General features: G+C 42.4%; 1 protein-coding gene across 1 annotated transcript; it reads left to right on the top strand.

Annotated features, from left to right (window-relative positions):
* Nucleotides 1-67770: 67770 nt before the first annotated feature.
* Nucleotides 67771-133087, top strand: ACTN2 (actinin alpha 2). Its single transcript, XM_045877775.3, has 21 exons — nt 67771-68103; nt 93374-93488; nt 94386-94505; nt 95281-95367; nt 99416-99503; nt 101147-101225; nt 104865-104946; nt 108975-109060; nt 110460-110552; nt 112305-112535; nt 115262-115409; nt 117392-117542; nt 120244-120352; nt 121804-121944; nt 123437-123619; nt 126266-126400; nt 127277-127456; nt 128089-128235; nt 130398-130463; nt 131262-131420; nt 132858-133087. Exons 1-21 carry the CDS (start codon nt 67978-67980, stop codon nt 133014-133016), a joined length of 2685 nt encoding a protein of 894 aa, XP_045733731.1. The 5' UTR covers nt 67771-67977; the 3' UTR covers nt 133017-133087.
* Nucleotides 133088-144179: the final 11092 nt, after the last annotated feature.

Genomic DNA, 144179 nt, shown 5'->3' with positions numbered 1-144179 from the left:
GAAAGATTTAAAAATGCACAAAGAGTTTATGAAATAAAAAGACCTCCTGGAAAGGAAATCATCAAACAAACAAACAAAAAAGACTAATGGTAATTAAGACACTTAACCTTTACTCACAGTAGGAGCTTGGGGGAAAATCACTAGCACCCTAACTCTAGGAGATGGTTTCCAAATTGCTACAGAAAAGACACTGTAGCTCTTAATGGAACAACTAAATGCTGAAGCCAGAAGGTCACATCAATCAAACTAACCTTCCCCTGGTAGATTTTCCAGTGCTCTGTCATAGTCTTTTTTTTCCCTAGGGCTAACTGAAAGTTGTGTTAGCGTTAGCATACAATCTACATATTTAAATAGATTTAGCCAGAAAGAAGACATGAACTGAGATCACTTCATCAATGGAGTTATTATCAGTAGTTACAGAGTCCCTGCCAAATGCTATATTTAATTTAATTTAATTTTATAGATTTTATTTATTTATTTTGAGAGAGAGAGAGAAATCACGAGTGGGGGGGTCAGACGGAGAGGGAGAAGCAGACTCCCCGTTGAGCAGAAAGCCCAATGTGGGGGGCTTGATCCCAGGACCCAGAGACCATGACCTGAACCAAAGGCAGACGCTTAACCAATTGAGCCACCCAGGTGCCCTACCAAATGCTATATTTTAAATACTGAGCTTTAGTCCTTGCTTTGTTACATGCAATACTGAAGGAAGGTTTATATATATATATATATATTTTTTTTTTTTTTTTAAGATTTTATTTATTTATTTATTTGATGGAGAGAGAGACAGTGAGAGAGGGAACACAAGCAGGGGGAGTGGTAGAGGGAGAAGCAGGCTCTCCGCCGAGCAGGGAGCCCCATGCGGGGCTCGATCCCAGGACCTTGGGATCATGACCTGAGCTGAAGGCAGCCGCTTAACGACTGAGCCACCCAGGCGCCCCAAGGTTTATATATTTTTAACCTTTTGTTCTGAGTTTGGCATTTTTTTTGTTTTGTTTTGCTCTGTTTTTTTTTGTTTGTTTGTTTTTGGTACTATGGTTTTTCCCTTTTAGTTAAAATTGTTGAAAATAGCAACAGTCTTCCTTCCCTTCAGATGAGATTGATGGTGGGTGGGTCCCCTAACTCTAACTGGGTGTCTTACCTCCCCTGGAATTCTCAGCGGAAACTCTCAGGACTGTGCATTATAGATTTACAGATGGATCAGGAAAATCCATTATGATGCCTTGCATGTATGTCTTTAGGCAAAGCAATTATGTTTTCCACCTGTAGCATTTTAGAACCCAAGTGTCCGTAGAGATCATGCAATCCAACTCTATATTGTAGATTAAGAAAGTTTCAATAAGATCCCATGTTCACTGATCAGACTGGCAAAATATAAAAAGATTATGATATTCAGTGTTGATAAAGGTGTGCAGAAGGAGCATTCTCATACTCCACTGGGGGAAAGATCAAGTGGTATGTTTTGGAGGGTAGTTTGGTACTCCCTACACAAATTTGAAATGTGTATACCTCAGCAGTTCCATTGTTAGAAAGCTATCATAAAGAAACTTGATACATATACATGGGGATATACGTACCAATGTGCTTGTTGTAGGATCTTTAGATGGTTAAAAATTGGGGTCAGTATAAAGGCCCATCATAATGGGAATCTTTACATAAATAAGGATATCTCTGTATCATGAAATATAAGGCTACAGTTGGAAAGAGTGTCCATGATATACTGTTTAGTGGGAAGAGAAAGTTAGGACAATATATAGAGTTTGATCCTATTTTTATTAAAATATATTTATTTATTTAAGTGCTTAGAGAGGAATGTACAGTGTGATATACACCAAATTTTTAACAGCAGTTCCACCATGGAGTAGATTTGGAAAATGAGCCAAAATAATTTTACTTCATATACTTAAATATTGCTTAAAATTTTTATAATGAGCATGCATTATTTTTACCATTCTTTTAGTGAGGGAAGAAAAATCTGAGCCTCAGAGAAGTGAAGTAACGTTTTTCAAATCACTCAAATGGCTAGTCAAAAAAGATTGGATCAGATTCCAGGTTTTTAAATCCCAGTTGGGTGTTTTTTCTACTAAGGAAGACCTTGAGAGACCTCTCCCAGGACGCCTGGCTTCCTGCAGATCGAGTCAGATTTCCTATTTCTCAGGGAAGTGAATAAAACATATGCTTTCCTGCTTCTATCAGGCAAAAAAGTTTCTGAGCCTCTTGATCAAACAATATATCCTCCTCAAGACTTTTTTTCTCTGTATAGACCATGGTAATCGTAATAGAAATATTTATTTATAGTTACTATGCTTCACTTACATGACCAGTCCTGACCATTTCCCTAGCCACTAATCCACAAAGACAAGACTGAAACTAACTTGGATATTATTCCATAGTTTCCCAGAAGATAAAAACTTTCCAACAGAGCACACAAGTCTCTTCCCAAAGTACAGAGGAATTTGCTCTCATGTTTCCTCATCTGTTCTTAGAATATCTTCAGCAGTTTTACTCAAATTTTATGCATTGTTGTATATAGTGGCATTTTGATATTTGTGATGCATAACACCACTGTCTCCGTTACATCAAATAAAATACATGAAATCTTTGTTTACCTTAAAATCAACAGCAATATTAGCTTTTCCCACATGCTTAAGTTTAATTTTAGGGATTCAAAAATTTAAACTATAGATGGTGTGTACCATCTCTACACATTTCTCTATAAGCATTTAAATAAATCTCAACACACTCCTCTGTAAGCATGTAAGGAAATATATATATATTAAAGGTTTATTTATTTATTTTAGAGAGAGAGCACAAGTAGGAGGGGGAGAGGGAGAGGGAGAGAGAATCTTAAGGAGACTCCCCACTGAGTGCAGAGCCCTGTAAGGGGCTTGATCCCACAACCCTGAGATCATAACCCGAGCTGAAACCAAGAGTCGGAGGCTCAACCAACTGCGCCACCCAGACGCCCCAATAAACGTATATATTTTAATAAAATTGGGATCAAACTCTATATATTGTTCTATAATTTCCTTTTTCTACCAAACAGTATATCATGGACACTCTTTCCAACTGTAGCCTCATTATTTCCTGGTACTGAGATAACCTAAATTATTTAACAATTCCCATTATGATGGACATTTAGACTGACACCATTTTTTAACCATCTAAAAATCTTGCAACAAGCACATTGGTGTATATATCCCCATATATATGTATTAGTTTTCCTTAGGATAGCTTTCTAAACTATTCCTGAACTTTAGAAATGCCCATAATTATTGGGTTGATCTTTTTCTCAAGTAATAAATAAAGGGAAACATCTGAAAGTAATTCAGGGTAGGCTTTAAAAATATTATGTTTATAAGAATATTTAATTATGTCAGAAAATGTCACAACACTATGCTAAATAAAAAGAGGTACAAAAATGTGTATCTCAAATTATACCCATTCAGTAAACATATGTGTTTTATGTGCAGTCACATATGAATAGAATAAGATCTTAAAAAATGTATGCAAACATTAATATTTGCTCTGGATGATGAACCTCTAATTTTCCTTTTCTTCTCTATACCTCCTTGTGTTCTCTCATTTCGTCCAAAGCATGTTTCCTTTTGACCACAGGAAAAAAAAAATGTTAAAGTAGATTTGGAAGCCAGTGTAACCTGAAACAGTACTTACCGAACATCTTTTCCTGGGAATAATAGCCAATTCTAGGCACTCCTTGAAGAGAGCAATGAAGCAGATTAATTTGTGAGTACATTTGCTGGTGGAGAAGTCAAATTGAATTTTTACCTTTTTGAAGAAAAAATGAACTTTGATAAAGCGAGGAAGGAAACCAAAGAGCAAGAAAAGAGAGAAAGGAGGGAAGTAGGCTGGCCGCTGATTTGCTGGGAAGGATCTCAGATTTTGGATATGGCAGGTACGAGGGCAGGGGACTTCCAAGCAGGGACTTGATGGGAGAAGGTATGCTGCAGAATGAGAGAGAAATGAAAACACTCATCTGGGCACAGGACAGGAGCAGCCGAAACTGGGCTATCGGCTTGCTTTTCTTTTTTCATCCCATCCTTCAGCAAGGATTTAGCATAGTGTCCAGCACATGGCAGGCTCTCCAGGTTTTTTGTTGTGTTGTTGTTGTTAAAATGACACATGGAGGAAAATGGCAGCAGTTGTCTGAACCTAGACAGGATTGAGGCCGAACCTACAAAAAGGAAAACCCAACAAGATGAAATATGCCAGTGAACTCTTGTTAGCATTGTGATGTTGATGCATGGCTTGCTTTGTTGCTCACCTGAGTGTACCTGAAAGCATTTGCTGGGCAAAGAGTAGGCTAAAAAGGGGAAACTGAGCTAATCATCATGAAATATTGGAGTTATGGAGGGAGAATGAAAAGACCAACTACCTTGTTATTTGTTGTTTTATTTTTTTTAGGGATCAGGAAACCGGTGAAGAGGGGTAAAAGGAGCTCAGCCATGCTTAGTACAGATAGATTGATCAAAAACATAAATTTCTATTATTTGATGGGTCTGACTTTCCCAATCATCTCATACCATTTCTTCAGACTCTTTCAGTGCTCCAATATTCTCCTCCAGAAAATAGGATTTAAATTACATTTTCCTTCCTAGCCTTAAAAATAACGTAAGCATTAAAAGGCAATACGGACATAACAATTTATAAACATACTGTGATATGCTACTTTTTAGTATTCTTAGGGAAAAAAATCCCTTACCCAATCACTCCTGGTTACTAACAGTTTATTCTGGGTGAAGTAAACAAAATACCAAGGGGTTACGTACAGTAAATTCCCACTATTTCAAGTGTTATGTATTTGGTTCATTAGTTTTCCTCCTCCTCCATCCCGAAGTTCAAAACCGGTTGAGTACTCATTGCCAGGGACGCTAGTGGTGGTCCAAAGCAGGAAGCATAACGGCAACTCCATCGATTTTTCTACGTATTAGTATTCTTTTCCAAAGTCATAACAGAGAAGATAGTCCAAACTATAGAATAAAACAAGAAATATTTGATTATCTGTGAATTTCACTTGTCTAAACCATCCTTTACCAAGAGCCATGCCGTCTGCCACCCTTACCTCCTAGAATAGTTGATTCATTGGGGGAAGGCAAGTGGAGTTGGTTCCTTAGAAGAAATAGAGCAAAGGTTTGGGAGATTTTGGTTTTGTCTTATTTGTAACAATGCATATAAATTAATATGGTTTCATATTCCCATAGAATATTTTGGTGTTAGTGTTAAATCTTGTGAAATCCATGTATTTATTTAGAAAACATTAAGAGCCTGGGGCGCCTGGGTGGCTCAGTCAGTTAAGCGGCTGACTTCAGTTCAGGTCATGATCTCAGGGTCCTAGGATGGAGCCCTACATTGGGCTCCCTGCTCAGCGGGAAGTCTGCTCCCTCTCTCTTTGCCCCTCCCCCCCTCAAATAAATAAATAAAATCTTTTTAAAAATCCATTAAGATCCTAAGATGTCCAAGGGAGTTATGCCAGGAGCTAGAAATACAGAGATAAAGAACCCAAGGGCGCCTGGGTGGCTCAGATGGTTAAGCGTCTGCCTTTGGCTCAGGTCATGATCCCAGGGTCCTGGGATCGAGTTCCGCATCGGGCTTCCTGCTCCTTGGGAGCCTGCTTCTCCCTCTGTTTCTCTCTGTCTCTAATGAATAAATAAATAAAATCTTTAAAAAAAAAAAAAAAGAACACAAGTCCTTCATCTCAGAGAGATTAGACTTAAGATACAAAAAGCAGAAAACTTCTAAAGCTTGGCCCTTTATTACAAAAGAAATACATTTTGTTATATTTTTTTATACAGCTAAGTTCAAGACATATAAAATCACCCATTATCCTATCCGCCTAGAGAGAATAACTTTTAACATTTATACACACATGCATGCATATATTTAAAAGGAATCATTTTTGAAATATCTACTGTTTTTTAAGCTGTCTTCCCCACCCCCTGGAATATTTTTCCATGCTAAAATGTCTGTCAATAGCTACATAATTTGAGGGTACCATAACTTAAGGGTATCATAATATATTTAAGTACTTTCCAAACATTTAGGCTGTGGGAAACATTCCATGTGTTAAAAAAAAAACATATGCAGGAAGGGATTTTGGGTATGTGCCACCCAAGGGAGGCTATTCTGTGACCTTACTCTCTATACTTCACCTGGACCAGAGAGTTGAGGCAACAGTGAGGAGAAGAGGAACCTTTTCCCTATGTGAGGTTTAGCTGTCTTTGGGTGCCAGGGAAGAGCATGGAGGCGAATAACATCAGGAAACTCCTGTGTGAAGCATGAAGGAGAGGCTCCTAGGTAGAACATGTCCTGCCAAAATGAATGCACCCTCCTATGGTAGGTTGGCTTTGAATGCATGAGTGGGTTTAGTGTTCCTGGCCCCATGTCACAAAGAAACTTATGGCAGACAGACTCTAAAGTGGCCCCACTGCCCCTGTACTAACAATTGTGCCTTTATCCAATCTCTTCCTTTTGATGTGGGTGAGGGCTGGGACTTGAGTGTAACCCATGCAACATGGCAAAGGTGAAAAACTGTGTGTGATTACATTGCATACAATTGTAACATCAGTCTTGATGGAAGACTCTCTTTCTTGCTGGCTTTGAGGAAACAGGGATTTTGGGGAAGACCCAGATGGCAAGGAACTGAGGGCAGTCTTCAGCTGACAGCTAGAAAGAAATTGAGGCCCTCAGTCAAACAGCCCACCAAGAACTGAATGTTGCCAACAACTCAATGAGATTGGATGCAGATACTTCCCCAGTTGAGCTTTAGATAAGTGCCTACCCATCACCCCAGCTGACACCTTAAATGCAGGTTTATAAGATGCTGGAGTAGATGATCCAGGCTGGCTGTGCCTGGAGTCCTGATCCACAGGAAGTGTGAGGTGTTTAATGTATTTTGTTTTGAACCACTAAGTTTGCAGTAATCTTGGTACGTATCAATGATGTCCCAAGTCTTCAATGATCCTGAGCCTGTGAAAGTAAGAAAGTAAGAAAGCGAGAACAGAAAGACTTATCACCGTTCACCTGCCCGCTTCACATTGCCAACCCACAGGAGTAGAGACAGCTAAACTTTTATTACATGAAAGATAGCTAACAACTTCGGCAATTCAACCTCAAATCAGAGTTTCAAAGAACCAACAAAGAAAAATACATCTTATTTAAGAACTACTAGCCAGGGGCACCTGGGTGGCTCAGTTAAGCATCTGCCTCTTGGTTTTGGCTCAGGTCATAATCACAGGATCCTGGGATTGAGCCCCAGGCTGGGCTCCACATTCAGCATGGAGTCTGTTTAAGATTCTCTCTCCCTCTGCCCCTTCTTCCCCCACTTGTTTACTCTCTCAAAAGAAAGAAAGAAAAAAAGAAAGACTAGCCAAAAAGAGGAGTATAAATCAGAACTAACAAAACATGTCTTGCAAAATGGAGTTGCTAAAGATGACAGACATCACAAATTAAAAGAAAAGTAATAGATGTCTCACTTCTAGTACTTAGTAGTTAGGATAGACTAATTTTTTACAGATTAAATGTATAAAATCTTCACAAAATATGAAAAACAATAACTTAAAGTACTAGAGAATGACCCCAAGGCAAGCAGACACCGGAGAGAAGTTGACTTCTAAGTAATGAGCTGTGTACCAGCAAGATCTCTCAGTGTGATCTCAGTCTTTTTTCTCATTTTTAATTCCCTGCTAGAAGACAGCCAGTCTCAGCTGAACCTCTGTGTCTTAGTTTGTCAATGGCCTCCCACATACTGGCCTTTCCCTGAATCTTCTTGTCTCTGTGGACTCAGGATCTCAGCATTCTCCACTCCCCACCAGCGAAGCCCCTGGTCCTGTGGTATGGCCCTCAGCCCTTTTCTTCCCATGGTTGTTCTTTCTTTTCCCTCAGGGCTGCATTATGCTGTCCTTAACAACTCTCAAATTACAACCATCTTCACTATCTAAACACATAGCTTGGCATCTGATCATCACTATCCCAAAATAGTATAGCCCTATGTCATATTATAGGTCAATGACCTATAAAGCTTACCCATCTTATACCTATTTGATCTCTTCTCCTATTTCTCTCTGCTTTTCTCTCTCACCTCCAGCCATTCTTGCCTCTTTGCTACTCACTGTTTTTCTTACACAAAAGATATACTTCGACCTCAGGATTTTTGCACTTGCTGTTTCCTCTGTCATAAACATTCTCCCCCCCAGGTGTCACCTTGGCTCTCCTTCTTTTTCTGGTCTTTGCTCAAATGTCACCTTTTTGGTGAGCCCTTACCTAGAAATCCTGTCTAAAACTATCAACCCACTACCACTGTCATGACACTCCTTCCTCCCTTTCTTTAGTATTATCTAAAACGCTAGATATCTTTCTTAGCTTGTTTGCTATCCATTTCTCCATCTAAAACATAAGTGCCATGTGTGCATGGATTGGTGTCTGTTTTTTTTTTATTTGTTATTTCTGTAGTGTTTGGAACAGTGATTGACACATATCAGGCACTCAATATTTATTTGTCGAATTTCTCTATTTGGCTTAAGAATTTCATTTTCTCAAAGTATAATTTCTCTCACAGATTAGGCGCCTGGCACTAAATTGCAGAGGTATCTTGGGTGACCAACAACCATGGCTTTAATGTTCTAATTCCCTTTGGCTAGAAATGATACTTGATCCTTGGTGAGTAAGACAGAAGGAAATAGAATATCTAGGACTCCCCCAATACACAGAGTCATGGGTTCTAAAATTCATGTTTAAGTCAATTATTCGGACATCTTGAACTCTTCTTCAGAACATGATTGGGCACAGCTAGTTAACTGCAGGGAGTCTGAGAAGACTCGAAAGTGCCAGAACTTGGAAACAGATCTGCCTACTGGGATGGAGCACGCTCTGGAAGGACAGGAACAGGTGCACTGAACTCTGAGAGTATTGAATGCAGCTAACAGGAGACATTGTCCTGAAGGCAAGGGCATAGGCTGCAGGTAGAATTAGAAAGGGCCCAGAGGAAATATTGTGACACTATTGCGTAGTAGTTTAGCAACTGGACATCTAGGAGTAGTGATACTTAAAAAACAAGTTTAGTGAAAGACACAATTAAGACCGTGCAAAAGCAAACCAAAGAATAGAGAAAGTATTTGCAATATGAGTATCTGACAAGTGTTTAATATTTAAGGAAATGAATATTTAAGGAACTGTTTCAAGTGGAAAAGAAAAACAACCCAATAGAAAAATGGGCAAAAGACTTTAATAATCACTTCAAAAAAGACAACATCTGAATGTCTAATAAACATATAAGTACATTCCCAGCCTCAATTACATGCAGTCAAATTAAGGCTGCAATGAGATTTTACTACACACCACCAGTAGGGCTAACATTAAAAGGACTGGCTATACCAGGTGTTGGTAACAATGTGGAACAATCGAAATTCTCTTCCATGCGGATGGAAGGGAAAATTGGTACAAATGCTTTGTAAAATTGTTGTTTCATAATTGCAGACCTCTCAGTTATAAGCTCAACAGCTGTATATGCCCAAAAGGCTTGTCCAAGAATGATTGCAGCAACATTATTTGTAATAGCTTAATCTAGAAACAATCCAGATGTTTATCAACTGAAGAAGGGACACATACATTGTGGAATAGTCATACAATAGAACACCATTAAGAAACAAAAATAAAGGGGTGCTTGGGTGGCACAGTCGGTTATGTGCCCAACTCTTGGTGTTGGCTCATGTCAGTATCTCAGACTCCATGCTCAACGTGGAGTCTGCCTAAGATTCTCCCTCTCCCCCTGCCCCTCCTGCTCCTGCTCTCTCTCTCTCTCAAATAAATCTTGAAAAAAAAAGAAAATAAATCACTGTTACACACAGTAACATGACTGACTCTCTTATGTATGTCAAGCAGTAAGAAGTCAGATAAAAGAATACATATAATTCTATTTATGTAAAGTTAAAAAATCATCAAAACTAATCTATAATAAAGGAAATAATAGTAATAGTTACCTTTGTGGAGCAGAGCTAGTAACTGGGAGGGGCCATGAAGATTTCTGGGGTAGTGGTAATGTTTTATTTTTTGGTTTAGTTAGTAAGTATGTTTTGTAAAAAAAAAAAAAAAAAAGGCTTCAAGCTATACACTATACTTTTCTGTATGTATGATATATTTCAATAAAATATGTATTTAATTTTTTTAAAAGAAAGAAAACACAGAGCCAGCATTAGGAAACATCTTGGCGCATAGCAGGGCCCCAACTCTGGGCAGAGGGTGAGGAATTAGAACCTAATTTGCATGAGGGGAATTGACAAGAGTTACAGTGCCACAACCCAGGAAGAGAGAAGTACAGCTTTGGAATTATGCAGACAGGTTTTTTTTTTTAAGATTTATTTATTTATTTGAGAGAGAAGGAGTGCAGGGGGGTCAGGGGCAGAAGGAGAGGGAGAGAGAGAATCTCAAGCAGACTCCGCCCTCAGCACAGAGCCCAATTCAGGATGCAATCTCAAGACCCTGAGATCATGACCTGAGCCAAAATCAAGAGTCAGACACTTAACTGACTGTCACCCAGACACTCCTATACAGACAGATTTTAATCCAATCGACCTAGGCTCCAGTCCTTGCCATGCCATTTACCACCTTGGGCCACCTAACTAACCCACCAAACTAATCCTTAGAAGAAACTAATCTCAGTTTCTTCATTTGCAAATCAGAAATAATGTAAAGCTCTCAGGGTTTGCTTGGTACTAAGAATGGGTTTCATACATATTAGCTACTCATAATAATAGTCATTTTTACCTCAACAAGAACAATAAAGAGATTTAGTTACCATACCTGTGACAGAGTTCAATCTTTGGGCATTAGGAACAATGTAGAAACCCATGAATGCAAACCAGGGGTCAAAGAGCTGAAACGTGCATCACAAGGGACTCAGAGGAGTTCCTGAGTCCTTACCAGAGATGCTCAGAAGTCCGCAAGGCCTTGGGGGAGGGAATAGGAGGGATGCAGAGGGGGTAGGCTGGACCTGATAGGGGAGTTTTTCCTATAAATATGGCTACTAATAATTTCTTCCATCTGTGCATGCTCCTCCATCTGTTTTTCTTCTCCTTGAAACAGTGTTGGTTCTGGGACTCCCTTTGACCAATAGAGTCAAAAGGCAGTGATGTTTTGCTTGGTAGTTTGCACTTGGTTTTCTTGGAACCCAGCAGCGATATGGGTAAGGCAGTCCAGACTATTCTGCTGGAAAGAGAGGCCATGTGGAAAGGCCCTGGGGGATGAAATGTCACAAGGAGAGAGAGGCCATGTGAAGGAGAATGGTCAGGGCAAGGCCCCAGACATATGAAAGAAGTCTTCTCTCCAGGAAAGTGAGACCACCTGCTGAATGCGGACACATAAATGAGATTTGGCCAATAACTTGGAGAGCAGAATTGCTCATTCAACCCACAGAATTGTGAGAAATAATAAACAATACTTGTTTTGAATCATTAGGTTTGGGGCTGTTTTGTTATGTATCAACAGGTAACTGATACAGAAATGGGTACCTGAAAATGAGGTGCTGCTATAACAAAAAACCTAACATGCGTGCTGTTGGCTATGGGGTCACACAGGTGGGACCACAGGGGTGGTCAGGAGACCACAATAGAAGCTGGAAAAGCAATGAAGTAACCACCCTGGAAGCTGGAGAAACGACAGTGTGTGCTGCAGAGGGGTAGAATGTACTAAGCTAAAACATGTACCTAATGTATTTGTCAAGCTTGCCAAAGAGATTTTTCCAGGGGAATGTGGAAAGTGCCAATTGACTTATTTTAAGTGTTGGTGATGAAGAAAGGAAAGAGAGAGATGAGCTAAAGAAGGAATGGTTCAGTTTCAAGCATAAGTTAGGAGATACATTTCTGATTCAGGAATTGATGAGTTAGGAGGTGAAATTCTTTCTTATTTTCAGCATGTCCAGATGAACAAAAGATTTTTTTTTTTTAATTTTTAAAAAAATATTATTTATTTAGAGAGAGAGAGAGAGCACAAGCAGGGGGAGGGGAAGAGAGAGAGAGAGGGAGAGAATCCACAAGCAGACTCCCCACTGAGTGCAGAGCCCCACACGAGGGCCCGATCTCACAACCCCGAAATCATGACCTGAGTTGAAACCAAGAGTCAGATGCTCAACTGACTGAGCCACCCAGTTGCCTCCAAAAGATTCTTGAAATAAGAATAGTCTTAGGACAAAGATCAAATCCGGGGTACCGCTAGTTAAACATGGCCTTAGGATCAAGAGAAAGACAAGAGTCTCTATAAGACCCTTTTTTAATGTCTCATAAAGCTATAAAGTCATGCTCTCCTACATCCTTTCACTGAGGCTTCTGATAACCTTAAGAACATGGCTCCACAGCACCCTGACTTGTAGCCCAAAATGGAGAGGAGATTGTCTTGGAAAGAATTGTGCATGTGGTTTTTGTTTAATGAAACGGATTGTAATTTGATAAACAAAAGCTCACAAGAGTTTAAAAGAGTTTTACCAGTTTCGACTAAAGGTGACAGAGACCATTCAAAATGGAATGAAACTTTGGAGCCCCACTTTCTTTGGATGGGACGAAGGCTGAAGGCAGAACCAGCATAAGCATGCTCAATCACCATGAAAATGGAAGATGACACAGAGGACAGAGTCAAGAGCTCAGAGGTGCAACCAAGAGCAATGGAAAATACTGAAGCAGGAAGCCACATCCAGACAGCAGAATGGGGGCCATAAACAAGGATCTTCTTGTGCCCTGTCAGTCCTGCACTGGAGTCAAGGGAGCTCATGATACGTGCTTGGCTGGATTTCATAACTGCTATGGACCAGTGCTGTGGGTCAGAGATAGCAACTATCTCTGTTTCACTATTAGATAGTAGATGTAGGGAAGGTAGATAACTTACGTAATTCACGGACATCTAAAGCAAGAGGAGTCATGTCTGAAGGGCCTCTTCTACATCCAGACCTAAAGCAAACCACAAGACAGTGGACTTCAAGCCTTGCACCATAACTGGATGAGACTTTGAAGAATATCAGGGGGGAAGTGAATAGTTGTGGCCAGACGGAGGACTGTGATGGGTGAGTTCTGAAGACTTATGCCAACAATTTCCCCCACCCATGTATGTCACTCACCCCATCAAGAAGTAGAATCTAATCGCCTTCTTTTTAATATAAGCAGATGCCATGGAAGTGACATTCTCGGACTTCTGGTCACAGAAGGCATTGTAGCTTCTGCTTTCACCCTGTTGGGATCAAGTTGCTAAGAAGGAGATCAGAATAGACTACTAAATCCTGAGAAACCTCATAGAGACTGAAAGGTCCAGCCCATCCCCAGCTATCCCAGCTGCTGCCACTGAGGCTTATGGTCCCTAACATATAATTAGGGAAGCCATCTTTGCTGTTATAGGTCCAGGCAAGCCCTCAGCTGAGTGCAGCTGCATGCGTGATCTCAGCCCAACACCTCATAGAGTAGAGTCAAGTTGTCCCCACCAAGCCCTACTGAAATTGCAAAATCACGAGCAAATAAGTGGTGGTAGTTGTTGCAAAACACTACGTTTTAGGATGGTTTTTGTGCAGCAAGAGACAACTGAAATACCTAACACTAGCTAGCACACAGAAGGTAATGAAGTTTTCACATTCTTTACCCCAGTGCACAAAGTCCTTTTAGGATCTGATTCCCTGCCTATTATTCTTACTTTTTGTGGTATTACTCCCTGTGTTAGTCAGCTTGGGCTGCCATACCAAATAACATAGGCTGGGCAGCTTCAACAACAGAAATTTATTCTCTCACAGATCTGGAGGCTAGAAGTCCAAGATCAGGGTTCCAGCAGGCTTCAGCTCCTGGTGAGGACTTCTTCCTGGTTTGCAGATGGCCGCCTGCTCACTGTGTCCTCACATGGCAGAGAGACAAAACACACAAGCTCTCGCATGTCTCTTCTTATAAGGGCACTCACCCCATCGTGAGGGCTCCAATTTCACAACCTCATATAAACTTAATTACCTCCCCAAAGCCCCATTTCTAAATAGCAGCCCTTTGAGAGTTAGGGCCCCCACATATGAATTTGGGGGAACACAATTCAGCCCATAGCACTCCCTTTTCTCCAGCAACGCTAACTTCAGCTTCTGGAACATGACACGCTCATTCTTAGCTTCGGCTGTGTAACTGCTGTTCCCTGTCTGGAATGTTCTCAGATGTTCACCATTGCCTTCCTGTCATTCAGTCCTAGAGCAAAAGTTTCCTCAGAATGGCCTTCTCTGACCCCTCAACGTGTTATGCCCCCTGGCCACTTTATCTCATCCCCCTATAGTATTTCACTCACAGAACTGAAGACTCTCTAAAATGATTGTATTCATTTGTCTCTTTACTTATTTGCCCATCTCCCACCATGGGATGTCCATGACTCTAGGTGCCTTACCTGTCACTTGTATGGCTATAGCTCTAGTGTCTAGAGTAGTTTCCAGAATGTGGTAGGTGTAAAATTGTTTTTGTTTAATGAATAATCTACAGTACACCTACACTGTAGAACTGATAAATGATACATCATATACTGGATCATCAAATACAGCAGTTTACCACACACTAGTTCATTGGAAATTAAAGATGGTTCAGATATGTTCTTTGGCCTTCCAAAAACTTCCTCTGGATGCATATTGTGCATGGAGGAGGATAAAGGATAAACAAAAACTTTAATATAATGTGACAAATGCTCTCATAGAAGATGTAGGAGAAGAATGGAAATGCTGGTTAGGGAGCAATAATTCTCCCTATATGGAGAGGGAGAAGCAGGTCATGGAGACCAACAGAGAACATTTTAGTTGCTCCTTGAAGAACTAGTAGCAAACGGGTAAGAGGTAAGAGGAGAAGAATGAGTATCAAGGGCAACCACTCCACATAAGAGAAAGAACATGAGCGAAGTTAGAAGTGGTGTGGTAGCTTGAATGCAGGGCGTGTTGCAGGAAGAAGGAAGGCCAGATACAGCCAGGAGAAGGAGGGCGCTAGGTTATAAAAGGCACAGGATCATAATGGAATTTATACTTTATCTTATAGGTATTGTGGAAATAGAGCAAACCCACTGTGGGAGGGTCCTAACTTTGGACATCAAGACCTTATGTCTCTACTGCAAGCCGGGATGGGCAGTAAATGACAGGAGCATCCTGGCAGACAGGAAGGCAGATTCTAGATTGTTCTATCACAGCGACTTCCGAGGTTCAGGGTCAAACCCTGGTGGGGTCCCCCAGGAATGGCATTGGCCTTTAGTGGAATGAATGGCTCCCACATAGTGTGAGCAAGAGTCTATAAATTAGAGAAAATTTGCTAGTCGTTTGCTTTTTTAAAAACAATATTAAGAAGCTTAGAGGACATATTTCAAATTTGCTTTTAAGCCTTTTCTCCAAACTTCTAAAAAAGTTCTGCTTCTATGCATTATTTTTCTAAAACAGCATGATAAAGATTTTGGATTGCACACTCCCTTCTCCACCACCATCTCATCCCATTATTATTAGAAGTAACTGTTTGAATTTAATTTTTAATGGAGTCAGTTTAATTATTAAAACCTTATAAATGAATAACATTAGGTAAAAGTAACACTTGTAGATATTTTAAAAGGTTTATTTTTGCCATGCTAACTGGTGTAAGGTGGTATCTCAGTGTGGTTTTGATTTGAATTTCCCTGATGGCTAATCATGATGAACATTTTTCATGTGTCTGTTAGCCATTTGTATGTCTTCTTTGGAGAAGTGTCTGTTCATGTCTTCTGCCCATTTTTTGACTTGACTACTTGACTATTTGTTTTCTGGGTGTTGAGTTTGAGAATTTCTTCACAGATCTTGGAAATCAGCACTTTGTCTGTAGTGTCATTTACAAATATCTTCTCCCATCCTGTGGGTTGCCCCTTTGTTTTGTTGACTGTTGCCTTTGCTGTGTAGAAGCTTTTTATCTTGACGAAGTCCCAAAAGTTCATTTTTGCTTTTGCTTCACTAGCCTTTGGAGATGTATCTTGAAAGAAGATGCTGTGGCAGATGTCTAAGAAGTTACTGCCTACGTTTTCCTCTAGGATTTTAATGGATTCCTGTCTCACATGGAGGTCTTTCATCCATTTTGAGTTTATTTTTGTGTATGGTGTTAGAGAATGGTCGAGTTTCATTCTTCTGTATATAGCTGTCCAAGTTTCCCAGCACCCTTTATTGAAGAGACTGTCTTTTTTCCATTGCATATTTTTTCCTGCTTTGTTGAAGACTAGTTAACCATAGAGTTGAGGGTCCATATCTGGGCTCTCTATTCTGTTCCATTGGTCTATATGTCTGTTTTTATGCCAGTATCATGCTGTCTTGGTGATCCCTGCTTTGTAATATAGCTTGAAATCAGGCAACAGGATGCCCCAAGCTTTGTTTTTCTTTTTCAACATTTCCTTGGCGATTCGGGGTCTTTTCTGATTCCATACAAATTTTAGGATTATTTGTTTCAGCCCTTTGAAAAAAGTCATTGGAATTTTTATTGGGATGGCGTTGAAGGTATAGATTGCTCTGGGTAGCATAGACATTTTAACAGTGTTTATTCTTGGGGTGCCTGGGTGGCTCAGTCGGTTGGGTGTCTGCCTTTAGCTCAGGTCATGATCCCAGGGTCCTGGGATCAAGCCCTGCATCGGGCTGCTTGCTCGGCTGGGAGCCTGCTTCTCCTTCTCCCACTGCCCCTGCTCATGTTCCCTCTCTCGCTTCGTGTCTCTCTGTCAAATGAATAAATAAATCTTAAAAAAAATGTTTATTCTTCTGACCCATGAGCATGGAATGTTTTTCCATCTTTTTGTGTCTTCTTCAATTTCTTTCATGAGTGTTCTGTAGTTCCTAGAGTGTATATCCTTTACCTCTTTGGTTAGATCTATTCTGAGGTACCTTATGGTTTTTGGTGCTATTGTAAATGGAATCATTTTTTAAATTTCTCTTTCTACAGTTGCATTCTTAACAATTGTTGGAGAGGTTGTGGAGAAATGGGAACCCTCTTACACTGTTGGTGGGAAGGCAAGTTGGTACAGCCATTTAGGAAAACAGTGTGGAGGTTCCTCCAAAAATTAAAAATAGAGCTACCCTATGACCCAGCAATTGCACTCCTGGGTATTTACCCCAAAGACACAGATGTAGTGAAAAGAAGGGCCATATGCACCCCAATGTTCATAGCAGCAATGTCCGCAATAGCCAGACTATGGAAAGAGCCGAGATGCCCTTCAACAGATGAATGGATAAAGATGTCATCCATATATACAATGGAATATTACTCAGCCATCAGAAAGGATGAATACCCAACTTTTACATCAACGTGGATGGGACTGGCGGAGATAATGCTAAGTGAAATAAGTCAAGCAGAGAAAGTCGATTATCATATGCTTTCACTTATTTGTGGAATATAAGGAATAGCATGGAGGACATTAGGAGATGGAAGGGAAGAATGAAGGGGAGAAATCAGAGACGGAGACGAACCACGAGAAACTTTGGACTCAGAGAAACTAACTGAGGGTTTTAGAGGGTAGGGGGGTGGGGGGATGTGTTAGCCCGGTAATGGGTGTTAAGGAGGGCACATACTGCATGGAGCACTGGGTGTTATACGAAAACAATGAATCATGGATGACTACATCAAAAATTAGTGATGGTGATTAACATAATAAAATAAAATAAAATGTTTAAAATATGAAATGATTTGGTTATGAAACACCAGTATTTTTTCATAGAGTTGAAACATTGAAGTACTTTCTGCCTTGGAGAAATCTTTACCCTTGACCATGTTCTTAGCAAAATTCACATCTCTCGTTTTCAATTTATTGGTAGAGTCAGCAGCCAAGGAAATCCTTTCATGTATCTTTGGCTCAATGAATTTTCCATACTTATGTATCCGCCTTCTTCAGATCCAGGATGAGTTGGGGGAATGGTGGCAGAGAACCACAAATGTGTAAATAATGAGTTGCAGCTTCTTCCTCTCAGCCCTCCCTGTAGAATTTGCTGTGGAATAAGAGGGGATTGTATACTTACTTTATAGAATCATCCATTAAGACATCATCTATTCGGGGTGCCTGGGTGGCTCAGTCAGTTAAGCGTCTGCCTTTGGCTCAGGTCATGGGCCCTTGGGATTGAGTCCCATGTCGGGGTTCCTGCTCACTGCGGACTCTGCTTCTTCCTCTGCGCCCCCCACTCATGCTCACTTTCTCTCTCTCTTAAATAATTATATAGATTCTTTAAAAAAAGACATAATTCATTCAACTATATGAGGAGCTATAAATAAGCTTATAAATAGGGTTCATTAATTTTTTTAGCATTATATTCCACTGTTTTGTTATACCAGCACGAATACCCACTAAAAAGTAGGTTCTGGACCCTTTCCTCAGCTTCCAGAATTCTGGGGGTGGGTTGGAACTTCTGGAAGCATATTCCTATGCATCCTCCATAAAAATCACCCAACTCAGGATGCCTGGGTGGCTCAGTTGGTTAAGCGTCTGCTTTTGGCTCAGGTCATGATCCCAGGGTCCTGGGATCGAGTCCTGCATCAGGCTCCTTGCTCAGTGGGGAGCCTGCTTCTCCCTCTGCCTGCCGCTCCCCTCTGTGTGTGCTCTCTCTGTGTCTCTCCCTCTCTCTCTGACAAATAAATAAAATTTAATAAAGACTTGGTTTTATCACTGATATGAGGAATTCTTAATCTCAGGAAACAAACTGAGGGTTGTTGGAGTAAGGGGGCGGTGGGAGGGAAGGGGTAGCTGGGTGATAGACATTGGGGAGGGTATGTGCTATGGTGAGCACTGTGAATTGTGCAAGACTTTTGAATCACAGATCTGTACCTCTGAAACAAATAATGCAACATATGTTAAGAAAAAATAGAAGATAGCAGGAGGTTAAGAATGAAGGGGGGAAATCTGAGGGGGAGACGAACCATGAGAGACTATGGACTCTGAAAAACAAACTGAGGGTTCTAGAGGGGAGGGGGGTGGGAGGGTGGGTTAGCCTGGTATTAAAGAGGGCACGTTCTGCATGCAGCACTGGGTGTTATGCACAAACAATGAATCATGGAACACTACATCAAAAACTAATGATAATATGGTGATTAACGTAACAATAAAAGAATTTTTTTAAAAAGTCTTGGTTTTTAAAAAAAATCACCCTAGTCTATAGTAGCATTATTTATAATAGCTAAATTATGGAAATAGCCCAAGTTTCCATTGATAGATGAATGGATAAAGAAGATGTGGTATATATATACATGATGGACTATTACTCAGCCATAAAAAAGAATGAGCTCTTGCCATCTGTGGCAAAATGGATGGACCTAAAAAGTCTTATGCTATGTGAAATAAGTAAGACAGAAAAAGGCAAATACCATATGATTTCACTCATATGTGGAATTTAAGAGAGAAAACAAATGAACAAAGTGGGGAAAAAAAGAGAGAGGCAAACCAAGAGATAGACTCTTAACTATAGAGAACACACTGATCGCTACCAGAGGGGAGGGGAGTGGGGAGGATGGGTGAAATAGATGATGGGGATCAAGGAGTGCATTTTTTGTGATGAGCACCAGGTGATGTATGGAAATGTTGAATCACTATATTGTACGCCTGAAACTAATATTATGTTGTATGTTAACTAACTGCAATTTAAATAAATACTTTTAAAAATCACCCTACTCACATGTGTATAGTTTATTTATGTATATATAACCTACTTACTAGAAGATACTGTGGCCACTACTCTGAGACACTCGGCTGTAGAAATCTATATTTAAATATGTACATGTAGAATAAATCTTCATGTGTATGTCCTCTCCTGCTTGCTTGCAATCCTCTTTAGGGCAGGTTCCACGTCTGTCTATCTTTGTATATTTGTCTGATTTTAGCACAGTGTCTGGACCATAGGTTTTAGGTATTTGTTGACTGGTGTATGGTCTGCTGAACCAAAATATTAAAGACAACGACCAAGCAGATGTATTTGGACACATTTCGCTAAAACATCTTTACCCTCTAAATTCATACACTCTATTCTCTTCCGGAGCACTTTACCCACATCAAATATTGATGAAGTTTGCAAGCTTTATTTTATTTTCTCATAACTAGTAGCCTCGCTAGACTGGATGCTTCAAATTGGGAACAGCCTCTGACTTCAGAACATTCTCTGTCCACAATGCCGTCCTAAGCACCTAACCCCCTGTGCATTGAGCTTGTGTGGTGCTGGCCGTGAACGTCAGCTGAGGTTCCGATATCACTCAGGTGTCCCGCGTCATGACTTTCCATTGCATCCAGCTTCTAGAGGCTCATTTTAGCTGTGAGGATCACATGGCATGGCATGTCTGTGTCACTGGTAGAGATACGGGGACTGTTTTGCTCCTCCTGTCCAGCGCACCTCCACTCCAATACCAAGTGTCACGTGGTGTGTGTGTGTGTGTGTGTGTGTGTGTGTGTGGTTTAGAAGAGTGTCCATGCAGAGGGCTTTCCCTGCAGCCGAAGTTTCAAAAAGAAGGGGTGAGCAAGGCGGGTTCTCAGCGTTTGGCAACAAATTCGGCCACAGTATCCACTCAGCTGTAACCCACATCATGTTTTCCCTGGAGTAAACAACAGCAGACTAAATTTTCCCACTCTGAATAAATGATCCTGCGAATCCTCCCACTATCCCACCCAGACTGTCATCCCATCCATGGTGGCAGGAATTGTGAGTAATCCATTTTCCCACCCAGGAACATCTCTTTTGAACAAAGTCTTTCACGTTACTGCCCTCAGTCCCAGACCCATAAACGTAAAGAGGGAAATACAGAAATAGAATCAGAGGGACAAAGAAAGAAAGCACTGGAACAAAATACTTTGTAAGCCTTACATGGACTCTATGGAATTTCCTTTCTGAGTAATCCCCAGGATCATCGAAAATAGGTCCCAGTGGCCCATTTTGGTCCTGAGAAGTCCCAGGTCCTGTGGCCCTTCTAACTTGAACACCAGGCTGGGCAGGTGGGAGTGCTCAGGGCAGGGGTCCCTTGCAGAGCAGCTGCCCCAAGGCTTCGTGAGCTGAGGTCTGCCAGTCTTCCCGTAGCTGGTTGCCAGGTTTCTGTAGTGTTAGAATAGTAAACAGTTGTTTCTCAGAAGCAGAGATAGGGTTATCCACAACCTCACCTGCTAAATTTAAATTTAATAAAGCTCTTTCCTAACAGCCTAGATCAGTGATTTCCAACCAGGCTGGGGGGGGGGGGGGAGGGGGAGGAAAGATCTGGCTCCACGGGGCGAGGGGAAGGACCAAGCACGTGCACTTTGAAAAAACTCCCCGGGGTGATTCTGTATCCTGTCTTTAAACATTGATGCCTCTTCAGAACACCACCAGCACAGGCCTTGGATGCCGACGGAGGGCCTCTCTAGATTTTCCTGCTATTTGCCCAAAGTGGTCCTGACATTTCAGAATTAAGCTCTGAAGCCCTTAGGGAAGATCATATCGGGAGATATCCAACGGCCTCCCTCCTCAACATTGGCCTCCTTTCCCAATATTGCCCTGTGAACTTTCACACAGTTATAAGGAAGAGCTAAAGAGGTTGAACAGTATAATGAGAATTAGGTACATATAATGAAATGTTGACAACAGTTGACTGGGAGTCTTAGGCTTAATTCTTGGAGCTGCCAAAGATTTAGAGTGTGAATATGGAGGTCATCAACCATGCCTTTCATAATCCCCATAGAACGGGGCTAGCTGCATAGACATACATCAGGGGAACCTGGAGAAAAAGGCTGAAGGTAGAAGTAGATGCATCCTTCTACCGCCCATCATTCCACTCATTGCCAACTCCTTCCTGAGCTATGCGTTCAGAAGGGACCCTTCCTTCTTGCAGATACTCCTAGAAGAGGAGAAGCACAGAGTTTATTCATTTGAGCCACGGTTGAAAAGACTCTATGACCTTTGAAGTCCAAATGCATATGAAGGAAACCAAAATGAGCCTGTGTTTTCAAAACTGCTGGTAGTTTTCTGTTCGGTAAGAGTTATAAGAAAAATTACACAGAACTGGGGAGAAGACGATTTCTTAGTTCTGAGACTAAGATTTGAATTAGCCATTTAGTTATACAAATAAAAGGCAAAGCTCAAAATTGGAAATGGGGACCATGGCAGATACTCTTTGTTGGCTAACTTGAGGCTTCCCAATTAATTATTATGTCTGCACTGTATTGGTTCTCAACGTGATTCCGAGATCCTTTTGGGGGGTCTATGAGGTCAAAACTCGTTTTATAATAATAGTGGGGCAATATTTGCCTTTAGCACGTTCATCTTTTTGCAAGCATACATTCAAGTTTTCCCGGAATTATATGATGTAAGATAATGAAAAAGATTGCGGGAGCAGATAGGAAAATTCATTTGTCTTCTATTAAGATACGTAACAAAGAGATGTACGAAAATGCAAGGCAATGCCACTGTACCATTTTTTTGGAACTAGTTATATTTCATAAAAATTTGTGTTTAATCTATATTCATGTGCAGTGGATTTGTTATCGTTATTTTTTAATTTTTATTTATTTTTTTAAGATTTTATTTATGAGAGAGAGAGAGTGAGAGCACAAGCCCGGGGAGGGGCAGAGGCAGAGGGAGAAGCAGACTCCCCACTGAGGAGGGAGCCCGATACGGGGGCTCGATCCCACGACGCTGAGATCATGACCTGAGCTGAAGGCAGACACTTAACCGACTGAGCCACACAGGCAACCTGTTATTGTTATTTTAAAGTGAATTAAGAAATACTCTTAAAATCTCTCCATTTCAATACCTAACATGGCAAATATTCATAGATCCAAGCCAGATAAAGAAAAGTTCTTTACGAGTCTTCACTTTTTAAGAGAGCACAAAAGGGTCTGGAGCCCATAAACCGTGAGCGCCCTGCCACACCTGTGCGTGTGAGCATGTGGAAATGGACGGAGGACGGGGGCGGGGCCAGAAGCCACCAGCCTGAGGCGCGATCCAGCTGCCCCGAGGGGCCGCTCTTTCTGCACAGTTACCTGTGCCTTCTCTGCCTGCCACTGCAGAAACTGGGGAGAAAGCAAGCAAACAACCAAGCAAGCAGATACTTGCGTTCCTGGCCGACTTTATAACCAGAAGAATCCATGCGTCTTAGTTCTCCCCAGTGACACATCAAAGGAAGTGGGTAGGAGTTGTTCGGGGAAAGCATTTGCTTCCTTAGGAAAGGTACCGGTGGGGGAGAAGACTATTCTAGCATCGCCATCCCCCCCCCCCGCCGCTCCTCCCTTGCCTTGAGTGCCTGGAGCCGAGGCATCTCGCACCTGTGAGGCGCCAAGCATGTGGCCTTTTTGGATGGTGGAGCTGGAAAACCAGCTTAGACAGCATCATGGAGCAGGTTCCCTATTATTCTTGTCACCTTGGGCAAATAAATGCTATTTGTTTATGCTCCTGTTAGCATGACTTTCTGTGCTTCGCATCCAGAAGCATTGCTAATGGTTATGGTTACCTAAAAGGCTCAGAAAGCCTGTTTGAGGGGCGCCCGTGTGGTTCAGATGGTTAAGCATCTGCCTTCGGCTCGGGTCATGATCCCAGGGTTCTGGGATCGAGCCCCATGTCCAGCTCCTGGCTCAGCAGGGAGCCTTCTTCTTCCTCTGCCTCTCCCCCTGCTCATGCTCTCTCTCTCTCTGTATTTCTGTGTCTCGAATGAATAAATAAAATCTTTAAAAAAAGTATGTGGCAGGTGAAGTACGATGCTGCAGGTTTTGCTTGCTTGAGAAAAATGTCTTACTTTTTTTCCTTGCGTATACTTAGAGATTACCCTCTGCCTAAAAACAACAGCAACAACAACAAAAACAACAACACATGAAGAGCAAATACATGCACACTCCATGGAAGGAGTGGGTGCGCTGGCTTTGAGAGCTGCTGACAGGTCAGCAGGTAGGCAGGAGCTAGGGGGGGCTGTCCCCCCACTCAGGCAAGAGCAGCCCCGTTTGGGCTCCAGAGACAGCCTGTGGGGGCTGATCCGTTCAGCATTCATGCTTGGTTCCTTTTCCCAGTATGTATCCTGGGGAGAAGATGGGACCGGATTCAAAGCAGGGAAATGAATGATTCTGACTGGTTTACATGGGAATCTAATATGGGATGATGGCCCAACCACAGAGCTTTGCCATCTCTTTCTCAGCACCAGCTTTTTTGTGTGGTCATCTGTCAAAATTCCTGGGACCCTGGATCCTTAGTGGGGGCTTCCATCTAAAGGCCGGCTAAATCATGACAGCATGGCTCCTAGGAGGGCCATTCACTCAGAGCACCACAAGCCAGTGTTCGGGTCTCAGCAGGGCCTTCCCGAATTCAAATCTGAGATTTATCTTGACCCAAGGTAGAACTGTCTTTTGCGTGTAATTTGGTATCAAAGAAAGGAAATATTACAGAAAGAAAGATGACCTTCTTACTGTCAGTGCACCCAATTTAACTGCCTCATGATGTATATCTTTTCTGTAAATATCTTATCTCCCCCACTAAATTTCAGCCTTATGTGGAAGAAATTACACTTTTGGCCCCTTTGGATCTCCAACACAGAACACAGTCTCTGTGAGTAAGGTGTGTCCAGTCGATACGGTAGTTGTCCCCAGCACAACTATTTACAGCCACCCCCTTCACTTTCCGATGTATCCAAGTTTGAACAACAAATTTTCTGGTTGCCCCATGAAGAAATGGCCGTGGATGTGGATGATGGTAGAGAAGCATTCTTCAGGCTGCATATTATCTGGCTCCCTTTTTCCACGCTCCCTTCCTTTTGCAGTGTTGCAGCCAGATTTTTTTAATGTTTGTTATGAAAACAACAAACCCATGCAGTAGTGGTTCTTTCACATCAAAATATAGAATTGCAATTTTCATTTCAACTCCAGCAGTATGTTAAGATGAGATAATCATCTCCTGAAAAGCTGTAAGCAAAATATCGTTCTTTTCCTTTCGACTTCTCAACTCTCAGAGACAAGGGATAATAATAACCAGATAATAATCTGGTTGGCACAGAGTTGACACGGAACAGGTTCAACATTCTTCCGGTAGCCTCAGCTAACCCCTTGGGTCTGATTGTAAGAGCGGTTTAAAATCAGCAGGTGACACAATGAGACAGCACTTGGGTTGCCTGATAGTTTAAACCTCATTATAATGAGTTGCATAAGGACGACATGTTTCCAGATATCAATTCTCATTGGTACCAAAGCGATTAAGAAATTAAAATTTTACTTACTCCCTATGAAACAGTGAAGATGGGATCCCCCAAATCCATGTGATTTTAGGATTTAGATTTTTGTTTGTATTTTTGAAAATAGCAGATACGGCCTTGATTTGCCTTAAACACGGCTACTTTCCTCTGGCTCCCACTGACAACATAAATTCATTTTCCAGAAATAGGCAATGGGCAAAATTTGTGAGAATTCTCCCTTTGGCAGGGATGTGGGCTGTCTTCTCTCCTGTGTGCAAAGACCTGCCTTTGAGATTAAAGCTGTTGTAACCTAAGAACCTTGAATGGAAGAAATGTATCATGTTCTGACTTGGAGGAGATAAAACTATTACAGGACAGGAGGATTCAGAGTTGACCCTTGTGGCCAGATTTCCCTTTCTGGAGTCTGTATATCTTTGATACAAGTGATGCTGTTAGTGGTTAGTAGTTAGACACCTTTTGAAAAGCACAAAACTTCAGAGGTGAGTGGTATCTTCAACTCTCCTCTGCTGTAGAATAAAAGCCAACTCTTGGATGGGACTAAAGTAGTATCTTTTTGGCTTGGACGATACGCCTTACCCAAGCATAGACATACTGATACAGTTTTTAATCCTCTTATGACTTGGTTTGATTGAATTTTGATTCTGGCTTCTATTTTTGGTCACCTTCTTCTGGAAAGCATCTTATATTCTCCACAAATATCATGTAGAACCTACCTCCTGAAGTGGTTCTCAGTCTACGCTCCTGCCAAAACCCTGTTGCTCCACATGCTGAATTTAGGTGTTCTGCTGGAAAATTCAGAGAAGAGTATCTGTTTTTTAACTTTCAGAAAATGGTAATTTAGCGGATAGCATTTTCTCAACTTTAGTTTTCTATAATTTTCTTTAAACTTAAGAACTTGGCGGGGCACCTGGCTGGGTCAGCATGCGACTCTTGATCTTGGAGTTGTGGGTTCGCTCCCCACACTGGGTGTGGAGATTGCTTAAAGATAAAATCTTAAGAGAAAAAAAACAACTTAAGAACTTGGGTTGACCAAAACCAAAATGAATAAAAGTTTAGCAAATAAATGAAAACCAGAAACTATGCTAAGATAGGTTTTCTTCTTGCCTTTATTATGTTCATATTCTTATAATTTTTATATTGCACCTGTTAAATTATCTTTCCTTTTAGTCAAATTGCCTTGGTTTTGATAAGGGAATTGAATATAACAGTAGGTATCAAGGCTTAGCACAGTGCAGCACTCAATAAATGTGTGTTGAATGTTTGATTAATGGGTGACTACATCATGGTCTTCCCGGAGAGCCTGGCCTTCTGTAAAAGAGTGTCCTGCCTCCTGAAGAAGTTGGCAAATCATTGGCGAACCAGGAGAGATGAAGACAAGCTAGATAATTTTTGCCTTTCCAAGAATTGATGATTTTTGGCAAATATGGCAGGTAAAATATGGCAAGAACACAGATCTCTGTACTACCATATAGAGAAAGATAAGCGTCAAGAGAGGTGTTTCTCAATGGACGGATGAATAATTATATTTGATTGGAGGTGATCAGGACAGACTTCCTGTGGTTCCAGCGCTTCATCTGGGCTCTAACGGACAAGCTGGATGTTGGTGAGCACAAGTGAGATGTGTGGAGTGAATTGCAGGAGCAAAAGCAATGAGTAGAAAACATCAGAGCATATCCAGCAAATCTTGAGTTCTGTTGGGTGTATGTGAGTTGCAGCAAACTGTGCCTCTTCTGTGTGAAAAGGACTATAGGGTAAAGGGTTGTGGTTAATTAGGCAAATGATGGCAAGCCCAGAAAGGTTTGGAATGGAGGAAGTGATGAGTGCAGTGCTGTTCTTTGGGAAGGTCAGTCTGGGTGGGATTTTTTGTTCTCCACAGTAGAAGTAGGTAGGATCCCACAATCATCCTGAGAGGAAGTAATGATTTTTTTTTAAAGATTTTATTTATTTGAAAGAAAGAGAGACAGAGAAAGCATGCATGAGAGAGAGAGAGAGAGAGAGAGAGAGCACGAGTGAGGGAGGGGCAGAGGCAGAGGGAGAAGCAGACTCCCCACTGAGCAGCGACCCAGAGTTGGGGCCTCCATCCCAGGACCCCAGGATCATGAACTGAGCCGAAGGCAGATGCTTAACTGACTGAACCATTCAGGCGCCCCAAGGGAGTAAAGATTAACAGTGATTCTATGTTCGAGTCTTTATTCCATAGCCATACAAAGGTCAATATGCAATAAATATTAATCCTTGACAATGAGCTGTTGATGCCACTCGCAAGGAGAAAGTAGTTAAAGACACATTGGTGGAAATCCCTGAGGCCCTGGATCCTTAGTGGAGGCCTCTGTCTAAAGGCTGGCTAAGTCCTGCCAGCATGGTTCCAAGGAGGGCCATTCCCTTCAGGGCACCACAAGCTGACCTGCCAATGATGATATTTCCTGGCTTATGGCTGCAAAGTGTCCTGAGGAAGAGAATCTCTTTTCTAAATTGCACAAAAAATCTCCCTGTACACAAACAATGGGGCCCTGGGTAGGAGTCCTTCAGAGGAAAAGGTTAATCTAGGTGGTATTTTTAGAGTGTCTTCTCCATGTTAGATGAAGGCTAACTAGTCCCTTCATTTCTAGTCTGCTAACATCTCATCCTTCCAGTCACTCCTCACCACAACTAGTATCTCAACATTGGCCGAATCACTCTCTTCTCGGTGGGCATCCTCACATGTCCCCTGGCTACCACTTTGAGACCGAGAATCTTCCTCGGAGAGTCTGATAAATTCTCAGCATAGGCCATGGCTCTTCCAGTTTCCCCTTCATTTTGTCTTCTTGGCAAAACGTGTCCAGGTTGTGTGTTTCTATTAGTTAAATGCCAGGTATCATAGGGAAGCAAAATAAATGGAGTTTTGGCTTTATACTTCCCTACAATTTTGACGTGCACAACTACAGGACTATATAAAACCCGAGTACTATTATCAGCTCTGACCAAAAGGAAAACAAGTCAAGCAGTATGCCAGTGTAGGAAATCCCATCCTAAAAAAAGAAGTGGGTGTCTTCATTTTGCTTCCCTAGCTCTGACTCTGCTAACAGTTGGCTTGGTTGTGTCGTTGGCGAGGTTTTAGGGTAGGCCCCTAAATCATCTCTCCTCTTACGGGTAAGATTATGTGGCTGTCCGGTCTGAGAGACAGACTGGGTCAACAGTGCTCTGCATGCTAAGATTCAAAAGGTGAAGTCCTCTATTCTCAAAAAAATATGTATATTTACATAATAATTTTGCTTTCTCCTTGGAGGTATTCTTCTGCAAGCAGACATTCCTGCTAGAGCCTGTGAGTACATTTCTGCCTGGGGAGCGAGGAAAGCCCAGCGTACTGGGTGTGCAGAGAAGAGGGAGCAACAGAATGGGAGAAGCCTTAATAGAAGAGGGATGACACTGGACCTCACCTTGACCAGTTTTGCATGAGCCTGAGGGCTTGCTTGCTAGCCTCTGCTAGGAGCATGAGCAGACTGGCAAAATGCCTGTAACTGAAAGGACAATTTCTGTATATTTATTTATTTATTTGAGAGAGAGCGAGTGCATTATGACCGGGGCGGGGGGGGGATGGTGGCGGGGAGGGGCAGCAGGAGAGGCAGAAGTAGACTCCCCGCTAAGCAGGGAGCCCAACCCAGGGTTCCATCCCAGGACCCTGAGATCATGACCTGAGCCGAAGGCAGATGCTTAACCAACTGAGCCACCCAGGTGTCCCTAAAAGAACAGTTTCTAAATAAGCTTGTTTCATCGGGTGTAGAAATAGCTTAATAATAGTGGCTTTCCAAAATGACCTTTGTTCATGCATCCAAAGTTTATTTGTAAAACCCAAACTGTGAAAGGGACCAGCTACAAAATTTACCCAATGCAAAATCAAAATGCAGGGCCTCTTGTTCAAAAATGTAGAATTTTAGTGGTTGGTGACAACAGGACATTAACCAAGCATGAGACCCTTCCGAGGGGAGGGGTGAGGCTGGTGGGACTGCACAGAGGCCCACGAAGTGGCCCAGACTACCTATAAGCTTTATTCACCAACTCTCCTTTGGCCAGAGTTTTCTCAACTGCCACCAGCTAGTGGTTCTCAGGTGTGAGATCCCCTGAAGAGCAGCATCAGCAAAATCTGGGAATTTGTTAGCGATGCCCAATCTTGGGCCCCACTCTGTATTTTAGCAGACCCTCCAGGTGATTCTGTCTCTTGCACAAGTTTGAGAACCACTGCCATGTTTTGGGTTGCAATGACTGAAATGATGGATTTCGGAATGGACCCCATCCTGGGGGTCATGTGGCTAACCATTTACGGTATGAAGAAATTAAAGGCAGGGTGAAGGGGAATGAGGCATAGAGTTCACATGTTCATCCGTGGAATAATTTATAGAGCACCAGTGGCCTATTTCACTAATTACTCGTAGTCATCTTCCCAGTAAAGCGAGCTCATATCCCAATTTTAAAGATGAGGAAATCGAAATGCCAAGTGTTCAATGAGTCCACAAGTGGAGCTGGGATTAAAACCCAGAGCTCTTAAATCCCCTATCCATGGCCTTTTACTTGGCCTTCAGGTAATACGATCCAACTGACAGGTGAGCTAAACTGCTCTCCATCCTCCCATGGTATTAAAACCCAGCGCGGACCAGCACAGTGTGATCCACCCAGGAAATGTGCAGTTCAAAGTGGTTCATTCTGGTGTAATGACAAAGACTGATGGAGGGCTGTGCTGTTTTTGAGAAGCTGGTATTTATGAGACCCAGTGTATGGACTCATGGATCTTAGCACCATCACAGAACAGAGGCTTGTGGTTTACTATACTTGTCTAAGCAGCCTGCCTGAGAGTGGGATGCGGCCAAAGTCGTCTGCACTTGAAGGTTCTTTGGGAGACCTGTAACACACTCTTCTGTATAGTCAGGTCTGCCCCTTGCATTCCTGTCATTAAGTCACTTTCAAAGCCTTGGCCCCAGCTTATCATTTTTTCCATTCTTAGGCCAAGGCTATTTGTAGTTTCCCCACCTGTCACCATGTGTGTTAGGCTGCAAAGGGCAAGGGCAGCTTCATTAATAGCATGGTACCAGCTCAAGCTCACTTAGTGCACCATGCTTTCTCTGAATTTTCCACTTGAGGGACCGTTCTGAATCCTCACGGCTTTTCAGCTGTGCACTTTCACTTGGGTTGGGTAATACATCATGAGTTACAGGTTTACTAAGTTAGTTTCTTTGAGGGCCTGACTTATTTCCCAGTTGTAGATGAGGAGTCTTACTAATTGCATAATATGCTCATGATTAAAGAAGCCACTGCATGAGTCCAAACAATACAAAAGTTATAAAAGGATTATTGTAGGAAAAATACCTATGGAAAAGAATCAGGAAAACATGTGGAATAAAAAGTAAGAGGAAAACCTAATTCTCAGAGTGCAATTTAGAGGTAAAATGGAGAATAGTCAGCAATGCAGTAATTAAAACGGGAACCTGTGGAGAGTAATAATAATAATAATAAAACAGATTGCATCATAGACCTAAATGTACAATGCAAATGTGTGAAATTGCTAGAAGATAGGAAAAGAAAATCTACATGACTTTGGGTTTGGTGATAAGTTTTTAAATATGACACCAAAAGTCAGTCCATGAATAAAAAAAGATAAATAAAACAATTCAAATCAAAAAAATTTCTGAGATTGAAAGGACAAGCCACAGGCTGGGAGAAAATGTTTGCAAAAGATATACCTGACAGAAGATTGCTATCCAAAGTGTACAAAGAACTCTTAAAACTCAACAGTAAATGTTTATAGCAGCAATGTCCACAATAGTCAAACTATGGAAAGAGCCCAGATGTCCATTGACAGATGAATGGATAAAGAAGATGCAGCATATATATACAATGGAATATTACCCAACTATCAAAAAATGAAATCTTGCCATTTGCAATGATGTGGATGGAACTAGAGGGTAAGCTAAGCAAAATAAGTCAATGGGAGAAAGACAATTATCATATGATCTCACTGATATGTGGAACTTAAGAAACAAGGCAGAGGATCATAGGGGGAGAGAGGAAAAAAATGAAACAAGATGAAACCAGAGAGGGAGACAAAGCATAAGAGACTCTTAACCTCAGGAAACAAACTGAGGGTTGCTGGAGGGGAGGGGGATGGGAGGGATGGGGTGGCTGGGTGATGGACATTGGGGAGGGTATGTGCTATGGTGAGTGCTGTGTATTGTGTACGACTAATGAATCACAGACCTGTACCCCTGAAACAAATAATACATTATATGTTAATAATAAAAAACCTCAACAATAAGAAAAGAAACAACCCAATTTAAAAATTAGCAAAATATCTGGACAAGAAGGAATACATGGCAAATAAGCAGGTGAAAGGGTGTTTTACATCATATGTCATTAAGGAGTTGCAAATTAAAATAATAATGACATACCCCTGCATATTCGTTAATGTGGCTAAAATCCAAAACACTGACAACACCAAATGCTGACGAGAATCTGGACCAGGAACTTTCATTCATTACTGGTGAGAAGGCAAAGTGGTGCCGTCACTTTGGAAAACTTACAAAACTAAACACACTTTTGGGAGTGTCTTAAAAAACTAAACACACTCTTAACCATATGATCCAACAGCAGTGTTTGGTATTTACCCAAATGATTTAAAAAACTTATGTCCACGTGAAAAGTTACTTATGAATATTTTTGGAAGTTTTATTCATATTTGCCAAAACTTGGAAGCAAGTCAGATGTCCTTTGGTTGGTGAATGGGTAAACAAATGGTGGTACACCCAGGCAATGGAATGTTATTTGGTGATAAAAAGAAAGCTATCAAGTCATGAAAAAACATGGAGAAATCTTCAATGTGTATTGCTTAGTGAAAGAAGCCAATCTGAAAAGGCTGCATACTGTATAACTCTGACTCTATGGCATTCTGGAAAAGGCAAAACTATTGAGACATTATAGAGATCAGTGCCTGACAGAGGTTTGTGGAGAGAGAGGGATGAAGAGGTGGAGAACAGGGCATTTTTAGGACAGTGGAACTATTCAGTATGATACTGTAATGATGACTACATGTCATTATCCATTTGTCAAAACCCATAGAACATACAATACCAAGGGTGAACCCTAATGTAAATTATGGATTTTAGTTAATAATGTATTAATATTGGTGCAACAATTGTAACAAATGAACCACACCAAAACAAGATGTTAATAATAGGGGTATCTGGGAGAAGATATTTGCAAATGATATATCTGATAAAGGGTTAATATCCAAAATATATAAAGAATGGAGATAACTCAATATCCAAAACCCAAATAATCCAGTTTAAAAAATGGGCAAAAGACATGAACAGACATTTCTTTAAAGAAGATATACAGATGGCCAACAGACACACGAAAAGATGCTCAACATCATTGATCATCAGGGAAATGCAAATCAAAACCACAATGAGGGGGCGGAGCAAGATGGCAGAGGAGTAGGAGACCTGGATTTCGTCTCCTCTCAGGAATTCAGCTGGATAGGGATCAAACCGTTCTGAACACCTACAAATTCAACAGGAGATCGAAGAAAAGAAGAGCAACAACTCTCTGAACAGAAAAGCGACCACTTTCTGGAAGGTAGGACGTGCGGAGAAGTGAATCCGAGGCGATATTCGGGAGGATAGACGACGGGGGAGGGGCCTCCGTCGGCCGCTTCTGGCAAGTGATAGAACCACGGAGCACAAAATTGGAACTTTTGAAAGTCGGCTCCGCTGAGGGACGTCGCTCTCGTGGCTAAGCGGGGGGTGGAACCCTCCGGGACAGTGTGGTCTCAGGACCCTCGGGGTCACAGAAAGACCGGGGGTGCCTGAGGGCGGCAGAGCTCCCAGGTATCGGAGCAGGGAAGCCGGCTGCAGGGGCGGAGCCCAGGCGCGGGCTCTCAGCTCGGGGTTGCCATAAACGGTGATCCGCGGCACAGTCGGGCCACTGCTCCTCCAGCAGGGACCCAACAAGCGGCAGATCTGGGGAGACTCACCTTCCTCCCCTGGGGAGGAGCCGCGCGGGAGTGCACCGCAGGGATCTGCTGGGTTTGGAGACTCCACACGGGGTCGGGTGCCAGAGATAGAAACACGCGGTCACAGGCCAGGTGAGCACGGAGTGCGGCCGGAGACCGGGGAGACGGGAGTGACTGGCGGCTTTTCTCTGGGGACTCACTGAGGAGCGGGACCCCGAGTTCTCGGCTCCTCCGGGGCGGAGATTGGGAGGCCGCCATTTTCACTCTCCGCCTCCAAAGCTGTACGGAGAGCTCGCAGGGAACAAAAGCCCCGGAGAGCAAACCCGAGCAGATTACTTAGCCGGGAGGGGGCAAGGGCGGGGCAATTCCGCCTCCGGCAGAGACATTTGGAAACCACGGCAACAGGCCCCTCCCCAGAAGATCAGCGAGAACAGCCAGCCAAGACCAAGTTTACCGATCAATGAGAACGGCAGAACTCCAGCGCTAGGGGAATACTGCACATAGAATCCGTGGATTTTTTACCATGATTCTTTAGTCTTTCAAAGTTAATTTTTTTTAACTGTCTTTTTTTCTTTTTTTTTTGTATTTTTCTTTTTCCCTTTTTCAACCAACATCTTATCAATCCCTTTTTTTATTTTTTTATTTTTTCATTTTTTTATTTTTTAAAGATTTTATTTATTTATTTGAGACAGAGAGAATGAGATACAGAGAGCATGAGAGGGAGGAGGGTCAGAGGGAGAAGCAGACTCCCTGCCGAGCAGGGAGCCCGATGCGGGACTCGATCCCGGGACTCCAGGATCATGACCTGAGCTGAAGGCAGTTGCTTAACCAACTGAGCCACCCAGGCGCCCTCAATTCCTTTTTTAAAAAAAAATTTTTATTTTTCATTTTTAGAGTCATATTCTATCCCTTCATAGTAGTTACCCGTATTTTTGGCATATATATATAAGTTGTTCTCTCTTAAAAATTTTGAGATAGATTCTTCTAACAGATTAAAATATACCCTAAATCTCTAGTATATGGTGTTTTCTATTCCCCTGCCTAATCACATTCTCTCCCTTTTTTTTTCTTTTTTCTTTTTTTAAATCCTCTTCTTTCTTTTTTCCAAACAACTTCTTATCAATTCCTTTTATAAAATTTTTTATAATTTCCATCTTTACAGTCATATTCCATCCCTTCATCATATCAACCCTTATTTTTGTACATATATAAGTTTTTCTTTCTTTAAAATTTTGGGAGGCACTTTCTTCTAAAAGACCAAAATACACCCCAAATCTAGTGTGTGGCACTGATCTATATACCAGCCTGATCATATTTGATCACATTCTGGTTTTTTGTTGTTGTTGTTGTTTTGTTTTGTTTGTTTTTGTTTGTTTTTATCTTTATCTTCTTCTTTTTCTTTCTTTTCTTTTTCTTTTTTCTCTCTTTCCCTTTCTTTTTCCACTGCTTCAGGTCTTTTCTGATTTGTTTAGAGTATATTTTCTGGGGACATTGTTACTCTGCTAGCATTTTGTTCTCTCATTAATCTATTCTCCTCTGCACAAAATGACAAGACGGAAAAAATCACCTCAACAAAAAGAACAAGAGGTAGTACCGACTGCTAGGGACCTACTCAGTACGGACATTAGTACGATGTCAGATCTAGAGTTCAGAATCATCACTTTAAAGATACTAGCTGGGCTTGAAAAAAATATGGAAGTTATTAGAGAAACCCTTTCTGGAGAAGTAAAACAACTAAAATCCAACCAAGTAGAAATCAAAAAGGCTATTAATGAGGTACAATAAAAAATGGGGGCACTAACTGCTAGAATAAATGAGGCAGAAGAGAGAATCAGTAATATAGAAGACCAAATAATGGAAAATAAAGAAGCTGAGAAAAAGAGAGATAAACAACTACTGGATCACGAGGGCAGAATTCGAGAGATAAGCGATACCATAAGAGGAAACAACATTAGAATAATTGGGATCCCAGAAGAAGAAGAAAGAGAGAGAGGGGCAGAAGGTATAATGGAGCAAATTATAGCAGAGAACTTCCCTAATTTGGGGAAGGAAACAGGCATCAAAATCCAGGAAGCACAGAGAACCCCTCTCAAAATCAATAAAAATAGGTCAACAGCCCGACATCTAATAGTAAAACTTACGAGTCTCAGAGACAAAAAGAAAATCCTGAAAGCAGCTCAGGAGAAGAGATATGTAACCTACAATGGTAGAAACATTAGATTGGCAACAGACCTATCAACAGAGACCTGGCAGGCCAGAAAGGACTGGCAGGATATATTCAGAGCACTAAATGAGAAAAATATGCAGCCAAGAATACTATATCCAGCTAGGCTGTCATTGAAAATTGAAGGAGAGATAAAAAGCTTCCAGGACAAACAAAAACTAAAGGAATTTGCAAACACAAAACCAGCCCTACAAGAAATCTTGAAAGGGGTCCTCTAAGCAAAGAGAGAGCCTAAAAGCAACATAGACCAGAAAGGAACACAGACAATATACAGTAACAGTCACCTTACAGGCAATACAATGGCACTAAATTCCTATCTTTCAATAGTTACCCTGAATGTAAATGGGCTAAATGCCCCAATCAAAAGACACAGGCTATCAGACTGGATTAAAAAACAAGACCCATCGATATGCTGTCTGCAAGAGACTCATTTTAGACCCAAAGACACCCCCAGATTGAAAGTGAGGGGGTGGAAAACCATTTACCACGCTAATGGACACCAAAAGAAAGCTGGGGTGGCAATCCCTATATCAGACAAATTAGATTTTAAACCAAAGACTGTAATAAGAGATGAGGAAGGACACTATATCCTACTTAAAGGGTCTATCCAACAAGAAGATCTAACAATTGTAAATATCTATGCCCCTAACATGGGAGCAGCCAATTATATAAGGCAATTAATAACAAAAGCAAAGAAACACACCGACAACAATACAATAATAGTGGGGGACTTTAACACCCCCCTCACTGAAATGGACAGATCGTCTAAGCAAAAGATCAACAAGGAAATAAAGACTTTAAATGACACACTGGACCAAATGGACTTCACAGACACATTCAGAACATTCCACCCCAAAGCAACAGAATACACATTCTTCTCTAGTGCCCATGGAACATTCTTCAGAATAGATCACATCCTAGGTCATAAATCAGGTCTCAACCAGTACCAAAAGATTGGGATCATTCCCTACCTATTTTCAGACCACGATGCTTTGAAACTAGAACTCAATCACAAGAGGAAAGTCGGAAAGAACTCAAATACATGGAGGCTAAAGAGCATCCTACTGAAGAATGAATGGGTCAACCAGGAAATTAAAGAAGAATTAAAAAAATTCATGGAAACCAATGAAAATGAAAACACAACTATTCAAAATCTTTGGGATGCAGCAAAGGCAGTCCTGAGAGGAAAGTATATAGCAATACAAGCCTTTCTCAAGAAACAAGAAAGGTCTCAAGTACACAACCTAACCCTACACCTAAAGGAGCTGGAGAAAGAACAGCAAATAAAGCCTAAACCCAGCAGGAGAAGAGAAATCATAAAGATCAGAGCAGAAATCAATGAAATAGAAACTAAAAGAACAGTAGAACAGATCAACGAAACTAGGAGCTGGTTCTTTGAAAGAATTAACAAGATTGATAAACCCCTGGCCAGACTTATCAAAAAGAGAAGAGAAATGACCCAAATCAACAAAATCATTAATGAAAGAGGAGAGATCACAACCAACACCAAAGAAATACAAACAATTATAAGAACATATTATGAGCAACTCTATGCCAGCAAATTAGATAACCTGGAAGAGATGGATGCATTCCTAGAGATGTATCAACTACCAAAACTGAACCAGGAAGAAATAGAAAACCTGAACAGACCTATAACCACTAAGGAAATTGAAGCAGTCATCAAAAATCTCCCAAAAAACAAAAGCCCAGGGCCAGATGGCTTCCCAGGGGAATTCTACCAAACATTTCAAGAAGAATTAACACCTATTCTTCTGAAACTGTTCCAAAAAATAGAAATGGAAGGAAAACTTCCAAACTCATTTTATGAGGCCAGCATTACCTTGATCCCAAAACCAGACAAAGACCCCATCAAAAAGGAGAATTACAGACCAATATCCCTGATGAACATGGATGCAAAAATTCTCACCAAAATACTAGCCAATAGGATCCAACAGTACATTAAAAGGATTATTCACCACGACCAAGTGGGATTTATCCCTGGGCAGCAAGGTTGGTTCAACATCCACAAATCAATCAATGTGATACAATACATTAACAAAAGAAAGAACAAGAACCATATGATCCTCAATAGATGCAGAAAAAGCTTTTGACAAAGTACAGCATCCTTTCTTGATCAAAACTCTTCAGAGTATAGGCATAGAGGGTACATACCTCAATATCATAAAAGCCATCTATGAAAAACCTACAGCGAATATCATTCTCAATGGGGAAAAACTGAGAGCTTTCCCCCTAAGGTCAGGAACGCGGCAGGGATGTCCACTATCACCACTGCTATTCAACATAGTATTGGAAGTCCTAGCCACAGCAATCAGACAACAAAAAGAAATCAAAGGCATCCAAATCGGCAAAGAAGAAGTCAAACTCTCACTCTTTGCAGATGATATGATACTTTATGTGGAAAACCCAAAAGACTCCACCCCAAAACTGCTAGAACTCATACAGGAATTCAGTAAAGTGGCAGGATATAAAATCAATGCACAGAAGTCAGTGGCATTCCTATACACCAACAACAAGACAGAAGAAAGAGAAATTAAGGAGTCGATCCCATTTACAATTGCACCCAAAACCATAAGATACCTAGGCATAAATCTAACCAAAGAGGCAAAGGATCTGTACTCAGAAAACTATAAAATACTCATGAAAGAAACTGAGGAAGACACAAAGAAATGGAAAAACGTTCCATGCTCATGGATTGGAAGAACAAACATTGTGAAGATGTCAATGCTACCTAGAGCAATCTACACATTCAATGCAATCCCCATCAAAATACCATCCACTTTTTTCAAAGAAATGGAACAAATCATCCTAAAATTTGTATGGAACCAGAAAAGACCCCGCATAGCCAGAGGAATGTTGAAAAAGAAAAGCAAAGCCGGCGGCATCACAATTCCGGACTTCCAGCTCTATTACAAAGCTGTCATCATCAAGACAGCATGGTACTGGCACAAAAACAGACACATAGATCAATGGAACAGAATAGAGAGCCCAGAAATGGACCCTCAACTCTATGGTCAACTCATCTTTGACAAAGCAGGAAAGAATGTACAAATGGAACAAAACAGAATGGAACAAAAACAGTCTCTTCAACAAATGGTGTTGGGAAAATTGGATAGCCACATGCAGAAGAATGAAACTGGACCATTTCCTTACACCACACACAAAAATAGACTCCAAATGGTTGAAAGACCTCAATGTGAGACAGGAGTCCATCAAAATCCTAAAGGAGAACACAGGCAGCAACCTCTTCGACCTCAGCCACAGCAACTTCTTCCTAGGAACAGTGCCAAAGGCAAAGGAAGCAAGGGCAAAAATGAACTATTGGGACTTCATCAAGATAAAAAGCTTTTGCAAAGCAAAGGAAACAGTCAACAAAACCAAAAGACAACCGACAGAATGGGAGAAGATATTTGCAAATGACATATCAGATAAAGGGCTAGTATCCAAAATCTGTAAAGAACTCATCAAACTCAACACCCAAAGAATAAAGAATCCAATCAAGAAATGGGCAGAAGACATGAACAGACATTTTTCCAAAGAAGACATCTAAATGGCCAACAGACACATGAAAAAGTGCTCAATATCGCTTGGCATCAGGGAAATCCAAATCAAAACCTCAATGAGATACCACCTCACACCAGTCAGAATGGCTAAAATTAACAAGTCAGGAAACGACAGATGTTGGCGGGGATGCGGAGAAAGGGGAACCCTCCTACACTGTTGGTGGGAATGCAAGCTGGTGCAGCCACTCTGGAAAACAGTATGGAGGTTCCTCAAAAAGTTGAAAATAGAGCTACCATATGATCCAGCAATTGCACTACTGGGTATTTACCCCAAAGATACAAAAGTAGGGATCCGAAAGGGTGCATGCACCCCGATGTTTATAGCAGCAATGTCCACAATAGCCAAACTGTGGAAAGAGCCAAGATGTCCATCGACAGATGAATGGATAAAGAAGAAGTGGTATATATATACAATGGAATATTATGCAGCCATCAAAAGGAATGAGATCTTGCCATTTGCAACGACGTGGATGGAACTGGAGGGTATTATGTTGAGTGAAATAAGTCAAACAGAGAAAGACATGTATCATATGATCTCACTGATATGAGGAATTCTTAATTGCAGGAAACAAACTGAGGGTTGCTGGAGTGGGGGGTGGGGTCGGAGGGATGGGGTGATTGGGTGATAGACACTGGGGAGGGTATGTGCTCTGGTAAGCTCTGTGAATTGTGCAAGACTGTTGAATCTCAGATCTGTACCTCTGAAACAAATAATGCAATATATGTGAAGAAAAAAAAAAGAAGAAGGTAGCGGGAGGGGAAGAATGAAGCGGGGGTAACAGAGGGGTAGACGAACCATGAGAGACGATGGACTCTGAAAAACAAACTGAGGGTTCTAGAGGGGAGGAGGGTGGAGGATGGGTTAGCCTGGTGGTGGGTATTGAGGAGGGCACATTGTGCATGGAGCACTGGGTGTTATGCACAAACAATGAATCATGGAACACTTCATCTAAAACTAATGATGTAATGTATGGGGATTAACATAAGAATAAAAAAAAAAAAGACTGATGAATCCCTGAACTCTACCTCTGAAATGAATAATATGCTATATGTTAATTAATTGATTTAAATAAAAAATTAATTAGGAAAATAAAAGATTACAGTAATAAAAAAAAGAAAGAAAGAGGAACCCTTGTGCACTGTTGGAATGCAAACTGGTGTAATCACTCTGGAAAACAGTTTCCTCAAAACTCAGGAAAACGGAGTTTCCTCAAAAACTTAACAGTGGAACTACCTTATAATCCGGTAATCACACTGCTGGGTATTTACCCAAATAATACAAAAACACTAACTCGAAGGTATACATGCACCCCTATGTTTATTGCAACATTATTTACAATAGCCAGGTTATGGAAGTAGCCCAAGTGTCCACCAATGAATGAATGGATAAAGAAGAGTGGTACACACACACACACACACACACACACACGGGAATATTACTCAGTCATTAAAAGAATGAAATCCTGCCATTTGCAATAACAGGGATGGAGCTAGAGAGTATAATGCTAAGGGAAATAAGACAGAGAAAGACAAATACCATATGATTTCACTCATGTGGAATTTAAGAAACAAAACACAGGAGCAAAGGAAAAAGAAAGAGAGAAAGAGACAAACCAAGAAATAGACTCTTTTTTTTAATTTTTTTTCTATTTTTTTTTAAAGATTTTATTTATTTATTTGAGAGAGAGAGAATGAGAGAGAGCGAGCACATGAGAGGGGAGAGGGTCAGAGGGAGAAGCAGACTCCCTGCCAAGCAGGGAGCCCGATGTGGGACTCGATTCAGGGACTCCAGGATCATGACCTGAGCCGAAGGCAGTCGCTTAACCAACTGAGCCACCCAGGCGCCCAAGAAATAGACTCTTAACTACAGAGAACACACTGATGGTCACCAGAGGGGAGGTGGGTGGGGGGAAGGGGGAAATAGGGGATGGGGATTAAAGAGTACACTTACCTTGCTGAAAAAATAAAATAAAATATAGTGATAAAAACAAACAAACAAATAATAGTGGGAACTGTTGAGGGCTTAGGTGAGGAAATAGATGGGAACTCTCTGTACTTTCAGCCCAATTTTTCTGTAAACCTGAAACTGCTCAAAAATAAGTCTATTAATTAAAAAATTATATAAACTTACAGTAGAATAGAGGATTAACGAAGAATAAAGGATCTTACCTCCATACTTCTTGTTATGTGGAATATACATTTTCCTTATTGTTTAAACAATTTCTAGACAAATTTTCTATTACTTGCAGCTGAAAGTGTCCTGACGTAAAACAGTTTCTCTGTTTTTGGTGATGGTGGTGTTTTTTAGAATCACACCCTTGCCTCACTCTGTATCACTTTAATACATGCATTGTCAGTGAAGAGGTAAAAAACACTGTACCTTTTTTATGAAGAGAGCACACATACACATATAGTATATAAACAGATATACAGGGGCTTCTGGGTGGCTCAGTCGGTTAAGCGTTGGACTCTTGATTTTGGCTCAAGTCATGATCTCAGAGTCGCGAGATCGAGCCCCATGTCATCGGGGCTCTGAGCTCAGCAGGGCATCTGCTTGAGATTCTCTCTCTCCCTCTCCCTCTGCCTCTCCCCTTCTTGCATGTGTGTATGCACATAAAATAAAATAAAATTAAATTAAATTAAATTAAATTAAATTAAAATAAAATAAAAAACAGATATATAGATCATCTTTGGTATTTCAATGTCAGTGGGAAAAAAGACTAAAAAGGTTCTGGATGGGGGGTAATAATGAAAAATTGGTTGAGAAACACTACTTTCACTTAAAAGATGTGAAATTTAGATAACAGCCAATATACTCAAGAGAACATTTAATTTGTGTCAAAAGACTAGCTATATGACCTTGGTTTAAAATCACCTAAACCTGGTTACCAGAGAGGAGGTGGATGAGGGGATGGGTGAAATCAGTGAAGGCATTAAGAATACACTTACGATGAGCACTGACTAATGTATAGAATTGTTGACTCACTGTAGTGTCCACCTGAAACTATAATAACACTGTGCAATAATTATACTGAAATTTAAAAATTTCATTAAATAAAGTCACCTTAATCCCTTGGCTACATTTTCTTTGTCTATAAAATTGGGGGATTGTACTGTTGATCTCTAAAGGTGTATTCAGGTTCTAATAGTCTGTAATTTTGTTTTTTATTTTACAAATACAAAATTTTCTAGCATTGGAGTACAATGCTATTGATAGCAATCACAGGGCCAATAACACCATTTAGCTTTAGAGTGAAGGAAACAATATAAAAGTAGAATGATATTGCCCACAATGGAAGTGACAGCTATCGGCCTTTAGTTTTCTGTGCTTAGGGAGCTCTTCAGGACCATGCCCTAGAAAACTTGATTTATCTTATCCATGGAGATGAAGTTCTGAGAGCCTAATGCAATGGGTCCCAAGGGTGATTCGTGTGTGACAGGGCATTTTTGGCGATTTTGTTTGGCTTTTGCCAGAGTGTGTGACAATTCCTCTCTCTCCCCATCTCCATCCCCAACTCCCCCAACCAAACATACACACATATAGACATAGTCAGACACACATCAGTTTGCCTCAACTGATATGCATCCAGAAATTGTGTTTTGTAATGGACGTGGACAGAAGAGGCTGTGGTTGGGGAGGGAGCATGAAAGAAAGAGGACAGAAAGGATGGACTGGCTGTTTATAAACTCAGGTTGGTGAAGGGGTTTTTAGCAGGAGTGTGAAAACTAGAAGTTGAAAGAACTCTTCAAGAACAGAGACTCTAAGTTCAAGCAGAGCTCAGTGGTGTTCCAGAAGGGAAAGTTGGCAAGAAAGCTCATCTCCTGTCTTCTGCACAGACTCTGACAGTACCCTGACTTTCCAAGTACTGGAAGCATTGGGGCTCAAGGGTTGGTGCCCTACTATTGGACAATCACCGAAAGTGGCTTCCAGGGTCCTTCCATAGACAAGTGGCAAGGAAGGTAAGATCTGGCACTATGGGGAAGTGAAATGAACAAATTGCTTTGTGAGACCATGAGGATTATCCCCTAAAATTTTCTAGAAATAACTCTGGGACGCTTCCAGAGGGCCTAAGACACTATCGTTAATGCACATGATGCTGTTGAGCCAGTCAATGTGTGGGTTAAGAATGACATCCAGTTTAATCATGTTTAGTGGGTATAGAGCTTCAATTCAGAGGATGTACAAGTTCTGAAGATGGATAGCAGTGATATACTTAATGCCATCGAACTGCACACTAAAAAAATGATTAAAATGGTAAATTTTATTTTAAGTTTCCACGCAATAAGAAAAATCCTGCAGAAGTGCTAACGGCTCATCATCTTGTGTTACCACAGTCTTCTTTGTAAATAAAATTAATAAAGCAGAGGTCTGGGGAAGAAAATTGGATTAATACTTATGGGACTTTCTCATCTGTAAACATGCTCTCCAATTTCCTCTAAGCTCTCCAATACCAAGCTTCCATAATTCTACGACTTAATTCAACAGGGATATTTACAAAGTAGGAAGGTTGGATGGCTCATGAAGCAAAAATGAAAGGGAAGCTTTTGTTTCCCATTTCATCATTTTGAATCAGGCTCAGCTGTAGCGGTGTCTCTATGATCTGGAAGCAATTCCTCTAGGAAAGGAGGCCCAAAGGTGAAGGACTGTGTTTGTTTTGGGTTCAATTTTTCGTAATTTTGCCCTTCCTGGACAGCACTTCTTTTTTTTTTTTAAAGATTTTATTTATTCATTTATTTGAGAGAGAGAGAGAGAGCGCGCTCGAGTGAGGGGAGGGGCGGAGGGGGAAGGAGAGGAAGAGGGAAAGAATCCCAAGCAGACTCCATGCTGAGAAGAGCCGGGTGTGGGGCTCAGTCTCACGACCCTGAGATCATGACCTGAGCTGGAACCAAGATGCTTAATCGGCTGAGCCACTCAGACGTCCTCTGGTCAGAACTTCTGAGCCCTCTCTCACCCCCACCCTTCCTCTTACTCTGGGCTGAGGTCTTTGCTTCCTTTATGTCACTGGTGACTCCAAGAGCCATCAGACCTGACTGCCTCATCCTCCAGGGACCAGCCCACAAGCCAACCTGCATCTGTGCATGTCTTCTCCCTGGTCCCTCCTTCCATGTGTGTTCCGCCCCCCCCCCACCCCTCCCCGGAGACTCTGCCCCGTTTCCCATTCCTCCCTGGAATCATTGCTCTTCTCCTCACTCCTGGATTCTTTCCCTTAACATTCAAATTTGCTTTAATGTGTTCTGTTTTTCTACTTCCTCCCCTTTTTTTCTTAACTCCTTGTGGATAAAGTATTTTTTTCCTCAATCCAATTTTTCCCCTTTACTACTCTGGAAGTTATACACCGTTTGTCTACTTTTTATAGAAACTACATGCGAATTGCAACATGATATAGAAGTTAACAGCTTCTAGGGGCGCCTGGGTGGCTCAGTGGGTTAGGCATTGGACTCCTGATTTCAATTTAGGTCATGATCTCATGGTCATGAGATCCAGCCCCGGGTCTGGCTCCGCACTCCGTGGGGAATCTGCTTATCCCTCTCCCTCTGCTTCTCTCATGCTCCATTCACTCTCTGTCTCAAATAAATAAATAAAAATAAGTTAATAGCTTCTAGAGTTATAAGACATCCTTATCTTCCTCCTAGAGGATGCAAGGAACTTAGTCGCTGCAGTGCAGAGCACCTGTTTCAGACTTATACGCTATTGTTGTCATGTCTTTAAGTTCCATCTTGAATTTTTTTTATTGTGGTAAAATATTTTTGCCATAAAATGTACAATTTTAACCATTTTTAAGTGTACAGTTCATTGGCCTTCGATACCTTCACATCACTGTGCCACTCTCACCACCATCTGTCTACGGGACCTTTCCATCTTGCAAAGTTAAACTCTGTACCCACTAAATAATTCACTCCCTCATTCCCTTCTCCCCCTAGCCCCTAGCCACCACCATTCTATTTTCTATTTCTGTGAATTTGGCTGTTCTAGGTAATTCATATAAATGGAATCATACACTATTTGTTCTTTATCTCTGGCTTATTACACTTAGCATAACGTCCTCAAGGTACCTCTGTTGTAGTATGTGTCAGAATTTCTTCCGATTTTAAGGATGAATAACATTCCTTCTTTTTTAAAGATTAATAATATTCTATACTTAAATATATAAACACACACATATGTGTGTGTATATATATGTATATATATATATATTACATTTTGCCTATCCATTCATCTGTGAATGGACACCTGAGGTTATTTCCACCTTTGGCTATTGTGAATAATGCTGTTATAAACATAGGTAAAATGAGTATCTCTTTGAGTCCCTGCTTTCAATTATTTGGGGTATATACCAAATCATATGGTAATTCTATGTTGCTGGATGATATGGTAATTTTATATTTAATTTTTTGAAGAACCACCATATTATTTGCCACAGCAGCTGCACCATTTTATATTCCCATCAACCGTGCCCGGGGGTTCCAGTTTCTCCACATTCTTGCCAACACTTGCTATCTTCTGCGTGTGGTTTCTTTGGTTTTTGGCTTTGGGGTTTTTTGTTTGTTTTGCTTTGCTTTGCTTTTTGTTGTTGTTTTTGTTTGTTTCTGTTCTGTATAGTAGCCATCCTATTGGGTAAAGGGTGGCAGATTTGGTTTCCTTTTAATCAACATGACATTTCCACATTCAAATTTTGCAAAATGTCAATGATAGGAAAACATGGTCAATACTGAAGTTCCCATTTCTCTGGAATTTTTCCGGAAACACGGCTTTGTGTTCACACGAGTAGTCTAAGTGCTCTGGCACTGATTTCTCTTGTGAGGTTGGGGCTTTGTAAGATCAAGTGACTTTGGGGTTATAAAGAGAAAATGAAATAGTGTTCCAGTTACTTTTGTGCTTTTTTTAAGGCAGAGGTTGGCAAATGTGTTCTGTGAGGGGCTGGATAGTATTTTTAGGTTTTGTTGCCTACATGTGGTCTCTGTTTCAATTACTCAACTTACTGTACTTAGAATAATATAATTATTATTATACTTTGTACAGATATTCCATTGTATGTGTATTCTATCTTGATTTTTTAACCATCAAGACATTACTATTTTTGTTTTGTAGTTTGTTTTTTTTTAAACTCTCTTTTGTCTGTCTATATGCTGCAAAGTGGGGGAGAGGCAGAGGAAGAGAGAGAATCTTAAGCCCCAACGTGGGAGCGAGGGAGAGAATCCCAAGCAGACTCCTCGCTGAGTACGGAGCCTGATGCAGGGCTCAATCTCAGGACCCTGAGATTTTGACCTGAGCCCAAATCAAGAGTTGGACACTTAACTGACTGAGGCACCCAAACACCCCTCATAGGTTTTTTTGAAAGATTACCTACATATTTGCCACATTTTGGGGTGTGCTTTCTTGTTTCTCAGACCTTTTGACTGAGTTGCCTTTCCTTTAGTGTGAGGTGCATTCTTTAGAATATCCTTCAGTGAGGGTCCACGGATGACAGATTCTCTCAGAATTTTGCTTTCCCTGAAATGTCTTTAATTACTTTAGTTGTCCAAAACAGTTTTGTTGAATATGATTTATGTTGATGATAATTTTATTATAACACTGTAAAGTGTTATGGGTTCAATACTTTATCACACTTTCTTCCTGTCTTCTGGCTTCTGTTGTTGCTATTGAGAGGTCATTGTGAACCTCATTGTTGATTGTGGTGATCAATCTGGGTTTTCTAATTGGCTTCTCTTAAGATCTCTTTCTCTTTGGTGATCGAGGGTTTAACTATGTGTCTACATATGAATTTCTTTTATCCTGATTGAGGGTCAATAATTTCTAGAATCTGTGGAGTAGGATCTTTCATCAGTTGGGACAACCTTACGTAATTATTTCTTTGAATACTGCCTCTTTCCCATTCTCTATTTTGTCCTCCTACAAATCTTACTGGTAATATTTAGACTGCCTCACACTCTCCTCCATATTTTTAAAACTTTCATATTTTCTAGCTCTTTCTCTCTGTGCTACATTCTGGATTTTTTTTTCCCCATCGATCTCTGGTTATTTATTTTCTTTTCAGAATATCTAAATTAGTTTTCTCTTTCTTCCATAGCAAAATGTCACAATTTAGTGGCTTTGAACAATAAAAATTCATTATTTCACCAATCAATAGGTTAGAAATCCATTGAGCTTGGCTGTTTTTCTCTGCCTATCTCTCACAAGACTGAAATCATGGTGTCACCTGGGCTTTGTTCCTTTCTGGAGACTCTAGGGGAGATTCTATTTCCAGCTTATTCACATTGTTGGTAGAACTGAGCTCCCTATGGCTGTAGGACTGAAGTTCCCACTTTCTTGCTGGCTGGTAATCAGGATTGTTCTCAGCTTCTAGAAACTGCCCTCAGTCCTTGGTTCATGGTCCCCTTCTTCTGTCTTCCAAGCCAAAAAGAGTGGGTCGAGTCTCTCTGGCACTCCTAACATCTCCCTTGATTCTCTCCTGCTGTATCTATCTCTAACCTCAGCTGGGAAAGGTTTCCCACTGTTAAAGGCTCATGATTACACTGGGCCACACGGAGAATCCAGAATAATCTCAAGATCCTTAACCTTAATTACATTTACAAAATCCCCTTTGCCATGTAACATAACATATTCATAGGTTCTAAGGATTAAGAAATAGACATTTTTGGGGAGGATATGACTTGGTTCACCACAGTATATTCCTAGCTGTGTCGAACCTGCTGTTAAAGTATTTTGGGTTTTGGGGTGCCTGGGTGGCTCAGTCAGTTAAGCGGCTGCCTTCAGCTCGGGTCATGATCCCAGGGTCCTGGGATTGAGCCCCGCATCAGGCTCCCTGCTCAGCGGGGAGCCTGCTTCTCCCTCTCCCTCTGCCTGCCTCTCTGCGTACTTGTTCTCTCTCTCTATCTCTCTGTCAAATAAATAATAAAATATTTAAAAAAAATTATTTTGGGTTTTAATTGCCAATTATTATATGGTTTTTAAAAAATTTTTAGTTTATTTCATTATTTTAAAAGTCTTGTTTTTATAGTCCCTTGTATCTTCCTCATGTTATTAATTCTTTTATTTCTTTAAATATTTTAAGCAGGTTTTATGTCCTGATTTTGACAATTCCAATACCTGAAATGGCAGTGAGTCTGATTTTGATAACTTAAAAAAATTTTTTTGTGAGTTCTTTCTTCTGCCTTAATTCCTTATGTGTTTTGTGAATTTTGAACATGAGCTCACATTCTTGTGAAGTTAACTGGTGGGGATTTTTTTCTTTTTTTTTTTTTAAGATTTTATTTATTTATTTGACAGAGAGAGGGACAGCGGGAGAGGGAACACAAGCAGGGGGAGTGGGAGAGGGAGAAGCAGGCTTCCCGCCGAGCAGGGAGCCCGATGTGGGGCTCGATCCCTGAACCCTGGGATCATGACCTGAGCAGAAGGCAGACGCTTAACAATCTGAGCCACCCAGGCGCCCTGGTGGGGATTTTTCGACACCAGTGTTTAAGGTGTGTGATCCTGTGGACAGCATTTGGGTCTCCTTCTACCAGGTGGCTGTGGACACTAGCCACTGATGACCATTTTTGGTTTTGTTTTATTTAAAAACTTTATTGAAGCACAATTAACATATAATAATATACACAAAATGTGATGAATTTGCATATACATGTACCTGGAAAACTATCACCACCATTAAGAAAATGAATTTATCTATCATCTCCAAAAGTTTTCTGGTGCCCCTTCATAATATCTCATCAATATCTGCCCTTCTCTATCCCCCAGACAAACACTATCTGTTCTCTGTAACTGTAGTTTGCATTTTCTAGAACTTTATATATATGGAATCATGCAGTGTGTACTCTTTATTGCCTGGCTTCTTTCACTTGGCATAATTATTTTGAGATTTAGTCATACTATTTTGTGCGGATCATGTGTTCATCCCTTTTTTTACTGAAAAACATTCTTTTGTATGTATATTTGTTTCCTGAGATTTCTGTAACACTAAAGCTACTAAATGGTTTTAAACAACAGAAATTAAGACTGAAATCCAGCGAGACAACTCTTGCCGGGCTCTAGGGGAGAAATTGTCCCTTGCCTTTTCCAGCTCCTGGGGCTGTCTACATTCCTTTCCTTGTGACTGCATCACTGTAATCTCTGTCTCTGTGGTCACATGGCCTGCTCCTCTCCTGTTTCCCTTCTCTGCATGTCTCTCTTATTAGGTCACTTACCATGGTATTTAAGGCTCATCTGAATAATCCAGAATTATCTCTTTACCTCAGGATCCTTAACTTAATCCTATATACAAACACCCTTTCTCCAAATAAGGTAAACGTCAATCCAGGCATCGGGATGTCTTTGGTGGTGGGGGGGGGGGGCAATTTTTCAATTTAGATATACCACAATTATTTTATCCATTCACCTATCAATGGACATTTGGTTTATTTTCAGTTTTTGGCTATTACAAATATGGAAATTCATGCATAAATCTTTGTATGGACATATGCTTTCATATCTCTTGGGTAGATATCTAAGAGTGGATTGATTGGAACATATGGTAGGCATATATTTAACTTTTTAAGAAATTCTCAAACCATTTTCCATCAGCAGTGTCTGAGTTCCAGTGTTTCCGCATCCTGTCCAACACTTAGTATATTAAGTCTTTTTTAATTTTAGCTGTTCAAATAGGTATATAATGCTATCTCATTGTGCTTTTTGTGGGCATTTCCCTAATAACTCTTGAGGTTGTGCATCTTTTTCTGTGGTTATTTGTTACCCCTATATTTTCACTGATGAAGTGTCTTTCAAACATACTGCCCACTTTTCAATTGGATTGGTTGTTTTCTTATTATTGAGTTTTGGGACATCTTTACATATTCTAAATATGGTTATTTCACTGAATACGATTTGCAGATATTTTCCCTCAGACTGCAGTTTGTCTTTTTATTCCCTTAAGAGTGTCTTTCGAAAGGCGGAATTTCCTAATTTTTATGAAACCTAATTTATCCATTTTTTTCTTTTTGTGGGCAATGCTTTCAGTATTATATCTAAGAAAACTTTGTCTAACCAAAAGGCAAATTATCAGTTTTGTGTTTTACATTTAGGTCTATGATCCACTTTGAGTTAATTTTTGTGTGTGATGTAAGGTAGAGATCAAAGTTTAATTTTTCATATTGCTTATTTTTAAACTTTCTTTTGGTTATTTATCATATGATTATTTGATTGTTTGAAATGACTATCCTTTTTCCATTGCACGCATTTGCAATTTTGTCAAAAATCAGTTGCTCATATATATGTGGGTCTATTTTTGGAACTTTACCTGTTCCATTGATCTATTTGTCTATCATTATGTCAATACTACATTGTTTTGCTTACTGTAGCCTTATAAAAATTCTTGAAATTAGGTCATGCTCTTCAACTTTTTTCTTCTTCAAATTTGGCCAATATAGATTCTTTACATTTTTATGTAACTTTTGAGATCAGTTTTTCAACTTTTTACAAAAAAACCTGTTATGATTTTGACCGGGATTGCGATGAATCTATAAATCAGTTTAGGGAGAAAGTACATCTTAAAAATATTGAGTTTTCTGACTTATGAGCACAGTGTATTATTCCTTTTATTTAGGTCTTTTAAAATAAAATTTTATAATTTTCAGTGTATAGATTTTAAATTTTTTTGGTCAGATTTATCTCTAAGTAGTTCATAGTTTTGATACTATCTTTAATGCCATTATTTTTGGATTACATTTTCTAATTGTTCACTGATGGTATATAGAAATATAATAGATTTTTGTACATCAGTCTTGTATCCTGCAACCTTATAAAATCCACTGGTAAAATTTATCAGTTAAAAGTCAGGAAACGACAGATGTTGGCGGGGATGCGGAGAAAGGGGAACCCTCCTACACTGTTGGTGGGAATGCAAGCTGGTGCAGCCACTTTGGAAAACTGTATGGAGGTTCCTCAAAAAGTTGAAAATAGAGCTACCATATGATCCAGCAATTGCACTACTGGGTATTTACCCCAAAGATACAAAAGTAGGGATCCGAAAGGGTGCATGCACCCCGATGTTTATAGCAGCAATGTCCACAATAGCCAAACTGTGGAAAGAGCCAAGATGTCCATCGACAGATGAATGGATAAAGAAGAAGTGGTATATATATACAATGGAATATTATGCAGCCATCAAAAGGAATGAGATCTTGCCATTTGCAACGACGTGGATGGAACTGGAGAGTATTATGTTGAATGAAATAAGTCAAAAAGAGAAAGACATGTGTCATATGATCTCACTGATATGAGGAATTCTTAATCGCAGGAAGCAAACTGAGTGTTGTTGGAGTGGGGGGTGGGGTGGGAGGGATGGGGTGACTGGGTGATAGACACTGGGGAGGGTATGTGCTCTGGTAAGCTCTGTGAATTGTGCAAGACTGTTGAATCTCAGATCTGTACCTCTGAGGCAAATAATGCAATATATGTTGAGAAGAAAAAAAAAAGAAGAAGAAGAAGAAGGTAGCGGGAGGGGAGGAATGAAGCGGGGGAAATCGGAGGGGTAGACAAACCATGAGAGACGATGGACTCTGAAAGGCAAACAGGGTTCTAGAGGGGAGGGGGGTGGGAGGATGGGTTAGCCTGGTGGTGGGTATTGAGGAGGGCACGTTCTGCGTGGAGCACTGGGTGTTGTGCACAAACAATGAATCATGGAACACTTCATCTAAAACTAATGATGTAATGTATGGGGATTAACATAAGAATAAAAAAAAAGGAAAAAAAAAGAAAATATACATATAGTCAATAAAAAAAAATTTATCAGTTAAGCCATCTGGGTCTGGAATTTTCTTTGTGGAAAATTAACTACAGTTTCAATTTCTTCAATCAGGTTATTTAGGACACCTACTTTTTTTGAGTGAGATTTAGCAAGTTAAGTCTTTCAAGGAATCCATCCATTTTTACCTAAGTTGATGATTGAAGTGCGGGGAGGGGGGCACACAGTTGTTTATAATATTCCTTTATTATTGTGAGATAATATAAAATATATGTATTAGTCTTTCCCTCTGGTTCCTGGCACAGAGCTCCTGAAACCCTTGCAATTTCCTAAGTGGTAAGAACACAAGAAGCACAGCTTGTTCTAATATTTTTCTTTAACCCCATTTCTGACACAGGCCTTTTAAAACGCTTATAAAGGGTGCCTGGGTGGCTCAGTTGGTTAAGCGACTGCCTTCGGCTCAGGTCACGATCCTGGAGTCCCAGGATCGAGTCCCGCATCGGGCTCCCTGCTCGGCGGGGAGTCTGCTTCTCCCTCTGACCCTCCCCCCTCTCATGTGCTCTCTCATTCTCTCTCTCTCAAATAAATAAATAAAATCTTTAAAAATAAATAAATAAATAAATAAATAAATAAATAAATAAATAAATAAATAAAACGCTTATAAATTCCTAAGCAATAAGAGCACTGGGAACATCCTTTGTTCTAATGAGGCAACTCTGGGTGGGCACCTAGATGGGGGCTGGTTACCAGAAAGACCAAGCCATGATTAGAAACTTATAATTTCAGCCTCACCCTCCATCCTCCAGAGAGAAAAGGGAGATTAGAAATGGCGTTAATAATTAATCATGCCTATACATGAGGAAGGCTCCATAAAATCCCAGTACTACAGGGTTTGGAGAGCTTCTAGATTAGTAAGCACATCCACACTGGGAGAATGATGTACCCCAACTCCAGGGGGATAGAAGCTCCTATGCTTGGGACCTTCCCAGACCTACCCTATGTATGTATCTTTTCATCTGGCTTTTTGTTTGTATCCCTTATTATATCCTTTAATAAATTGGTAAGCCTAAGTGTTTCCCTGAGTTCTGTGAGCCACTCCAGCAAAGTAATCAAACCCAGAGAGGGTGTCATTGAAACCTTCAATCTATAGCTGGTTGGTCAGAAGCACAGGTGATTACCCGGGCTTGCGACTTGTATCTGAATGATGTGTGTGGGATGGGGGCAGTCTTGTGGGACTGAGACCTTAATCTGTGGCATCTAATACTATCTCCAGGTAGATAGTATCAGCAGTGAGTTCAATTGGAGGACATCCAGCTGGTGTCCGAGACCTCCTAATTGTTAAGGAAAACTCTTGTGGAAATCGTCCCTGGTGAGGTGTGGCTCCAGGTGAACAAAGGACAGACCACTCTCTGAGTAGCAGGGGTTCGGCCTGATCTAACACCAGCTCTTTTCTGCCATAGCCCACTGCCTCTCCAGATGGCAGGGAAGGTTAGAGCAGGGTTAGGCCCCTTAATCTCCCGGCCTCCGTATCCTTATCTGTGAATTGTGAGAGCTAGACATGATCTCTAGATTCCACTGTCTCTGATACTCTTAAACTTGTATCTCCTGTATTTCCTGTATGGGAAGAGAAGAAGAGGAGGGTCCCCCTCCTACTGTAGAACTTTAGACCAAAGGCGGTTAAGCCAAGCACAAAGTGGTGTTTAAAATAAAACTTCAAGTGTGAATGTACTTTCTGCTCTTAGAAGCAAGTTTCTGATTCTAAGACTCCGTCAAGTGAGGAAATTGATTGCCTTTAGCCCCATAACGCTGTCTTATTTTCAACTGAGTTGCCTTAAGGACTACATTAAGGGGGGTGGGGGGGACTTGGAACTTGGCTTACTTTCTGTGACTGAGAAAACAACAAAAACTCATCATCCTGTCCCTTATTATAGCCCAATCTCCCGGAAGGAAACTAATAGCTCCTCAGTTGTGGTCTTTCTATATCTCTCCACTGCTGACTCTTTATTTTATTTTATTTTTTTAAAGATTTTATTTATTTATTTGAGAGAGAGAGAATGAGAGACAGAGAGCATGAGAGGGAGGAGGGTCAGAGGGAGAAGCAGACTCCCTGCCGAGCAGAGAGCCCGATGCGGGACTCGATCCTGGAACTCCAGGATCATGACCTGAGCCGAAGGCAGTCGCTTAACCAACTGAGCCACCCAGGCGCCCTGACTTTTTATTTTGTTCAGACTCTCAGGGGCCATTATGAGGGATTGAGAAAGAGACACAGTGTAATGGGTCTTTAAAAAGATGCATTTGAAGATTTCTTTTTGCTAAAGGAGGATAAAAATTCCTAGGGATTTTATGATTTTTCCAGAAAGCAAGAGTATTTGTATGAACGCTCAGAAAGAAGAAAGCACATTACTCAGCACCACATACACAATAAAGAAAAAGACAAAAGAAGAGGAAAATTTCAGGCTTTCTGCCAAAGAGAAACGACTAGCCTTTTGGTATATTCAGTAGATCCATATATCCTGATGAAATTCAAACTAACAATAACTATTCTGAATCTTCGTTAGTGAAAGGTGGTCCTACCAATAAGCTTCGTCCTGAGCATGAAACCTCATGTAGGAAACACGCTTTAGCGGGACATTATCCCTGAGCCATCCATACCGGAACTGATGCTTCTCAAATCTTTCCTCACCGGATCTCTCTCCTACAGATCACAAGTTGGGTCTGACTCTTGGACATGTCTCAAAATGACCTCACAATGTTTCCCCCTCCTCAAAAAATATTTGCTGAATAAAGACTTGAACTTTTTGACTGCCTTATCCAAATTGTTTGGCTAAGGTAGAGCGGATTCAGAGATAATTCTAGAAATTTCTCTCTCGTTATATTGGAATATTCTTAAATTGGAGTGGCCCAGGGAGTTGGGTCATTCAAGAACAAGAGTTGAACCTACTTTCCCCAAGCACGTGTTTGGCAAATTCTTTGGCCTTGGGTTTCCTTACGCTCTCTTGGGGAGAATCACTAGACTAAATTCAAGAATTTAATCAGAGGATATTTGGCTAGCCTGGATCAGAATCAACCAGCTAACATGAGATAGACTGAGAGAAGACTTTGAGAGAAGCAGTATAACACAGTGGCTATAAGAAGTTTGAAATCAGACAGATATAGGTTTGAATCCTAACCACAGCATTTACTACATGTGGGCTGATTTACTCATTGATTTGACAATAAATCTTTTTCATAGTCAACTATGCCAGAGACTGTTCTAGATTCTGGGAATAATGAGATCTAATATTAGTGATGCACTTTGCACATGCCTACATCTATATCCTGCATGCCCTTGACACATGGTAGTTGTTACTGTTACAATCCCATCCTAGTTCTGACATCTAAAATTCAGACACTGACACCCTAAGGGACCAAAAATACATCAATATGGTATTTGCATGAAAGAGTTTTTAAGGAATTATTCCAGCCACCACCCAAGTTCCACCAAAATTACAAAACATGCCAAAGTCTTACTTCCTCCTTGTTCCCTTCTAGGACTGTGCTCTGCCCTTTATCTAACATTCTACATCCCACCTACCTGAGTGTTCTCATTATCCAAAAGTTCAAATTACATCAGACTCCCTAGAACCTAAACTCAAATTCACCAAGTCCTTCTCAAACAATTGGCACAAATGGATGCTTGCGAATGGTCCATCAACCCTGTATGTCGTCCAACCCTCCAACCCCCCCGAATGTTCAAGAATGCTCTCCTGGGGCTAACCTGGACTGAGTGGATCCTAAATGGTAAGTCTGGTAAGGAGAGGGTCTTTTCCCTAGAGATTTGAATTTGCCAAAATGGACAATAGGGAGAGTGGAGTCAGATGGAAGGAAGGGAGTTCAAAAGCATTGCCCAAACAAGGGCAAGGGACTGAGGCAGATTGCTAAGAGATGGAGTAACAGTCCAGGGTGTGGGGGGAGCCATGGACTTGAGACGAGAACCTGGTGGACTAGTGTGAATGGGAGGGGACCTCCAGGAATGCCCGAGATAAGGCTGCTGCCGCCCAGGTGCATTCTGGGCTGTGACATGAAGGTAATCTGCCGAAACAACATCTACATCCTAAAGGAAGAGTCGATCCACCTAAATGGCTCTCTAGGGGTGCCTGGGTTGCTCAGATGGTTAAGCGTCTGCCTTCGGCTCAGGTCATGATCCCAGGATCTGGGGATCGAGCCCCGCATCGGGCTCCCTGCTTGTCAGGGAACCTGTTTCTCCCTTTCTCTCTACTGTTCCCTCTCACTCTCTCTATCAAATAAATAAATAAAATCTTTAAAAAAAAAATAAAATAAATGGCTGTCCAGTTAGTGGAGTATTGGGGACATATATTTTTGAGCAGATGGACTTCCAGTATTCCTTGCCTTCTGAAATTTCAGGAGGACACATATCCTTCCCCTCTCTACACTTCTTCCCACATACACGCAAAGACTGATGGTCAAGAGTTTAAATAAACATTATTGAGACAGTACTGTCTTTAGGAAGAATGATCTGCATGAAAGAAAGAGAAAGATATGCAAGATCCAGTGTTAAGGTCTTAACAAAAAAGAAGTTGCATACCAGTTCATATAGTTTAAAAAAATACTCCTGTGAATATGCATACAAAACTCTGAAAGGATCCACAAGAATCCATCAACACCAATTGTCTGTAGGGTTAGGAAAAGCATTACATTTATAAAAAACAAGCTAATTGAAATACCCTGAAGTCTTGTTGAATAGATGTATCTGCACACCACCCACCTGTCCTTGTTCCCTTCCCTGAGGGACTCCGAACCTCGGGCAACTCAAGAAAACTGTAAACATCATCAATAGAAAACGAGGATGTGGGTTGGTTCAATGAAAAAGCCAAGGTTTCCTGTTGTCTTAAGTCTGTTCTCAACGAGAAGTAACAATAATTGGAATGGATTTTTATCTTTTGCAATTTTACCCACACCACTTTCAGGTTCTGTGAAAAAGACCTAGGTGTCTTAACTGATGGCAAGTTCAATAGAAACCAACTGTGGGCGGACAAAACATCAAATGCAAAGTTAAGTGGAACTAATGGATGTGATGTTCAGTGCTTGGTGACGTATTGTTCTCTGAGCTGGTGAGAGCACAGTTGGAGCAATAAAAGCTATCATTTATTATAAATGTAACATGTACTCATAGTAAAAAACCAAATAGTACAAAACTATGAGAAATAAATAGTTGGAGTGTCTGCAACTTTCCACCCCCTTTCCTGTTCCCTGTGGTTCACTGATAGGAACGGTTTGGAGTGTTTTCTTCTAAACGCAAAACATTTTATAGACATAGGTAATTTTCTTCCACAAAAGAAATCACTTTTGGAAAATTGCTTTTTGGTTCTAAATCACAGACATCAAAATTTAGAGGTGTTCTGTAAGTTCCTTCATAAGCCGCCTACATGGGGACACTTGTTCATGTCTTTAGGGTCGATCCACAAAAACACAATTTCTGGGTCAAAGGGTACATTTACAATTTTTGATAAGTAGTAACAAATCCTTTCCAAAAAGGTGGCATGGAATTCACACTTTAGAAACATACACCCACACCCACACCCACACACACACACACACATACAGGCAGGAGTGTGTTCAGAAGAAAAAATTGAGAACATAATATGATATAGCTGTTGAATGCATGGGTTTTGTAATAATCCGCTTCATGTGTGAGCTGTATGACCTTGGACGTGTTATACAACCTCTTCAAATCTCACTCTTTTCATTCATAAAATGGGAATCATAGCTCTTCCCTCCTGGGTAGATGTGCAGATTTAAATGAGATAGTTTATGTAACAAGATTGCACAGAGTTTATCATATAAAGAGGCCTTAATAGATACTACTAATCTGGAAAACAATTATCATCAGATAATAGAAACAAACTTTCTGTGTATTGCTGATTGTCTTAAAAGATTTGAAAGTTGATCATGCAGAATCAGGAAAGACATCTTCTCTGGAGCTCCAGAAACCAGAAGGGGCTACTGATGGATAGAGACTACGTCACTTTTTCCAAAAATAAGATGAGTTCAGGGGCCCCTAGATCATTTAGTTTGGTGGGCCTTATTTAAGAAAAAAGAACACAATATTATGAACCTGAAATTTGGTACAAAGTCTTCGAAAGGGTCATACATGCAAAGATCTCTGAAATGTGAGATTCAGTGAATCTACCGCCAAATGAGTCACTTTTGAGGTAGTACATCCTCTGGGACTAGAAAATTATCTTCTGGGTCATCCCAGCCATCCCACAGGTCTGGAAATAATGCAAGTAAGCAAGTTAAAAAACTTTTTGTTTTTAATGGTGTTTTTCAGTTGACTCCTATAGTGGGTGGAAGTTGGACTAGCTAACATCTAATAGATCTGAAATTCCTCAATTTCCATGAATCTAAAAGTTATTAACATATATCAAAATGGCCTCAATATACATATTCAAAAATAGGATGAACAAGTAATTCAGAGTGTTAGTTATTATCTTATATAATCAATATAAAATCAATTTCAGGGGTGCCTGGGTGGCTCAGTCAGTTGAGCGTCTGACTCTTGGTTTTGGCTCAGGTCATGATCTCAGAGTCCTGGGATTGAGCGCCATGTTGGGCTCCACGCTCTGTGAGGAGTCTTCTTGGGATTCTCTCTCTCCCTCTGCCCCTCTGGCTCCTGCTCTCTCTCTCTGTAAAAAAAAAAAAAAAAAAATCTTTAAAAAAAATCAATTTAAGTTTCTTTGGGGAGCAAGGATTATGGGATTACAAGTGCAGTGGGAAATTGGAAAGGCAGCTGGGATGGCCCAAGAAAAGATGATAGGAGGGCTTGAATATTAATACAGTGGAAGGAGGAAGCCAGCAGGGAAGCAAACAGCCAAGGTTTGAATATCCTTGGCGGGTTTTTTGGATTCTTACGCATGTCAAGGACATTTTGGAGATGTGGAGAGAGACTGTGACTCCTGAGCCATGGGATTTCTCATTAGCTTGAGATGAGAGAATGGCTGGGTGAGGGTTCAAGCAGTTGACCTCAAAGAAGGCCTGATGAGGAGCCGGTGAGAATGGAGCCATGCCCTCTAACTGGGGCTCTGTCACTGGTTAGCTGATCTCAAACAGGTCCCCACATCACCTAGTAGTTGTAAACGACAGTCCTGGGTCAACTTCTGGTTTTACCAACTATTCGTCATACCATCTTCAGCAAATCACTCAATTTCTCTAAGCGAGAATGTGTGAATGGGGATGATTATATTTACTTCAGACATAAGGTTTTTGTGAGATTTAAATTAGGTAGCACTCAAAACATTCTCCATAGTTCCTGGCACAAAGCAATTAAAAGTGTTGACTCCATTTTTTAGTTGTTTTTTTTTTTAAATTATGAACACCTACCAGATACTATCTTTTTTTTTTTTTGGTATCAGGTGTAATTGGTATTCCAAACTGTATAAGACTTCTAGGAGTATATAATCCATTAAAATTATATATAATTATTTATGATTCAAGGTAGTTTTTTTTTATTTACATATCTAACGGTTATTTAGAATGCAGAGGTGAGTCATTTGGGGCTGCAATTAGCAAGAGTTGTTTTAGAGGAAAAGGCATTTCATTTTATTTCATTTTTTTAAAAGATTTTATTGAGAGAGAGTATGAGCAGGGGGAGAGGCAAAGGAGAAGCAGACTCCCTACTGAGTGGGGTGCCCGACAACAAGGCTCGATCCCAGGACCCTGAGATCATGACCCGAGCTAAAGTCAGATGTTTGACTCAGCCACCCAGGGACCCCTAGAGGAAACAAACACAGGCAGAATTTTAAAATCTGCCTCCAAACACAGGCAGAATTTTAAAATCAAAACTTGTGAGATATTGAAAGAACTACCATCAGCAGATGCCAAAGCAGGACAGACTGTTGAGGGAACAGAGAAATACACAGTTAACTTTTAAAACAGCTTTATTGAGCTATAATTGGCATTAGATAAACTATGCATAGTTAAAATGTACAATTTGATAAGTTTTGATATATATGTACACCCATGACATTGCCATGGCAGTCCAGGTGATGAACACGTTGAACACCCATAAAGTCTTTTATGCCCCTTGGCAATCTTCCTTCCCACTCTAGCTTGCATTTTCCTAGAAGTTCATATAAATGGGCAAAGCCTCTTTTATAGGCTCTTTTATGTCTCCTTTTTTACATTCAGCATAATTATTTTGAGAGATTTCTTTTCTTTTTGTTGCTGAATAGTACTCTATTTATGAATTTACCACAATTGTTTATCCATTCTCCCATGGATGCACATTGGGGCTATTTCCAGTTTGGGGCTACTGCAAATAAAGCTGCATTTGTGTCCAAGTATGGACACATGTTTTCTTTTCTCTTGAATAAACTCACCTTGAGTGGAATGGTTGAGTCATATGTAGGCATATGGTTAACGTTTTAAGAAACTGCCAAACTGTTTTCCAAAGTGGTTGTAACATTTGATATTCCCATCGACAGTGCGTGAGAATTCGAATTTCTCTATGTTCCTACCAACACTTGACATGTTCAGACTTCTTAATTTTAGATAATTTCATAGGTGGGTAGTGGTATCTCCATCATGGTTTTAATTTGCATCTTTCTAATGACCACTGATGTTGGGCATCCTTCCATGCCCTTAGTTGCCATTAGTCTATCCTATTTGATGAATTATCTACTCAAGGCCTTTGTCCATCTTTCCATAGAATTGCTCATTTTCTTTCTGTTGCATAGAGTTTTTAATATTCTTTTGGATATGTCTGTGGTTGGATATGTGATTTGCAAATGCTCTTACTATTTTTCCACATTACTGAGTTCAATTTGCTAATATTTTGTTGAGGAGTTTTGCATCTGTCTTAATTAGGGAAATTGGTCTGTAATTTTATTTCTTTTTCTTTTTTTGTTTTGTTTTGTTTTGCCTGGATTTGGTACTAAGGTAATGCTGGCTTCATAAGATGAACTGAGAAATGTTCCTTCCTTTTCTATTTTCTGGAAGAGATTGTGTAGGATTGGAGTTATTTCTTTTTTAAATTTTGTTAGAATTTTCCAATAAAGCCAGGTGGGCCTGGAGATTTCTGACTACAATTTATTTTTTACATCGATCTTGTAATCCTGTGACACTGATTAATTCAGTTATTAGTCTAGTAACGTTTTTGAAAAACCCACTGAATTTTCTACATAGAGGATCATTGGGAATAAACAGTTTGTTTTACTTCTTCTATTCCAATCTGGATGACTATGTTGTTTCTTGACTGATTGCCCTGGCTAGACTTACCAGTGCAACATTAAATAGATGGTGTGATAGCAGACATAAGTATTTTGTTATTGATTTGTTTTTGATTTTAGGGAGGAAATCATTCAATTTTTTAACAGTAATTATGATGTTAGCTATGGTTGTTTTGCTTTTTTGTTTTTGGGTTTAGATGCCCTTTATTAGGTTCAGGAGGTTCCTTTATAATTCATTTCGCTAAGAGTTTTATTGGTAATGGATCTTGGACTATGTCAAATGCTTTTTCATATCTATTGAGGTTTCTCTTTTTGAGGATGTTAAGATGGTGAATTAAATCAATCAATTTTTGAATTAAAAATAGAAATACCAGGCCCGCCTGCGTGGCTCAGTCGGTTAAGCGTCTGCCTTTGGCTCAGGTCATGATCTCAGGATCCTGGGATTGAGTCCTGTCAGGCTCCCTCCTCAGCGGGGAGTCTGCTTCTCCCTCTCTCTTTGCCCCTCTCCACCATTCGTGTGCTCTCTCTCTCTGCTCTCTCTCTCTCAAATAAATAAATAGAATATTAAAAAGAAATACCATACAATCCAGCAATTCCACTTCTGGGTAATTATCTTAAGAAAATGAAAACACTGATTTGAAAAGACATATGCACCCCTGTGCTCACTGCAGCATCATTTACAATAGTCAAGATATGGAAGCACCCTAAGTGTCCATTGATAGATAAATGGATAAAGATGTGAGATATATATATATATATAATATTTATATTTGTTGTATATATATAATGGATATATACATAATGGCATATTACATAACCATAAAAGGGATGTAATCTTGACATTCATGACAACACGGATGGACCTAGTGGGTATTAGGCTAAGGGAAATAGGTCAGAGAAAAACAAATACTATATGATTTTATTACACATGGATTCTAAAATCAAAACAAAATAGAGACAAGAGTCATAAATATAGAAAACAAACTGGTGGTTGCCAGAACAGAAGGGGGTGGGGTGAAATAGGAGTAAGAGGTACAAACTTCCGTTTTCTTTTTTTAATGTTATTTATTTATTTATTTATTTATTTATTTTAAAGATTTATCTATTTATTTGAGAGAGAGAGAGCAAGTGGGAGAAGGGACAGAGGGAGAGGAAGAGGGGGATAATTCCAAGCAGATGCCTCACTGAACACAGAGACTGATGTGGGGCTCGATCTCACGACCCTATGATTATGACCTGAGCTGAAACCAAGAGTTGGACGCTCAACTGACTGAGCCACTCAGGCACCCCAATTTTTTTTAAAGTAGACTCCATGCCAACGTGGGGCCTGAACTCGTGACCACAAGATTAAGGATTGCATGCTCCACTGACTGAGCTAGCCAGGTGCTCCCAAACTTCAGTTTTAAAATAAATACGTCAAAGAATATAAAGGATAGTACCGGGAATATAGTCAATAATATTGCAATGACTTTGTATGTTGACCCATGGTCAACTACACTTACCATGGTGATCATTTCATAATGTATATAAATGTTGAATCACAATGTTGTACACCTGAAACTAATATAATATAGTATGTTGACGATACTTCATTTAAAAAAATAAAAATTGATCAATTTTTGAATATTTAAGCCAAACCTGAATTTCCTGGAATAAATTCTATGATCAAACATCATGGATCCAATTTGCTAATTTTTTTTGAGAATTTTTGCATTTATTTTCATGAGAGATATTGATCTGTAGCTTTCTTGTAACGTTTTTGTCTATTTTTGGTATCAGACTAACACTGGTCTTATCGCACAAGTTAGAAAGCAGTCCTTTCTCTTCAATTTCCTGGTTGTGTATAACTGGTATTCTTTCTGAAGTGTTTGATAAAATTTACCACGGAAGGCAAGTTGGCCATAAGAGATTTTATGTGTGTTGGGGGTGGGGTGGGGTGGGAGAAGTTTTTAACTACCAATTGAGTTTCTTTAATAGATAAAGGGCTATTCAGAACTTTTATGCCTTCTTGACTGACCTTTGGTAGTTTGTGTCATTAAAGGAATTTGTTGATTTCCTCTAAACTGTTGAATTTATTGGCATATAGTTGTTAGTAATATTCACCTATTATTCTTTTAATATCTCTAGATTCTATAATGAGGTCACCTCTTTCATTCCTGATATAGATAATTTGTGTTCCTTTTTTTACAATGAGTGTGGCTTTAAATGTATCAATTTTATTGATCTCCTTAAAGAGAGTTTTGGTGTAGGCTTACTGATTTTATTAATTTTTCTCTGCTGGGTTTCTGTTTTACATGTTTTCTTGATTTCTACTTGGATCTTTATTATTTCCTTCTTCTGCTTACTTTGGGTTTACTCTGCTTTTTTTTCCTAGTTTTTTTTTTTTTAAGATGGAAGCTTGAGGTCATTAATGTAAGATCATTCTTTTTTGATATAGGCACTTAATGCTTTAAATGTTCCCTTAATTACTGTTTCAGTGGCACCCCACAACTTCTGATCTATTGTGTTTTCATTTTCATTCGTTAAAAAAATACTTGCTAATTTCCCCCTTTTAATTTCTTCTTTGATTTTGGGATTACCTAGATGTTACTGAATTTCCAAATATCTGGGGATTTTCTAGAGATCCTTTGGTTACTAATTTCTAATTTAATTCTGTTGTGGTCCGAAAGCATATTGTGTAAGACTTGCATCCTTTTAACTTTATTGAGAGTTGTTTTATGGCCCTGACTATGATCTATCTTGCTCTTCATGGTGGTTTTCTATAATCCCCCAGTTTCACGGAGAAGGGTGATGCCCATAATGGAAACCTGCTCACATAGATGGTTTCATAAGAGAGGAACACTAAACTTGGGGACTCATAACTTTAATAGCAAGGAGGAGGAACACTGCTCTTTGTTTCCCTCATCTGTCAAATTTGCTCATTGCAAATACAATCTTGAGCAATGGCCCAGGTAAATTGCTGCCAGGGTCCTGCAATTTTGGTATACTGGCAAGACTATATAGGCATCCTCAGTACCCACGGTGAGTCACCCCTCCAACGACATCACTGAAACTCTTTTCATTCTTTTGGATTATCTTTCTCTGTATTTTAGAGAGTTTCTATTTCTATGCTTTCAAATTCACTAATCTTTTCTTCTGCAATGTCTTATCTGCACTTAATCCCATATAGTGTATTCTTCATCTCAAATACGGTGGTTTTAATCTCTAAAAGTTTCATTCAGGTCTTTAAAAAATAACTTCCATGTTTCTGTTTAACTTTTTAAATCTACAGAACACAGGTGTAATAACTGTTTTAATGTCCTTATCTGGTAACTAACTTCTCAACCCTGGGTCAGTTTTGATTGATTGTTATTCTCATTATCATGGGTTATGTTTTTCTGCCTGTTTCACGTGTGGGAATCTTTGCTTGCCAGATCATGTGGTTTTGACATTGTTGGGTGCTGGATATTTTTGTATTCCTATAAATCTTCTTGAGCTTTTGTTCTGTGATGTAGTTCAGTTTCTTGGAAACAGTTAAGTCACTTGGAAACAAGTTACTTGGAAACATTTTTATTTTCTTGGGTCCTGCATTTGTGACTTTATGATTGTTTTATGATTTGCTAGGCTGGGTTCAGGTGAGGCTCATTCTAGGAGTAACCTAGGAATAATTAATTCCACACTGCTGAGGCACGATCTTCCTAAGCACTCTACCCACTGCTCTGTGGCCTATGAGTTTTTTGCAGTCCTGTGGTTGGCTCAGGCACCCACCTGGTCCTGCATGACTGCTGTGCACCGTTCCCTTACCCCTTTCAGATGGCTGTCTCCCTGGTATTGGGTTCTTTCCTCACAATCACGCTCTGCTCCAAGTTCTGCCAATACTCAGTGGGACACTGAAGGTCTCCAGAGCTCTCTCTGTAGTGTTCCCCCTCTGATATCCTGTCCTGTGAATACTAGCTGTACTTTTGCACAGACTCAGCTTCATCTCAACTCTGGGAGTCCCCTAGACCCTACCTCAATGTTCTGGCTTACAAGTTCTCTCAAGGCTATAAAATGAGACCATTTGAGGACTTTCCTCATTTATTTCCCATCTCTTGGGATTCCTGTACTTCATTGTCTGATGTCCAGTGTCTTGAAAACAATTGTTTCATATATTTTGTCTTTTTTTTTTTATTGTTTCAGAAGAGGTGATCCCAGTCCTCATTTACTCCATCTGAGCCAGAGGTAGAAGTCTTATTAATATCTTGACTTAAGCTATTATTTCTTCAAATAATTTTTTCTGTCCTCCCACTTCAGAAACTCCAATTACACAGATAGTAGGCGGCTTAAAGTTTTCCCACACTTTACTGATTCTTTGCTTATTTTTTAAAAGTCTTTTCCTCTCTGGGTTTCATACTGGATTATTTCTATTGCTATGTTTTCAAGTTCATTCATCTTTTCTTATGCAATGTTTACCCCATAATTAAGCCCATTCAGTATATATATATATTTTTTTCCATTTGGTGTATTTTTAAGCTCAGATATCATATTTTCATCTCTACATATTCAGTTTAGGTCTTTTTAAAAAATTCTCTTCTATATCTCTACTTAACATTTTAAATTTTTCCTCCAGCTACTTGAATATATGGAATACAGTGATAATTACTTTTAATGTTCTTTCCTACTCATGTGTCAGTTTTGGGTCAGTTTTGAGTGATCTCCTCATTATGGATCTTTCCTGCTTCTTTGCACATCTGGTAATCTTTGATAGGTGCCAGAAATTGTAAATTTTACTTTGGTTTAAGTGTTGAATGTTTTTGATTTCCTATAGACATTTTTAAAAAAGATTTATTTATTTATTTATTTTAGAGAGAGAGAGAGAGAGAGTTGTGAGGGGCAGAGGGAGAGGGAGAGAGAGAATCCCAAGCAGATCCCCACTGAGCATGGAGACAGATGTGGCGCTCAATCTCATCACCCTGAGATCATTACCTGAGTCGAAATCAAGAATTGGACACCTAACCCACTGAGCCACCCAGGCACCCCTCCTATAGACATTTTTGAGCTTTGTTCTGGGACATGGTTAAATGACTTGGAAACAAACCATTTGGTCCTTTTGGAGCTCTTTCGAGCTTTTCCCAGCAGATCCAGCAAATGGTATAATTGAATGATATAATTCAGTTTAGGGGTAATATCCCCCCACTTCTGAATACTCCATCTGATGCTCTGTGAATTACGAGGTTTTCCACACTGGCTAAAGGAAACAGGAACTATTCCAGGCCCTTTAGAGGTTCCAAGGACCATTCCTTCTAGTTCTTTTGGGTGCTTCTTTCCTTGGTTTCAGGTACTTTTCTCCCACGCATTCATGGATGGGACAAGGAATGACTGGGGCAATCATAGTGCTCATGTTGTTTATTTCTTTACATCATCACCCTTCTTTACCTGATGACCAATGTCTTGAAAATTTTTGTTTCATATATATTTGTTCCCCAGATTTGGGTTATTTCAGGAAGGAAGGTAAATCTGGTTCCTTTTATTTCACCTCATCTGCAACCTGAAGTCCCCACAGTTAATTTTGAAGACTAGGATTCACAGTTTTTATAATTGTTGATAAATTTTCTAATAGTTAACGTTTAGTGATAAACTTTTTCAGAGAGTATGATTTTAATACAAAATATAAACTTAAAATCTTAAATTTAATCCAGGTAAATTAGCTCAATCACTATTTCTAAGACTGCTTATTCCTTCAACAAATGTTTGAGCACCTATTATGCAGTAGATATCCCTCAAGTTGCTGGGAGTTACAGCTATGAACAAGACAAAATCCCTGCTCTCGTGGAGTTCATGTTCCAGTGACTATGTTTTTCAAAATGTGAATGCAGCCTATATGCTAATTTGTCAACGTCTTGCAACGTTTTGCAAAAAAGCTCAAAGCAATAAAACTAAGTGATGTCAAAATTCTAAGGAACAATGATAAATCTAGGCATAGTTTCAGCTTGAAACATGTCAACAAATTGAAAGCTCTTGAGGCACAAACAGTTGTGTAGCATCTGCGGGCAGCTTTTATTCAATTTAGACTTAAATGTCAGAAGGAAAGTGCCCTGCCTATCAGTTCGCCTCTGGATCCCCAGTGCCTAACAGTGTCTGGATTACAGCAGGTGCTTAATAAATAAGGTGACGAAAAGATTTCAACCTGCTGGTTCCAGAGGACCTCGCCTTGATTCCTTCCGGACATAATTGACAGGGAACAGCTAAGCAGAACCACTGGGATGGAAATGCTTATGTGGAGCATATGACGGCAAGATAGAAGTGTAACACGAAGCTGGCTGCTTGTCCACCATTGTCAGTTCTTTTAAATTTATGACTGGCAGGTGAGAGCTGACACTTTCCGCCTTTGGTTTGGTTCCTGCCATTTTAATATGGTTGATCCAAGTCTCTTTCCTTGATTTCCCCAGATGAGGGAGGGGAGAAGAAGAAGGGATTCTGTAGCCTTTAAACTATACTTCTCAGGGGTGTAGGTGCATGATATCTGTGGAAGTATGTGGAAAACGCGAATATGCAAATGATATATGGAAAACTTGGGATGCGTTGGAGGTGGAGGCCTCCCCTGGCCGCGTACACCCATCACCCCCGCTCACCCCCCGCCCCCCGCCCCGTAACCGACCCAGGCGCCGGCAAGCCAAGCCCACCGCGAGCCAGAGGGTAAGTGGGAGGCGTGGGCTGGTGCAAACAGGCTCAGCTCGCGACCAGGGAAGTTTGCTGCAGCGGCGTGAGCGCAGACCCCTGGCCGCCCGGCGCCCCGGCCCACCCGCACGTGCTCGGAGCGGCCGGGGCGGGGGTGGGGGCGGGGTGGGGGCGGGAGGAGGGCGGGGCGGGGGCGCGGCCGGGAGGCCACGTGACCCGCGGCGCGGGTATTAAGCCGCGCGGCGGTTGCTCGCGGTCCGAGCTGGTGCTTCGCCCGCGACCCAGCGTGTAGGCGTGCAGCCCCGAGAGGAGCCGCGCGAAGGTCACCCCGCGCCCGCCAGTCCGCCGCCTGCGCCTCCGCCGAGCTCCGCGCGTCCCGCCGGCCCCGCCGCGTCTCCGCCCGCCCGTCCGTCAGTCCGTCCGAGCCCCGCGCGCCCCGCCGCAGCCCCGGCTCCCCGAGCGCCATGAACCAGATAGAGCCCGGCGTGCAGTACAACTACGTCTATGACGATGACGAGTACATGATCCAGGAGGAGGAGTGGGACCGCGACCTGCTGCTCGACCCGGCCTGGGAGAAGCAGCAGAGGAAGGTCAGCAAGGGCCCCGTGCCCGCCGTCTGCGGGCTCGGCTCCCGTGTCTGTGTGTCCCAGTCCCCCGCGGGCTCGCCGGCTGCGTGCATTAGCGAGAGGGCGCGTGGTGGAGGTGTTGTGTTGTCCTGTGTCCTCGTAGCCCGGGTATCCCGTTAGGAAGGAGAACACGTCCAGGGACAGGCACGAAATTGGGCGTCCAGTGTGTGCGCGCGCGTGTGTAAGTAACGTAAGAGTCACAGAACGAAAAATGTTAAAAAGAGGAACAGTGCTCTGTAGGTGTGTTCCTGCTTTAATCAGCGTTAGACCAGAATCTGAAAGAGTCTCAGCTCTGCTCCTGACCCCTTGAGTCTGTGACCTTGGCCGCAGGAGGTACACTTTACTTGCACCACTGCGTTCATTTGCCCCCTAGCCCATCTCTCCCCAAATAAAAGATGTCAGATGAATCAGTGTCATTCGGCTTTCCACGGGGCTGCCCAAAGAGAAATTGCAAATCATTTCTTAAATGTTTTGGGCTCCTAAGAGAGGGATGCTGTATGAACACCAGACACTCACCAATAAAGTAATAATTATTTCACACTCTATTTATGGTTCATTGAGGTAAGCACCCAGGGAGGAGGGAGTCAGCCAGCTCTGAAAGCTCCCTGCCCTTCTTGGTTGGTGCTTTCTGGAGGCCCAATGGAATATTCCACTATTTCAAGGTTTCTTCTTGATCCCCTTGGCTAGAACAAGTAGGGAATGCTCACCAGGAGGCTAAATCCCACCTCCTGTTTGACTGGGCACAGAGCCTGGTGGAGTCAGACATGCCAACCCAGACCTGCTAACCCAACTTTGTGATAGCGTCATGACAAAAGCAAAGTGCCCTACACGTTTCCCCCCTATTTTTCTGGGCATGAGGCAAAGTGGATTTCCCTGCGAAGGACTTGCTTTTAAGTGAATAACCTCTGTTGACCATATGTGTGCATGGGAAGTGCTCTGTGTAGCTGCCCCTGTGAGTGAGTGTGCTGTATGACATGCTAAATTAGCGTAGGACTGTGGGCAACACATACACATCCCATCCTTCTCTCCCAATGAACAGCTTTAGCTGGGAGGATCTCTCCCTATTTGGGTAATTCTCAAATAACGGGACATTATTTTTATATCAGGATTTCTCTTTTGTTGTCTACCCTTTCTGGTCAAATACCATTTACTATTATTATTTTAAAGCTCTAATTTGGCTATGTTTCACTCTCTACGTTAGTTTCCTGAGACTTTTACCACCCCCACCTTTTTGGAAACAAGAGAATGGAAGTGATAAATAGAAGTTGAGTCTATAAAGGAAAATAACATTTCAGACCTTCTACTGTTTTTTAAATGACATTGCGAGAGAAACACATGGCCTGAGGATTATTAATGTGTCATCTGGTCTAGCTGATGCATTATCAGTCAGCAAGAAGTTAAAAAGCAACTTTAACTTTCAGCATGAGTGTTTTTCTTTAAAAGAATTTCCTACAGTTTTGATTACTATGTTTTTCATGGTTTTTTTTTTTTTAAGCTCCTAAGTCTTAGTTTCAAAGGTTGCCTTTTTTTCTTATGAGAAATAGTAAAGTAGCTAAGAGATTGGACAGGTAGTCTGCTCATCATTTTTAGGAGTAATAGTCTAATCACAATAATTTCTGTTGTTTTGGGTTTTGTGTTTGTTTTTTCTTACAGTACAATAGCAGGATAGAGCTAATGTCAGTTTCCAAAAGCCACATTGACATATATCTCCTGTCTTATTTTTTTTTTTAACGTATTCACAATATTTTTGGATAGAATGGCATCATTGTAATTTTTTTTTAGGTTTGGGATTCCTGTGTGAATGTATTATTGTAATTGTATAGCACTTGACATATGTTATTAAAAAGTGGATATACTTCCCAATCCCAGTTCAAAAGAATGCTAGAAAGTTTAAAGTGAGAATTCTTTTTTTTTTTTTCTAGATAGATTGAGTGTTATAGATGCAGGGGAGAGGGGGGAACCACACTGCATTAGGACACAGATTTGAACAGATCTAGAAGATACTCTATTTCTACTTTTGGTATAGAACCTACTCAAGTCAATAAAATAATATTGAACTGTGAGTTCAGGGTAAGAGCAGTGGTCTCTATTTATGTCCCATGAGACAAACTGTTGGAACAGGACAAGGATAAAATACCATTGTTTCTATTGTGGGCTACCTTCTCCACACCCCATTTCAGTGATATGCTGGGTATGAGATCTGTCAACAGATGTTGGTAACACATGATGACGTCCGTAGCGTTTTAATTGATGCGGTGCCTAATTATATCCACAGTTCAGAGAGTCTTATAGGCTGTGGTAATCCTTGCTTTCTGGTGTGGAATTCCTTGCTACAGAAGGACTTGGTGAAAATATAGTGCTTTTTTTTTTTTTCCTTTGGTGGTGATTTTTTTTAAGTTTTGGTAAAATCCATATAACAAGAAGTTTACTGTCTTTTTTTTTTTTTTTAAAGATTTTATTTATTTATTGGAGAGCGAGCGAGAGAGAAACAGCATGAGAGAGGAGAGGGTCAGAGGGAGACGCAGGCTCCCCGCCCAGCAGGGAGCCCGATGCGGGATTTGATCCTGGGACTCCAGGATCATGACCTGAGCCGAAGGCAGTCGCTTAACTGACTGAGCCACCCAGGCGCCCAGAAGTTTACTGTCTTAACTATTTTTAAGAGTGCAGTTCATTAGGGTTGAGTACCTGCACATTGCTGTGTTATGCAACCAATCTCCAGAACTCTTTTCATCTTGCAAAACTAAACTCTGTATACCCATTAGAGAGTAACTTTACATTCTCCCCTCTCCTCAGCACCTGGAAACCACCCTACTACTTACCGTCTGTATGAATTTGACTCCTCTAGGGACCTCATATAAGTGAAATCCGATAGTATTCGTCCTTTTGCGTCTGGCTTATTTCACTTAGCATAATGTTTTCAAGGTCCATCCATGTTATAGCATCAGTCAGAATTTCCTTCCGTTTTAAGGCTGAATGGTACTCTTCTGTATGTATGTACCACATTTTGTTTATCTGTTAATCTGTAGATGGACACTTGGGTTGCTTTTGTCTAAGTATGGGTGTACAAATATCTTTTCGTGACCCTGCTTTCCAATTTTTTTGGTTTTCTACTCAGTAGTGAAATTTCTGGGTCGTGTGGTAGTTCCATTTTCAATATCTTGAAGAAACGTAGTGCTTTTCCCAAAAGGAGGCAATTTAGAAGACATTGAATTTAGCATTAAGTATGTACAGGCATTTCAAAGTGCTCCCCTTCTCTTCCAGGGGTGTTTAGTAAACAGGGGTAGGGATATTTACAATCATGTAAATTAGGCTGTCTTTCAGTGGACTTTTGCAGCTTCTAGAGCTTTGATAGTTAGAAGCACGCTCCTCTTGGAACCAAGGAACACATTCAACCTTCAGTTCAACTGAAGCCTAATCAGGAGGTGATTTGCCAGAACAGCAATGCTGACTATGTGTGCTATCTCTGTAAGCACGGGGCGCTGTCCTTCACCACTCTGGGAGGCTAGCACAGGCCTTTTAAGGAAATGACTGTGTGTTTTGAGACCTAAAGGGTCCTTACATCCTTAATTTGTATATGGCTAGCTGAGCGATAAACTTTTTTACCAGTTGTTGGGAGAGTAAGAGAGGGGTTCATTTATTCCCCATTTGGAGTTCTCACTGGTTTTAATCATCCCTAGAGAAAGTCAAGTTCTTCTGCATAGTCATAATTTAGATGGACCGATTCACCATTCACCTCAGAGTATCTCCTGTTCATCCTGTCACCCGGGCTAAAATGTTGCAAGGCAGCATGCAAGGACATGTGTGGGACCATCTGTCCACAGGGTCCAGGTTAAATAGAGAGCCGGGGAACCTCAGGGTTGCCCCTTCCAATGTCCGTGGAGAGCACCTGCTGATGAAGGGTGCAAAGTGAAGCCTCTTCTCCCCTGCCCAATGAAATCTGCCTTTGCATGAATTTTCCCTGGGAGAAAAAGCACTACGTGTTTCAACAAGGTGAACAGTTATCGAAAAGCACGTGAACTTTCTCAGATTCATGAAACCCAGAGGACTCTCAGCACTCCCTAGTACTCTCTGACCATAATCAAGTCACTAAACCTTCGCATGTCCATTTACCTAGAAAATAAAGATAAGTGATACCTTTCTTACCTCATCGTGTTTTTCAGGATCAAATGGTTAAACTAGTCCATGTGGAAGGGGCTCCATATGCTGTAAAGGTTCAAATGTTATTATTCTTGTGCAGCAAATATTTTTATTAACTGGCGGAACAGTAGTCAGCTCCACACTTGGACTGGTGGGGGATGATGAAGCACAGATTTGTTCCTTAGTGACTTTGCTGTACTGTTTTGTGTGTGTGGTAAAATATACATCACATAAAATTTACCATTTTAACCATTCTTAGGTGTACGATTCAGTGACATTAATACATTCACAGTATCGAGCAATCACCACCACCCTTCTTCTGAGCTTTTCCATTGCCCCGAACTGAAACTCCGGGTCCATTAAAACACTAACTTCCCATCATCCTGATATGTCCTTGTAAAGAGAGGATTTACACACTTGAACACTTGGAAAAAAATAATACATAGCTTAATATTAAGTGGCAGGTGCTTGTTGTGTAAAGAACAGAAATTATAGGTCAAATCAGGAAAGCTATCGTGGGTGAGGACAATGAGGAAGTAGCTTTGTGAGCGAGTAGGACTTGGGCCAGACCTTAATTTAAGTAGTAACTAAACATTAGCTGAGTAGAGAGGAGAGAAAAATCATATTCCTGGTTGGAGAAATGGAATGAAGAGACTGTTGTGTTTCTTGGGCAGAAGGTGGGGGGTTGATAAGTGGGATGTCACCATAATAAGTGTTTATGTCACCCTTTAGCGCCATGAAAGCACCCTCACCCCCGTCTTTCCCAGGCCCCACTCACCACCCTCTGACAAAGGGCTGAAGGGACAAGCTCAGAGACGGGGAATCTAAAAGGAGAAAGTAGCCAAGGTGGCCAGGCTAGGACGCCCGGCTCCATGTTCCTGGAGGTGTCTACTGATTGTGATGTGCTTGAGGGAACATGAGGAGGAGACAGGCTTGGCTGAAGCTCACGGTGCAGATTGGAATGCAGAGAGAAGAGAGAGGGGGCCAGGTTATAGCAGACTGGGGTGAGGGTGGAGCCCTGCAGGTATTGGAGCTCCAGAGGGCCATGCTTAAAGAAGCAGACTGTTTGCAGAACGAATCAGATGCCTGAGGACCTGAGACCGGGAGACCCAGGCAGGAGCCCAAGATAGGACCCGCTGGGTAGAGTGGTGAGGATTAGAACCAGGGGCTGGTAGGAGCAATGGTGAGGAAAGCATCAACTTGAGAGTGGTCAGGAGGGATTATAAAAGTGTTAAATGGCCCCATGCTATTCCACGGCAGGCTGCTGTATAAGTCCAGTTAAGCAGACATGATCCCACCCTGAGAGCTCCTGGACTGGAAACTCAAGACCGTGGTATTGACAAGAAACAAGCAAACTGATGAGAGTCTGTGTACCTGCCAGGAGAGAGAAAGCCACACATCTACAGCCTATGTCATCCAGGGTGGGGGGAGGGGGGTGCGCTCCAGGGCGGAGGGGAGGATGGTGTGTCCCTGCGGCCACTGCTTGAAGGGGAGGGCTGGAGTTCCAAGGGGACTTTGATGTCCAGGGAAAGATGTTGGTGGATAGGCGTGGAAAGGCAGAATCTAGGATGAGCCCGAAGTAACCTCTGCCCCCGGAGGGACTGTTGTTCTAAATGCACTTGGTTTGCTGTAGATGATCACAGATGCACAGGGCGTAAGGTGGAAAAGTCACTCTTTGTCTTTGGACCCTCCCCAAGGCCCCGGGATATGTCCCGGAGCGTGCCTCACCCCTTCAGCACAGTTCACCGCGGGAGAAACTTGAACTCCAGAGAAGATTCTCCAAGAGTGTGGGAGGACAAATATAATTCTTAGCTGGGAAACGTAATGAACGCGGCTTCAGAAAGCTGTCAGCGCATGCTGCATTCAGTTGCTGCAGCTGGGAGACACCTACAGAAAAGGCGCAGGACCCGAGTGGGTGGAGGAGCCACCATGATGAGCAGAGGAGGTGGTACGGCATACGTTGGAGGACAGTCAGAATCGTACCACTGTTTCCCTGGGAACAGTGCGAATTCTTCCAGAAAGAACAGAAAGCAGAGATTAGGGGGAACGTTTGCTAACTGCCGTGCTAGACAAATTCCGAAGGCAGGAGAATCTTGAGTGCAAGGAATTGGTCTTTCTAAAGGAGTCTGAGGAACATTTTTTATACAAACAACGAATCTGAGCCCATGCAGGCATGCCGGGGGGCACACGCACCCCTCCCCTCCCCACGGTTTTCTCTGCCAGAACCTAGAAGATGCTTTGACCTGCAACCCCAGTGAAGAGCAAGATATAAATGGGGCGCAGGCATGGCCATTCATTTTTCTATTCATTTGACATTTATTATGGGCCTGCTAGGGGCCAGGGATAGAGAATTGAGTTGACACCGCCTTAGGCCTTAAGGAGCTTATAGCCTGGTTCAAGAGACAGAAAGGTCAGTGCAAAGCGCAGAGGAGGGCCACCCAGTTCAACTAGGCTGGCGAAGGAAACATCTTCCTCCCTGCCACCCAAGTGGGATCCTGGGAGTTATCCTTGGTGCCTCCCTCTCTCCCAACTCTGATGGAGCCCACCTGCTAAAGTCTTCTGGACCCTGCCCCTTCTTCCCGTTCCATACTTTAAAGTCTTCAGAGTTCCTGTGTTTCCTGCCTGGGTTAGGGTGATGGCCTCCTGCTTTGTCACCTTTCCATGGTTCATGCTTCTCTTCGGGCTTTCCTCCATGATGCTGGCAGGAGTATCTTTATGGAACACAAGCCTGCTCATGGTATTTCCTGCTTAAAGTCCCTCTGTGGTTCTTTATTGTCTTCAGGAGAGAGCTCAGACCTCCTACAGTGCTCTGTGAAGCCAGGTCTGAGCTAAACTCTGCTATTCCATTTCCCCCCCAACAGGATCAAGGTCCAACCCCACAGAGTGGCCCTCACCATGTTTGATTCACCCCTTTGCCATAGACCCAGCCCTGACCTCCTCCGCCCATTCTGGAGTCCCTCCTCCAAGAGGCCAGCCTTCTAGAACATGGGTCACCTGGGGCTGTCATGGTCTCTCTGAGGACTATGAGCAGACACTCTTCTCTGGTGCCCCGGGCCAAGCACTGAGCCCACTCAGACTCTATACTCATTTGTGGAATGAGAAAATTATGAGTCCTATTTCTGAAAAGCATTTAGTTTAGTACAATTAAAAATTTTAAATGTAATAATTAAGAAACTTTTTTTTTACAGTCTTTATCCTTGAGCTATGTATGTATTAACTCCAATTCATGCCTGTTCTGTAGTGATTTTAAAAAAGTGTTTTATTCAAGTCCTCAAAATGAATAAAGTTATCTGACTTAATTCTTAGTCTAAGATTGAGCCTTCAAAGACAAGCTGCTTAATTAAAAAAAAAATTGGAATTTAGAGAATTTTGGAATTAAAAATTCATACATGCAGATTTATTTAAATTATAATGTGTCACCATATTAATGAGCAAAATTTCTGGTCATGTAAATTTGATTTGAAATGACCGTTTTTTTTTGCAGATTGAAAATCTTTACCCACTTAATAAAGAAAAATTACGTGAATGATTCACATAAGTATAAATTTAAATGTGTGGTTTTGGTAAAACAGATTTTTTTTTGGAAAACACGCTGTGCTTCACGGTAGTGGAATTGGAAAATAGTGAATAGACATGGGTGATTCGGAAGAGTGTGTGCGTTCCTGGAACAGAATCGACCTGAATGCCAAGTCCAAGGCTAAGAAGTTAGCATGACTTTGAGTTGTCTTGCTTCATTTGTTTGTTTTTGTAGGAGGTAAAGGTATTAGTTATAATCCCCAGGAATAATTATACATTGAAAATAGATTCTTAGTAGTAGTGTCTGTGACAGCCTTTTCACTAAAAGACCTGCAATCTTGGGGAAAAAAAACTTTCCTTTTTTAGCGATTGTGAGGACCAAATGGACAAGTCGGTGAATATGAGGTCGTTTGGGGGAAATGAGAACCGTAATTAATATGAACCTGTAATTGAGTCTTGTGTAGACAGTTACAATTGAGAATGGCAAATCAAGAAATCCTACCTTTTAGAGTCTTAAGGAGTCTTTATTTCATGATAGTCAAATAGGATGTGAAAATAATTATTTAGAAGTTAGGTAATGTCGTTGGTCTTTATTAGAATTTTGAGGAATTTTATATTAGGTTGAACCACGTGCAACTCTCGACATTGACCATTTTCACCTCCAAAAACTGCAGTTTCTCACGTTCAACCCAATAAAACTATGCTACTACTCTGTCCCACTGTGTTTGAGATCCTTGTCCGATACCAACGCGGTAGCCAAACCAGAAAACTGAATCCTAATCATTTCTAGCCTTATCTCTAACGCCTTTGGTGTTCATTTAGGAAAGTAAGGGGGATCATTGGGGTTTGTCCTAGTTAAAAATGTGAGGTTTGGATCGAGGGCTTGATATCCAATGGAAATATCAAGGAGAAGGGTCGAGCTGGAGGTTCAGGCATAGAAGCTCTCTACTCATAGGCAGAGGTTGAAACTATGGGGAGGGGAACGTGGAGGAAGATCTAAGAGGAGAGGACTTCCGCAGGAAGCGGTGATGTTACCTGCACATGGACGCATTGCTTCTCTGCATGATGTGCATGCCTCAGACGACTTGGAACCACTCGAACTGCCGAGATGTCTTTGATTCCCTTCCTGGAGAAATCTCATCTTGGTATTGCACTGGAAGTTTGCCAGGCTGAATCTGGCATTTGAATTGATGTAGCTGCTGGAAGAGAAGCCCAGGGATTTGGCTCGTGGGATGGGATCTCTCTTAGCCGATGAGCTAAGTTATGCTTTCAAAGGAAGTGAAAAGCTGCGAGAAATTATTTATGGTGGTGCGCTCAGGTCTGGGGCATAAAACCCTTCTGCAGTTGAAATGGCCAACGATAGGCTTTCTTGAGGAAGATTGTATTGAAAATTTGTAAGGATTACTGAAAACAGTAGAATTTGTTTCATCTTACACTAAATGTAGAATTTAACTCCAAGATAGGTTTCCTTTTTTTCTATTTTATCATTTATAAAATTAAGGCAATGAAACAAATTATTGCCCTCATTTAGATGTTTTGTTTTAAGGCTTTTAGAAAACATTACTGGTATTTTGGGTGTTGGAGAGCATCAGTCATGAAAACGGTAGAAGACACATACAGAATTGTAATCAGTTTAGAGATTACCCACAGAGGATAATATTTTTCTATTTTGAGACAAACACATTTTTCAGGGGAGGAAGGGGTGAGAGTGAGATTGGGCTGGGATGTGGGGGGAGAGACATTAGTTGGACAAAGGCAAACCATGCATTTTGTATCTTGCAAACTGTGTAATTTCTATTCTGTTACTGGAATTTTATGAAATAGGAGGTGGCTGGTTATTTTATTGCCTATTTTGATCTCTATTGTTAAATTCTGAAACAAAAGGATACTTAAATTTTTTCTCGGTATAACACCAAAACAAAAAGAATTCCAACAAGATGGTAAAAGTGATATTTTAATATGTGAATGTTTGCTAGTGGATTAAGAAAAAGAGGGGGAGGGGATTTGGCGTATTATTCTTAGTATCCCAAACTATTCAGTGTAAAGGGGCAAAGCGGCTATTTCTTTTTTTTTTTTTTTAAGATTTTATTTATTTATTTATTTGAAAGAGAGAGAGAGAGACAGCAAGAGAGGGAACCCAAGCAGGGGGAGTGGGAGAGGGAGAAACAGGCCTCCTGCTGAGCAGGGAGCCCGACGCGGGGCCCCATCTCAGGACCCCGAGATCATGACCTGAACCGAAGGCAGACGCCCAACGCTTGAGCCACCCAGGCACCCCAAAGTAGCTATTTCTTGAGAATCACTGTTTTAACCATCGATGCTATTCTGTTCACTCTTCACAACAGTCTTGAGAGCCGAGTATGTTACCTGCACATGGACGCATTGCTTTTTTAGCCAAGGAAGTTAAGTAACTTGTCCAAGGGTTGTTGAGGGCGGGGAAGGGTAGCTGGAACAGAATAATAAAGTACAAAGATACGGCTCTGTCTCTCAATGGGAACTTTATAAAATGTGGAGGTACTAATATTTTACGGGGTCCTCTGGTCCACAAGTGGCAGAGCTGAATTTTGGAGCCAGGTTACTTACCTCTGAAGGCTGTGCTTCTAACTACTAAGCACTTTCTGGGTTTTTGTTGTTGTTGTTGTTGTTGCTTTCTGCCCAGACTTAACGCATAACCTACAACTCAGAGCAGAAGCGCAGGATTCAGTGTTCCTCATTTCTCACTTTACCCGTCACCGACTGCCTTTGTGGAAGGGTATATGCCTGTGAATTTTTCGTTCCTAAATGGGTACAATTGGGGGCATCTGATGAGATGAGAGAACTAAATTTTGAGGCCTGGGGAACATTGTCATTCGGAGGTTTTCTCTGGGTCAGGCTACAGCAGTTGGCGTGTTCAACAGAAATGCCAAAGGAGGAGAAAAGGGACCACAGGAAAAGCCAAGTAAACTTCTAAACGGAGTTTAGTAGAACACGCCATTAGGGGCGTAGCTTTGGAATTAACCGCTGGTCTGGCTGACTCAGTTCCAAAAGACGCCAGAGTTCAGGATGCCTAAGTACTTGAGTCAACGCCCTGTTGGAACCAGCAGATGGGACTCCAAGAGGCAAGAGCACAGATTAGAGTCATCCTCTAGGATAGGCGTGATGTCTTAGTGGACAGCAATGCTCTCTAAGATTTGGGGTCCACAGAGATTCAGCCTAAACACTGTGACGTGGCAGTACCAAGGACTCCCTTTACTTTACATTAAAAAAAAAATCGCACTTTTCTGTTCTTTAACTTCCTATTATGGAAAGTTTCAAACATACACAGGAGCCGAGAGAATATAGAACATAGTGAATCCTTCTGAACCCAGCTGGTCAAGGAAAACCCAAGTTTCCTGGACAGTGAATGTCTGCTTCTCCCCTACCACCCCAGCTTTATTGAGGTATAATTGACAAATAATAAATTGTATATATTTCAAGTGTACAGAATGTTTTGATGTGTGCATACATCGTGAAATGGCCACCAGGGATGTCCACTTCTAAGAGGAAAAACGAAGTTTTTATGTTCAACAAGTGTTTCATTCCCTAAACACAATTTTGAAAGAAATCAGCATGAAGCAGAACTTCAAAGGAGGCCGGTTGTCGCCTTTCCCTCTCAGAGCACCTCTCTTTTCACCCCAAATCCCATGCTTCCTGCTACCCCTCTGGCCGTCTGGGCCTCCTCCCTCCTCTGCCCTGCTTGTACACCTCCCCTCGCCCCCGAATTTTCCTAAGGATTTCTCATGTTCTTAAAAATGAAAGGTTCCCAACACCTGCCTTTCCAGAGATCACCTGTATTTTAGAGGTGACCTTTCTAAGATGATAACCACCCATTGTCTACTTCCAGGAGGGACCCTCAGGGTAGATTTCTGGCTATCCATGAGAAGAGGATGGAAGTATGCGAAGCACTTTAGGCAAATTCAGAGCTTCCTCACATCCTGTGAAAATATGAATGGTTCACTGCTAGGAGTTTGATCCCATGTATGAAGTCAGTACTGATAGGGTATGTGCCGTGTGTAAGGAGTATCTCTCTCCTCCTGCTGCAGACTGATCTGATCAAGTGACCCTATAACCTCTTTCAGGGTTTTTGGTCTAGGTCTCTCTCCATTCCTATGACCACTGCTATCACTGCTTTGGACGGAGGGCTTGGATTTGAAACAGGAGGTGGGAAAAATGTCTGAGGATGCTGAATTTGATACTCGTACATCTTCATTTCCTCCACCACCCCCAGAGCACAGCCGGAGGGAGAGAACAGACATTTAAAGGGTTCTTGGGGAAAGGTTATTTTTAGGGGCGGTCTTGCCAAGACTGCTTCCGGGGATTTTATTTAGACACAGATTGGGCCCCTGCCTGCTTACATGTGTGCATTTCTAGGGAGCCCTGGGAGTGATGGGGGGCTGCATACATGCTGCAGCTGTAGGCCACCTCATTCCTTGCAAAAATTCATTTTATTTTATTTATATTTTCCCCCCAGCTTTATTGAGCTGTAATTGTCATACAACATTGTGTAAATTTACGGTGTGCAATGTGTTGTTCATTTCTCCGGCCCTCTGTTGTTCATGAAAGGATATGAGGAGGCGGAGTGAGAGGTAGGGACTTTGCATCCATGTCGGCCCAGGATGGTCCCAGTTGTGGCTGGAAATTAGAAACTGCCTCTGCTTCGGCTCGCAGAAGTAATCCAGTTTAGACAATAACTCAATGGTCACTCTGTTCTGAGGACATACCCATGGCGACCTCAGAGAATGGTAAAATAATGTTGAGACCCAAATAATTTATGTATAGGTTAGTAATGCCTTTTCTCAAAGCACTTGCCCACTTCTGAACTTTAAAAAATTCAGGTATCGGTGAAGTGAGATTTCTTATAGTTTGGCAGATTTAAATACCAGAGTCTAGGTAGTAATTTCTGAATCTTTTAATTCACGAATCCTTTAGAAGACCACGCCTTGCAGAGAGCTGTGGGAGTGAGCTGTGTGTGTGGAGGGACGCAGGGCCACCGACCCCACTGGTGGGCCAGGTTCCCCTCTGAAATGCATGCTGCCACCTGCTTTTGGTATTTGATATGCTATCTATGTGGTTTTATAAATACTGTACAGGCTCCCACTTCAGACCGTTTGATAATATGTGTTCTGCTTCAAGGATGCTTATTTTGCACGTCTGAAAAACGAAGGGCTAACGTTATTTAAATATGCGGACCAGTCACCAGAGCCAAATCTCTGGCCTTGTTCTTCGGGCAGTTTAAGTCTGTCTTTTTTTAAAAAAAATCAAATGTATATATATATGTGTATATATATATACACACACATACATACATAGAGATATATGTATATGTATGTGTGTGTGTGTTCAGGCCCTTGGAAATCTGGGAGTGCAGTGGTGGTAAGTATATTTACTGTGTGATAAATTCACGTTTACTGTAAAGATTGCCCTCGTTTCTATACTCAGACACAGGTGGGCCTGTCAGTGTTGGGCTTTTAAGGACTTGGTAAGGAAGGAGGAAAAAGCCTGTCAGAAATACCTCATGTGTGACAGTGGGTTCTATTGCTGTAACTGGTATCTGGGTAACTGGATATTACAGACTCCAAAGGATTTCTATTCTGCGGTCCTAGAACTTGGACAGTGTGTACCTTCTCCATCAGGGTTTTGAAATGCGATGTCGAAATAGGGATTTTAATATGTGAAACTTTAAAAAATCCTGAAGCAGCACTTCGTTGATTAACTTCAGAAATCTGGGGTTGCTTAATTATATCCAATTTAAGTAGTCTTTCTTTTTTTTTTCAGGGAGAAATGTGGAGGACTAATGAAGTAGAACTAGCTAACATAATTACAGATAACCACGAAGACTAAAGAATCTAGGCTAACAAATTGTATATACTTTCCCGAGTTACTTTTTTAAGATACATTTTGCATCAGTCATACACATTCCCTACAGAAAATATGGATAAGAAATTCTTAAAAGTCACAATCTAGAGAAAACTGTGTTAACTTTTGGCCGTATTGTCTACTAGAACACTTTATGTTATGAAAGCATATGTTGATGAATTTTATATTCTAATATGTAATTATCTGAAATGTCTCAGGATATGAGGACTTCATTCTATATTTTTGTGACTACTCTCCACTCAGCACGAGTCCTAGGGAAGAACTTTTTGAAGGAGGAAATCCCTGCCTGGTTCCCTACAGTGTGGAGTGAGCAGGAACTTTGGGAATGCCCAGCTTCCCTGTTTTTACCCCTACTGTTAAACAGAGCTTTTACCATATGGAGAGGAAACCTGTAGACGTACCTGATTGGGGGGGGGGGGGGAGGGGGGGGGCTATTCCTGACTTAGAACCGTGCTCTGGTCCAAAATACTAATGCACAGAATGTGGTGTGTTACAGAGAGCTGTCTCGTTCTAAATGAACGCTTTAATCCCTCTGTGTAGGCAGCCATTTATTTGGGTCCCTGAAAATAGTAACAGTATGGTGAACTTGAATTAAAGAATATTTATTTTGCTATCTGTGTCGTACAAGCTGCTTCCCCTGTTGCCGGGATGGGCCGAGGAGGGAAACATCAGTTGGCTTTTCTAAAGAAAATCTTGAATTCCTCCTCAAGAAGAGAATAATGAAAGTATAATCAACGTTTGCTGTTGCCTAAAACCAAGCAACAGTTGGGTCTGCCCTGTCACAGAGCCACATCTTGCTCATAATTACCCAGGCTCCAAGGGAACAAGTTATTTTGGGAAGCATAGCTCAGGATCAATCATATGTAAGGCTGTTTGTTGGGAGCCTTAAGTGCTTGCTTACCAGAAAGTCCTCAAAGGAATTCTCCACGTAGCTCGTGCCAGCTTGGGGGAGGCAGGTGTGACCCCACAGAACTCCCAGTCAGTGGCTAAGTCAGGCTCATGGCCTGGGGATTGCTCTAAGCTTGCATGACCAAGCACCCAGAGCACTTTCATGTGGTTCTTTGAGTTTACCACTTTTTTTTTTTTTTTAAACCTTTTAGAGCAAAAATGACTGAGGCTTTGACTCTGAAGATATTTGGTTAGTTTAACATATGCTTCCAGCCGTAAAATAGTTTGGGAAGAATCTGTATATTTCTAACCTCCTTTTTTCCATGTAACAGTTAAAATGGAGAGTTTCATCAAGATCATTTGCTAACTGTCCTTTGGAAGAAAGAAAGCTATAGCTTTTTTTTTTTAAATAAAAGGTTTTTTAAAATAAGCTTTACAAATTTTTATATAAAAATTTTGTTTCAAGAAGTTTTTTAAAGATTTATCCATTTATTTGAGAGAGAGAGAGAGCAACACGGGTGGGGGGAGGGGCAGAGGGAGAGAATCTTTAAGCAGCCTCCCCGCTGAGCACAGAGCCCCATGGCTTGATCCCACGACCCATGAGATCATGACCTGAGCTGACGCCAAGAGTCAGACGTCTAACCGACGGAGCCACCCAGGCGCCCCTGTTTCAAGAATTTTAAAACACCCCTTGGAATGAAAGTAGAGGTAGCTTGAGTTGCAACTAACCCTGAGAATCAGCGGATCAGAGAAGGGTTTGATGTCCTTGCTGTGTTGCTTCACATGCCTTGCCGATAATAGAGACGAAGAGATGAGTAATTGCAGCTGAGAAATAAGAATCAGGAGTGTGGGACGCCTGGGTGGCTCAGTCGGTTATGCGTCTGCCTTCAGCTCAGGTCATCATCTCGGGGTCCTGGGATCGAGTCCCGCGTGGGGGAGCCTGCTTCTCCCTCTCCCACTCCCCCTGCTTGTGTTCCCTCTCTCGCTGTGTCTCTCTCTGTCAAATAAATAAAATCTTAAAAAAAAAAAAAAGAATCAGGAGCATGAATAATAAGGACTCCTGTAAGTGGTGATAAAACGTTTGCGGGAAATTTTCTTGAGCAGGGAGGAAATTAACAGATGGAAATACTTTAGCTTCTAGATAAATGTAAGATCTATATGAAACAGAAAAGTGCTAAATAATTCAGCCCAAATCCAATATTATTTATGGTGATTCGTATAAGAGGGAACATGGGGACACGTATTAGACTTTAAATGGAGGCTTTGACATAGAAAAGGAATCCAGTAAGCTGAGACTTAGGACAGTTGTCATTTTCACAGGACAGGGGAAGCATTCTGTAACTTAAGATCAGCAAATGATAGACTTCAGTTCTGCGTATCATTCTTGTGTATCAGTTACTATTTGTCTTCACCGAAATCAGTAACATTTAGATCGGAATAATGAATATTTCAGCATAATTTGCATGTTGACCTCTCTTTAGATCCTAAAGTATTAAAAGACAATTCTTACATAAAGGTAAAAATCATGACTCTCACACAAATATAAAAATGAACACATGCTAAAGATGTTATTTAACTCACTGGCAAAGAAAAAACTGGAGAGGAGTTGCAAGCAGTTTAAAAAAAAAAAATCCAAAGAATAGGCACATTTATAGATTAGGAAGAGTTAAATGAATGTCCCTCTGGGAGGAAGGATTGTCTCTGTACCGAACAGAATGCATTTCTTGTCTATAGGCAAGAATTACTTGCACGGTTCTCCTTTATCTATGATTTATGAGTTGTGGAATAGCATGGAAGGCGTGCTGTAGACAATGATCAGGTTTCCCATTGAAGCCCAGACTTTTCCTTATATAAAGTAGCCTTACTAACTGTCATGACACCTTTCCATATTCCCTAACTTTGATCTGTCCCGTCCTTTCTGGAAGGTATGGAGGAGATTCCACATACCAGAGAGGCTGTCCCTCAAGCCGGAATCCGTCTGGGCTGGATTTGGCTTTGTTAAAAAACCTGAAGAGCATTTGTTTTTGTCTCCTGTTAGGCAGTCTTAGAGCTTTTAGCACCTTTCTTTATATATTCTTCACAGCCCAGGACCTAAATGGTAGCCCGTCTTCTGAGCCCGGTGACTGACGCCTAAAATTCAGGGTTCCAAATCCCTGATTAAAACCAGACACGGATAGAATAATCTTTTCAAGTGCTGGGAGAGACATCTTTAACCTACCCACTTAAAGAATCATCCATTAGCCGGATTCTATTTTTAGATGCCCTCAGCCGTGAGGTTGTCTTTCATTTTTCACAAGGTTTTTTTTCTTTTTTGGCAAGATTACAGAGTCTCTTTTAACATTTAAGGATTCTGTAGTTAAGTTTGACATGATAATTTTTTAAAACCTGGAACTTGAGCAGATAGAGATTTTTTTTTTTTTAGCAGATACAGATTTTCAACTCCTCAGTCTTTTTTATATTGAAATTTCAGTCAAAAAAAAAAAATTTGATTGCTATCTTCTTTACTCTGTCCCAGAAAGTCTGACAAATCAGATCCTATGCAACAGAGAGTCATTGAGCGTCACTATGTGCCAGGTACTGTCCAGAGCACAAAGCAAAGACCCCCCTTGCGTCTGTCACTTTCACCAGTATTTTTGGGAGTGTACAAGTGGTGTCACATACCAGGTATTTCTTTTTTTTTTTAAGATTTTTTTTTTAAATTTATTATTTATTTGACAGAGAGAGACACAGTGAGAGAGGGAACACAAGCAGGGTAGTGGGAGAGGGAGAAGCAGGCTTCCCGCGGAGCAGGGAGCCCGATGTAGGGCTCAATCCCAGGACTCTGGGATCACAACCTGAGCCGAAGGCAGATGCTTAACGACTGAGCCACCCAGGCGCCCCACATACCAGGTATTTCTGACAGCATTTTTTTCCCCCACTTTCCTATCAAGTCCTTAAAGGACTCTAACAGTGACAGCAGCGCCCCTTGAGTTGTTCCTGGGCTCTCCTACCCCACAATTTGAGATTGCTAGGTACTCTAACTTTGGGTAGCCACCCCGAGCCCTGCTTGCTGGCAGAACTTGTTGGGCGTGAATCAACGGAAGAAGGCTACTTCTTTTTTTCCCCTCTTACTTGGTCTCGGAGTAATTAAGTTTGTATTTCTGAGTATCCCTGGAAGTCAAGTGAAAAGCAGTATTTTAGGGGCGCCTGGGTGGCTCAGTCGGTGAAGCGTCTGACTCTTGATTTCAGCTCAGGTCACGGTCTCAGGGCCGTGGGATCGAGCCCTGCGTCTGGCTCTGCGCTTGAAACGGAGTCTGCTTGTCCCTCTCCCTCTGCTCCTCCCCTGGTTCTCTCAATCTCTCTCTTTCAAGGAAAGAAAACAAGAGAGAAAGAAAGAAAGAAATTCTTTTAAAAAAAGCCGTATTTGGGGGCGCCTGGGTGGCTCAGTTGGTTAAGCAACTGCCTTCGGCTCAGGTCATGATCCTGGAGTCCCGGGATCGAGTCCCGCATCGGGCTCCCTGCTCAGCGAGGAGCCTGCTTCTCCCTCTGACCCTCCCCCCTCTCATGTACTCTCTCTCATTCTCGCTCTCTCAAATAAATAAATCTTAAAAAAAAAAAAAGCCGTATTTTGGTACTGTTGAGGTTCCAACTTATTTATGACTGCAATTGTCACCTTTTAAAGTATTGAAAATTTGAAGGGGTACTAGTTCTCTGTCTGTGGATACAGGTACGCCTGCTGGATGCTGGGTTCTTTAGGTGCCAGAACGGTGAGCAAGACAGGATCAGAGGCTACTGTGGTCCTAGAAACCAGTTATGGGGCTGTCATTTGCAATGGAATGTAATGGGATTTGCTTTTTTAACAAGAGTTAATTTGGAGGCTCTTTATACTTAGTGTATTTTGAACCAAGTCCTGATTCAAATGTAGCCCTTTATATTAACGGCCTCATGGAAATAAGTTTTTTAAAAAATGCAGGGACAAAATCTGTTTACTGCTATGGGCAAAAACTAATGCTTTGAACACCTTGTTCCTTGAGGAAGTTAAGATATGCTAATGATGGTCTTTGTTCTCTGAACAGTGGTGTGAGTATTTGGGGGAAATCAGGAAGAGATGAAGTCCTGGCATCTTTCTGGATTCGTGGATCCCAGACCTTCTCCTCTCCTTTTTCTGTCTGTACACTGTAACAGTTGATGAAATGTGCTAAGCAACAGCATGTTTGTGCTTAGTTATCGGAGGTGGAATATCTCTTACTCTCTAGTAGCCTTAAGTCGTGACTGTAGGCTATTTTTTCTATGTAGTGGTCTTATTCCCTTTTAATTTAAACCCCAAAGCAACTCAAGTTTCTTTGAATTGCCATCACCGACTGCTGTTCTTTTGTGTTTCTGTCGCATGTGTATTTGTTTTTGTTTTTCTTTTTTTAAAGATTTTATTTATTTGAGAGCGAGAATGAGAGAGAGAGCATGAGAGGAGGGAGGATCAGAGAGAGAAGCAGACTCCCCGCTGAGCAGGGAGCCCCCTGCCATGTGGGACTCGGTCCTGGGACTCCAGGATCATGACCTGAGCCGAAGGCAGTCGCTTAACCGACTGAGTCACCCAGGTGCCCCGCATCTGTATTTGGGAAGTAGTTTGCATTCTCTTTCATTTATCATACATCACGGTCAGCTAGTTGAATTAGGTGCACAGTGCATTCCGTGGGGGAAGCAGCAAGTCACAGGGGAGAGGGGCTGACTCACCCACACCGGACTCTCAATGGGTCACAGAGCCAGGAATCAGGTTTTAGGGCCGCTGTGTTTCAGGGGGTGCTAAACTGAGCTGTCGCCTGCCGTGTTATCTAGCAGGATCTTGGAGACTCAGCAGAGATTTGTGGGCAGAGAACAAAAGGGCTGCCCCCCGTGTAGTTAGTTGCCTGGTTATACAACTCATGAGAACATGAGGGCTCCAGATGGACTTCCAAGACATCTTACAATTGGTTGCAACACATGCAGGATCCTTAGAATGGACACTTTGATGCTGACACACTTCTCTCTCTTTGGTTGAATTTTTAAAATGTCGCGTGAGTAGTTGAGAGGTGTACCTGGGCACTTGGCAACCTTGAAGGTTTGGAATCTTTTTCCAGATCAGATGATTTAGGCTGACCAGTCATCACCGTGAGTGGCTTCTGGGTCCAGAGAACTTCCTTAAAGTTTTTACAAGATGGTTACGTGTCTGAATATTTAAACTTAAGGCCATGCTGCTATGGCCTCGTTATAGGGATCACCCAGTGCGCATCCTCACCTGGTGTGTGGACTGGGATCTCTCAGCTGAGGGGATTGTGAAGCTTTGTTGTGAACCAGAAAGTTCTGCTTCTGCCAGCTACGTGGGGCAGGAATTTCTGCCCTCTCTGTGCAGTGTCTCCTTCTTAAACCCTAAAGCTGAGATCACGTTTACTTCCGAGGAACAGCTCTGACCTCCTCTCCTGCCTTAATCGGAGAGTTTAAGGGGGCAGCTTTCTAGATGCTCCCCACCTCCTTACTTTTCAAATATTTTTTAAAAACCCAGGTAAGTGATTAGAAGGAATCTTGCCAGATTGGAAGTCTGTGAGGTGGAAAATAACACACCCTTAAAGTGATTCTTGTAAATAGCAAAATACATGGAGCATTTTTAGAAAATGAACTTAAACCACAGAGTGCTTTCTGCTAGTTCTACGCGAGAATGTGTTCAGAACCAACGTAATAGGTAGTGTTGGTCAGCCAACTTTTATCATTGTTCTCCTCCTGATAACCTTTTGAACTGGTTCCTAGAGTTGATCATAACAATTATTATCCCCCCTCCCTTTTTTTTTCTGTAGCTGGGAAAGTGTCAGGACATGAAGGACAAATAATTGCATGGTGTCCGAGTCAGAAATAGAATCTGAGTTCTGAGCCACAACTGCAGGCTGGACCGGGCTCGACCTCCCCGACTCCTGGGGCCCGCTCGTCCCACCCCACAGGATGCAGGCCAGGATCAGCTCGGCGAGCCTCCTGATGCCTTCACTCACTGAGGAAAGCAAGCTGTAGGCAATCTCAAAATCACAGAACACTTTGACAGTGCCCCAAACCATTTGGGACCTGACAGATAAGCTGTGTGATAATCGGTGGGCTTGAAAGCTGAGAGCTTCTTCAGAACTTCCTACCCGCCCCCCCCACCCCGAGCTTCATACTGTGGGCTCTGTCCGAATGTCCCAGCCCTCAGCAGGCCCCGTTCTCTTCCCTTCAGAAAAACCCCACAAGCTTTTCTGAGTACCCATTTTGGGAAATGGGATCTGAAATTAGTATTTTATGTCATTATTATCAGAGGAAAAGCTAGTGTAAAAAGTATAAAGGAAATTTATAGATGTTGTCTTGCCGTATTTTTGGTTTGAAGAAAACAGAATAGTAAGTTGAACAGATCGTCTTAGAGGAGACAGACCAGGCCTAGAACCTTATTTCTGAAAAGAATTAATAATTATCTGCTAGCATGAAATGATCTCGTGTTCAGACAACTGTGTCAGACACAAGATTGATTTTTTTTTTTTTTGGTCTTTATCTGGGTAATAATCTCTTCCAGGTAGAGATATGAACTCATGTTATGTAAATCATTTTGATTAAAAGACCTTTCTTCCCTTCTCTCTGTGGAAAAGTCTACAATGTAGGCTGTTATGTCTATAGGCTTAATTAACTTAAAAAGAAACCAAAAGCAAATGGATATCATTCAGTAATAGGCTTATCTCAACATGTCAGTAAAGATACGGTACTTTCTTTGCCATTATGCACGCTGGGCTGATTGTCATAGAATTTAACTTTGAGAAAGACGATAGGTTCACAGTTTTTGTGGACTAGGGACTTTGCCAGTAGGTTCTTCAGGAAAGAAGGAATGGCCTGACCTGCCAGTGAACGAGACTAACACTTCTTGCTAATGCTACTCATGGGAAACTCCTTCCACTGGTATTATCAACCGCCATGTTTTGGGTGTTGAGGAACGTTTTCTGGGCCTCTAGATTGTGTTCAGGAATATAACAGAGGAGGGACTGAGGATAGTCTGAGTATCTTTCAGACTTCCTGCATGAAAACATAATACTACGAGCCATGGAAACACAGCCTTAATCTCTGGGCCCTTCTCCTTTGCACCCTGTTGTGTGCAGAGATTTTGTGCCACAGCCAAGGTGGGCCTCTATGGGCCCAGAGACCAATCTGCACCCGTAGGACCACCCATCCTGGCCAGTGCCTCCTGGGTTGTGATTCCTTACGTTTGGGGCAGAGATGCCGACATTAGTTCCTGTTGTCTGAGGAATATACATTTGGAGGCAGTGCCTTCCTCTGATTTTCCATCTTTTCTCCGTGTGTCTTGAACACCCTTTCCCTTCGTTTTCTCGTGAGCTTCTTTGGAAGGTGTTAAGAACCACAGATATCAGCCTTTCTCTTCTGGAGATTCAGATCTTCCTTAACTCACGTTGGGGTTATATCTGGATAACCCCATGGTAAGTTAAAAATATCTCAAGTCAAAAATACATTCACTGCACCTGGGTGGCTCAGTCGGTTAAGCAACTGCCTTCGGCTCAGGTCATGATTCTGGAGTCCTGGGATCGCGTCCCACACCGGGCTCCCTGCTCAGCGGGGAATCTGCTTCTCCCTCTCCCACTCCCCCTGCTTGTGTTCCCTCTCTTGCTGTCTCTCTCTGTCAAATAAATAAATGAAATCTTTTAAGAAAAAATACCATATGGGGGCACCTGGGTGGCTCAGTCGGTTAAGTGTCTGCCTTCAACTCAGGTCATGATCCCAGAGTCCTGGGATGGAGCCCCGCATCGGGCTCCCTGCTCCGCGGGAAGTCTGCTTCTCCCTCTCCCACTCCCACTACTTGTGTTCCCTCTCTCGCTGTCTCTCTCTGTGTCAAATAAATAAATAAAAATCTTAAAAAAAAAAAAAACTGTAAATAGAATGAAAGTTAAACATTCTGATAAAGCTTAAAATTCCTTTCCAGAGTGCACTGGCCTCTTTGCAAAGCTTTATCCCAGAGCTGGCGGGGGTTCTTTTTCACATTTAAGTTGGTTACTTACCACCTTTATTGGCTCTTAGGAATGCTCATTAAAGATAGGGACACTTCATTAGACCCAACTAAGTAAACTGACCTTTTAGATTAAATCTGTTCTCCGGATTTGCACAAAGGAATTATTACCTGTGGTAAATTACCTTCGTTGGGGGTATACCTATCAAAAGGTAGTATCAGACAGGCTTCCCCAGTGTTTCATAGCGGGGTCAGGATGCTTGCAGCTTTGGGGTTATATTCAGAAGTGTTTCTGCCACTTTTATTATTATGACACTTGGGACTTAAGTAACATGGTAAGAAGATAAGGTACTTTGCAGCAGCCGTAGTTGCTCATTTTTAAGTCGCATCTAAATAAAGGCAACTCTATAAATATTTTATGTCATTATATTTTTCTGTCAATTCCATTTTTAAAAATCACAACGTGTTTTCTTGTGCCTTTCCCAAAAGGTTGGGTGTATGATTAGTCTCAGTATTGTCAGTTAAAATAAAACAAAATAAAACCCAAACATGTTTAAAGTCGTTTTGCTTGTGGAAAATGGGGCCTAGGATGTGTTTTATTGAGAGGTAACTGTCTAGAAACCACCTCAATGTCTATCCACAGGGAGCTAGTTACATAAAGTATGGTGTATGCACTACAGTGGAATATTATGCGACCATAAAAAGGAATGATCTGTACTGATACGGAATGACCTCTAGGTTGTATTTTTTATGTGGGTAAAAAAAAAAAAAAAATCCAGGTGCAGAACAATGTCTATATTCTGATATGGATTAAAGGACAAAAAAAAAAAAAAAGCAGTGTGTGTCTGTGTACTTACATATGTATCAGAGATCCTTGAAGAGATAACATGCAAAACTGAATGTTCCCTCTGGGGAACAGAACTAGGTACCTGGGAATAGGAAGACAGGGACACTTTTCATTTTATCCCCTTTTTGTGACCCTTGAATTTTGAGCTAGGGAAATGGATCGCCTATTCAAAAAGTAAATAGATAAAACTAATATTGAAATAAATACATGATAGACTCTTCCTAACAATCTTAGCTTCAGATTCCAAAGTTTGGTTACCTAGGGCAGCACTGTCCCATCCAGCTTTCTGTGATGCTGGAATGTTCAGTATGGGCACCATCCAGTTCAGTAGCCACCAGCCCCCTGCAGCTTTTGAGCACTTGAAAGGTGGCTTATGCAACTGAGGAACTAGAATTTTTAATTTCCTTTCATTTTAGTTAATTTACACTTAAATAGCCACCCATGGCTAGTGGCTACCATATTGATAGGGGGTAGATCTAGAGTATATGGTTTCGAATATCTCTTCTGTTTTGAGCTGACTGAAGTTTAGAGGTGTTTTAGGAGAAATAATTATTCTTTTAGGGTCTCAGTAAAATGAATTTTTTAAGTCCAAGAAAATGCCTACATTCTTTTTGCCCTCGAGCTTAATGCCATTGCATATTTGTTGAAATAAGTGACTGTTAGATTTGAAAATCTTTATTATCCAGGAAAATCATTTTTATGGAAACAGTATCTTCTTGTGGTCTTGCATGGAAGCTGTCTGTTTTTTAGGGATTCATTTTCTCTTCTGTAACACAGACCCTATTTGCGTGTCTCCCCACAGAGTAACGTGCTGGGCACTTTGTTCTTGAGTCCCACAGCTGTTGTGACACAAGGGGACAGTTTGCATTCTTAGCCAGCAGCTGCCAGAGCCCTTCTAAAATGGTTTTGGCAGGAAATAATGCACAAGTGGAAACCAAGTTAAAAGTAGCTTGAAAAATAAACAGAATGACTTTGGATGCCGCTTAATACATAGTCCATCTTTCCACTGAAGATTGTCTTTGTGATTTGTTAACATGGCTAGACTGTGAGCCCTTCCATGGCTGGGCTGTATCTAATTGTCTTTGAAATCCAAGGTCTAGCCCAGGGCCTGGCATATGCCAGGAGGAGGTCATTATTACTATTATTATTATCATTCTTTTTAATGATTGACTATACTGCAAATTTGTTTAATTAATTTAGTTACTAGCATAACACTGTTGTGCATTCAGGATAAACTAAGATAATTAGTGGTTTTGGGTCCCTCCTCTCTTTTCCTATCTACGACACAACACCGCCCACCCTCTGCTCTGAAGTAAGACGTTATGAACATTATTTAAACATTATTTATTCAATCCATTCTGTAAGGAAGCTTATTTTTGTTGCATGCAGGGAATAAGCACACTCTCATTTAGTCCGTATCTCCTACAAAGTAGGAGGTTTTCAGAAGGTGAGGGCATAGGTGTGAATGTGGTACCTTTTTATTTTTTTATTTTTATTTATTTATTTTTTAAAGATTTTATTTATTTATTTGACAGAGAAAGACACAGCGAGAGAGGGAGCACAAGTAGGGAGAGTGGGAGAGGGAGAAGCAGGCTTCCCGCGGAGCAGGGAGCTCGATGCGGGGCTCGATCCCAGGACCCCGGGATCATGACCTGAGCCGAAGGCAGATGCTTAACGACTGAGCCACCCAGGTGCCCAATGTGGTACCTTTTTAAACCGAAGGCACAAATCCCTCAGGCTGGCATATCAAATAAATGATTTTTTGGAGGGGGGAGGTTCTGAAAGGGGAAACTACTAAAATCTTACTGTAGGCCTCACGTCATTCTTTCCGCCAAAGTCTGCTTGCTCTAGAAGACCCCAGGAGCTCCAGCCTCTTAGACTCCCTGGAGTGTGTAGGATGTCAAGTGTTGTCTGCATGGGAGGGGGTGGGGTTGCCTGCTGATGGGGCTGTGCCAAGCAGTGTTTGGTTCTCGTTGCAGACCTTCACTGCCTGGTGTAATTCACACCTAAGGAAAGCTGGTACCCAGATTGAGAACATCGAGGAAGACTTCAGGAATGGCCTCAAGCTCATGCTGCTTTTGGAAGTCATTTCAGGTTGGTGTTAGACATTAAGTAGGTGTCCTAGCCCACCCTGCGCGTCCGTGCGTGAGCTCTAGCGATGCATCTATTTAGAGATAACTGCTTCAGAAGTTCCCTTTGACCCTGGCTGGGCCAGAACATGGCAGAGAATGCCTTTCCAAAGAGCAGTCTGTCTGGAGTTATTTTTCTGTTCTGAAAAAGGAGTAAATTCTGTTTAAAATTGACTTATTAAAATCATGTTTGCATCACCTGCCTCGAAACAAAATGAGAAAGAAAAAATGACCTATGCAACTCCCCACCATGCTGCCCTCCCTGCTCTAAACTCAGTGAGTGCATCTCCCAGACATTGTCTTCCATGCAGAATGCCAGAATACATGTTGGCATAACTCTGAAAACATGAGCTCAGATCCCAGAGGGGTTATGTTTTGCCCTGAATTTCAGTTGGCTGGTTTAGACTTTGGATGAGAGAAGGGATCTCCCTTGAAGTGTGACTGGGAGGACGATGGCAAGTCTGCCCTGCTCCATATATCTTCATAATCAGCTATCTGTGATGAGCCCTGGCAGCCACCGCTGTGATTTGGACCAGGCTCTCCCGACTTCCTCTAATAGCTAGTCAGCAACTTCAAAGGCTCCCAGGATGCCAACCAGCCTTCCTCTATACCCCTTTGTAAGTTGGCCTGTAGACCCAATTGGATTCTCCCAGCAGATCTGAAAAGCATATGGGTCTGTGCTGGTCCATTGGTCTTGAAAGTTGTTTTGGTTATGGTCTCTCCATACTGTGGTTTACAGACACCAGAGACCCATCAGAAACGGTCACATTTAAGGAAGCGTGGACTCTGAATTTTGGCATCTCGATTCTGTGTCACGGGGTTATTTTCTCTGTGTCTACGCTATTCTTTCTCCATCCGACAGGGGAAAGACTGCCCAAACCTGACCGAGGAAAAATGCGGTTCCACAAAATTGCTAATGTTAACAAGGCCTTGGATTACATAGCCAGCAAAGGCGTGAAACTGGTGTCCATCGGGGCTGAAGGTAAATGAGGTGTAATAGGAATGACCCTGTCTGCTACATTGACCTCCCAGTGGAGGGTGGGTGGGCCTGCAACTGGGCAAATTCCTCCCACCACTTATGGTGCTTGCTTCATGTCAGGCTGTCTGCTAGGCTCTGGGGTACAGAGACGAGAAGAAGAAGTACCAGAAAGGGCAGACCAGGCTCTAGGATCATTTGTAAAAAATAGAGTCAAATATAATGCTGTCTTCTTCAGCCTGATAATTGGGATGAGAAAGAGCTTAACCTTCCTGGTGACTCTTAAGAAGAGCTAATTAGTAGGAGAGAAGTGACCTATTCATTCTCTGGGAGATTGGGAGCCCCAGTGAGTTTGGCAGGAGCTGAGATGACTCTGCTTCTTTATACAGCTGAGTGCCATGACCTTGGCCCACCTGGGGAGCGCTGGAAGGATCATGGTGAAGATGAGCCTGTGTTCTCTGAACTTGATTACTTAGAACCTTGGCGCATCTAGTCCTTAAGCTTTGGGAACTCTTGGGTTGTTTTCAGTGATTATGCATTTGCAAGATACGTGCTTATTATTAACTCAGAATTCGTTTAAACCAGAGACATTTGGTTATGAATACTGTATAACTAGACACACTGCGACACTTATAAAAACATGAACTGGCCTTCCCATGTATATATCTATTTTCCAGTAGCTCTGAAGTCAGAACTTAGGGGAAACGTACAAGCTACAGGAAAAATTTATGCACTGGTTATGTTATCTTTACACAAATTTGTTGTTTTTTCTTTCCTAAAGAAATTGTGGATGGCAACGTGAAGATGACGCTGGGTATGATCTGGACCATCATCCTTCGCTTTGCTATTCAGGATATTTCAGTTGAAGGTAAAAGACCTGGTTGAAAATCTGATTGTATTAGGATACTTAGAGTAATTTGTAAATTGAATTTATAAAGTAGAATTTAAATAGGGCCCTGTAAAATTGAACAGTCATTTACATGATTTAATGAAAGATATGGGAGTTGGGTTTTCACAGGTTTTATATTTGTATGGGAAAGACCCCAGCAATACTGTTTCATTCATGGGGGTGGAATCGTTTTGGAAAAGATGAGCACATGTTCAGAACAGAAGTCGCTTTTTAAAATGAGCATTTTCTGAGCTTTTAATTGCTTATTATACTCACAGGTTCCCAACTCTAACAGTTCTGTAGACTTGCCGTTGAAACATTTTTTTTTTCAGGTGCAAAAAACCCATCAGTTGAAATCTGAGTTCATTCATTCCTTCACCCTCCCTCCCTACCTTCCTTCTCTGTCTCTGTGTCTGTCTCTGTCTCTTTCTTTCTCTTAACAAAATCTCCATTGTTATTGTATCTTTTGGCCTCACAACTGTTCCGTTGCTATAATAGAGTCATAGTCCTTGGCACTGCCGCTGAAGATGAAAATCTATAGTCTTTTACGCCCACGGTACTCCTAAATATTTTGATGAATTCAGCACTGTTGAAAAGTGTCAAATTGACGTTCGTAGAATTAGCACTCTGCAATACTATTTAGCCCTCGAATCACAAAATGTATAGCTGCAGAACATATTTGAAGGCGGTCTGAATTGTCCAACCAGTCAGCATCCTGTACTTTCATCACCTAACAGGTAACCAGGTACCTGAACGGTGAGGGGTGGGGGCGTTGTATATATTTCTGCCCAGGACGGAGTGCCCTCCGATGCAGGTCTTTGTAGGTAACGGTAGCTACTAATCAACCAGCAAACATTAAAAACCAGTAATTTACCTACTGTTGTACGGGATGGCATGAAGCCTAAGGTATTTACCCTTAAGGAATTTCTGACCCACTTAGATTATTTCCTTCTGGCCCCATTTGTGTCATCTAAAAATCCAAGGAAGATAGGATGATACTAAAATCTCAATAATTCAGCCTCAGAAATGACAGCCAGTTTGATTTAATAAACAGTCTGAATTTGAAAACTTTCATGCAATGTGCTTTTATTAAAGAACATTCATTTCATTCTAGTGAAAATAACAAGATGCTTCTTAAAAGTTCTTGCTTTATTAAAAAAGAGTAATTTGTAATAATTTTACCAATTTTATATGCTTCCAAATTTAAATATTTGAACAGTTGAGGCCCCCCTTAAAGAACAAATATTATTTTTTTAAAAATCTTATTCACACGATTGCATTTGCTAGACTAGTGAATCATTTTCCCACAAATATTACAGAGGTTGTTGCAGGGTTTTTCTGATTGGTTACAAATTTCACATTAGTGATAATATTAATTTAGAACTTCTATTTGAAGTGTGGCTATGAGTGGTATTATCCATTATTCATTTTCCCTAAAGTGATTAATAATGTGTCCCAAATAAGATAATAAAATCACAATATTTTGTGAAATATCACAATAAAAAGATGTATTAATCTGCTTTTCAAAAGACTAAGAAATTGAACATTCAAAAGTGGGAATTTGATTAGCAAAGTCCCTAGATTTCTTCCAAGTTGATGTCTTTCAGGAGGTAGTTGGCTGACTTACTTTTTTAAAAAATTTTATTTATTGTTTTACTTTTTTGGAGTCATTTCTTAACAACCTCACTGAATTTCTGGAGGTCTATAGAAAGATGATCTTAGTTTATTTTAATGATGTGTAGCATGTGCAAAAAGACATTGTTATTATGATTGAATTCTTTGAAAAGCCAGTCTCTTTCCGGAGGATGATGGATTTCTTCCAGGAAATAAAATGAGAGATTAAATACACCTGCTAGTGAGGGTGGTCCCGATGTACGTGGATGGGGTTCCTTGGTGCATCCTATGGTATTTTGTGATGGAATGAAAAATGGCACTACGTATTTATAATGTGCTTTTCACACCATGATTTTGTGTGTGTCAAAAGGCCATGTTTCAGATTTAAGCTATCCTGGCAGGGAGTGGGGTATACCACAGCCAGGGACATAATAGGCCTGGTTAGGAAAACCTAACAATGGGCTTGGGGTGGGAGAGATTCCTTTTTGATTAGGTTAGCCAGTGAAATAAGGAGAAATTCCTTTTTGATTAGGTTAGCCATTGAAATAAGGAGAAAACTTCGACATTCATTGCCTCGGAGTATTCAGACATATCCAGACAGAAATTAGGTGAAACTCCGTGAGTGGCAAATTTAAACTTCAGTAGCAGTTACGAGATTGTATTGATCTGCTTTACTTCTGTTTGCCTTTCTAGCCGAAATTTCATTTAAACTTTGTAAAATACAGTGTGTTATTTCCTTCTGATGTACTTTTTCTTATTGGTTACATTGGTCGGGACCCCAAAGGCAGGCAGTATGGAGTTCCATTTTTCAACATTTTTACCGGTTAATATTTGAATAAAGTCTTAGAACTCTCCGTTGGTTTTCCCAATAAGATTTTCTAGAAAAGACATGAATAGGAGTCATTCAAATGATTCCTGTAGCACATGAAAAATTTGGGGAGTGTGTTTATTTCAACTGGGTTATGGGTCACAGGAAAGTCTGAACTAGAATGGGCAATTTAGATAAATAATTACAGAATGCTTTTTACAGAGAGGAAAAAAAAAATCAACTTTAAATCCTTACTAAAATGGAAGGCCAGGGCCCAATGTTAGTCAAGAGTCCACGTGTTTATAGGGGTTTTCTAAATTGTTAGCCCTTAAATACAGGCAGAATCCTAGATTTTGGGAGTGGTTTTGAGGAGCTGTTTAGATGCATGTAATTTTGGGTCCTCCAAGAAGCCAGTGCCAGGTGGGTGTTAGACGCTGTCTTAGTTGGCTTGGGCTGTAACAAAATACCATAGACTGAGTGGCCCGACCAACAGAAATTTATTTTCTCATGGTTCTAGAGGCCGGAAGTCCAAGATCAGGGTGCCAGCATGGTCCATTTCTGCTAAGGACCTTCATGTTGGCTTGTAGATGGCCGCCTTCTTGCTCCATCCTGCAGGGCAGAGGGGGAGGAAGAACCCTCTTCTCAGAAGGGCTCTAATCCCATCAAGGGAGCCCCACCCTCATGACCTCATCTAACCCTAATTGCCTCCCAAAGCCTCCATCTCTAAATAAGGTCAGGGCTTTAACATAGGAATTGGGGGGGGGGGGTAGGGGAATACAAACATTTAGTCCAGGTCAGACATACCAGAGATTCGTTGGAAGAAATGCCTATGAAGAACCGAAAATGGCCGAGAGAGAACCTTCAGTCCAGTGCACCTGGCCAACACTTGTATGGGAGAAGGAAAGGGAGGGCTGCGGGGAGAAGGGTCTGATGGGGAGCCCTTCAGCCTGGGCCGCTCTGAGGAGCTGCACACACGCAGGAATGGCCCAGCTCCCGTGCCCCTCCCTCCCTCAGTTGTGGGCTGGAGCAGCACGAGGAGGTATGGCCTCCGGGGAATGCAGGGCTGGATTCTGAGTGTAGCAGCTGGGACCTCTGTGGCCTGCCCTGCTCTACCCCGGGGGCCTGTTGTTGTTTCTACTTGATCAAAACTCAGGTGGCCAAACCTGAAACGTACTAATGAAAGCCTTTTGGTATTATAAAAATCACCGGGTAAGGGAATAAATCGGAGACACAGCGGCCTCTGTGAATTCCATTGACCTAAGACTATAAGAGAATCAAATGACAGGTTAGTGAGGTCATAAACTAGTGAGGAGGAGTAGTTTTTAAACGAAACTTTAAAAGAAAAATGATTCATTGCCAACATCCCTGCAGCCTGGGTTTATGTTTATGACATCATAACTTGTGGTTGCTCTTGTGTTGGCCTTTTCAAGTCCCTTCCGTGTCATCAGCAGTCCGCCCCCGGGAGCAGGGTCCCAGCAGAGCTCATGAGAAGAGATGATGCATTTGGTGGTTGGCTCCCTGGGAGGTCTCTTTATCAGGTTCCCAGGCATTGTGTGCATTAAGTAGTATTTCCATGTGGACACTTTTTCTTGGCTGTCATTACAGAAACCTCTGCCAAAGAAGGTCTACTGCTCTGGTGTCAAAGGAAAACAGCTCCTTATAGAAATGTGAACATTCAGAACTTCCACACCAGGTGAGCAAGCTGGGCCCTGGGCTACTTAGATTCTCACTGGAGTCCTGGGAGGGCCATAGTTACGTATGCCAGGGTCTTCCGGCTCCTGCCTGAGACGCGTTTTTACGTCTGCCATGGACCCGAGGCTGTAGCATCTCTGATGCCTGAGATCTCTCCGGGGAACATGTCTGATTAAGACTTGAGGTGCTGGTAAAGCAGCGTAGTCCCGCTAAGCACCCGAACAGGCCTTCACAACTTGGGGGTGCAGGCATGCACCTCACCGTGGCCTTCCCCCGCTGCTGGGGGAAGCTGACAGGTGTGGCTTCTCAGCGAGCAGGATACTGAGGCAGAGTCTGTATGTCCCCCTGATGTACTGTCTCCACTCCGATGCCTCCCTCAGTGCTACCCGGACAGACCCTTCCTCAGCCAGCTTTGTATGCTGGGGTTCAAGAGAAGGAGGAAACTCATGTTTGTAACATGACAGGAACCTGCATGAATGAAACCTAAATATAATCTCAGAGCATGGTTTTACCACTGGCTCTGTCATTATCATTTGTGAGTAGAAGAGTTGCCTGTATTTTCACCCTTTATATGGTGGGTTACCCAGGAATTGAAATGGGTCCCCAGCCACCATGGATAATCAGAGCCGCAAGGAAAAATGGGGGAGGTTCTCCTAGATAGACAAATATTATTAGAGTGTCTACCAAGTGTCAGGCACTGAGCCAGGCCTTGAGCGTACAAAGGTGGGAAAGCCTGTCCCTACAAGATGCTGTCTTTAGGACAGGAGGAGCCTTGAAGGAGAAGGCAGGCCTTCTGCTAGTGTGAAAGTCAACTTGCCTCTCATTGACCTTCTTGCTTTTCCTCCTTGGGCCCAAGATTGGCCCAAGCACTTCAGCTGTGTAGCCCCTGGGGTTTCTTTCTTCCCCTGACCCTTTGGGGAGCAGAACTCCCACTCACAGCCCTCGGTGAACCCCTGGTCACCCGGAGTTGTCTAGAGAACAGTTAGCGCGAGCGTCTCCGGGGAAACAGACCAGGAAGGAAGGTCCTCCTTGCTGAGTCCCTCGGGTGCTGACATGTCTTTGCCTTTTTGAAAACATGTAAAGAACATTATGAAGGAAGACAGAGGAGTCCCTGGGAGCTGATAGTGACTTTTTAAGTGTACTAAGGAACTTGGGGAGAAGTGAGTCCTGGACATTTCAGGATAGACATCCTTGTGTATGGTTATTGGGCAGGCCCTGCAGGAGCGTCCACCTCGGAGACTGGGAGGAGAGAGGGAGGGGGGTGTCGGGACCAGAGGGCATTGACCAGGGAGGAGGGCAGAGGTGGAGCAGAGGGCCGTTGCTGGTTCTCGAGGCCCAGAACCAGACCGGGCCAGGAGACGGGGAGGAGTCCCAGGCAAGGATGGGCCTGAAGCTGTAGAGGAAGAGAAGCCCAGGGGACCCCAGGAAGACCCCAGGAAGAAGGCTGGTGTTCAAGGAAGGGACCGCAAGGTCACTGGGTCAGCTAGACGGGCAGGGACATGGGGCCTTTGGCGCATTAAGTCAGACAGAAGGACATGAGGGGCCATGCGTCCCAAATTGCAGGCCTACGTCTGACCAAGGGCAGATCCTTGCCTTGCTTTCTCTCCATTAACGGGTGTTCCTGTTCTTCTCGACCATGCGCAGCTGGAAGGATGGCCTCGGACTCTGTGCGCTCATCCACAGACACCGGCCTGACCTCATTGACTACTCAAAGCTTAACAAGGTCATTCTGGGGGCCTGGCATGCTGTGTCCGCTCTGCCCCTCAGCATGTCGTCCTGAAAGTGAGCACATCAGCACTGAACTCACACAAACACGCAGGCTGCCACCAGCCGAGGCTCCCAGCTAGCCTTGCACGCAATGCAGATGGGAAAGACAGCCAGGAAAATACTTTGATTCATAATTAATTAATCACTAATATTAAATCGGGTGGGACAAGACCCAAAGCCAAGCCACCCTTTTGGCCCTTTAAATGAAGACACATTTGTCGGTTTGGCTTGATTTACTCTGAAGGTTTTTATTGATTTTACTTTCCCAGATTGTAAATATGAGAAAGGAAGCATATATGGGTTTTTTTGGGGGGGGGGGGAAGAAAGGTTCAAATACTCTAAGCCTTCTTTTTAAATTCCTTTTACCTTTTCTGAAGGATTTAGTTGCAGGCATTTTTACTCAGAACTGATTAACTTACTTCTCACATGAGGGACATTTTATCATTATCTTGCGATCGAGAGAAGATATTCGTTGTAGCTTTAGAAAAGAGTGTTTGAGAGCGCTTGACTGGCTCAGTCGGAAGAGTGTGCGACTCTTGATCTCAGGGTTGTGAGTTCGAGCCCCACATTGGGTGGAGAGATTACTTCAAAATAAAATCTTTTTTAAAAAAACTTTTTTTAAAAAGAAAAGGGTTTTTGTTATTAATTTTGGTTTTGCTCTCTTTAGAAAATTCAACTGACGACATTTTTGTTCTCTCCTTTTAAGCTTAAGCTTTAATGCACTTAAGTTTCAAATAGTCTCAGAACTCTTTCTTTAGAAAAGTAGTTTAAAAATGTAATCTGTGACAGAGAAAAGAAGTCCATGCCCCTTCTCAGCCTTGTGGCAGACATCTGTGCTGTAAAGATTTAGGACTAAAGGCATTGCCTGCCCCGAAAACATTGCCACAGGTGGTGGTTAGGGCACAGATCCTTCTAGTTGCTGGTGTGCTCAGTTGTCTGCTCACTGGAGTTGCCGTGTTGTGTGGAATCTGTCCCCGCATGCCACCCTCCCCTGTGTGCTCTGCATGGTCATTGGAAGAGGTCACTTTTGCCCCCTTTTTAGTTGTCACCTGCTCATTGCCTCTCTGCTGGCCCGTCTCCGATGACTGCAGGGGAGCTCATGGAGAAGTGACTTGTAGGGAAAGATGAATCCTACAGTTCCATAACAGAAGGTTGCCCAAGGTCCTCAACTTTTCAAAGCCCATATTCTCTTATTCTGGAGTTATTTTGATGTTTCAAACATGGAGACAGTGTATATTTTTTCAGTGCATCTCTGTCTCATTTGCAAAATGAAGGGATTGTTCTAGATCGAAGCAGTTTCATTAGCAGGTTAGAATGGTCAGGTTTTTTTTAGAAATGGTCAACAGACCATTGGCTATCGAAGATGAGCGAAAAATGATAGTAATGAGCAGTAGCAGTTAATACTTACATAGTTCTAGATTAGACTTTTATAAGTAAATACACGTGTTTTTTATATATGTACATATATATTCATAAGTATGTGACACATATCACACATATTTATATATGTCTATTAGTACATGTTCTTTTTTTTTTTTTTTTTAAAGATTTTATTTATTTATTTGAGACAGAGAGCATGAGAGAGAGCACATGAGAGGGAAGAGGGTCAGAGGGAGAAGCAGACTCCCTGCCGAGCAGGGAGCCCGATGTGGGACTCGATCCCGGGACTCCAGGATCATGACCTGAGCCGAAGGCAGTCGCCTAACCGACTGAGCCACCCAGGCGCCCTAGTACATGTTCTAATATGTATGTTACACATACATTTATTTTTTAAAGATTTTATTTATTTATTTGAGAGAGGGAGAGAGTGAGAGAGCACGAGATGGGGGAGGGTCAGAGGGAGAAGCAGACTCCCCGCTGAGCAGGGAGCCCGATGCGGGACTCGATCCCGGGACTCCAGGATCATGACCTGAGCTGAAGGCAGTCGCTTAACCAACTGAGCCACCCAGGCGCCCTACACATACATATTATTATGTGTATGTTACATATACATGCACATTCATTCAGTCTTCACAGTGCACAGTGAAATATAATGCACTGATGAAGTAGGTACTGTATTTATCCCAGTTTCACAGATGAAGGAAGTATAGAATTCAGCAATCTGCCCAACGTCACATGGCCAGTAGCTGAGGCAAGAAAATATTTCACTGTCATATTTTCTCTCTCTCAGTTATGGTATAAATGAGATAGTGTTCACAGAGTCTCAGAATCAATCTATTTTTAACGCTGAAATTTTTCTTATATATTTAAAACAAAAAGAAACTTGGCAATTTGGCTTTATAAACATATGTATAAAATACACAGGTAAGACTTACGTTATAATATGGCTTATTTTAATGATATGATTATATGCTTTGTTAAAACATTTACTTGAAAAAAATGTTTTGCCTGAAATGTATACTCTGTGAGGCCAGGAAACTTACTTGGGTTTCTTCATTGAGCCTCGTGAGTGTGTTTTTAAAGTCTGCCCTTTAAAATTACTTCAGCCTAGGGGCGCCTGGGTGGCTCAGTTGTTGGGCGTCTGCCTTCGGCTCAGGTCATGATCCTGGGGCCCTGGGATCAAGCCCTGCATCGGTCTCCCTGCTCAGCGGGAAGCCTGCTTCTCCCTCTCCCACTCCCCCTGCTTGTGTTCCCTCTCTCACTGTGACTGTCTCTGTCAAATAAATAAATAAAATCTTTAAAAAAAAAATTATTTCAGCCTATTCAAATGTACTCATTGTAAAGCATTGCAGTTTCTACAATGTTTAAGTGGCTTTGATGTTAAAATTCATTAAAGCCATCCCTGAACTAACACTAGTTTTCAGTTTGATTTTCTATCTTAACTACCCCCATCCCATTTCAGGTTTGTAATGATGTCTTAAGTGGATCAAAACAAGTCTTTAAATTTTTCGGTGTTTCAGTTATACACCTCTGGTTAAATCTATTTTGTTATATTATATAATATATATGTAAATATATATATTTAACCAATTTCACAGTGAAGATAAACATAATCTTAAGAACAAAAATTTTCTCACAGTTTTCATTAACAATTTCAGTCTTTGGCATCCTAGAAGCATAATTTTTGCATCTTGTGACCTTCTTTGGGGATCCAGAAGTTTCACCAACTAGCATATTTCCTTCTCTTTACCCCTCAGCTTATATTTATATTTAAAACAAAAGCATTGTACTAAGTATTCTCTGTGATCACCTTCCAGATCTGGAAAATGTCTGTTTCATGATTTCTTCTGGAATCATTTAAAGGTTGTTATCAATAGAGTTGAAAATCAGCTCGGAGTATTCGGAGTGTTCTTTCCAGCCCATGAGAAAAGATCTGACAGCTTTTCTCCTGTCTGCAAAACAGTTGTCCTCTTAAACCTTGGGCTCACATTTTGTGATTTGGAGTGTGCATGCATTGTGTGGGGTTCGTATCATTTTTGGTGTTTCTCTAAATGTTTGAAGTGACTGGAAAAAGATAAGAAGGAAGATTACTTACACTGTGGTGGTTATGTGCTTGGAGAGGTCTCCTTCTAAAAGTGAGGAGTGTAAAACACATTACTCATAATTCCTGTTCAAAAGATATATTCAAACACTTGCTCTGCTGTTTTTCATGCAGGATGACCCAATAGGAAATATTAACCTGGCCATGGAAATTGCAGAGAAGCACCTGGATATTCCCAAAATGCTGGATGCTGAAGGTGAGAGGAAAATTATGTTTACTGACCTACATAAAGTCTGTGGCCTAGTCATGCAGTGGCCGTGCAGTGGGGATTTATAAAACTTTGTGGCAAAGTTATATCTGATGTACTTAGGAATCTGAAGAAGTTTCTGTCATTGGCTGCAGGAGTGTGAAGAGCATTTCATTTGCAGCTCGTTCATGAATTCTTTTTAAAAATCCTGCTCAAAACCACACCAGCAAAACTATAGTGAAAGAATTTGGTAAAAGGTTCAGCTTTGGCAAAGAAACAGAATGCTTTAGTTTGTGATCTGCAAAGAAAAACTTACTATTTTTATTTTTGTAACAACACGCTGTTATTTTTCTTACCACATGGAGACAGGCTTAGCAAATAAATCTTCTTGTGAAGTGCTCAGGACTCCACAAGGAAAAACATCCTTCCTTCCAACCAGAAGTTAGAGAATCGGAATAGAGAATATGGAACATTTAGGCGTCCATGTACCTCTCAAACTTCCACGTTTCATTTTGGGTCTAAATTAAATTTAGTTTAGTTAGCTCTGAAAGAACGTCTAAGTATTTTGCAGCTGAGCATCACTCATGCTGGGGACTAGTTTTAAATAACTTTTGTGCCCTGTATATGTGATAAATTCGCACACCATAGAAAGCACAGATATGTGGAGACCATCCATTCATTTCACTTGTTCATGATTCACTTACCACTCAACAGACATAGATTGAGTGCCTACCATGAGCAAGACCTTCTGCTAGGTACTTCGGGAGAGAATGAGATGTATAAGGTAGGGTCCTGCCCTCAAGGAACTTACGTTGCTGTGTGTTTGTTGTTAATACTATTATTCCGTCATGGCCCATTTCTTCCCCTAATTGGCATTATTGGGGAAAAGCAAAGAACTTGATTATAGTCAATTGTCAATCTTCTGTTCCTCCTTATTGTTGGTGATTGTATTATAAATTATCATAAACTAGGTGGCTTGAAGCAACGGAATTTATTCTCTTATGATTCTGTAGGCTGTAAGTCTGAAACGAAGCTGTTGACAGGGCCATGCTTCCTCCAAAGCCTCTAGAGGAGGTTCCTTCCTTGTCTCTTCCAGCTTCAGAAAGCCCCATGCATTCCTTGGCTTCTGGTAGCATTACTCTTTCCTCTCTGTCTCTACTTCTCATTCCCTCTTTCTTATAAGGACATCAGTCATGTTAGATTAAGGATCTTCCCTACCCCAGCAGGACCGCATCTTAACTTGATTCTACCTACGAAGGCCTACTTGCAAATGAGGTCACATTCACAGCTACCAGGGGTGAGACCTAGGACTTCAGCATATCTTTTTGAGGGACACAGTGCAACTTATAACAGTGACCTTCAAAGTAGGATTCTAATTTTACCCATTCATTAATTTAACCATTTTAACAAACACCTGTATTATTGGGCATTAACACTTGAATACGCTCCTCCGAATCTGTTGATGGTTTTCAAAAACTCTTGAGAGGGAGAGAGTCAGTAAAATAATGAAGTAGCAACATAGAATAAATAGTTCCTTTTCCTTTTTTGTCTGTCTGTCCTCTCTAAGCTAAGTTTACATTTGTGTGGCATCTCCTTTGACCTTTCCATAGAGTAAATAACTACCCAGAGTGTACCCACTCGAATTAATAGCTAGGATACTAAAGAGAGAAGAAAACAGACAACATTTAGTAAATTAATGCCTCCCTAATACACTGCAATCGAGGGTGACTTCAGGGTCACCATCATATTCTTCTGGCCTGCTGACACACTTCTTAGTCGGTAGATTTTTCCTTAGCCCCTGAGTCCTGCTCTGGGCATGTGTCCATCCTGTGAATCCTTCCAGGCCAATGAGATACGCTGGTACTCCCTTCATTTCCTCCTCCCTTGTGACACATTTCCTTTTAAATGGTTCAGAAAAATGCTTACATACTATAGTATTTTCTGTGTAATTTCTCACGGGAATCTTCTGTCCATCATGAACTTGACTGACTTGGGTGTGGGGCTCACTGCAACAGGACTACCCAGCAGGTCTCCCTGCCTGTGACTCTCTGTATCCTTGCTACACCTGCCCTTGGACTTATCACTCCCACAGCGTTGTGTTAGCATGTCCTTGGTTCGGCCACGTCCTGAGCTGGCTGCCTCCTGTCACAATGCTTGTCCCTCCGGCACAGCCTTGCTGTTGACCTCAATTCCTGTCATTGTGTGGGGGCCTGGACCCTCAGTGGGGATTCTCAAGTAGCTCCTTGGGCCACTCTCCCATGAACTGTTACCCGTAGTAAACACTGGAGAAACTTGTCCTCCTCTTAACCATCTGCTGTGCTTTTTAAAAGGTTCTGGAAGTTGTTTCTCTATTTTCCTCCACAAACCTTTCCTTAAGGTGAGCACCAGGCTTGGGTTCCTGGGTGTGTAGGTTCTTTGTGGACTCGCAGAAGGGATCTTAGTTGACTCCCTCTGTGTCTGCAGCGGGAGAAAGTCTCAGGGAATGTTCTGTCACGTGCATCCTGTGGGCTTCCAGAACTCTGATTCTGGCCATGGATGTGACCTCCTTGCCCATTTAGGGCCCTTCTGCATTAGCTGTGTCCTTCTCTTTGGCAATTCTCAAAAGTACACAGAGAGCAATGACTTTGTAGGTCCGACTTCTTTGACTGGAGCCAACGTTTTAACCGCATAAGTGTGGGAGGGGTGCGGTGGGGAGATTCATTGCTTTGACTTCTCCGAGGCAGCACTTGGCCGAAGCCTGCGGGTGCTAGAACATCCGAGCAGTTAACCTTCTTTTCTCCACACAGATTTAGTATACACTGCCAGACCCGATGAGAGAGCCATAATGACTTATGTTTCCTGTTACTATCATGCTTTTGCTGGTGCACAGAAGGTGAGGATGTAAAACATGAATCACCACTCACCCTTCACCTTCTGTGTCTTAATTTTTTTTTTCCCAGTTGTTTTTCTCTTTTCCCCTCTCCTCTGAGTAAGGAGACCTGTCTGGTTCTGAGGAGACAGTCATTTGTCTTTTTTAGTCTAGTTTTCTTTGAAACTTACTTTCTGTCCATGCAGTAGTATGCTGTTCATGTTTGTTTTCCAGAAGATTCCATGCTGTGACACAACCCCACATCCTTTCTAGGCGTACCCTCTGAAAACCCGATGACTAGGCTTCACCCTTTAGGGAATTACACGGTCTCTTTTTAACTGCATTTTATCCAGTGACTGAACCGAGTTTAAAGTTAAAAAGCAATTCAGCAAACAGTGGTGTCGCCAAGGTGGAAGGAGAAAGGTTGTGTGTTCACACGGTCCTGTTTTCTCTTCCCGTTGGTGGTTTCGGCAGCTAATACAAACGGTAGCAAGAATCACAATAAGTACAAGCCGTGTCTGTCTTTCTCTTTAGAGGTTTTGTTACCCTTGGTGATTTCTGTAAATGGCAAGGTAAGTAGGCACAGAAGAGGTTAAAAGCCACGTCCTCTCCAGTGAGTCTTCCCCCCCCCCCCCCACCGCCCCACCCAGGAGCCAGAAAGCCTACAGGAAGGTGGGATGGGGAAGGGGCAGGAGAGAGGGGGCCCTGGGGCGCTGCCAGTGTTCCCAGCATGTCACTCCCAAGGCGAGACGTGTCACTCAGAGCAGCCGTGACAGAGGACCTGATATGGTCAACAGATGAGCGGACGTGGCCTCACGAGTCACTAGGAAGTGATAATAAGCCCTGCTACGTAGCACATGGTCCCTGTATTCATGCCTTGACTGCACTTGTAGAAGCTCATCACGGGGCGGGGGAGGCGGAAAGCCCTCAGCTTGATTATTAAAAAACAAAAACAAAACAAAAAACAACAACAACAAAAACATGCTGGTTCAAGTCATTCAAGCCCTTCTGTTCACAAACCGTGTCCATGCTGTGGAGAGCCTTCCTGAGCTTTAGGATTGTGGGCCCCAGACACACACAGAAAATGGATCGGTGTAAACCAATTTGTTCTTCCCTCCGTTCACCCTGGTTTCTACTCTTCATCTGTATGTGTGTTTGTTTTCTGTGTTATTTTTTTCCCTCCCTTCAGACATTGTGAACACTCCCAAACCCGATGAAAGAGCTATCATGACTTACGTTTCCTGCTTCTACCATGCGTTTGCGGGCGCGGAGCAGGTATTCAGCACGTGTCGATCGGGGCTGCCGTGCAGTTCTTCTGCACCAGTTTTAGTTGTGTGTGCGTGTGTGTGCGTGCGCGTACGTGGGTGTGTGTTCGTGCGCTTCACATCTTACCTTGGAATCTTAAGTGTGTTGTGATGACCTAATACGCCAAGTTCCAAACTGTGAATCCTTCGTGTTTTTTAACAGCTTTAACTTCAGACAGTTCCTGAAGTGTTGTTTTTGTTTTTAAATCTTTCCTACCTTCTAAGATGTTGCTTTGATTTCGTTAGTTAATTGTGGGAAACGCTGGTGCTTTAGGAAAAAAAAAGTGCCTTGAAAATGGCGCCACGGTCACTGAACAGCGATGGGGAGATTTGACAAAGACAGATGAGCGCCTTCCCGGTGCCCCTTGTTCTTTCCGCCTAGAAACTGCCTTCACTGTTCAGTGATTTGTTCTAACACCTTTCAAGACTAATCTTAATTGAATTGAAATAGTGAAAGGATAACGATGTGAAAACCTCAGAAAAATTCACATTTCTTAAGACACACATTGTGGGAGAACGTCCCTCAGCTTTCTCCTTATTCACCTGTCTCTCGCCCCTTCACATAATCTACTTGGAGAAAACGGATAGACTGGGGCAGGGGGACACAGTATGTGTCATTTCTGTGATTTCTCAACGACCGTCACCAGCAAATGATGCTAACTGCAAATGGGGCTTTGGAGGCAAGGCTTTGGGACGGGCTGGAGGCCAGGAGGGGCAGCTTGCTCTTCTTAATTCATCACATGGTCGTGGTTCAGGGCACTTTGCCCCCCCTGGCCCAAGTTCCCCTCCACAAGATGATAACCGAGAATTCTGTATACCTCGATGACGTCTCATGGAGGTCACACAAATCTTAAAGCAGGTTTAGCTCTGGGGAAGGATCCCATCTAGCAAGTTCTGGTGTATTCATTTCAGGACAAGAGGGCTTCAGCGAACTCGGTGCAATGACAAGATAGATTCAGGACCCGATTAGTTTTTTGCTTTGATTTCCAAAGGCTAATGCTATCTAGAGAGTTCTGGCCCCATAGTCACGAGGTCAGTAGAATGCTCAGGTGGACGGACGGGGGATTTCGGCTTCCTTGACCCATATATTTCTGTCACTAACTTGCTTAATGTTTTACGAAGCTTGCATTTTAGACTAATGGTATCTCCCCATTATTCCCCACAGTACATTCAGCTTGCCGTGTAAGTCTGTGTAAAACAAGGTGTGAAATGACTCATGGTGTTCAACAGCCATACCCTCAGTCTTCCTCCACCCCAACCTTGAATCAGCACGCCATCTCCTCATTTCCTCTCCTGCCCCACCACGTTCTGTTTTGTGCATGCGCATCCCTGTCGATGGAGCTGTTCTGTTTACCTATTGTGTTTTACAGGCCGAGACAGCGGCTAACAGGATATGTAAGGTTCTTGCTGTGAATCAAGAGAATGAGAGGCTGATGGAAGAATATGAGAGGCTAGCAAGTGAGGTAAAGGAAGCGGGTGCCCGGCAGTCCTGTCCCTTCCCACCCAGAGGGAGAGGCATGGAGGGGGACACACCGGCTGTCAGTGTTTTCTTTCTTTGCATTTTTCATCTCGGACAGAATCAAAGCGGGAAAATGCACTTGATCTCAGGGGTTGCTCATCTTGTAGCAACATACTGATTGGCACAAAAGTCATCACAATGGGCTTCCCAGCTGTCCCAAAGCATAGAGGTAGTTTGCATGTTTGCAGACACGTGGTATGTGACTCCATGCTCAGCTCTGCACTGCCAGGGTCGGACACCCCCCAGGGGACACCGCATTACTAATTTTTTTTTCCTGCTTCATTGGTTACTCAACTCACCTAGTGTCCCTCCGTTACTCAGAAGCCCTGCTCCACGCAGCGACTGAGCGTCCCAGGAACTGGCCCAGCCCGTTGTGAGACACGGCTCGGCCTTGTGTGCGTGTCTATGAATATCTAGAGGGAAATGTGGGGAGGACAGAGCCCCCCATCCAAGGTGTTTGAGCATGAATGTCCATGATGCCTTCTGCAGCTCTTCAGCCAGATTCTTGGTTAGAATAGCACTTTCCATGTTGCTCTTCTTTCTGTTCTGATTAGAGCATAAATAGCAACAAAGCAGTCTCGTCACTGCTGCCATGTTGCTTCCCCCAGTCAAGGGATGGGCTGAGTGAGCGGCACACCCCACCCTCTCTGGGTTGAACTCAGTTACAGTGACACATGTCTGTGACCAAATGATTTTTGCTCTGACTTGATTTACCTGATATTTGGTCTGTCCTGGGAAAAGTGTCAGGATACTTGGAATAAGTCTTCCAAAGGAGTGGTTAATAGTAATCCGATCTGATGATATTGAGTTTATGTTTTCATATTGCTGCTATGGGAAAATTCGATTTGGCAGCATTGTTTAACCCAGGGACCAGCTTCAGGGTAGAGGCACGACCAGGACCAAAGGACAGACAGTAGTTCTGTCCTTCCTTTTCTTCCCTGGTCCTTCATTTATCTTCCTCATACCCTTCGACTGTGGGTGTATCACCATTTTAGCGAATTTTTATTCTTACCTGCTGTCATTTTCCAAGTAATTACGAGTATCAATTATTAGTGGCTTTTCAACTTGCTCGTAATTTGAGAGAAGGGGGCATATATACTTCATTCTTAGGAATTCACTACCATTTTCACTTCTATCATGTGGATTTCCTCAAAATGATAAATTAAAATATAACTTGGCATTGAGTCAGTCCCAGATTTAATGTATCTTTCTGGTCAATAGATTCATGAGATTTGAGCTTATTTGAAATAGAATTACATTTTAAGTTAAACCCAGTTCTTTTCTGAGTTTCCATCCCATGTCAGGTTTTTGTTTTTCATTTGAAAGCTCCATCCAGCATTTGTCTGCTAATGTCTAGTCCCTGAGTTTCCTGTAAATGTCACATTCTTGTGAAACATGACTCGTGCTGACTTTCAGTTTTTGACCTGTATGTGGGACTGTGGGGGTGATCACCAATGGCCATGGGGTGGGGTCAGGGGCGGGCGGCGCTGAAGTTTTCATTCATGCCACAGCGCATGTGCATAAAGATGCCTTTTTATCCTCTCCCCTCAGTCCAGAGTATTCTATTCATACTCTGTCATTTTAGGAACATTCGGTGGAATGCATTCCAATTGTCAGGTGCTTCTGTTTTTCACCTGGGGGTGGGGGGCTGGGGTTTGCTGGCGTCTCCAGCAGTATTTGTGTGTTTTGGGAGCAGCTGTTGGAATGGATTCGCCGCACGATCCCCTGGCTGGAGAACCGGACCCCCGAGAAGACCATGCAGGCCATGCAGAAGAAGCTGGAGGACTTCCGGGACTACCGGCGCAAGCACAAGCCGCCCAAGGTGCAGGAGAAGTGTCAGCTGGAGATCAACTTCAACACGCTGCAGACCAAGCTGCGGATCAGCAACCGGCCCGCCTTCATGCCCTCCGAGGGCAAGATGGTGTCGGTGAGTGCCTGCCCCTGGACCCGGTTTGTTTCCGAAGTCTCCTCTCTGACGGGCCGCCCAGAAGGCCACAGGTTCTTTCAGCGAATGGTTAGGATGTGGGCCCTGTAACCGTGTCATTTGGGATGTTTTTTCCCCACCAGTGTGCGGTTCTTGGCCCCAGTTGCTCCTGGGGTGGTGCCCCGCCCAGAGCGGCCTTTACCGCCTCCCCTGCCCTCCCATGACCTGGCCGTGTCTTCCCGCTGGATCTTCTGGCACCTGCATCACGTGCCCTCTCTAACCTGCGCTTAGGACGCGGTCACGTTTCCAGGGCCTCGTGCTGCGTGGGTCTCCCTCCCCGCATGGTTGGCTTCCTTGCTCTCCAGAGTCACTGGCACCCGCACCTGGGACTCGAGAATCGCAAACCTTGCCACCTCCTCTGCTCCTTGTAGCACAGTGCTGGCCCTCGGCTGCCCTTTTTGCAGAACCTCCAGGAGTCGCTGGTGGCAACCCTTCTTAGCCCCTCACTGCTCCTTTACTCCTTTTACTCTTCACCCTGCAGCCACCTGGCTTGTCCCCTCTGGAGACTGTTCACGTTGGGCTCAGAGGCCCCCCGTGGTGACATTCTGCTGTCACTTTCATTTCCATATTCTCTGCCGCTTTGACCCTTTTAACCACGCTGTTATCCACGCTGCCTCCTTGAAACTCCTTCTACTCTTGACCTCACCGTTTCCTTCCCACCCCACGGGGTCCTTCCACACACGGCGCAGAGCTTCGCCCCCCACCGCCACCCCAGTCCGTGGGAGGACCTCTCCCGGGCGCGGTGCTGACCCTCTGCCCCGTACCTCCCAGGGGATCTCCCCCGGGCTGGTGGCTTTCCTCACCTCTTGAAGGCCAGTGCCTCCCCAGCTGTGCATCTCCAGCTCGGACTTTTCCCCCAGTTCCAGGTTCATGTATCTGTGTGGATGTCTCAGAGCATTTCAGACCTGACCTATCCCCGAGGCCCTCTGTTTCATGCTTGTCTTAGCAAGTGGCATCACCATCCCTAAGTTACGGACGCCCCAAGCCCAGGTGGCATCCTGGCTTCTTCCTTTCTGTCACCTTCTTGTGTGCAGTTCTTCAGCAGTCCCGTTGGCTTGGCATCCAGATTCTATCTTGAATCTGTGCTCTGCGCTCCACCTGCATGGCCATCGCTATCTGCTGAGCCACCTCTCTCTCTCTCTCTCTCTTTCTCTCTCTCCTTGCACCCCGCAATGCCCCTCTCACTGGCCCCTAAAATTCACTATCTCCACAGCAGCAGCTGGGCTCTTTTTATTTTTTATTTATTTTTTATTTTTTTTAAAGATTTATTTATTTATTTATTTGAGAGAGAGAGAGAGAGAGAGAGAGAAACAGCATGAGAGGGGATAGGGTCATAGGGAGAAGCAGGCTCCCCGCCGAGCCGGGAGCCCGATGCGGGACTCGATCCCAGGATTCCGGGATCATGACCTGAGCCGAAGGCAGTCGCTTAACCAACTGAGCCACCCAGGTGCAGCTGGGCTCTTTTTAAAATGGAAACCAGAGTGTGTCTCCCCTTCTCAAAACCCTCTCGTGACTTCCCAGAGTATTTAGACTAAGATCCAGATTCATGAACCTTGCCTGGAGGATCCCTTGTGATCTGACCCCCTCCACCCCCTGCGGATGGGTCTTTGCTGCTGCACCCCCCACTCCCGCGTGGCCTCACCTGCCCCCCCACACACGGGACCAGCCCCCCTCAGGCCTCAGCGCTCACTCCCACCTCTTCACGTAACTGGGTTTTTCAGTCACTGAGGTACTCGGCTCACATGCCACCTCCTCAGACGCGTCTTCTCCAAGTGACCAACCTGAAGGAACCCCCCACAGTGGGCTCTCAGCATCACCTGACCCCGTTTAGTTTTTACTTCAGAGCCGATCATTCTCTGCAGTGACCTTGTTTAATCATAGTTGACCCTCAAACAGCATGAATTTGAACTGCACGGGTCCACTTACACATGGGTTTTTTTTCAATAAATACAGGACAGTACTGTAGATGTATTTTCCTTTTGATTTTCTTAATAACATTTTCTTTAGTGTGAGAATACAGTATATAACACATATGACGTACAAAATGTGTTAATCAACTGTCTACATTACCGGTGAGGCCTCTGGTCAATAGTAGGCTGTTAGTAGTTAAGTTTTGGGGGAGTCAGGGTTTGTATATTGACTTTCATCTGTGTGGGAGGTTGGCGCTCCTAAGCCCCGTGTTGTTCAAGGTCAACTGTACTTATTTCTTCTTTCTCCCCCAGCAGTCATGCAAGCTACTCAGGGGCAGGGAACCTTATAGGTATCATTTATTCTTCTATAAAATTCTCTTGCTAGCGTCCAGGAAATGGTTGTTGATGGCGGGCTGGCTGGTTGAGCCCAGTCTGATTTGAATTGAGTCACTTAGAGGCGTCATCTTTTTCAAGCCAGAAAATTAAAGCCCTGTAAGCCTTTGTCCACATCTGGACAAGTATCAGGCATTTATTGGCTGGTGAGAACAACCATGTTAGTTTTAAAAAAGGCCAGGCGGTAAGTAAAACCTTTGAAAGCCGAAACAGCAGAGTGGTTATTTGGGGGCTGGATGAGGGGGAAGCAAGAAGAAGAAAACACAAAAGAAAACCGGTCAGACTTGTGGCAGAGAGGGGATTTGTAGAAAAGCTGGGGCCCGCAGGTTAACAAACCTGTCTTTGCTTGTCCTTGAACGCCCCCAGGACATTGCCGGTGCCTGGCAGAGGCTAGAGCAGGCGGAGAAGGGCTACGAGGAGTGGCTGCTGAACGAGATACGGAGGCTGGAGCGCGTGGAGCACCTAGCGGAGAAGTTCAGGCAGAAGGCTTCGACGCACGAGACGTGGGCTTACGGCAAGTGCAGTAGCCTGGGGTTGGGTTCCCGGAAAATCCAGGTCCAGCTGTGGGCAGAGCCACAGTGTGCGGCCTCTACACACTCCGTCAGTGACCCTGTGGGCAGGTGTCCCCGCCCCTCTCCACACTGCTGTCCCAGGCCTGGGTTTCTTCAGGAGGTGGGTGGGGAGACTTCTTTTCTAGCGGAGCAGATAATGTACTTTTTCACAAAATGGCACTCGAAATGCATTCTTCCCACACTTACTTACATAAGTCTTGGCCTCCCTCTGTCTTCCCCCACTTTTGTTCCATTCGATCCACAAGGATCTGTTTATTTCCTGTCGGTCAGACAGCCTGGGCCCAGAAGCTAGCTTCTGCTGCTAGCATGTTTATTACATGCCGTGAAGCAACAGAATTTCCCATGGAGAAAATCTGCTTGGAAGGAGGAATGCAAGGGACCATTTTCTACAGTCTGAGCTTCCTTATTTCACTTAGATTCATCTACTTTCAATCCTTGCAACCATATCTCTTTCCATAGCCGTGATACTGTGATCATATATATATATATATATAATTTTTTTTTTGGCTGTCTGCTCTTTGCTGAGGTAGAGGAACATAACATTCTCCCCATCACATCATCTATTTTGAGAAAGGTCAGAGACGTTCCCCTCATCCTTTGGTTCCCTTTTGCTTTGGTGTCTGATCGTTGATGTTGCCCAGCAAGAGGGTGAGAGGCATGGGCCTGGAGCCAGGCAGGTTGGAGTCCCAGCTCTGACACTTCTAGCTATGCGCTTTGGATGAGCTCCTAATCTCTCAGTGCCTCAGTGTCCTCTTCAAAGTGGAATACCAGGGGCGCCTGGGTGGCTCAGTCATTAAGTGTCTGTTTTCGGCTCAGGTCATGATCTGCAGGTCCTGGGATTGAGCCCCGCATCAGGCTCCCTGCTCAGCGGGGAGTCTGCTTCTCCCTCTCCCTCTGCCTCTCCCCACTGCTCCTACTCTCTCTCTCTCTATCTCTCTGTCTCAAATAAATAAATTAAAAAAAAAATTCCATTCAAAGTGGAATACCAATAATACCTCCAACAGAGGCTTTTGATGAAGATTTAATGAGTTCACAATATAAAGTTTTTAAATCCATATCTGGTGCATAGGAAGTGCTGTGTCGTCGTTGTTAAACGTGTGAACATTTGTCTTCCATTTCAAGCTTTATAGAATTAAAGTCTTAAAGGTCATCAACCAGGGAATAAACGTGAGTCCATCTACAACCACAGCAGTTGCTTGATTTAAGAAATATTTGTGGGGAAATAGGTGGAGGTTCAGAGAGAGAAACTTCTAGTATTGTCAGGAAAAAAACACAGCCTGTATTTAACCACAGGGAAAATAAAGCTTTCCAACAAAAAGGTTTGGGGTCAAGGTTCAACTGAGGGCAGGCTGGTAGAGTACAGGTGTCTTGTCTAACTATCCCAGGTAATTCTTGTGAACTAATAATTATTAACTGAGCATCACACACTGGAAAATCAGATACTTGTTACTCAGGATTATGCAGAATGCAGATCTGTTATTTCACCTGGACTCAGCATGCTTCCCCCCTTTATGTGTCGACACGAGCTTTTATTTTTATTTTTTTAAGATTTTATTTATTTATTTGTCAGAGAGAGAGAGGGAACACAAGCAGGGGGAGTGGGAGAGGGAGAAGCAGGCTTCCTGCCGAGCGGGGAGCCCGATGCGGGGCTCGATCCCAGGACCCTGGGATCATGACTTGAGCCGAAGGCAGATGCTTAACCGACTGAGCCACCCAGGCGCCCTGGACACGAGCTTTTAGAACACAGAGGGACTCAGGCAACGTTAGCACAGTTACAGCCCGGAAACTGATGGTAACAGCACCACCGTGTTTACCCCCTTCTCCTGGTTCTTTGGAATCATAAGCATCACTGAGAATTTTGCAGGTGCCAGGAAGCTGATGTGGGCCATCAGAGTGTTCGTATTCCCTTCTGCAACCCTTGCAGGCAAAGAACAGATCTTGCTGCAGAAGGACTACGAGTCGGCTTCTCTGACCGAGGTCCGGGCCCTGCTGCGGAAACACGAGGCCTTTGAGAGCGACCTGGCGGCGCACCAGGACCGCGTGGAGCAGATAGCGGCCATCGCGCAGGAACTCAAGTACGTGCTGTTGGGTTCGCAGGCCCAGGTGCTCCCATGCGGCCACACAGCTCTGCCCGCCAAGCCCACGGGCCGCGGTACAATGGAAGGAATCCCCCGAGAGCTTCCCAGAGCATTTCCAGGGCAGTTTCCATACTCAGTTTATGGAGAACCAAGCTGGAGGCCTCTGTGTTTCTAAGCAGCTCGACAGACTTGAGCTTTGCTTCTCTGGATGGGCTAGGATCCCTGTGCCGTCCCATCCACAAGCACCCCGCAGCCCCACCCCAGGCAGCTCTGCTTCCAAGAGGGTGAGAAGTGAGCGTGGAGGACTGGGGTCCAGCTTGGAAAGGCCACCTCTCCTAGGCCGGGGTGCAGGACATCCACACACCAAATAGAAATGCCTGCCTTACCTCGGGGGAGGAGACACCATGGCCCCACTTTTTCTGTGTCATCAAATACGTGCTATTTCATTTGCGTGCTTTCTATTTTATGGGAGGGACCAGCATGGATTGAGTCCAGGCTGGTGTAAGCCCCAGGGGGAGTTCTCAGGTCCCACTTGTTGCGGGGTGCAGCCTCTGGCTCTGGCCCGCCTCTGGGGAGACACCTCCCTGCAGTCTCTCGAAGCCTCTTTTTAAAGACCCTTGCCCCCTTTGGATAAGTACCGGCTGTCATTCCCAACTCCCTTCCCCCTCATTGTAATCATAGACATACCTGCAGAAGTTCCAGGGCCAAAATTACATAAAGATAACTGTCACAAAATAAGTTTTAAAAACATATAATAAACATTTATTTTCCTATGTTAAAGTTTAAAACTTTCATATTCTCACTTTTGACTAGAGCAAACTCGTGAACTAACAGATACGGCCTCTTTTAAGAGTATCCTGTTATTTTTTTGCCTTGGTAAATAAACTCTTAATCATTTGTGATCTTCAGAATCCAATTTGTACACTAGATTATACCCTAGATTTGTGGTCTTTACAAGAGCATGCTTCTTGAATGTTGGGTGTGTGGCTGCTTGTTAACAATTGCAATTAAAATAAGGGAGGAAAGAAACTCACGCTATTTAATGCTCTGTAACTTCTCCCTTGAGTAATCCGGAATGGTTTTAAGTGTTGCCCATAAAATTTAAGGAGTAATTTTGTATTGTTCTTCCTGGTATCCCCAGTGTCAATTTCTTCACACTGTCCAAAGAGGCACCACATACAAAATTTAAATCTGCGTTCATCTCAATGTATTCCTTCCTTGTCCTTTTTACCTTTCCTAAAGTAATAAATCAAAGTGCTCGTGCAGCTCTCAAAGTGCAGGAAAACCAGTATGTACAGTTACGCAAACCCTCACTCCTTGAGAGCAGGTATTTGTAGAACTCTTTGTGTGAACTTTCTATGAATTAGAAAAATGAGAAATGGATATACCCCTAAAGGTAATGATGGGGAAGTGAGCATTCGTGTCTCCATTGTGGATCCATGGAAGGATCTCAGGTGGTGGTTTTTATTCTTGAAGTCTTTATTCTCCGTGATATTTGCATTTTGAAGAGCCGTAGCCTTTTTGACTTTGTATTCAAGGCTGTGCAGATTGCTGGTATGTTTTGTTTTTTGTTTCACTGAAAAAAACGTCTCAGTTGCATGAAGGGTTATATGTATGTAGAAAGCTGCTTGTAAGCTGAACAGGCTTTACCCCCAGCAAGAACCCTCAGCTCACAACCACGGAGTGCGCCCTTTATTCAGTAGCAGAAGCAATAATATTCAGGACCGGACAAGTTAATATTATTTAAGAGGAAAAGAAAAGCACGTGGTGGGCAACCATTGTCTTGATTTAAAGTCGAAAGAAGAAAGAAAGAAAGAAACTTAAGCCTCGGGGAAATGGATTTAGTAGGTGGGTGGGCGGGACGGGGGGGGGGGAAGGGGGTTCCTTAAAGTTTGCCTTGGACTGTTTGCAAAGAAGTCTCTGAACGTCTGTGAGTCTTGCTTTCATCTTAACCTTTTATCCCCAGAGATATGAGGTGAACCTTCTAGTTGGGAATTTGTTTGAATGCTAAGTTCACCTTACAAAGACCCCAGTAGGATGCATAGACTGGGCTGGTGGGGAAGAGGGGTTACTTTGTAAGAAACCATATTGTTCTTGCTGTCACACCAGGGACATTAGACAAGTCAGAAGTTCTGTCCAGAAGAGGAAGGGCTCTCTGGTCTGCTAGTTTTTCAAGGTCCCTGCAGTGCTAGATGAAGCCACAGCGTCCTTTCTGGACATGGCACTCCACCCCAGCCCTGAAGCCCAGTGCCTTTTGAGGGGAACCAAGGACACAAGGGGGTGCAAGCTGACACCTCCCTCCCCCTTGACTCACTTTGCTGTCCCAGTCGCTGTGGCTTCAGGCGGCCCACAGGACTGTCCTCCAGGTCAGGTGGTTGGCTTTGTTTACAGGTACACTGCCACTTAAAAATAATACTCTGGGGCTGGACCAGATTGAAGTCAGCTTGGGGCACTGAGGAGACAGCATTTCTGTCTGTGTAGAAAACTGTTGGACCAGCAAGAGTTTTACTCATTCTTCCTGGAATCTGTCAAAGACTAATGATCACGTTTGCCTTGGTGACAGTTGACAAAACCTGAAATACCCTGCCATTTTTCTGTCAGATCTTTAAAAAAAAAAAAAAAATCAGTTTATTTTGAGCCCATGTCTGTTTTCCTCATAACATCAGGGAGAGTTCATCTTCATTTTCACTTCCCTCAGTGAACTGGACTATCACGATGCCGTGAACATCAACGATCGGTGTCAGAAGATCTGTGACCAGTGGGACAGACTGGGAACGCTTACTCAGAAGAGGAGGGAGGCCCTGGAGGTGAAGCCCTGGTGACCTGACATCCCGTCAGCCACCTGTTGACATGAGATCTTTTCACAGAGGCTCTTGAATGAAGTCCTTGTTACTAATCTTCCCTGTTTTTCTGTGGCATGCCGCGTCTAAAACAAAACAGGTTGTCTCGTGAAAGGAGCTGCCACAGAGAATGTGAAAAATAGGAGAAAGCGTGAAATGCAAAGTTGGTAGCTTTGTCCCATAATTTATCCATAGAGTGGGGAAGCATGCTTTTTTTTTTTTCAGTGAAGCATGCTTTTTTTTTTTCCTTCAGTGAAGCATGCTTTTTTTTTTTTTTTCAGTGATGCATACTTTTGAATTAAAAAAAAAAGAAATCCAGAGCTAATAAGATTAGGGTATTAACCCATTTTGTATCAGGTAGTGATTATAGTGAATTTCCAAAGGGCCCTCTATAAAGAGTATATTGACTTGGAGAATCAGGAAGAACTTCACGTGTTGCCAGGCAAAGGCAAAATGGCAGCAAACGTTGAAAGAAAAAGGGATATGAAAAGATCCAGGATGAACTTGGCCTTAGTCAAGTATAAGACTTGGATAAGCAGCAGAAAGTGGCTAGTATTTAGCTGTACCCATTGTCTCTCACCATGGAAGACTCCTATAATGCGAAGGAAGGAGGCAATGGCCAGTTTTTTTCTGAGTCTTTTCACTTTTAAAATACATGACATCCAGCTTCCTAGATGCCAAATGGCTGTTACATAGTCTCCTAAAGAAAGGAAGTGAGAGAAAAAGGACCATGCATGAAACAGAGACTGCCCCCACCACAAACACTTTAGAACAGGAGAAAAAAAATGAGTAAGGACGGAAGACTTATAGATAGGGGGTGCTTTCCCTGTCTGCCCCCAGCATCTCTGCCCCATGAAACAAGTACAGTGTTCTCTGTGGCTCGAAGCCATCTGCTTCCATGTGGCCAGAAAGGCCGAGAAGAGCTCTGTGTTAGATCCTGAATGAGGATTTGAGAACATTAAACTGTAGTTCTGTGTCTTCACTTAGGTAGGTGAATTCTGGGAAAGGCGTGCATCTTCTCTGCACACTGTTGTCTATAAAGTGAGGACGGTGTGTTGAGTGTTGTTACCTAGCGTAGTTAGGGAATCAGAGCTAACATTAAAGGGTACTATGTTAGCTGAAAGCAAGTTACTATATCCCCCCTACGGATTCTCAGTTTTCAGAAAAGTAGCATGGAGCAGAGGACTATCCTTTGAAAACAAGGCTACTCAGGATGTTATTAAATCCTTTTTTGATTCAGAAGCCACTTGAGGGACTTGCTGGGCTCAGTCTAATCATGAACACTGGCTGATCTTGTGTATATACATGCTAGTGATGAGCGCATTGTGATTAACACAATGTCAGATAATAGGTTGATTGTCTTCGGAGAGAATTTTTTTATTCATCCGTGGTAACACTTCTATTTAACTTACCTCCAGAGAACTGAGAAATTGCTAGAAACCATTGATCAGCTTCACTTGGAGTTTGCCAAGAGAGCGGCTCCTTTCAACAATTGGATGGAAGGTGCCATGGAGGACCTACAAGACATGTTCATTGTCCACAGCATTGAGGAAATCCAGGTAACTGAACCCCCAGCTTCATGCTCATACTGCGCTAGAGATGAATTGTAATTTTAAAAATGTAGAATTCTTTTGTTTTTTACTAAAAAAATGTAGCTAGGAAGCCCAAATTACCCTTTGACCCTTATCTTAAAAACGTGTATACTTCTCTTTGCTGCAACTGAAAAATTAACATCCATCAGGCAATGGTGAATACATCTAAAGGGACCTGTTCTTTAAAAAATACCGTGGAATCATTGGGCAACATAGACATCTACACTCTTGGGAGGTATTCGTGGGAAGGTATGAGTTTATTGGCTGCTGAGTTAAGTACTTAGCAAATATATGCATATTACTGTTTGTTAAGATCTATATAGTTTTGCTGGCTCCTAAAGCATAAGAAACCACAAAGCAGCACCTCCTGTCTCCCACAAACCAAAATGTTCTGCTCCTGATTTCTTCCAGAACTTCAAAGTTGTGAGTAAGACTTCTATAAGTAGTCACGTTAGGGAGGAGGGTTACTCTCAAAGAGCCAGGACCCAGTCTATTGAGAGACCAGTGTACAATGAATTTGATGTACAATGGAATATTAAGGGAAAATACTTCTAAATTCTTCTTTCTGTAAAATAGGTAAATCATCAAAAAGAATCCAAACATGAAGGAATGCTGAAGGTTCCAAATAAAGGAATTTGAATCCACACCTCCCTACCAAGGAATATATTCTAGAAGGGTTTGCACCTGGGTGTAGGGGGAAAGAAATTACTTTGTTGAATATTGCATTTTTTATTTGCATGCATTCTTAAGCACAGGTTAGCAACCTAAAATCATTTATTTTTGGAGTAAGTGAGACATCTAAGTTTGCCATGGAAGCCATACTGGATGCATGATGTAGTTTCTTTGTTTGGTGAAAGGTCAATCTCTCTATTGCAGCCAGTCTCTTGTAGTGTCTAAAATGACTGTTAGCTTGGCACTGGGAGGTGGTTTACGTGGCATCTACACACAGCAGAACAAAGGGGCCACTGTCTTATACAATGGGGCCAAAGGATAGGTTTGATAAATGGGATTTTAAAGCCTTAGGGGGAAAGACTTGTTTTTTTGTGGCCTTTTCTTTTTGAGAAGTAGGGCTGTATTTCCTGGTGGTCTTTAAGTATAAAGGCAGCAAATGTGGCAACTAAGTTCTGTTTGTCGATGGAGAGTAAGACCGAAACAGTAACTGGGGATCAAAAATTATGAAAACAAACATTTTTTTAAAAAAGAAAACAGGTTTGTTTTTTTTTTTTTTTGAAGACTTTGGATTCATAGGCATCAATTAGTCATCACGGTTATCTTTTTTTCCATTTTCAAGGAACCTGACTTTGGTGCACCAAATAGCTTTATGAAAACATCCAGAATTTGTTTTCCCTGCAGAGATTCCTGCCTTCATAAAAGGCTTCCACACGTGTGCAGAAGGAACAGCGAAGCCTGTAAAATTCACATGACAGTAAAGTTCTCCCCACTTCTGTCTCTGGGTTAGAGTCTGATCACTGCCCATGAGCAGTTCAAGGCAACGCTGCCGGAGGCGGACGGTGAGCGGCAGTCCATCATGGCCATCCAGAACGAGGTGGAGAAGGTGATCCAGAGCTACAACATCAGAATCAGCTCCAGCAATCCCTACAGCACTGTCACCATGGATGAGCTCCGGGCCAAGTGGGACAAGGTGGGTGACTGAGGACCGGATGTGGGACAAGGTGGGCATTCCTGAAACCAACGTTGAGGGAAGAGGTAAATACTTGGGGAACAAGAGTGACTGATGTGCATGATGATCGGGGTTTTTGTTCACCCCAGATTTCACAGTGTTTGAATCATGCAAACATCCCATCTAGCAGATAGAAAGGAGCTCTGAGGCACTGTACAAAATGCAAGACTTTTATAGGCAGAGGGAAGCGGGAACAGGGAAGTTATACCAGGCAAAAAAAGCCGGTTGGTTATTGCGAGGCTACGTTCCTTCAGGGGTCTGTTGGGCAGATGACCTAATAGTGCTGATCAGGCTAGTGACTGTTTAAGATTCCATTCCTGGGCGAGCAGAAACTGGAATTGAGTCTTGGGTTGGTGATGTGGGGCTTAGCCTAAGTGACTCCATTTGGGGCCTGTTGTCTCGTTTTTAACAGACGAAATATGTTAGACTCTTAAATGCCATTGGGCAGCCTCTGATTTGTAAGGAGAGAAAGTTAGAAATGTTTTTCTTTAAGGAAGATCTTACAAAATGTTGGCAAAATCAGTATAGATTATGAGACTAATACCATAAGGGAAACTATTTTTAAAACCCCCACTGAAAATTTGGTGCACTCAAGCCTGCCTGTAGTACGTACTTCATTAAATAATTTTTAGAATATGGGATAGACACTTCCCAAATGTGTGTGAATTTTAAATGCAGAAAAATCGCCTAGAAAACTGGGGAACTCAAGTACTCCTGCTGACTTGCTGCCTTTTAGATTTTGGGAAACTGTCCACAGGTTTAATTATAGTCCACATGGGATCATTTGAGCCTTTTTGTCTTGTTCTTAAGAAAAAATTATTTTCATGGTTTAAATTATAGCACAGTCATCTCCATATGCTACTACAGAGCCTCCCAGGAGTAAGTTCACCAGGTGGATTTGAGGTGGCTTGCTATGAAAACACACGTGCAACAGTTGTTCAGTTATCAACAGTGCAAAAGAGGAGCAGACCGGGTATGGGGAGGAGAGAGGGAATCTGAGAGACAGGACTGACTGACTGCATTTGAGCTTCAAATTTAGCTTGGGCCTTCTGACAGCCATCATGGAAAAGGGAGACATGTTGAGCTAAGTCGTCCTCCTGAGGAAAAGGGAAATATGTCCTTTCTTTTTTTTTTTTTTTTTAAAGATTGTATTTATTTATTTGCGAGAAAGAGAGAGAGACAGAGAAACAGCATGAGAGGGGAGAGGGTCAGAGGGAGAAGCGGGCTCCCCGCTAAGCGGGGGACTTGATCCCAGGACTCTGGGATCATGACCTGAGCCGAAGGCAGTTGCTTAACCAACTGAGCCACCCAGGCGCCCGGGAAATATGTCCTTTCTTAAAGTGGGTCAAACATTTCTCGCAGCCCGAAGTTAAAGAGCAGAGCGGGCACGTGGATTTTTGTGAACGGGACATTATGAACAGTGACGTCTGTAGGAGCAGTTTTGCAGAAAACGCAAAAAAGACGTTTGAAATAGTTCCTTTGTCTGTGGATGCAAAGAGAACTCAGGCAGGGCGTGAAAATGTAAATCACCGGGTACAAATGGAACAAGAAAGACGTAGGCTGGCACAACGCTTTCCTGCAATCCCACATTAGATAGGACTTGAACTCATGAGCCTAAGTAGGATCCTTAACTTTTTTGTGTCTTGGATCCCTCCAAGCCTGTGGATCCCTTCTGATAATTATATTTGTAAATTCATAAAAACATTTAAGGTAGCAACAGAAACAAATGATGTTAAATATAGTCATTAAAGTGTTTTTTTTTTAAAGATTTTATTTATTTATTTGACAGAGACATAGCGAGAGAGGGAACACAAGCAGGGGGAGTGGGAGAGGGAGAAGCAGGCTTCCCGCTGAGCAAGGAGCCCGATGCGGGGCTCAATCCCAGGACCCTGGGACCATGACCTGAGCTGAAGGCAGACGCTTAACGGACTGAGCCACCTAGGTGCCTCCATTAAAATGTTTTTTAAAAAGTTGCCATGTGGTAGCAGATGTGCTTCTGCATGGACACATTTAAAAGCAGGGTCTAACAGCAGATCTGATCATTTTGAAGCAGGGATGAGTGTGCATGCTATTTTGAGAAGCAGGCAATAACTAATGTTATATGAGACTGTGTTTCTTCTGTGGTCAAGTCACAGCACGGCTAAATATGACTGTGGATTTGCTGCCCACTTTCATAATCGAAGGAAATGCTAACTTTCAATTAGAGATCGTGAAAATAAAGCTGTCAGCTCTGCCTCCTTCAAGTTCACAAATCCTCTGCGCTTTGGACCAGGCCCCCGAAACACCTCCCCATCCCCCATCCCTCCCACCCCACCCCCACCCCCTGGCTGCAGGGACATCCAGGTCCCTAATGTAGACACACCCAGTCTTTCCGCTGGTTGGCCACCAAGACTAGACCCAGCTCTCCCTTAGTTCCTGTAGTAGGGGCGCCTGCTCCCCCCTCCTCTCCCTACTTCCCCTTCCTCTTTCTCCCTCTTCCCCTCTTCTCCTTCCTCCCCACCCTCCCTCTGTTCCCACCCCGACACTTTGGACTGTTGGCACATATCTTGGTCACTGCTATTGGATGCAAGCTGGCCTCTAATCCCTGTTGCCCTTGGTCCCTGACAGGTAAAGCAGCTCGTGCCCATCCGGGACCAGTCCCTGCAGGAGGAGCTAGCCCGCCAGCACGCCAATGAGCGTCTGCGGCGCCAGTTTGCTGCACAGGCCAATGCCATTGGGCCGTGGATCCAGAACAAGATGGAGGTAGGGCGGTGCCCTTCCAAAGAGCTTCTTGCAACCCTTGCAATTAGTCCCTGCGTTGACCCAACAATGACACCTCTTCTGTTTCTGTCCTGGTCACCCTGCTCAGTGCTGTGAGGGCCCTTCGTGTCACGCTGGGTTTTACTCCTTTGGGCCCCCGAGCTCGTGTAGCCTGTGGGCATCAGTGCAGTGCGTGGGGGGCCTGCTAAAAAGGGGGCCGAGGCTGTTCCTGCTGCCATCTGTTCATTTTGTCATTAAAAAGGATGTCAGGGCTCTTTCTTGGTGTTCAGCCTTTGTAGGATCTAGATTTTAAATCCTCCATCCCTAAGGAGGACATGTGAAGAGTCACAAATGCTTTGCATTTTCAGAACATTTAAAGAAAAGTGATCTTGGAATGACACTGATTTCTGGGTTCATTTTATCACTAAGAGCAGCCAAGAGACATATATTTGCCCTTCTTGTGTTTCTCCCAACCTCCCTTTTGGTGATAAAATGTTACCTTTTCTCCTAAAGGGAGAACCTGTAAAAATACAGGAAATTCTTTTTGACCCTCCAGTGCTCTTAAATCTGTCTGGCAGCTTCTTTCCTGCAGAACATCCCCTAGCCTCCTCCAGAACGGGGCAGCTCTGATGCAGGGAAGCTTCCCTCTTCGGCCGAAGAAGAAATAACTCTTCTCTTAACCACTCTTCCTCCTTTGCTGTTTTGGATCTTGGTTGATGCCCCCACCCCCACCCCCACCCCGCCAAGCTGCTGTCACGCTCTGGGACTGCCATCTCCCACCTCACGGGATAAAATCGGGGCACTCTGGCAGCTGACGAGCCCCAGCGTAGCATCTGAGGCCGACTCACCGGTTTGCCTCCCTCTTCTTGCCTCTGTCAGGAGATTGCCCGCAGCTCCATCCAGATCACGGGGGCCCTGGAAGACCAGATGAATCAGCTGAAGCAGTATGAGCACAACATCATCAACTATAAGAACAACATCGACAAGCTGGAGGGAGACCATCAGCTCATCCAGGAGGCCCTGGTCTTTGACAACAAGCACACCAATTACACCATGGAGGTACAGCGCCCCACGGGCTGGGTGGCTTTGCTTCCGGTTGTGACCATTTCACCTCCTCTCGGGGTGTCCCCCCCCACCCCACTTGTCTCTGTTCCTGTGGGAGGTGCTACACCGTGAAAGCGAGGGATCTTCAAGCCTTCCCTGTCACTGTACGTGAAAAAGCTTTGTGAACTGTGTCAAGAGCTATGAAAGTGTTAGTTTTCTCCGTCATCCTCATTAGCACGACAGTGAATTCATTGCACCACTCGCTCAGGGAGTAACTAACGGTTCACGTTTCTACCAGTTTGGCCCCCTTTGCTCCCCCTGGGAGCAGGCAGGTGTAACCCAGGGCCCATCCTGCTACTTGGTAAATGGAAAGATATTTCCAGCGACAAATAGACTCTCCATTGTGCATCTTATTTACAAAGTGCCGGTTGCCCCTGTGAGAACCCCGCTCTCACTTCTGAGCGCTTCCCACTATGGAATCTTAGGAAGAGTGAAAAATTAGAATGAAAAAATATAAATAATAACAGAGTTGAGTAAGCCCTACTTCTCTCCCTCTGGGTCTAAGCCCTCCGGTTAGGAAGATCAGGAGGGCAAGATTGATGTGCTGACAGGACCCAGAGCTGACCATTTCCTTTTTCCTCGAGTAGCACATTCGTGTCGGGTGGGAGGTGCTGCTGACGACCATCGCCAGAACCATCAATGAAGTGGAGACCCAGATCCTGACGAGAGACGCCAAGGGCATCACCCAGGAGCAGATGAATGAGTTCAGGGCCTCCTTCAACCACTTCGACAGGGTACGTCTCCCTGGACTTGCCCGAAAGGCGACATTGGGGATGTGAAATAATATTCATGCTCTTAGTTTAAGTCTTAGTGCCCTGTAAACATTACAGGGAAACAGGATGATTAATGCCAAAGGAAAACAGCCACCAGAAAGGCAGTGCTAGGCTCTGACGTTGCGCATGGGGACTCGAAGTGGAGGTTCGTGGGCAGCGTTTTGCAGGTGGCCCGATGGATGCCTTTGTAGCTGATGGCAAAGCTAGATTTGTTCGAAGTAAAAGTGTGTCCCTCATGCGGTGTGGTTGTTGGACTTAGATCTTTTCTTTTTTTTTTTTTTTTTTTTAAAGATTTTATTTATTTATTTGAGAGAGAGAGAATGAGAGACAGAGAGCATGAGAGGGAGGAGGGTCAGAGGGAGAAGCAGACTCCCTGCCGAGCAGGGAGCCCGATGCGGGACTCGATCCCGGGACTCCAGGATCATGACCTGAGCGGAAGGCAGTCGCTTAACCAACTGAGCCACCCAGTCGCCCTGGACTTAGATCTTTTCTAAAGACTTAAATGCAAAGCCCTGAGGTACTTTTCCCAAGTTACTATTTAGGTGAAACACCTAATGAAAACTTAACCCACTGTCTTGACATGTAAAATTTAATTTTTTTAATTAATAAAATGGACTCGTGACATGTTTTAAGGAAAATGCACCAACCGAATGATGACCGTTTTCATGGTAAAGGCATATAAAAAGTTACGTGCTGCTTTTAAAATATTACCTGGGATTTTGATTTGAATCATATTAAGTAAAACCAATTCTTTATAAGAAGATTCCGTTTGCTTATCATATGGCTAAAAGTGACTTCTTAGGCCGCATACCGTTTGCTAAAGATCCCTAAAAAAAGGATAGTCTGTTACTCTGTACAGGACATTGTGTGTGGCTTACAGTTATCAGTAAACAGTTCTCAGAATGCCTCTGGGCAGGGCAGGTTGTGAGATCAAGCCGCGGGTCAGGCTTGCGCTGGGTGTGGAGCCTGCTTGAGATTCTCTCTCGCGCTCTGCCCCTCCTCACGCCTCCCCCCTCCAAAACAAGTCTCAGGTTCCGACCTGTTAGAGAGTTCAGACTGTAGACCTCTGATGGGGGCCTGAGACGTAATAAAGAATGGGCATAGCTATTTGAATCCAAGATAATGAGATTGTTTTTTGCAACTGAAGTCCGAAGGAGGACAATGCAGAACCTGCCAAGTTAAAAAAAAAATGCATTTAAATCTTAAGGAGTATGTTTTGGGGGAAAAGAAGTTTGCTTGAAGTCCTGGGGAGAGGTGTCAGGGACGCGGATCCATTTCTCTTCATCTTCTGGTTGAATACTGAGGGTAGGAACGGCAGAGGGCACAGCAGACATGCCCCGAGGGGCTCTTACCGGAGCTTTTAGAGCGTAGACAGAACACGATCGTGGCTATGCTTCAAAAAATGTGCGCAGCCGCCTCGGTGAGCATGGACTGGAGGGTCAGAGGCAGGGAGAGGAAGCGAGCAGAGGGTCTCAGCACGTTAGGTCTTGGGCTTTGTGTCAACGCCTCAGTATCTGTAGAGCTGGGGTCGCCCATTTGTCCTGACCTGGCCCTTTTTCAGCTGTGATAGCGGTTGTCCGCGTGGGCCTTCCTGCTCGCTGCCCTGTGCGGACCCCCGTGGCACTTGTGGGGGGGGGGGGCTGTGATGCCTGGAGGGGCACGCCATCCTGGCCAACGAGCCTGAGACTGCTTGTGGGGTCCGTGGGCCTGAGTTGTAGGAGTGCTGTTGTTTGGGGGGAGCTTCACAAATGAGGACCCCCCAGGGGCCATGAGAGTGGGATAATTTCTCACAGCACCTCGGGCTCTGTCACCAGCAGGTGGCAGTCATTGGTTCCTGCTGGGTCATTCTTGTGGCCCTGGGTGATTTTTTTCAGCTGCTTTCATGAATGTGTAGTCTCCTGTCATTTTTACCCGGTAGTTATCCGCCTCCCGCCTCCTGCTTTTTCCTTTTTAAGAAACTATTTTGTAACATCTCCGTGTTGGCTCCATCCTCTTATAAGTCAGTGGTGACCTTTCCCGTCTCCTTGGCAGGGCTCCATGGGGCCCGTCTTGCTGGATTCTGTTCCGTTCGCTTGTTCGCTTTGTCCCTATCTCTCAGCGTCTCTGTTCTTATTTGTCGGCAGAGGAAGAACGGCCTGATGGATCACGAGGATTTCAGAGCCTGCTTGATTTCCATGGGCTATGATTTGGTAAGACAGAAGCTAAAAATTTACAAGGATTAGATGGATATTTTCTTGAGTTTGGGCTTATGTTACAGGAAATGACTAGCTTCGAGTATGATAGCACATTTGGGATCGGTTCCCTTTCATTGTATAGGGTGATCTTCTTGGAAGGTTTGCCTGCTGCTGTATAAAAATCATTTCATAGAACCAGAACATATATTGTTATTCAGTAATTGGTCAGATTTTTTTTCCTAGTGAAGGAAGAAAACAAGCTTTTTTTAAAAACAGCTTTATTGCAAACTGTAGTTTCCCCGTATAAAGTGTATACATTTCAATGGCTTTTAGTAACCTGATGATTTTCAAAGTGCTTTTCCCTCTGATACTAATGTGTATTTTGAACATGAGCTGCTTTGATTCTTTTCAGGCTCTTAAAATAAAAATCACGAGAGCCGTGTTCTGAACTGCCTTCTACTTAGCAATGTTACTCTTGTTGGTTGTAGTCAGAGGAAAGGCCTCTCTCCCTCACTCTCTCCCAATTCCTCTTCCAGAAGTACGTTCAGGCCTGACGGCTACATGGGACAGAGAGAGGAAGGAATTCAGACATTCAGGAGCTTCTGGCTTGATGTTACAGTAACTCGTAACATCATTTGATGGCAATAAACTTAAGTCGCCCCTCTGGGGAATTTGTTCCAAAGACTGAAGGGAAATGCAGGGACTATTTAACTTTGCAGACCATTAGGATTGGCATGTCAGGAGTTAAGGGGAATGGTGCTGTTGAGGACTGTGTCTTGTTGAAGTACATGTGTCTTTGCAACCTTGCCTCAGGGCGAGGCTGAATTTGCACGCATCATGACCCTGGTGGATCCCAACGGACAAGGCACTGTCACCTTCCAGTCCTTCATCGACTTCATGACAAGAGAGACGGCCGACACCGACACTGCGGAGCAGGTCATCGCCTCCTTCCGGATCCTGGCTTCTGATAAGGTCTGCAGCGACAGATTTCCTTCAGCTTTTGTGGGAGCTCATGGCATTGTTCTAGTAAAGCAGGAAACAACATTGCCAAGTAAAAACCATTTTGATATTAGTGTATTTTGTATCACATCAGCAATGAATTCAGAGAGCCGCAAGTAAACCTACCAATGGCCCACACAGAACAGAGAAAACACAGACATTCTGTTCCCAGCATTTGTGTGGGCCTCCCAGGGAGTTTGACAGAAGGAACTCAGTGCATATTTTGTAGAGTTTTTTGTGTGTGTTTCCGGGTTAAACTCCATTTTACATTCTGGGGTCGGGAGACTCAGAAGAGACTGCACAATTCAGGTAACTGTGGAATTGGGAATGTTTTCTTAAGGATCGGTTACCCTGACTTTGGGCCCAACCATGGAAGCCAAGTTAAATATAGCCATTCAGTCATTTAAACTATTGGCAAGCTTTGTATTACATGTAGCCTAGAAATTAAGTAGGAGTTTAACGGCAAGCTCAGAATTTTCGAGTCTCATTCCCCAAACAGTAGCAACATCTTAGTAGGTATAAATTCAATGTGGAATAGGATTCTTTTACTCTATGTTCTGGCTGAGAGGGAAGAAGAATTTAGCGTGTTGAAACATCAGCAGAGCCGTGTTTATTGCCTTACAACATCAGACAAGATAAACTATCCTGACAACAATAATGTATGTTTTAAAATTAAACCCGTATCCTGAGGGTGGGGGTAGAGGGAGAGAGCCCATCTGATCAGGAGATAATAAACCAAAGCTCACCTAACCCACCCGTTCCCCAAAAAACCCTACAAGTTAAGCATATTTGCTATTTATTTATTTTGACTATTACCCAATTGGTCTGTTTTACCGGAATTATCCTGTTTCCTGTTGGACATAATGACATTTAAAAAAATACGTACATTCCACTGTGAAATGTCAGTTTTATCTTGCTTTACAAAGAAGTTTTCTCCAGTGGCAAAATTAGCTTTTTAATAACCTGAGTAGACAAATGACTCCATTTTCTAAAAACACGTATCACATACGTTAAAAAAAAGAAAACGATCATGTTAACTGTCCCTGTATTCTCATCAGCATATAATATAAACCCCAACTATCCCTTTACCTTTCCACTATGACTCTTAGGTCATAGTATTTTTCACTTGCATGATGGCTCAGTTTGAGAAATACTGATGATAGTCCTCTCTCTGCCTTTATGAAGCCTATTAAATTTCCTGCTGGCCCCAGGACAAATCACCTTACAGATTGCTCTTAGCAGTGAAACACAGCCTTCTGTTGGTCCTCTGCTCCCATGCCCGTTAGATCCGCTGCCTTTTGTCCTTTATTTAAATTAAACAAATGCAAGGCATGTGTAAGGATTAAAACTGTTTATATTCCAGCGTGTTCTGCGATTGAGCTTACAAACCCTTGTGTGTGTTTTTTCCAGCCGTACATCTTGGCGGAGGAGCTACGGCGAGAGCTGCCCCCGGATCAGGCCCAGTACTGCATCAAGAGGATGCCCGCCTACTCTGGCCCGGGCAGTGTGCCCGGCGCCCTGGATTACACTGCATTCTCCTCCGCCCTGTACGGGGAGAGCGATCTGTGATGCTGGGGCTCTGTAATCACTGATCCCATCAGAACGCAATAAAAGCTGAAGTCACAGTTGGTTTCCTGGAACCTTTGACAAGCTTTATTAAGTTAAGAGAGAGAAAAAATAGTTTGCAGCTCAGTAGGTTGCCAGCATTGTGACATGGCTGAAATGAAGTTTCTATGGTTGCCCGAGGTAGCGTGTTTCATGAGTAGGTTTCTTTATTTCTGGATTTGTAGGTGAATACAGTGAGATAATCAGGTTTTTGTTTGTTTCTTTGATAAAACAGCCGATGGCTCAAGCAGTGTGACATTAGGAGGCTCTAGGGACAGAAGAAAAGTAAAAAAAATGGGAAATTGCAAAATACCCAAGATTCAAGATGAGGAGAAAAAAAAATATCACTAATTAGGTGAACGTTTGATACTTGAAAAATATTCTTCGTGTTTAATATGTTTATGTGATTATCCCTAGCGCAGTATGTTTGGTATATTAGTGTTTTACTTTTTTGCTTATCCAAAGATTAGGTATATTTGAATTTAATATTGTCCAGGGAATAAAAACCAACTACCCAAAAGATCTTTAGTCTCGAAAACCTTTTAAGTAGAGATTATAGTCAGCTCTTTATCATTTAGGATTAATGTAGTCAGTTAGTGGGTTTCAATGCCTTTCTGATCCTCCAAAGTAGGGACCTCCTCAGGAAATACGAAAGTCAGTTTAATTGCCAGTGAGGAAGATAAAAGCACTAGATAGAATGAGGGTTTTTTTAGGATTATTTATTGATTCCAGGTCTCTGTGCTTTTTCTAGAGCTTGTTAGCACAGGTTCTCCGTATGGAAGTGCTCTGTTTTTATATAAACAAGTGTCCGTAGTGGCAGTCCTGAGAGGGGACAGGTCAGAAACTGGGACCCTTACAACTCTCCAGGAAGAATATTCTTTATGCCTGTGGTTTCATGACCTGGTAAGGAGAAGGAGTTTGTAGGAAACAGTAGGAAAAGCTTATTTCTCAACAGGGGCAGAGGTAAGTTCTTTCCTAATGCATTTCCTAACTCCTTTGATGCAGTAGGAATTACTGGATGTTCTTGCTGGCATGTGGGGTGCGTTTGCCGCTGTGACTGGCTGGCGAACGCTGACACATCTGAGTAGGCTCTGTCCGCATCTGAAGCCTCCTCATGTGGCCACCCCACGTGCTCCCAGCATCGTCTCGGTCTTGTCATTGCTCATTCATTTTTCTGCTCCTGCTGCCGTCAGCTATAACTGCCCCCTCTGTTCTTCCATTTTGTTGACAGCTCGGAGAGAATAAAGCAGGAATTCTTTTTATATCTTAGCCCTGAATGACGAACAGGAGAGGAATTCAAAACAAACAAAAACAGTTGCGAGCAGCAATTAAAGTGTTACTAGAAAAGGCAGTAATGTGCTCATTACCTACAGTCTGTTTCCTCGGGTTTTTATAGACTTCCAGCAACAGAAATGTGATATTTTCCATTCATAACTGCTTTTACTACATTGGCCCATTTAGAACCCTCGACCTTTGTAAGTTTAATGTAACGTGCTTCATTTTATTAAGTAGATGATAGCTTGCGAATTCCGGTGAAATATCCGAGTCCATGAGTTTAATGCCAAACACTTCTGGGGTCATGTTTAGGGTGAACTCTGACTCCCTATTTTATTTCAAGCAGGTGCTATATTCCAGCCATAAACATTACGGAAACACTAGAAAGTCATTCTGCCTTTGGGGCGACCAGGGGGATTTGTGGTGTTTTAGGATGGAAGTAGGTAGCTCATCTACCTGAAATCTTAATTTCTTTACGACATTCAGGCAAGAGAATGGATCAGCACTATATGCAAATAAGTGAAGAGAAGAAGTAAACTCTGAAAAACACTTAATAAACATATGTTTATAGTCTCCTTTTAGAACTTATTTTTATTCTTGAAGCTGAATTATCAATTAAACTTCATTTGTAGAAGAAAAAAGAAAAGAATTCCTGTTTTTTATTATTCCCAACAATAACCGGTTTCTTCGGTTAACCACAAACTCCATCACTTAAAATTTCTGTCATATTTTAAAAGTCTCATAGGAGCTAATATTTGTCCACTTTGAAGAATCAGAGATGGGCTTGTGGTGTGAAGGGTGAATTTGAGATGAGGCATTAAGGTTGACCCAGTTAGAGGTGAGTGATGAATGGATGGGGAAACTAAATGGATTAGGAAGGAATTTTTACCTAGGAGCTCATTTCAGAAAGCACAGTAGGTATTTTTGAAATGTGTGCCTATCTAGCCCTCACCCCAGAGTGTCAAGAAGGTCTGGGTTAAGACCTGGACATCTGAATTTTTTTTTTAAAAGCTCCATGGAGTATTCTAATAGCACTTAATTGAAAACCACTGGATTAGGGGCTCCTGGCTGGCTCAGTCAGTAGAGCGTGTGACTCTGGAACTTGGTTGGGGTCATGAGTTCGAGCCCCATGTTGGGTGTAGAGATTACTTAAAAATAAAATCTTTTTAAAAATAAAGAATAATGAAATCCACTGGATTAGAGGTAAAGGAAGGGATCGGCAGAATAAAAAAATGTAAAAGATTTAGAGAGGCTCTTACTGGGAAGGTAAAGGGGACAAATGGCCAAACTCTGGCACCATCTAGTTGGTGACCTAGAAATGCCAGGTAAGGACTTAGTTTGAGATGGGTACATTTGGCCTGGTATTCTGCCTTGTTGCGTACCTGACTCATGCATGTTCATGAGTGAAAAAGCTGGAGATGAGCTCCCTCTGGCCCTTAAGTGAAAAGACCAAATCTAAATGCTACAAAGTTAAAAACTTGTACTTTAAGGTGAAGTTGCTAATTGTTACCACAAGCTGACAAAAATTCACCCCCAACCCCCAGTTTCCCAGCATTATTTGATAAGAAGGCACTGAGTGTGCCCAGCTGTGTCCTTGAGCTTTCTTAAATACCCAGCAGCCTGGGCAGGGATTATACTGTCCTGTCTGGGACATTTTCATGGAACCAGCAGAGAAGGAGATGTTACACATTCATTAATAACTCCATCCTTGAGAAACTGACAGACCATCATTCTTTTGAAACTGGGAGCTGGAGGTGGTTGTGAGTTGTCAATGGGAACCCCTAGCCAAGGCATGATGTGTCTTTACGGGACAAGCTACCAGAGATGGAGAAAGATTAGCTATGTAAACTAACTGTAAAGAGAAAATGACTTTTTGAATACTCAGTGTGAACAATGAGATGGTATGATGGTCAGCATTTCAGTGTATAGTTTCAAAATTACCTAGGTGACCAGTGCCCAAAACCAAGGAGGGCAGCCCTCATCAAAATCACCTCCCTCATCACAATTACCTTACTGATGCCTGGACCCCACCGTAGAGCACTCAGATCAGAATATTCGATCGCAGTGGAGGTGGGAGAAGCCAGTCAACGGTACTAGTCTTTTCCCTCGATCAATCCAATGTCCCATTGAGGCTGAGCACCCCAGCTTTTTCGGAGCCTCGGGACTCTGGTCTGCTCCGTGACTGTTGCCAATGGGATATGCAGACAAATACAAGGAAATCCATGCATGGGAGTAACAGTGAGTGCCCGTAGGGAACCAGCCTTCTCTCTAGCCACCGTTCCCCCACGCACCTCATACGCACCCAACCCTGAGCAGTGTTACCATTACATTCAGGTGTATGATTCATTGAACCAAATTTTGTACTACCAATAGTTACTTGGTAAAAATTTAAAATGACATAAATAAGTAGAAAGATATATTCATGGGGTAAAAAAGGAAAATCAGAGCATCAGTAAGAAAGATTAACCATCTAAATGGTGCTTTTTTGGTCCTGTATTTAAGCAAAAGCAATTCTTTTCAGCTATGCTCAAGAATAATCGTTAGAATGAGTTAGCTTGTTAGAAAAGCACCGCCCAACAACCAAAGCATCAGAGGCCAGCACAGGAGTGTTTTCTGAGACACCCACAGTTTGCAAATTTCACCAGATGAAGCCTGTGGTCATTTTTTACACGACTTCTCTAAGCTGTGGTGTGTATTACACAAAACGGTATTTAAAAATATAATTATCCAGGCATATAAAATATTCTAGTGGCAGTCTTGAACTTGCTTCATCTTAGAAAATATTTAGGGGCGCCTGGGTGGCTCAGTCATTAAGCGTCTGCCTTTGACTCAGGTCCTGATCCCAGGGTCCTGGGATCGAGCCCTGCATCGGGCTCCCTGCTCTGCGGGAAGCCTGCTCCTCCCTCTCCCACTCCCCCTGCTTGTGTTCCCTCTCTTGCTGTCTCTCTCTCTGTCAAATAAATAAATAGAATCTTAAAAAAAAAAAAAATTAGTATGTAATTTCATGTTAGCAATAAATAATAAACAAATAAAACCTATCCTAGCTACCAGACCAATTAATTTTTAGCAGTCCATCCTTACTCTTTCACTAAATACTTGGAAAAAGTTTGATCAGTATGTCTAACAAAATCAATGGAATTACTTCTTAATTTTATACATGATTTGTATTTGTTTCCAAAAACCAGACTTCAGGATACAGATGTATCAAAGGAGTATCATTCCTTTTAGCTTTTGGAATAATTTAAAATTGTAGCTACCTATTATGTTGCATAAGTAAATGAGAAAAATTTACATAATGAACAATTTCTATTAGCACCACAGCATTTTAATCTTGACTTAACTGCTTTTACAGGATTTGTTGCATCCTTTATCTCTCAGTGGTTTTTATTCTATTGCTCAAAATGTGTTAACAGTTTATTTGAATGGAAGAATAAAGTCTGATTTTTTTTTTTTTTTTTTAATGACAGGAAGTAAGACTGATGTAGTTAACCATTTAGCCTGAATTTGGTAATTGGGTTCCATGGAGACATTTTCCATTTTTTCAATTATCTAAAGCTGCAGCTCCGATGTTTTGATGGAAATACAATTAAAGCACATGATAAAATAAAAGCATTTCATTTTCAAAGAGATACTGGCAAAAGTGTGTTGAACAATTGCCCCCAACCCTTCCTGAGTATAATGGACTAAACAAGGAGTCTGTAAGAGAAAGACAGCAAGTGTCACCAACAGTCGGTTTTTAAGGCCAAGGGGTGGAACGCTACAGGCGAGAAGACATCTGGGTTCCTGTGTGACAGATTCGCCCCAGTGATGTGGGCTGCTCGCCTCAAGACTGCCATAGGGAAAGAAACACACTTGTACATTTGACCCTTAAACATACCCGTTTGAACTGCGTGGGTCCATTTATATGCAGGGTTTTTAAAAATATATATAAATATGGTACAGTACTATAAATGTGTTTTCCTTATGATTTCCTTAACATTTTTTCTCTGGCTTACTTTATTGTAAGAATACAGTTCATAATGCATGTAACGTACAAATACGTATTAATCGACTGTTATTGGTATGGCTTCCAGTAGACAGTAGGCTATTCGTAGTAACGTTTGGGGGGAGTCAAAAGTTCTATGCAGGTTTTCAACTGCACTGGGTGGGGGGTTGGCGCCCTTAATCGCCATGTTGTTCAAGGGTCAACTGTATATGCTTTAAGCCACTGTATTTAGGAACTCTATTTTAGCGGCTTAGCTTTACCCAAATAATACAATAGGAACCTTGACAGTTTCCTGACCTGGTTGCACAGCTATATTTATGGTATTTTATTTTATTTTATTTTATTTTATTTTATTTTATTTTATTTTATTTTATTTTTAAAGATTTTATTTATTAGAGGATGCATGATCATGAGTAGGGGGAGGGGCAGAGGGGGAACAAACAGACTCGCCACTGAGCTGGGAGCCCGACTTGGGGCTCAATCCCACGACCCTGAGATCATGACCTGAGTCAAAGGCAGACACTTAACCAACTGAGCCACCCAGGTGCCCCTAGTTATGGTGTTTTAGATTCTACTAAACATTTTCACATTTTTTTCTGTCAACTCATCTTTATACATATTTAATAATGGAAGATAGTGACATTTTGTACCAAATTCAGCACATCCATTCATTCAATCCATCCATTTACTCGTTCATTTTACAACCATGGCATATAATTTTAAGCACAATTTTCAAACATTCTTTGTTTTCACATGCTTTTTTCCTCTCTTTTCTACACGGTTTTACCATCCAACACCCCTCTAACTCTTTCCCATCAGAGTGAATGTAAGCAGTTTTGCTGACACAGGATACTTTTATTTCTGGGGCTAAGGTTCTTTGTCTTTCTCCTGTCCCCACCCATCCATTTATTCTGTTCCAAATAATAATCTCTCTTCTCTTTCGAGAACGTTGTTTTATCAAAAGAGACTATGTGATATGGATCTTTTTTTTTTTTCTTAGAGATTTTATTTATTTGAGAGAGAGAGAATGAGAGAGAGCGAGTACATGAGAGGGGGGAGGGTCAGAGGGAGAAGCAGACTCCCTGCCGAGCAGGGAGCCCGATGCGGGACTCGATCCTGGGACTCCAGGATCATGACCTGAGCCGAAGGCAGTCGCTTAACCAACTGAGCCACCCAGGCGCCCCATATGTGATATGGATCTTGAAGGATAAGCGTGCCAAATGTCTTATCTTCCACTTGGATCTTCCATTAATGACGTCACTTTCTTATGGGACGATGGCATCAGTGGGGAAAGGCTGCTGGTCAACCTTGCCTCACTCCTCGCCATCTTATTTTTTTGGTCCCTGATCACTCAGTGTGTTTGGGATGCTGGTTATATTGGCACATCATACCACATACACCTCGGCCTGCCATTCTGTTGTACTCTTGCTTATCGCAGTGCTCCTGAACCAAAGACATCAGCCACAAGTGTTAAGGCTACTGCCTGTTCCCTCCTTAAACTGCAGTGGGCCTCGGGCCTGGGGTCCACACGGTAGTCCCAGCCCCAGGTCTCTCTCCTCTCCAGCTGAGGGGTTTAGTTTAGGATTCCTCCAGAAGCTCACATGCTGAAGGGAATCTACACATCTGAATCCCAGTGGGGAGCTCTATGGGCACCAAGTTGTTGCCATGGAATTAAACTTTTATTGCTGCTTCTTCCGATATCTGATGGCCCCCAAGTGGTTATCATAAAGCCAACCATTCATCACCCTCACTTACTTTTGATACTCATGGAAGGCTGTGGGTAGAGTCTGGATAGGCAGCTGAGGATTTGTGAGGCCCAGCAAATCTGACAGCAGGCGTCAGGCATATACCCTGAACAGTGCTGGCCCTTTGGTCAACTCTTCCTTGTCTGCCACCATAACTAATAAAATAAGGACTGTTCTGTCACATACCTAAAATCCTCTTGTGAAACATGCTTTGGGAAATACCAATTTAAAGATATAAACAAGATTTCAGGAAATTATGGCCCAGAGATAATCTCATCCAAATCCCTTCATTTGGTAGAAACGAGTCTCAGAGAAGAAAGGTGACACCCATTTTCACAACTGCTCCTCACAGCAGTCCCGTTGAATTGACTATTATCCTCATTCTGCAGAAAATTGAGCCCATCATGGTTAAGTGACTGTGATTGCCCAGCTAGCAGAGTTGGGACTTCCAGAACTATTCTTATCCATTACCCCAAGATGAATTTTGAAGGTAGGCAATTCTGAATCTGATTCTAATACCGCACATGGGGCCACATTCCATTTCCTGCTGGGGTGGACTGTAAGAGCCATTCTTCTTTTACAAAAAATCCACACTTTTCCCCCACCAGGCCGGGTGTCCGAATCACCCAAATCCGTGTGATGCATGAGATGTTCCATACTGAGCGGTTCAGGGAAAGATAAATAGATAAAATATTAAATGGAAATATGTGTGAGATTTGCAAAACCAGATGAATCCCCGGCCTACTGGAGTATTCATTTAAGCAATAAACATATAAGAAGCAGACTGTTTGCTTCAGATGTATGAAAGCCCTTAAGACTCTAGATTTAAACACTAAACTTAATTTAATATTTACATTTATGTCCTAACATATGTACACATTCAAGATTATTATGAGGTTAAAAACGAAACAGGTTACTTAGAGCTTGGAGATCAGGACCAACCAGGTCTCTCAGACAATGCAACCCAGTAATCTTTCATTAAAAGTCCAGTGTCCAATAAGATCACTGAATTGGAAGTTCTTTATCCCCAGCAGACCGACCACAAGTTTTTAAAAACAGGGGCCATGCCTTATTTCTCTTAATCCCTACTGCTTATCACAATGCTTGCATAAAATAGGCATTCAATAAATCTTCATTGAATGAATGATGTCTAAGCTTCTTCTAAGTATGTTTTCTTTGGCACAGGATACATGGCCACAGTCAGTGCTTGCACCTGCTTTATGCCAATGCCCACCACTATTCAAGACTTGACTGCCTCCCTCTGTTCTGGGGCTTGGGCCGCCAGGTATTTCCCAGAGACCATGGCTCCTGGCTGATGGCTGTCTCCAGGGCAGCTCATTGGTGGAACAGAAAGGATATATACTCCAGAGCTCACTGCTCACTGCCAATTTCCTCAAGGTTCGTTGTGGCCAGAAATGAGGAGGGCCGACTAGTGAATGAAGGAGGGGCCTGCTGAGAGGGGGTGTTAAGAGGATTGGTCAGACAGTGAGCAGTGTGTAGATGGAGAGACTGGGAGAGAGCCTGACTGAGAAAGGCCAGCAGCACCCACCTCCACCCCCCATAGAGTGCTAGGCAGTTTTAAGACAGAAAATTCTTTCATGTATGCTAGTAACAATCATTCCAAGATCTGCTGACATTAAAATGAAGACATATTTTGAGAAGGTTGTTGTAAGAGCCCAAGTGTGAGATAAAGGCCTGGCCTAAGGCAGAGAGGCAGAAGAGCAGAGACACCTCCACAGAGTTATCCAATCCTAATTTGAAACCTCTCAGTTTAGGGTCCCTGCCTAGTTTTATCTTTTTTGTCTAATGTGCACAAAGAACGGGGGAAAAAAACCAAACCCATGATTGTCTGAATTGAGACTGAAAAAGAATATGGTAATATTTAACACCCTTACATGATAAAAACACTCATTAAAATAGAAACAGTAGGGTACTTCCTCAAGATGATAAAGACCATACGAAATAAAAAACTCACAGCTAACATCATATTCAATGGTGAAAGGCTGAAAGCTTTTCCTCCAAGATCAGAAACAAGGCAAGGATGTCTGCTTTCATCCCTGCTATTCAATGAAGTACTGGAAGTTCTAGCCAGAGCAACTAGGCAAGAAAAAGAAAGAAAACACATCTAAACTGGAAAGAAAGTAAGATGATCTCTGTTCACAGATGACACAATCTTCTATGTTGAAAACCCTAAAGAATTTACACACGCAAAAATAGAGCCAATAAATGAATTCAGTAAAGATTCAAATACAAAATCAACACCCCCAAATCAGTTGTATTCCTATACATTTGCGGTGAACAATCTAAAAAGGAACTTATGAAATGATTCTATTTGCCATAGCATTAAACAGAATAAAATACTTAAGAATCGATTTACTCAAGGAGGCAAAAGGCTTGCACACTGAAAACTATAAGACACTGCTGTAAGAAATGGAAAGATATCACACACCCATGAATTGAAATATTGTTAAATGTCAATACTACCTAAAACTATGTACAGATTCAATGTAATCCGTATTAAAATCCCAATGGCATTTTTATAGAAATAGAAAAACTCACCCTAAAATTCATCTGAAATCTCAAGGAAACTCAAATAACCAAACTATCTTGAGAAAAAAAGAACAAAGTTGAAGGACTCACACTTCCTGATTTCAAAATGTACTACAAAGCTAAACGGTGTGGTACTGGCATAAGGATAAACATTTAGGCCAATAGAATAAACTACAGAACCCAAGAATAGACCCTCACATGTATGGTTAATTGATTTTTGACAAGGATGCCAAGACCATTCAATAGGGAAAGAAAAGTTTTCAACAAATTGTGGTGGGAAAATTTGGATTTCACATGCAAAAAATAAATTTGGACCCTTATGTTACACCATATGCAAAAATTAACTCAAAATGAATGAGAGGCCTAATCTGTATAGCTAAAACTACAAAAATTTTGGAATAAAACATAGGGAACATAGGGGAAAATGTTCATGCCATTGCATTTAGCAATGATTTCATGGATATGGCACCAAGAGCACAAGTCATAAAATGAAAACATATGTGAATTGGACTTCAACAAAACTGAAAACTTTTGTGCCTCAAGGGACACTATCAAGAGAGTGAAAACCCACACAAATGGCGCATCTGATAAGGGATTAATATCCAGAATATATAAATATAAATAATACAACAACAAAAAATAAACAGCCCAATTCAAAAATGGGCAAAGGATTTAAGTAGACATTTCTCCAAAGAAGATAGATGAATGGCCAATAAGCAGGAAGGTTGTTCAGCATTACTAATCTTTAGAGAAATGCAAACCCAAACCACAATGAGATAACATGTTATTCCTATTAAGATGGCTGTTACCAATAAGATGAAAAATGACAAGTGTTGGCAAGGATGCAGAGAATTTAGAACCTTTCTACATTGCTGGTCGAAATGTAAAATGTGGCAGCCGCTATGGAAAACGGTTGGGAAGTTCCTCAAAAAGCTAAACATAGAATTACCATATGATCCAGCATTTCCAGTTCCCAACTATATACTCAAAAGGTTGAAAGCAGGGCCTGGAGCAAATACTTGTCTGCCGGTGTTCATTGTAGCATTAGTCATAACAGTTAAAAGGTGGAAACTATCCACGTGTCCATGAACAAATGAATGGATAAACAATGCGTGGTGTATTCGTACAATGGAATACTATTTAGCCTTAAAAAGGAACAAAGCTCTGATATATGCTACAATGTGGGTGAACCTTGAAAATATTATGCTAAATGAAATAACTCAGATACATAAAGGACAAATATAATTCCATTTACATGAGGTACCTAGAGTAGTCAACTTCATAGAGACAGAAAGCAGATTATAGGTTACCAGGGACTGGGATGAGGAGGAATGGGGAGTTAGTGCTTAATTGTTACAAACTTTCTGTTTGGGATGGTGAAAAAGTTTTGGAAGTATATAATGGTGATGGTTGCACAATACTGTGACTGTAATCCATGCCACTACTTTGTACACTTAAAAAAAGGTTAAATGGCAAATTTTATGTTATATATTATAACACAATTTTAAAAAATTATTAATGTAATATACCCAAAACCATTGAATTGTATGCCTTAAATAAGTGAATTGCATG

The sequence above is a fragment of the Mirounga angustirostris genome, unplaced genomic scaffold (assembly GCF_029215605.1).
Source record: "Mirounga angustirostris isolate CCGP_5_RB_7025 unplaced genomic scaffold, mMirAng1.0.hap1 SCAF_6, whole genome shotgun sequence".
In the NCBI taxonomy this organism is placed as follows: domain Eukaryota; kingdom Metazoa; phylum Chordata; class Mammalia; order Carnivora; family Phocidae; genus Mirounga; species Mirounga angustirostris.
The sequence above is the reverse complement of the archived record's forward strand: the minus strand, read 5'-3'. Positions and strand labels throughout refer to the sequence as shown.

Coding starts and splice junctions, on each gene's coding strand:
- ACTN2 (XM_045877775.3), top strand. CDS start 67,978: ATGAACCAGATAGAGCCCGGCGTGCAGTACAACTACGTCTATGACGAT. Junction 121,945..123,436: donor ACAGCATTGAGGAAATCCAG/GTAACTGAACCC, acceptor TCTCTGGGTTAG/AGTCTGATCACTGCCCATGA. Junction 131,421..132,857: donor GGATCCTGGCTTCTGATAAG/GTCTGCAGCGAC, acceptor TGTTTTTTCCAG/CCGTACATCTTGGCGGAGGA.